Here is a 144,179-nt window from a genome sequence, read left to right as displayed (position 1 = left end):
CGACTTACAAAAAAATAGATTAGTAGCGACTCATAAATAAAATATATCCGCATGTTAAGAAGTTTGAACTTAAGTTGCGAATTGGTATGGGCTTGGGAGAGCCCGAGTTAAGTCTAGACTTAACAATCCTTTAAGCTAATTTTAAGTGGTTCACACCCGAAAATTTGGTTGCAACACAGAGCAATGCTCGGAAAGCAAGCTTGGCAATTATCCAACTCTCCTTCAGCTTTGTGGAGCAAAATATTAGAAGGTATCTACTTTCCAAATGGTGACTTATGGAAGGCAAGAAATGGGCAGCGACCGTCTTGGGGATGACAAAGCATTTGAACAGGAAGAGAAGCCATAGAATCAGAGGTTAAATGGTCAGTGGGGGATGGTAAATCCATCATAATATGGGAAGACAGATGGTTAAAGTCTAGAGTGATTGGAGGTCCAGCTAACTGACATGAACCTGTTATGGTGACAGAACTTATCAAGACTTGAGGGTTTGGAAGGAAAATATGATTCTTAACCTTTTTGAAGAAAAAAATTGCCAATAAGATACTCGCAATAAATTTGAGTCCGAATCCAAAGAAGGATTGCCTAGTATGGACAGGAAACAAGTTAGGGATATATACTGTGAAGAGCGGGTATAACAGAGCCTATTCTAACACTACAAGAACAGACCCAAACAAGATGTCCTGTTCTTTCACGCCTCAAAGAACCCTGTGGACTAAAATATGGAGTCTAGCTATACCCTTGAAACTGAGAATGTTCCTATGGAGTCTATGTCAAAACGCCATACCAACCAGGGAGAATCTGTATAAAAGGAAAATGCTACCCGATCCCTTCTGCCCGTTTTGCTTCACACACATGGAAACAACAGAACATCTAAGTGGACAAAAAAAATATGGGCAGACCTACGCATTAACATCATTAGCAACCCAAGCAACATCAAGAGATTCGATCAATGGCTAACGGAGACATTCGAAGGTAGGGAAGGTTTACCTGAAAAAGAACTCATCACGACTGTGCTATGGAACATATGAAAGTCCCACAACAACCTCATTTTCAGAGCAAAGCCTCCGCAACCGATCGATCTTGTGGATCTAACACAAGAACAGCAAAAAAGTTTCAGCAGATGGCAAAATCTAAAAGGGCCAAAACCCACAAATCGAAGTTTACCCATTTGGTGGGAGACGCCGGACAGAGACGAGTTGAAGATCAACGTAGATGCTTCATGGATTCCGGGCGAATTCCTCTGTTCAATTGCTGGGATCGTGCGAGATTCAACGGGCTTGGTGGTCGAGGGTTTCGCCATAGAAGCTCGGGCATCCTCTTCTCAGCAAGCAGAAGCCCTTTCTCTGCTCCACGGGATTTCGTACTCGAAGGAAAGTGAAAAACGGCACGTGGGGAGAGAGCATAGTCAAAGGGGTTGCTGGGTGTGTGAAAGTGATTGTTTGAGTTTGGTTGACTTTATTATGGGCCAGGCTGAATCACCATGGGACTTGAAGGAAATTATGGAGAAGTGTAAAGAAGAGTTAGGCCCTATTTGGCAACATGCCAAACAGTGACTGATTCTGATTTTTTGTTCTCAGAATCAGTTTGGGACGAGAATCACGTTTGATAAAAATTTTATTCCCGGAACAAATTTGTTCCCGAAATCGCCTTGGGAGTAGATTTGAGAATAAAAAAGTTGATTCTGCGTCCGAGAATCAAAAAAAGAATCAACACAATAAAACTTTTCTTCTTTCCTTCCACCATCCCGCGATCACCGCCGCCGCCGCCGCCGCGCCGCCGTCCGCCGCCGCCGCCGCCGATCACCACCGCCGCCCGTCCGGCAAGCTTGCCGGGCTCGCCCAGCCACCGGCGAGCCTCACCGCGAGCCTAGCCGATGGCCAGGCGGGCCTCGCCCGCCCCGGCGAGGCCGAGCCTAGGCGGGGCTGGGCGAGCCTCACCCAGCTGCCGGCGAGGCTCGGCGACGACGAGGGCCGGCCTCGCCGAGGGCCGGCGACGCTTTGGTGAGGTTGCCGGCTCTCGTCCGGCGGTCGTCCCGGTGACCGGCCACAAGAAGAAGAAGAAAAATAGGATAAAAAGGAAAAAATGAAAATAAAAAATGAAAAAAGAAAAGGAAAAAAAGGTTAAAAAAAAAAAAAAAAAGAAGAAGAAAAAAAAAGTAGAAAAGTAGAAAAAAATATTTAAAAATAAAAAATAATAATTTGGAATAGAATCAATGAACACGTTATCAAACGCAATTCTATTCCAGAATCAGAAATTTTAGACGCTTACCAAACACGTTCTTTTACTTTTTTAATCGGTTCCCCCGGAACGGAATAAAAAATAATCATTTCTTGTCGAATCGGTTCTGGGAACGAATCGTTGCCAAACGTGCCCTTAGCCCTTTGCAAATCAGTACGGGTAGTCTATTGTCCACGACAAGCAAACCGAGCGGTGGATTGGCTTGCTAGAACACACCGAGCCAAAAACTTCCTACAAATTGGGTGAACTTCCCTCCTTTCTCCCTCTCGGAAATTCTATGTTCATAATTTTATCCATTGTTGTCCTATAAGAATCGTTTATCTTTATGAATGAATGCAACATCTACTATTGACCAAAAAAAAAAAAAAAAAAAAACAACGCATGTGAACGCTATGTAAATCAGCTTAAGCCTTAAGAGTACTACTATTTTGAAAGAATCTCTCCTTAATTAATTTATTACATTTACTGTATACTAAACCAACTGGAAGTTCTATTAGTTGCCAACTTAACGAGGGAAACTCTTGCTGTATGAATCATAAAAAACTTTTGACCTATCAAAAAAGAAAGAAGCAAATGACCGTCATCGGCGGAACAAAATCATGTTATACATTTTTGTTTGGGCAATTATAATGAGACGTTTAACGAAGATTGGCAGCTGTAATTCCGCCGATGACAGCCGATTGGGTTCCTTCTCCATTACTACTGATAAATTTGTCTTTTCTTGCCCGTTATTGTTGCATTGCCCCCTTTGTTTTCTGGAGTTGTTGCATTACCCGTTGTTCAACTTACTCTTTCAACTTTAAAAAATTCACTCGATGTACCCCTTTCGTTAAAATGTAACACCATTAGCTAGTGTGACCATATTGAATAGTAAAAAAAGTTCAGAGATCACCCATTTTATTATCTCATTAAATAAATTGAAAGCTGACACATAACGGTCTTTCATCCATTTAATGCACACACTCAATTGTTTTGGGTAGACAAAGGAAAACTTAACAATTCAGTTTTAAATCTAATATATATATATGTTAATTCAATCTTAAAAGTTTAGATGTTGCAAGTGTAGTCTTTAATTTGTTGAAATTCCAATGAAAGTTCTTCCAATCAATTGCCATTGGAAAATCGTTGATGTGATGATCCACGCTAGACGTCGTTTCGAGTAAAATTGTTTATGTTAGGAGTAACACATAGGACTATGGAGGATGATTAGAAGCAAATAGTAGTTTTCGACTACAATTGATCAGAAAGATGACTTTAAAATTTTGTGTAAAGGTCTCTACGTTGACAAAATTGGAAAATTTGGGACATAATTGACTAGTGACTAATGTGGTTATTATCCCATCATCTCGGTTGGATGCATCATGAGGGCTCATCTTGGCCTGGAAATTTACTCAAGATGGTGACATCTGCTGTCGCCCTAGTGCAAGTTCATATGACCAAACACGTGGGACAACAAGTCGTTTTGTTTTCTCTCGAAAATATTGGATGGGTTTTACCCTAGGCGAAGTGTAAAATCATAGAAAAATCAACACGTGGAGCTCAAGTGTAAAATGGGGTCAGCGATTCAATTTGCGTCTTCCCCCACCTCTCCTGTAGACCGGGCTCACCTCTTTGCACACTCTGACGCTCTGCTCTCCTCTGCTCTCCTCTGCAGACCGTCTCCCTCCTCTCTCTCTCTCCTCTCTCTCTCTCCTTCCGTGAGGAAGCAGTCTACTTTAGTTTTAGTATTGGAAAAGTCTCACTGCATGGCCCCACGATGACATGGAATTTTGAGAGCTTGAGAAATGAATGCAGCAAGCCAATTTCTATGACCTCCATGTAGTAATAAATACATAGGAAGCGATCGCATTTCTTGTAGTTGTAGATTCAGAAAGAGATGGATTGCGTGGTTCTGATTCTCTCTCTGTACCTCCTCTGGGGCTTGTTCCAAGCTCTCTCCTTCGTCGCCAACAGGGGCCGAAGAGCTCGGCCCTCCAACCTTCCCCCCGGTCCGCGGCCTCTCCCGATCATCGGCAACCTCCTCGAGCTTGGAGATCTTCCCCACAAGTCCCTAGCCAAGCTCGCCCGCACCTACGGCCCCATCATCAAACTGGAACTTGGCTTCGTGACTACGGTAGTGGTCTCTTCGCCGAAGCTCGCCAAAGAGATCCTCCAGACCCACGACGCTGTCTTCTCGAATCGCACGGTTCCCAATTCCATCACGGCCCATGACCATGACAAACTAAGCTTGCCCTGGCTACCCGTTTCGCCTCTCTTCCGAAACCTCAGGAAAGTATACAGCTTGCATATCTTCTCCAGCAAAAACTCGATTTGAACCAACACCTTCGCAGCAAGAAAGTTCAAGAGCTGGTCGCCTTCGTGAGGAAATGTGCAGATGCTGGCGAGGCGGTGAATATCGGTGAGGCGGCTTTCAGGACCAGCCTTAACGCCGTATCAAACACGCTTCTCTCTTTGGACATGATCGAAGCTTTGAATCCAGCTGGAGAGCTGAAGGAGGTCGTGTGGCAAATTTTTTTTGAGATTGGAAAGCCTAACCTGGCAGATTACTTTCCTATGCTCAAGAAGATCGACCCGCACGGTTCGAAGCGTCACCTTGAGGCGCTTATCCAGAAGTTGTTCGACTTTTTCGATGGTGTGATCCAGAGAAGGTTGCAGCTGAGGACAGAGAAGGGTTGCGTGAGGTGTAACGATGTTTTGGATTATCTCCTTGATTTAATTGAAGATAAAAATGAGACCCTGGACATCTCCCTAGTCAAGCATCTCTTTCTGGTACTGTCTCCTCTATAATGCTTCCCTAATTGTGATAATTATGATATAATATCTTGGAAAAAAGCTCTTTGATTTGTGACGTGGATCATGCAGGACATAATCACCGCCGGTAGCGAAACCACTTCGAGCACACTGGAGTGGGCAATGACAGAACTACTTCGCAACCCGGAAAAGCTATCAAGAACCCAAGCTGAGCTCCATCAAGTCATTGGCAAAGGCAAGACGATCGAGGAAGCCGATATTTCTCGCTTACCCTATTTAGAAGCTGTCTTGAAAGAGACTTTCCGGTTGCACCCAACGGCTCCTCTCCTTCTTCCTCGAAAATCTGGGGAAGATTTTCCTATAGGCGGTTTCACCATTCCAAAGGGTGCACAGGTTTTGCTAAATGTGTTCGCGATAGGACGAGATCCGAGCATTTGGGATGATCCAGACAAGTTCGTGCCCGACAGATTTCTTGGATCTGATATTGATGTTAGGGGACGAAACTTTGAGCTGCTACCGTTTGGTGGTGGCAGGCGGATTTGTCCAGGGTTGCCATTGGCCGCGAGAATGTTGCCTTTGATGCTCGGTTCGCTCATCAACATATTCAATTGGAAGCTCGAAGATGGTGTTATCCCTAAGAACATGAACATGGAAGAAAAGTTTGGATTAACCGTCCAAAAGGCTCAATCTCTAAAAGCTGTGCCCATTCCTATATGAAAGAAGAAAATGAAATGCATGTTCCTGTTAGATTCTACATAATTATGATTTGTTGTGATGATCGCATCGTCTATTTACAGAAAAAAAGCGCTATTCAATATTTTGGTAAAAAATGCGCATTTTTTCTAGAATCTGTATCCTGGCAAAACAAAGAGATATTAGAGAGCAAAAAGAATTTCTCAGTATAGTAGACGTAGAAGAAGAGGCCAGAGTTTTGGGAAATCTTACCTCTCTTTATGTGTAATCTTTTTTCCTTACAATCTGTATGCGGTGATAACTTTCAGTCTGAGACAGAGGTCCTCTCAGATCTTAGGAGCTTATACATAAAAGTACTGTCCAATGCTTGTGACAATTTCAACTGTCGAAGCTGCCGAAGAACCTCAAGACCCTCCAGATCAAACTTTGTGATGAAATCAAAGAGCCATTTACTCGTGCCCCTGCAGAGTGTAAATTGCAGACCTTGGATCTCATGGAATTACCAAAGCTCGACGGAATCAGCGTAGTACTGGAAGTGAGACTGTCCAAATCTTACAAGTTTATTAAAATCTCTTGAAGAAGCCGAAAATTCTAGAGGTTCTCTATATTTCCGGTGCGACTAGGCTGGAGACCATTTGTGGTCAGAAAATGAAGCCTGAGAGCCTCGAGAATCTGAAACAACTGAATATTGAATACTGTTCCAAGCTCGAAAGAGCTGTTTAAACCACATGCGCCTGCAGAGTGTACATTGCAGACCTTGGATCTCATGGAACTACCAAAGCTGGAGAGAGAATTGGCATTACAATGGCCTCCTTGCAAGTACTGAAAGTGAGGCGTTGTGCAAATCTCAAAGAGTTCAGAAGGAACTCTTGGAGAAGCCGAAAATGTAGAGGTTCTTGATATTTCCGGTGCTGATATTTCCGGATGCTGTTTTGTCTGATTTTCTTTCTGTTGAGTATGCGCAATCAGGAAGATGACTTTTCGTGAGAAACTCTGTTTTTCATCTGTTTGATCTCCATTCTGTTCTCCACCATCAAACTGCACAGATGTATCAAAGCCTCACCAGGCAATCTCGCAGCAAATTACTAAAATCAACACCGTTTCGAGTGTTCGGTACATAATTGAACTGAAGATTCAAAAGAAATTTAGAGATCTAACTGGACTTCCCTTAGGAAAACTTGCCTTCAAGCATGAAGCACAACTCATCTCATCTTCAGTTCCATATTAGCACGAGACCTTACTTCATGCATTAAAATCCAGGTTTTCATGAGGAAAGCAGCACAAAGTTCTTGCTTTTTCAACTTCACAAAGGATGGTTGCTTGATGTATTCATGCTGCAGATTGTGTCGGGTGAAGTTTCTTCTGCAGCAATGTTCAAGCTCCATGAGATTTGTTTCCTGCTCTGTACCTAAGATGGGATGTGTCTGAATTCAATTGCTCATAGCAAGATGAGGAAGATCTGCATAAGATAATCGCTGATTATACTATCAAGAACCGGTCTTACACATCTTAGTATGGTTAAAATATTGTCATCCTCAAACCACCATGTGGATTTTTCCTAACTTCAAGTTTGAGGAATTAGTTCATCAAATCTTTGACACCACCAGTCATTCTCTCGGTTAGTCATCATCTGAACTTTTCAGTCTGACTAATTTCACACTAAAGGAAGCAGATCGGAAAATTTTAAGGACATGTCCGAGGAAAAAACGAGGAGTTATGGTAGTTGAAGTATTAGAAATCCGCTTCCCTTTGTATTAGTAAATACTAGATGAGATCAGATGCATGTGAACGCTACTTAAATCATGAGCTTAACGGGTACTACTATTTTGAAAAAATCTCTCCTTAATTAATTTATTACTGCATACTAAACCAACTGGGAGTTCAATTAGTTGTCAAATTAAGGAGTGATGCTGCTCTAGCTGTATCAAGAATCAAAAACATTTTACCTATCAAAAAAGGAAGAAGAAAAGGCTGGTCGTGGGCAGAAGAAAACCATGTCTTACATTTTTGGTTGGCCAAATATAATAAGACATTTAATCAAGATTGGCAGCTTTAATGTCAATATTAAATAAACTCTACAAAGCATTAGACAGAAAAAGTAATGGTTGGGTTTCTTCTAATGTCTCCATAACTACTGTAAATTTGTCTTTTCTGGCACGTTCTTGTTACATTTCCCCCTTTTTTCTAGAGTTGTTGTATTATTTAATGTTTGATTTAATTCTTGAACTAATATGACCATATCAAATGTTGAAGAAAAGTTTAATACAGAGAAAATTACCATTTCAATCATAAACTTTTACATTTTGCAAGTATCATCCTAAACCTTTATGTGAAATTTCAATAGTATCTTTCCGATCAATCTGCCATTAGAAATTACGACGTAATAATCTCCTTAGGATGTGGTTTTCGAGTGGAGTTGGATGAGGATTGAGGATGACTAGATAATTTCCAACTACAATTGGTGAGAAATATTATATTGGAATTTTGTGCAAAAGTTTAGGACTACATTGATAATTGACATTCGTACGATAGGTTTAGAACTAATTGGATACCGGCAAATTCAACCTAATCGAAAGTCTAACAATATCAATCAAAGGACTCTCATTAGGATCTTTAATACAAGTAAAACATCACGCCAATCGGAATATATAAACTAATTTTAGATTATATTTTTTTTTTTATGAAAAATGAATGATTTGAAAAGATTTTTCCTAAAAATGTTCTTTTGTATTGTTCATAAAAATGAATAAAAGGAATAATTTTATTTCCATGAAAATGACGAAAATGTTTAGATATAAATTGTTGTCAATTATGAAAATATTTTAAATTGACTATTTTTTTCAAATGATATAAATAAATCATTTTCAAAAATTATTTTTAAAATTATTCATTTTTCGTTGAATAAATAGATCGGATAAAAAATGAGTAAAAAGAAGTTTCATGATTAAACCATGCCTGCAAGATTCGAACGACAAAGGGAAGAGCGCGTGATGATTTGTCGTTGCGGGTCCTCGTGTGAAAATTTTCTTTACTCTTTCGGATGTTAGAAATAATTAAAAAATTTTAAAGATAATTTCTTCAGTTGAAAATTGGCCGTGTATCTTTTTTGATGATGCATATCTTAATTAATATATATTACCTTAAATAATAATATAATAAAGCGAATCCATGTACTCTTTTCTAAATATATCGCAATACATACATTCAAATTTTTTTCTCTTTTATATTATTGTTTTTAGGATCAATATTACAAAAATTCTAAATTGATACATTTATGATAAATTTATTCTTAACTAATTTTTTTATCATAAAAATCCCCAAATAAATATAAATTTACTCCGAATTAATTTTTTGACTATAAAAAGCTCTAAATTAAAAAAATTTATGATAACTTTATTTTTCATTAATTTTTATTAAATTAGATTAATATCATGAAAAATCATAAATCGGTACATCGATGTAAGTAAAACTTCAAATTAGTATATCCATTAACTATTACACATAATTTAACTCAGTAATTTAATAATAAAAATTAATAAAAAAATAATAAAGAATAAATTTGTCATGGGAATTGATTTAGGAAAAGGATGAGAGAAAAGGCGAAGACGAAGACCAGAGAACACCGATGTGCGTTGACTCCCGGCGGGGAGTATGAGTAGCAGCAGCGACTGAGCGAAGAAGAAGAAGAAGAAGAGGAGGAAGAGGAAGAAGAAGCGCGAGAGAGCTTTTGAGAGCTGCCACGTTCTGCTTTGTGCGGTCTCGGCTCCGGAAAAGCTTTCAGAGGTTCGCCTTTCTCTTCGTTTCTTCTTGTTTTGGTCTTACAGCATGTGTTGATCTGGCCGGATGAGCTTTTCTTTCTGTTGTTCTTGTCTTTTGGGCTTCTGGGTCGATGCAGTGTTTCTTGTTTCTTGAGTGTGTGATCGATGCGTGGCAACGCGCTGCATCTTGACTGATGCGGTCGCGTTTGGAACGATGCATGTGGATCTTGAAGAGTTTGGAGTCCGCATTCACCGATCTTAATCTGCCACATTTCCCCAGTCCCCCTGTGCATTTCGCTTCCGATGCGGTCGCCGTCTCCGATATAGCGCATGTACATTCCATTGAAATTTTATGAAAGAATTAGACTTGATGGAACACGACACCAAAGGGTATAAAAGATGCTAGACATCTTGAAGCATTCGACTCTGACCCGACTAAACCCCAGTAGTTCCCAACTTGTGTTCGAAGGAACTGAATTGTGAGATGGGTTGAGAGCCAAACCTGAACCGGGCTCGTCTTCTAGAAAGCAGAACCTGATGTAACCGACTTTAAAACTATATGAATACGAAACAGACCCGACCTGCCCATTTTCAACCTGTAGTTGCTACTTCATAATCTTTCTCCTCTTACTTTCATGGGAAAAATACATTCAATTGATGTCTGTCATCTATATTGATTTGCTCCTTACAGCTTATTTTGTCCACTTTACCCTTGTGCATTCGCAACACGCATCAGCATGCCCCAGTTCTTGTCCCTGATGAATTTTTCGTTGGGAATGAGTCGATCTTGAAGCATATGACTTGTGAACAAATATGTACAATTGTCAAAGTAGCTTGCTGGACACCAATTTCATCCATTAAATGTTGTTTAGCCAAAACATTCGCTATTTTGCATTCTCACGTTTGGAGATTTATGACGTGTTTGATAACGTTTCTGTTCAAAAATTATTCCTGGGAGTAGAATTCTATTCTTGGGAACAATTTTTGAATATAAGAACGCGTTTGGTAACTCGCACAAAATTTATGTTCCCCGGAATAGAAAAAGAACAAAAAACACATTTGGTAAACTTATATAATTTTTTTTGTTTCTTTTAATTATTTAGTATTTTTTTTTTATTTTCCTTTTTTCTTTTTTTTTTTCCTTTTGGATGGTCGTTGGCCTCGCCTAGCCACAGCGAGGCTTGGCCTGGCTTGGCCTTAGTTGGGCGAGCTCGAGCTCGCCCAAATTTGGCAAGGCCGACCTGGCCTAACCACTGGCAAGGCTCGGCCTCATCAGCCAACATTGGGCAACACCGACTTGGCGATGGCTCGACGAGCTCGGCCTTGCCAGATCTGAGTGAGCTCGAGGGATCTGGGTGAACTCAAGCTCGCCCAGCCAAGGCGAGGCCGAGCCTTGCCGGGGGCCGGTGATGCTCCGGCAAGGTCGCCGGTTGTCACGCCCCGATCCTCAAGCTCGTGCCGATCCCTTTCGGGTCAATAAAATTTTACGACTTCCTAAAACGAGTTGCCAACCCTTTCTTTTTATTGCACATGCAGAAGCAAAAATAAATCTCCTAACAGTAATCATCTTGGGATAGAAAAGCAGGACAACAGATTCACACAAAACGAAACATGCTTTTATATTCACATAGAGTCATGTACAAGATCTATGATCAAAAGACTACAAAAACTGGCTTTCCAAAAAGAAGCAGCCCTAACTGACCTACACTTCCGATCACCTCCTCTCAGCTCTAGGTACACCACTCGACGATCTTGAAAATTTAATCCATTACGGGGTGAGATATAAATCTCAACGAGTTCACATTCTAAACCCTGATTATGAGGGAAATACGCCTAGAAGTGTCCTAATCACATAATCATACAATCAATTAGACTTACCTCATTTCAGATCCACCATGAAAGTCAGTACATTTTATATCTTAGACAGCATGAAAGTATGAGTAACAACTAAGCTCAATTAACTAGAACGCCATATTAAAATTCTTATATAAGCATAGGAGTCCTTATTATAGAGCCAAATTGTTATGACATGTCATATACCGTGCCACATAATTTTATCCCATAATCCGGCGCATTCAACTCAATTAAGCACGGCCGACTTTCACCCCATTGAGCACGGCACGTCTCTTTCAGACGGCTTTCCCGAAAGAGCATAGGGTCTAGAATCTACTGCGACCAATTTCTCATTGTCTAAGGGTATCCCAAATAGGGATAACGTCAAGCTTAACAGCCTGGGATGATTTTTCTTAACCATCACACGATCACTCAAATATGACTTAGGGCACTGTATATTGCACTCAAATGCTTCAATTAAAATGATGAATCTGGCATTTTTCTTCATATTAGAAATACACATGAAAATATTTGTGTGCGGGTATCGGTCAACTCGACCCAAAAAAATTGACATTCTTCCTTTTTTAAAATCCCACTATTTTATATAGTAATTAAAACTATTTTTGGTGTCAAAATCCGACATCCGGGATTTTCTACATAAAAATCGATAAATTGATGTTAAGCCTTAAAGATCATGATGTCAAATTTATTCCCGCATGATTAATTATTCCATTTAAAGCCTTATAGATGGAATAAAAAATTGGCGTGCAGTTGCGGATTGGGGAATAAATCATAATTAGGAACACGCCGATAATTCAAATGTGCAAGTAAGATATTGAAAAGCATGATAATAAAATATCAAAATCAAATTTAGATAAGATAATTACTTAATTTCGCAAATAATATTGCCAAATTTGAACTCAATGGAACGGATGAGCGGGTTGCGGCACTCACGGTGGCTCGGTACCAGCAGTAGTTCAACACAGCGGATTATTGCGTCGAAGGGACCCAGGCAGCGACGAAGAACGGTGGACAATAGCACTCGATCTCGTGGGAAGACTTAAAAAAAGAAAAGAAAAGTCTTCTCTTCTTTTATATGTTCATTTCGTGGGCGTCTCTGGTCACACAAGTCAAAACCCACGGAGAAGTGCACCCAATTTTGACTTCCCTTCTACCAACGAGTGCTCCCCTCATTCCAATGTGGACGTCTCTTTTACTGTAAAAATGTATGACCTTCCCTCGCCCAGATTTTCCTTCATATAAAACAATCAATATTGGAGAAAATAAGTGAGAGAATCTGCGCTCGCCAATGGCGCCCCTGGTCGTTGACGGATAAGGCTATAGTGACGGTGCAGGATGGTCTCGAGCACAATCAACAAATGAGGACTATGATCGGTCCGGCAAGCTTGTTAGGTTAGGGCGAGGTCCGGTGAGCTTGCCAGTGGCCAAGTGGGCCTCGCCCAGCTGCCAGCGAGGCCGAGCCGATGAGGGCCGGTGGTTGGCCTGAAGAAGAATTAGAATAGGAGAAAAAAAGAAAAAAAAAAAAAAAAAAAGGAAAAAAAGGAAAAAAAAAAAGAAGGAAGGGACACAATCTTCTATTTTCCATAGGTGAGTGTTCACAATATCCTCTGCTTTAATTTCTTTTCTTTAATGAATTCCATTCAACCATGTGAATATATATTTTATTCATTGCAGGCTGCACTTGACCGAATATATCATACCCAGGATGTTGCTCTTTCATGACTGAATTTTCAAGATTATGATATTGCTCTTTATATTTCCTAACTTGAAATTCCGCACGTGCAAAGCATATGTCAATTTCGGTCTCATTAAAGAAATTACAGGCTTATATGAGCGACGAGTTCAGCCAAATTTTCATCACCGTGAGCTTAGTCCAAACTCACTAAATTAAAGCTCAAAACCACCGATTCAAACTCATCCGTCGAAGGTCCAATGCAAATGTAATAAAAATAATATAAACTAAATATTGGATTCTTCTAAAATTATATGTTATTTTTGTCTAGGGGTTAAAAATTAATCCCTAATTTTTTTATGAATAAATGACCGGGTCGTCAAAATTTAGGTGTCAACAACGCATATGAATGCTATGCAAATCAGCTTAAGCCTTAGGAGTACTACTATTTTGAAAGAATCTCTCCTTAATTAATTTATTATATTTACTGTATACTAAACCAACTGGAAGTTCTATTAGTTGCCAACTTAACGAGGGAAACTCTTGCTGTATGAATCATCAAAAACTTTTGACCTATCAAAAAAGAAAGAAGCAAATGACCGTCATCGGCAGAACAAAATCATGTTATACATTTTTGTTTGGGCAATTATAATGAGACGTTTAACGAAGATTGGCAGCTGTAATTCCGCCGATTACAGCCGATTGGGTTCCTTCTCCATTACTACTGATAAATTTGTCTTTTCTTGCCCGTTATTGTTGCATTGCCCCTTTTATCTGGAGTTGTTGCATTACCCGTTGTTCAACTTACTCTTTCAACTTTCAAAAATTCACTCGATGTACTCCTTTCGTTAAAATGTAACACCGTTAGCTAGTGTGACCATATTGAATATTAAAAAAAGTTCAGAGACCACCCATTTTATTATCTCACTAAACAAATTGAAAGCTCACACATAACGGTCTTTCTTCCATTTAATGCACACACTCAATTGTTGTGGGTAGATAAAAGAAAACTTAACAATTCAGTTTTAAATCTAATATATAGATGTTAATTCAATCTTAAACTTTTAGATGTTGCAAGTGTAGTCTTTTTTTTTTTTTTGATCAGCAAACCATCATCATTTTATTTACTATTTCATATGATGAAACAAAACACTCAGAGCATCAGTGCATAATAGATCAAATAAGACAGGGGGGATTATAAATCCAGTCTGGGGGTAAAGAGTTATTTCGGCATGCCTTCGCTATCCAGTCCGCAGGGCGGTTTAAGTTTCTGTTGCAGTTGGCCAACGTTAGGCCCGGAAGGTGAAGCAATTTTGCCTGGGCCCAGCTCACGATCGGATTCAGTTCCCAACTTAACTCGGTTGAAGTCTTCAAAGCGTGCACAAGAGATAAACAGTCAGAGTGTACTTGAGGAGAGAGAAAGTTCCGGGTCTTGATGAAATTGAGGGTTTCGACAATCGCGATCGTCTCTGCCTGGAGAGCCGAAGCCGCAGCCGCAGCGACTGGCTTCGCAAAACCATCGACAATGAGGCCTCGGTGATCTCTACATACACATGCTATGGCCGCGCGATGTCGGGGAGTTTCTGTCATCTCGGTGGGAGGTTCTGTCGTGTCCGTGGTTGCTGTGTTTCTTTCCAGATCTGGTTCGAAAGCTGCATCCACGTTAATGCGAATCGTTCCTGGAGGAGGTGGAAGCCAAGAGTCAGATAAGTGTTCGGTTTTCGTCTTGCTGTTCTTTTCGCCATTTAAGGCTCTATAGCTTTCTGTAAATGCTTCTGCTCTAGCTATGATTGATTTTGGTCTCGGAATCTGCTGATTGAATATAAATCGGTTTCGTTCCTTCCAAATGCTCCATAATACCTCAGCTATTAGGTTGAATTTACCCGAGGTTACTGAAGACTATTGTATGTCGCAGATCCATTCTTCAAATCGGGTGAGGCCGACTTTGGGAATTTGTATATGCAAGGGGGCTGAACTCCAGACCTTTACAGTCCATGGGCAGAGAAGAAAGGTGTGCTCAAGCGTTTCTGCTTCTTTTTTGCAGAGAGGACACAAGGGAGAAGGTACGATTTTACGGTGGTGCAAGTTTTCCATTGTAGCTAGGGCATTGTTGCATGCATTCCAGAGAAAAATTCTTGTTCTGAGTGGGATTGCGGACTGCCATATATTTTTCCATAGTTCGGGACTGGCCTGATAAGATGAAGTTGCTTGTGTGTCCTGTGTGGTAACAGAGGCTTTCCTAAACGTGGAATAGCCACTCTTTACTGAGTACTCTCCTGTTTTTGTGTGCATCCATACTAGCTTGTCATTCTCGTCGGGTAAGCCAATGGGTGTGGCTAGAATTTCCTGCACTCTCCTTTCATCAAACATAGAATGTATTAAGGGTTCATTCCATGTACCTGTATCTGGATATATGAGTTCTGAGACTTTTTCTGGTTCATGTTGTGATGCTGGGCCTTCTATTAGACCACTCTTTAACCATCTAGCTGTCCTAATTAGAGTGTTTTTGCCATTGCAGATCCTATGCATAACCTGAGGAGCAACCGAGTCCCTTGCCATGATGATATTATGCCATCCCCACGAGGGCCTTGACCCTCTGCCTGCAGTCCAGAAGTCTCCCTGTGAGCAATACAGCCCTTTCCATAATCTGGTTAACAAAGAGTCTGGATTTCGAATTATGCGCCACATCTGCTTTGCTAACAGTGCTTTATTAACAATATGTAGATCTTTAAAACCCAATCCCCCTTCGTTTTTCCCTGTTTTCAACAAATCCCACTTCTTCCAGTGGATTGCAGCCTTTTTCTCGTTGCTTTTCCACCAAAAGGATGCAACCTTCTTCTCTATTGCTTTACAGATTGATATAGGAATTTTAAATATTGACATCGCTTATTGAGGGATAGATTGTACTACTGCTTTTAGGAGAATTTCCTTTCCAGCTTTTGATAACAGTTTTTCCTTCCAGCTACTCAACTTGGAATTTACCCGAGCTAGGATCCATGCGAACATGTCCTTCTTGGAGTGCCCCTAGTCTAAAGGTATGCCCAGATATTTCCCTGTCTTTGTGATTTCTGGAACCCTAAGAGCAGATGCCATATTTCTCCTTAGAGCTGTAGGACATCCTTTACTAAAGTAGATGCCTGATTTGTTGAGATTAATTGCCTGGCCTGAAGCAAAGCAGTATTGATTGAGTATATCAGCAAGGTTTTGACATTCCACAACTGTTCCATGCAGGAAAAAAATCGAATCATCGGCAAATAGCAGATGGGACAGGGTAGGGCATTGACAGTTCAGTCTGATTCCTGTGAGCGTACCCTCCTGCATAGCTTTCTTCATCAGAATCGACAACACATTGGCTACGATGATGAAGAGGTAAGGTGAGAGTGGGTCTCCTTGGCGCAGGCCACGGGTAGGTTTAAAAAAAGGTAATGATTCTCCATTGAGGTTTATGCTTAAGGATACTGTGCTCACACATTGCATTATCCATGTTACCCATTTGTCACAGAAACCTATTTTTGTTAGGCATGCCTTAAGAAAATCCCACTCGATGCGATCATAAGCCTTTTGCATGTCCAGTTTTAAGACTGCTTGAAATTTCTTCCTCCTGTTGCTAGTTCGAAGTCTGTGGAGCACTTCCTGTACTATCAATATGTTGTCTTGAATCTGCCTGCCTCCCACAAACGCGCTCTGTTCCTCTACAATGATGTGGGGTAGGATAGGTTTGAGCCTGTTTGTAAGTACTTTAGAGATTATTTTATATAGGAAGTTGCAGAGACTGATAGGGCGATATTGCTCCAGTTTTTCTGGTTGTGGGATTTTGGGTATCAGTATGATTTGTGTTCTATTTAGTGCAGGATCTAGATGGCCTGTGGTGACTAAGAGCTGCAGTGCTTGATGAATGTCTTTGGAGACAACTGGCCAATGTTCTCTATAAAATATCCCGTGGAACCCATCAGGACCAGGTGCCTTAAAAGGTCCAAGCTGCTGCATAGCTGTGGTAACTTCCTCCTCAGTGAATGGAGCCATTAAGGTACAGTTCATCTGGTCATCCACTAAAGTAGGGATGTGTTGTAAGATAGGTTGCCAATTACGGTCTCCCACTGATGTGTATAAGTTTTTGAAAAACTGTTCTGTCATACCCTGTAACTGCTGTTCCCCTCTTACCCATTCACCACTCTCATTTTTCAACATTTTTATCTGATTTCTACATCTTCTTTGAATTGTCATTGCATGAAAAAATCGAGTGTTTTTATCGCCCCACTTAATCCAACTTAATCTCAATCGCATGCCCCAATACATCTCCTCTTATCTCCACAGTTGGTCGATTTCTTTAGTTATCTCTTTCTCCTGAGCTATCTCTTCATGGGTTTGTTTGCTGTTCATCAGGTTCTGGAGATCTCCTTTGAGCAGGGTGATTCTCTTCTTTGCATGGCCGAATTTGCTCTTACTCCACTGCAATAACTTCTGTTGTACTTGCTGCAATTTTTCCACCAGGTTAAGGTCTTGTGCAGCAGGGTCATTCCAAGTATCTGTAACAATGTTTTTGCTTTCTGCTTCATCAGACTAGTAAGCTTCATATCTGAACTGCTTTCGTTTTCTTCTCTTTGGTTGATCCGAGATAGCGAGGATAGGACGTGATCGAGCCTATTGCTTTGGGAGTGCGGTGCCGCCTCAGGGTAAGTAATTCTCCATTGGTGTGAGCATAATGCCCTGTCAAGTCTCTCTTTAACCAGGTTCTCTCCCTCACGTTTATTTGACCAGGTGAAAGAGCATCCCTTGCATTCCAGGTCCATCAGGGAGCACTGATTAACAAAATCTCTGAAAGCTGTTAGCCTGTAAGTTTCTGCCCTGTACTTACCCTCTTTCTCCCAATGATTTAGTATTTCATTGAAATCACCCAAGCAAAGCCATGGTAGCCGGTAATACATACTGGCTGAGTAGATTCTTTCCCATAACTGAATTCTTTCTCTGAATACATTGGGCGCATGGAGAAAAATGATTTTCATTTTCTGATCTCGATCTGTCAGGTGGCACTGGGTAAAGATTGCTGTGGCTGAGGAGGATTCAATTGATAACTGCAGTTGATCATCCCAGAATAGAGCTAAGCCCCTTGCTGTACCCTCGGGATTAACGATGTAGCTATTCTGGAAGTTAAGTCTTCGTTTTATTCTAAGCACTTCCTGTTCTGAGTTCTTTGTTTCCATAATGAAAACAAGGTTGGGCCGTTCCTGAGTCACAGTGACTCGCAAGGCTTGGATTGTCAAGGGATTGCCCAGCCCGACAATTCCAGCTTAAGAGAGTTTCATGGGTACTTTGGTGGCTTATTAGGGCTAGCCACCAGAGCCCATTGTTCTGACTTTCCTGCCACCCTAATAGGTGTTTCCACAAGCTGAATACAGTTCTCTGCATGCTGAGATGATGGTTGTGCTCCATATGGACAGAACCTTTTTGCTTTTTTTGCATTAGCCACCTTTACACTCTTTCCTTTCTGTTTTGCAGGGGGGTCCTCTTCAGGTCTCCTGCAGCTTCCTTCATTTGTTCCTCATGGATTGCTAGGATAGATTCCTCATCAATGCAACTATTTCCCCTTTTCTGGAGACTTTTCGAGTCTAGCACGATTAAGTCCCGAGAGGAGGAGGGTGTGTAGGTGTCCTGACCTTTTGACTGGGTATTGTAAACATGTGTTTGCTGGGATGTTGATGAACTAATCTGCTCTGTGTCAGGTATAGGAGATAGTGGGGTTTCCAGCACTACATCCACTTCTTCAGGGGGGAGTTCTTTCTGCCCATAAAAGATTTTGCCATAGGGACTGAGTTCCCTCACATCAGCTTGCAGCCAATCACCATACCTGGTCAGTAAGTTTTGTTCCAGCCCTGACTCCTTATATGGTAGCTCAGCACACTCTGTAGTATAATGACCAATTCTGCCACAAGAATAGCAGTAAAAGGGTAGTCTTTCGTATTTAAATTCAACCCAGAGCTTTTTATTATCGAGATTCACTATCACACCAGTCTTCAGAGGTTGTTTTAATGACAATGTCACTCTGGCTTTACCCATTTTATAGGTGCTATTTCCTTTTTCCTCCAGTTTTACTTCCACAACTACTCCTATTTTTGAAGCAATTTCCTCGATCACATCATAGGTAACTCTCCCATATGGTAGTCCAATGAATCTTACCCAGAAATCACAATGATTATAATCATAACAGAACTCGGGTGTATCAGGTTCGCACTGCCTAAGTATTAGGAGATGGCTGGCGAAAGACCAAGGCCCCGACTGGAGTATTCTCTGTGCGTCGACTTCCGAATGGAAAGAGAAAGAGAAGAAACCAGGTTCCAATGTGGCATAGGTGAAGTTTTCTGTCTTCCACGCTTTTCGCATCAGAGTTAAGAAAGCAGTATAGTTCAAAGCTGGGTTTGTGTAGAATTTACCAAATAAGGTTTTGCGACATTCAATCAGTTTCTCAGTAGAAATAGCACCTGCGATATCAACGACCTCAACTGCATTCCAGAGTTTTCCCATGCTTTTGCAGAGAGCCACAAGTCTTCTTTCTTCGTTGTTATGATCTGCCATATTCTCTGTGTAGGAGGCTAGGGTTTTGGATGAATCGTGAATGAAACGGTTGAAGGGAGCTCTGATGAGTGGAGGTGGATCGGAACTTTGCCGTGGAAGAAAGTGGCATAAATTAGGGTTTCCGAAAGGGGGGTTTTACCTCTATTCGACGATTCGCAAAGAGAGGTGGAAGGAAAAGGATGCTCAGATACGAAGCAAGCAGAAGCTCCGAGATTAAGGGCAGAGTAAAGCAAAACGGGAACTACCCAGCTGGTAAAGGGGGACTACACAATCGGTAGAGGGGAACCTCCATGGCGGAGAGAGAAATCTTTCAAGTCTTCCAAGTGTAGTCTTTAATTTGTTGAAATTCCAATGAAAGTTCTTCCAATCAATTGCCATTGGAAAATCAGTGACCTGATGGTCCACACTAGATGTCATTTCGAGTAAAATTATTTATGTTAGATGCAACGTATAGGACTATGGAGGATGATTAGATGCAAATAGTAATTTTCGACTGCAATAGATCATAAAGATGACTTTAAAATTTCATGTAAAGGTCTCTGTGTTGACGAAATTGGAAAATTTGGGACATGATTGATTGTGATGAGATAATTTAGTGACTAATATGGTTATTATCCCAACGTCTCGGTTGGATGCATCATGAGGGCTTGTCTTGGCCTGGAAATTTATGCAAGATGGTGACATCCGCCGTCGCCCTAGAGAAAGTTCATATGACCAAACACGTGGGACGACAAGTCGTTTTGTTTTCTCTCCAAGCGAAAATATTGGGTGGTCCGGGACCTCCACATTAGCGTGGTCCCCGGCCACTCACGAGGTGCCATGTGGATGGTGGGCCCACCCGGTGTCTTCTGCCCTCTTCCCCTCTCTCTCCTCTTCCAAGTCTGCCGACGCCCTCTCCTCTTCCTAGTCTGCCGATGCCCTCTCTCCTCCTAACTTGCATGCTCTTTCTCCTGTCAGAGCATTTATTGCGGGAATTTTTTCTCTTTCCTTCGTTTGAGAAAGAAAACGGCCCTTTGTTCCTTCCTCTGTCCCTCTCCATTTGTTTCCTTTCAAAATTTTGAATATGAACTTTTCTCCCTCTCTCCACGCTCGTTGCTGCTCCGCTGTGCATCAAGCGGCCGTTCCCCTCCCATCGCCGACGAACCACATTACGGCCGCCTCTATGCCGGTGCTCACTCACTTCTCTCTTCTGGCTCGTTGCTACTCCATCGTTCGTTCCGGCGTTCCCAGGATCGCAGATGTAGCACGCGGAGGAGAACGGCCGCTTGATGCACGATGGAGCAGAAACGAGCGTGGAGAGAGGGAGAAAAGTTCAGATTCAAAATTTTGAAAGGAAATAAATGGAGAGGGACAGAGGAAGGAACGAACGGCCGTTTTCTTTCTCAAACGAAGGAGAAAAGTTTTTCCCCTGCAATAGATGCTCTAACAGGAGAGAGAGCGTGCAGGCTAGGAGGAGAGAGGGTATCGGCAGACTAGGAAGAGCCGTTTTCTTTCTCAAATGAAAGAGAAAAGTTTTTCCCCGCAATAAATGCTTTGACAAGAGAGAGGCGTGCAAGCTAGGAGGAGAAAGGGTATCGGCAGACTAGGAAGAGAAGAGAGAGGGGAAGAGGGCAGAAGACACCAGGTGGGCACACCATCCACATGGCACCTCGTGAGTGGCCGGGGACCACGCTAACGTGGAGGTCCTGGACCACCCAATATTTTCTCAATATTGGGTGGGTTTTACACTGGATGTAGGTGAAGTGTAAAACCATAGAAAAATCGACACGTGGAGTCCATGTTTAAATGGGGTTAGCGATTCAAAATTTGCGTCCCCCCCTCCTTTGCTCTCTCTCTTGTAGACCCGGCCCACCTCTCTGCATGCTCTGCTCTCCTCTGCAGATCATCTCCCTCCTCTCTCTCTCTCTCTCCTCTCTCTCTCCTTCGGTGAAGAAGCAGTCTACTTTAGTTTTAGTATTGGAAAAGTCTCAATGCATGGCCCCACGATGACATGGAATTTTGAGAGCTTGAGAGATGAATGCAGCAAGCCAATTTCAATGACCTAAAAGTCGTAATAAATACAAAGGAAGTGGTCGCACTTCTTGTAGTTGTGGATTCAGAAATATGGATTGCTTGGTTCTGATTCTGTGTCTGTACCTCCTCTGGGGCTTGTTCCAAGCTCTCTCCTTCGTCGCCAACAGGGGCCGAAGAGCTCGGCCCTCCAACCTCCCCCCTGGTCCGCGGCCTCTCCCGATCATCGGCAACCTCCTCGAGCTCGGAGATCTTCCCCACAGGTCCCTAGCCAAGCTCGCCCGCACCTACGGCCCCATCATCAAACTGGAACTTGGCTTCGTGACTACGGTGGTGGTCTCTTCGCCGATGCTCGCCAAAGAGATCCTCCAGACCCACGACGCTGTCTTCTCAAATCGCACGGTTCCCAATTCCATCACGGCCCATGACCATGACAAGCTAGGCTTGCCCTGGCTACCCGTTTCGCCTCTCTTCCGAAACCTCAAGAAAGTATACAACTTGCATATCCTCTCCAGCAAAAAACTTGATTTGAACCAACACCTTCGCAGCAAGAAAGTTCAAGAGCTGGTCGCCTTCGTGAGGAAATGCGCAGATGCTGGCGAGGCGGTGAATATCGGGGAGGCGGCTTTCAGGACCAGCCTTAACGCGGTATCAAACACTCTTTTCTCTTTGGACATGATAGAACCTTTGAATCCAGCTGGAGAGCTGAAGGAGGTCGTGTGGCAATTTTTTTTTGAGATTGGAAAGCCTAACCTGGCAGATTACTTTCCCATGCTCAAGAAGATCGACCCGCACAGTTCGAAGCGTCACCTTGAGGTGCTTATCCAGAAGTTGTTCGACTTTTTCGATGGTGTGATCCAGAGAAGGTTGCAGCTGAGGACAGAGAAGGGTTGCGTGAGGTGTAACGATGTTTTGGATCATCTCCTTGATTTAATTGAAGATAAAAATGAGACCCTGGACATCTCCCTAGTCAAGCATCTATTTCTGGTACTGTCTCCTCTATAATGCTTCCCTAATTGTGATAATTATGATCTAATTTCTTGGAAAAAAGCTCTTTGATTTGTGACGTGAATCATGCAGGACACAATCACCGGCGGTAGCGAAACCACTTCGAGCACACTGGAGTGGGCAATGACAGAACTACTTCGCAACCCGGAAAAGCTATCAAGAACCCAAGCTGAGCTCCATCAAGTCATTGGCAAAGGCAAGACGATCGAAGAAGCCGATATTTCTCGCTTACCCTATTTAGAAGCTGTCTTGAAAGAGACTTTCCGGTTGCACCCAATAGCTCCTCTCCTACTTCCTCGAAAATCTGGGGAAGATTTTCCTATAGGCGGTTTCACCATTCCAAAGGGTGCACAGGTTTACATAAATGTGTTCGCGATAGGACGAGATCCGAGCACTTGGGATGATCCAGACAAGTTCGTGCCCGACAGATTTCTTGGATCTGATATTGATGTTAGGGGACAAAACCTTGAGCTGGTACCGTTTGGCGGTGGCAGGCGGATTTGTCCGGGGTTGCCATTGGCCGTGAGAATGTTGCGTTTGATGCTCGGTTCGCTCATCAACATATTCAATTGGAAGCTCGAAGATGGTGTTATCCCCGAGAACATGAACATGGAAGAAAAGTTCGGATTAGCCGTCCAAAAGGCTCAATCTCTGAAAGCTGTGCCCATTCCTATATGAAAGAAGAAAAAGAAATGCATGTTCGCGTTACATTCTATGTAATTATGTGGTACCCCTGAACACCTAAGGTTGCCGCAGCCTCCAATCCTTTATCTCATTAAGATATCCGTTACTCTTTTTTTTTTATATATATATATATTTAAATAAAAGGGTTTAAGGAAGGACCAAGGTCCTTATTAGCAGAAGCATAAACGAGTCTCACCTTTTCTCCCTTCAATAACCATAATGCAATGCACACCAACTACGCACCATAAGAAAAGATAAAGCCGAGTCACTTTTATTTATATTTTCATGATGGATTTCTCAGGTTGATACATCCAAAAAGAAAAGCCAAAATTTTTCAACTATACTTGGCCACATCCCAAAAGAGATCTCGACCTCTATATCGATCACGTGTCATCCCCCATCTACAAGTGTCGGCTACTCTAAAAAAAAAAGTCAGCTCTCACTCCTCACGCGGACCATCACACCCATCCTGGCGCATCGGGCGGTGGTGGCGGCAACATCCCTTGTATCACTCCGCCACGGTAGATGTGGATCGACAAGAACTCCTAGACGACCGGGCTCCCAGCCAGGCCCACATCATACATCACCAGCATGCGAACCCGAATAAAAGTCAGACTAGGAATGGTAACACAATCAATCTCTGAACACTCGACCTCCACATCAGAAGGAAGGCCGTAAAAAGAACTCTGCGTGACCGGAGGGAGCGGCATCTTTCTAATATGAAATGTTGGTCCCCAAAAGGAGTGAGTACATCCACTCAGTAGGTAAAAGATCCATTAACTACTCAATGCATCACACAAGACAATCATAACATCGTAGCAGAGTACATATCTTTCATGCATTCAAGCATAACTTACCTTGCAGCCATGCATATGACATTATAACCATACGTGCATACATCATCATGCACTCACCACCAAGCATCTATACATATACCGTCATGCCACAGATGCATATACAACCATGCATTCATCGTCAAGTATTCATTCATATCCATGCTTCATGTGCACATACCACAATGCACTCATACACATCATATCATATAGCCATGCATACATGTCACCATACCATGCATGATTCAATTTCACCATTTTATCTTTCCATTTGATCACCACATCTTTCTTTACCGGGACCAGTAATTGCATCCCACATTTCATTGCTCGCACCCAATCTGGCATCGCGAGAAACCTCCGGCACACACACCACCAGGTATCCGACACCCCCACATTCCGGGCATCTCGTATCCCAACTGGCATCACGAGGCATTCCCTAGGCACAAACCTCCGAGGCTTCCGGCATCCAACCATTCCGGGCATCTCGAAACTCCCAAGGACATCCGGGCATGTATCATAATACAACCGGGCATCCGGCACCCAACCATTCCAGGCATCTTGACACTCCCAGGGCATTGTCAACTCTCCTCCAACAAATTTTCTCATTCATCATCATTCATATTCACAACTTTTTTTTTTTTTTTTTGTGTCTCAAAATTAACATGGCACATGATGTGATGGCAACAAAGTCAATTTCAACCTTTGATTCTATATGTAATGCCAAGAATCATCACATGTGCAGCAAGATTCAATCACTTAAAACAATATAATTCATGGGGCTCACTCAAAACAGAATAGTCATGCATCCAGCCTTTGAAATTCGCACAATCCAGCTTGCACAGTTTTTGAAAACATTTCATTTGAATGCCCAAATGACTTTCAAAAACTATGAAATTCAAACATGTGATATTCAAGACATAAAGGCAGATATTTTATGAAGAACACTGCACCAAAAGACCTTCATATCATGCGGTATAAACCGAACATCACAGCACCATTATCATAACCACTTAACTTGCACAGTTTTCGAAACATTTTCAGTTGAATAGGCAAATGAACTTCAAAAATTGTAAAATTTGAATATGTAGCAGGGAAGACATAATGAGAGATACTTCATGAAAAACACTTTTCCGAAAGAACTTCATACAAAATGATATGGTCCACGTATTTAAACGGACTAAGTCCGAAACGCGTCAGATTACACGGTTTTAGAAATATTTCTGATTAAATATCCTAATGACCTTCAAAAATTTTGAAATTCGACTATGTGGTAGTCAAGACCCTAAGGTAGATTTTTCATGAAGGAATCAAAGTCATATTCGTTCTAAATGATTAAATATAGGCAATTAAAACTTATGTTTCAATACCGAAGCTTCCAGATCTGACTACTTCCGAAAAACCACGATTTCACCTATCTATTCTTGTTATTGTTCTCTAGATTTTTTATATGTTAAACCTCATGATGTCCTTTACATCTTTTGTTAATAAATCGAAGTGAATTTTCAACAAAAAGATAGCCTTATCGTCCATGCATGAACCAAAGGTAGTTACCGAAATCTCCAGAGTCAGTCTCTCCGAAAAATAAAGATTTCACCCACTTATACTCGTTCGTTTTGTCCCAAATTTGAGTATGTTATATTTAAAGAAGTCCTTAACAACTTTTATTTAGGAGTCACGGCCAAAATCCAACTCAAACAACACATGAAAGCCAATAGAACATCCAAGGTCGAACTGTTTTCTCAAGAACAGTTTACTAGTCTCAAACATCCCTCTTAAAACTTCAACTTTTAACACCCTAAACATCCGAAATCTATCACCATTCAAGCACACATACTAGGCACAACATGCATGAGCAGATTAAGGATCCCAACTTGCCTCTAAACCGAGCAAACAGCAAGCACACGGCAACTGGACACGGCGGCGATGAACGACGGACGATCGGCAATTGGACACGGCGGCGATGAACGACGGACAATCGGCTTCCTTCTTCTTCTCTCTCTCTCTCTCTCTCTCTCTCTCTCTCTCTCTCTCTCTCTCTCTCTCTCTCTCTCTCTCTCTCTCTCTCTCTCTCTCTTCGGACGAACCCTCTCTCTCCCTCTCTTTCTTGCTTAAACCGGCACCATCATTTCCCTTAATCTTTCTCCCCCCAATGATGAGTAATCATTGAATTGCATGGAGGACACTTGGTACACTTCAATGGACAAGTGGGGAAGGCATGCAACGGGTCTCTTCCCCTTCCCTCTTCGTGCGGTCGACAGCCCTTCATGGGCTCTATGGGCCTAAGACCCAAGTTTAATTAACCTAAAATTAACCCTTTTAAAACTAATTAAATCCCTATTTAATTAAAATACTAAATTGCAAATTAAGATAACTATACACTTGAAATTATAAATCCATAAGTTCCCATTTATCATACATATGGCCAAAGATAAAACTTCCTTTCCCAAAATTCATCCATTAAAAACTTGACCATACATCTCATTCGCGAATCATGGATTAGAAGGCTGCAAAATACAATATCGGTACTTCCATTGCCTATCCATGGCTCATGGCATATTTAGGGATTTTTATGAAATTCTAGGATGCCACAAATTATGATGGGTTGTGATGATTGCATCGTCTATTTACAAAATAAAAGCGCTACGCAATATTTTGGTAAAAAATGCGCACTTTTTCTTGAATTTGTATCCTGGCAAAACAAAGAGATATTAGAGAGCAAAAAGAATTTCTCAGTATAGTAGATGTCGAAGAAGAGGCTAGAGTTTTGGGAAATCTTACCTCTCTTTATCTGTGTAATCTTTTTTTCCTTACAATCTGTATGTGGTGATAACTTTCAGTCTGAGACAGAGGTCCTCTCAGATCTTAAGAGCTTATACATAAAAGTACTGTCCAATGCTTGCGACATTTTACAACTGTCGAAGCCGCTGAAGAACCTCAAGACCCTCCAGATCAAACTTTGTGATGAAATCAAAGAGCCAATTACTCGTGCACCTGCAGAGTGTAAATTGCAGACCTTGGATCTCATGGAATTACCAAAGCTGGAGAGAATCGGCGTTACTATGGCCTCGTCGCAAGTACTGGAAGTGAGACTGTCCAAATCTTACAAGTTTATAAAAAAAACTCTTGAAGAAGCCAAAAATTCTAGAGGTTCTCTATATTTCCGGTGCGACTAGGCTGGAGAACATTTGCAGTCAGAAAATGAAGCTGAGAACCTCGAGAATCTGAAACAACTGAAAATCGAATACTGTTCCAAGCTCGAAAGAGCTATTTAAACTTCATACGCCTGCAGAGTGTACATTGCAAACCTTGGATCTTATGGAACTACCAAAGCTGGAGAGAGAATTGGCATTACAATGGCCTCCTTGCAAGTATTGAAAGTGAGGCATTGTCCAAATCTCAAAGAGTTCAGAAGGAACTCTTGGAGAAGCTGAAAATGTAGAGGTTCTTGATATATCCGGATGCTGTTTTGTCTGATTTTCTTTCTATTGAGTATGCGCAATGAAGAAGATGACTTTTTGTGAGAAACTCTGTTTTTCATCTGTTTGATCTCCATTCTATTCTCCACCATCAAACTGCATAGATGTATTCAAAGCCTCACCAGGCAATCTCACAGCAAATTACTAAAATCAACGCCATCCCGAGTGTTCGGTACATAATTGAATTGAAGATTCAAAAGAAATTTAGAGATCTAACTGGACTTCCCCTTAGAAAAACTTGCCTTCAAGCATGAAGCACAAGTCATCTCATCTTCAGTTCCACATTAGCACGAGACCGTATCTTCATGTATTAAAATCCAGGCTTTCATGAGGAAAGCAATGCAAAGTTCATGCCTTTTCTGTAATATATGGGCTCTTTAATAAAAAAGAAATAAAGAAAGAAAGAAAAATGAAAAGAAAGGGTTGAAAAGTCAAAAAAGGAAGCTGAGGGAGAAGTGTGGAACCTTTGGCTGGGTTATAAAAAGAGAGAAAGAGAGAGAGAAAGAGGCCTTCGGCAGAAACGAAAAGAAAAATAAGGGAGAGGAAAGAAAGAAGAAAAAAAAATTTTGGTGCGCTTGTGATCCGGATGCCTCATCAAGCCGACTCAAGTGTGTTTTGCAAGGCCGGTAAGAAATCGAAGCCTTTAATCACTTACTTGAAGCAATCGCCGCAATTAGGGCTCGAAATTCGGATTTCTTGGATATTTGTGTAGTGAAGCTTGATTTTGAGTCGTTGAGCTGTATATTTTATAGAAATGGTACTTTGGGATGTTGTGAAGCTATAACATGTTTCGGATCGTGATTTGAGCTTGCGGTTTGTCCGGAACGGAATTTTGAAGTTGGGGGCGCATTCTGGTACTGTAGCGAACAGTACCTTCAAGCCTTTTTTGTTTGTTTTTTTTTTTCGGTACTGTTTTGGGGCGGATGAGTTGGGGTTGTTGTTGTATGTTAAGAGAGCTTTCTAAAGACTATAAGACAGCTTGAAACGGATTTTTGTAGAGGAAGTTATGGCATGATGAAGTTGGCGCTTGGGCTGCACCTAGCAGGAAATGATGGGTTTTTCGATAAATGAGAGCTTTTGTGGCGCATAGGTGTCGTTTTATCGACAAATAGGCCTAGTATAGATGAGTCGTTATGCGAATATCCTTTTACTCGGCCTTTTGATATTGTTTTTTCGTTAATTGTTAGGGATCCGAATCCGTTGGTTCGAATGAGCGTCGTAGTTGATTTTTGGCTTTTCCCAGGTGAGTGACATTATTTCTTCTTTGTATTTTAAACTCATGCTTTGAGAAATGCGGTGGATTATATATTCCATGAGTTGATAAAAAGCATATCTTGTTGCATAAAACATGATCGAGCTATTAGTGCCACTTTTGTTTTCGAAGGGAGTTATATTCCGACTTCAATTTGAATGGTTGTTTGAAAAAGGATTTGTGAAATTCTTTGTGAAAGAATCTTGAAATGCTTTGGAGAATGTTTTGATATTTATATATCAAATTTTGAGTTGTGATATGACTTCCTTTCTAATGTTAGATTACTGGATATTGTGATTGGTGGTTGGTGCTCAATGTCGCTGTAGACCCTGAGAGGTGTGTGAGTATGCACATACTATTCTAGGATATCCTTATGGGCCGAGTCACTGGCTAATAATAGGTGGAGACCTTGCCAATGGGGGAATCTTAGTTGTCTTATCACAGATGTTATGCATGACCATGGTTAGACATTTGAGCATGAATTGATCAATGGGGTGGATCATTGACATGTGATTTGAGTTTGGTCGATGGAATGGACCATCGATGTGATTTGATGAGATTAATCAATGGAATAGACCATTGATGCACGTTTTATGAGATTGACTAATAGACTGGACCATTGGTATATTTGATATTTGAGTTATGATTATGTATTTGAGTTATGTTTTAAATGTGCATAGCGATTTCTTGATCTGCTTAGAAGAAATGTGTTACTCACTGAGTCGTGGTAGCTCACTCCTTTCTTGTACTTATTTTTCAGGTTCTTCAGCGAGTCGCGAGTAGGCGTGAGCGTTTGCTCGGGGAGGACTTTTGTGGTGGAAACTTTTTGGTATGACTTGTGCATAGTTAATAGGTTTATAAGTTAGTATTTGTCGAAGGTTTATGTTTTGATTTTTGTAGATTATAGATATACTCTGATACTGTAACCAATTGTCCATTTTTGTCAAATATATATGTGGATGTATATATGTTGATATCGGATTGAATTTTGGTTACGTTGAGACTGCGTCCTTTGGTAAAAGGACGGCCGTGTCATGCCCCTTCTTTTTGTGAATCCGGGTGTGACATTTTCAACTTTGAAAAGGATAGTTGCTTGATATATGCGTCCTTCACATTGTGTCAGGTGTGATTTCTTCCGCAACAATGTTCAAGCTCCATGAGATTTGTTTCCTGCTCTGTACCTAAAATAGGATGTGTCTGAATTCAATTGCTCATAGCAAGATGAGGAAGATCTGCAGAAGATAATTGTTGATTATACTGTCAAGAACCGGTCTTACACGTCTTAGTATGCTTAAAATATTGTCATCCTCAAAACACCATGTGGATTTTTCCTAGCTTCAAGTTTGAGAAATTAGTTCATCAAATCATTGACATTACCAGTCATTCTCTCGGTTAGTCATCATCTGAACTTTTCAGTCTGACTAATTTCACACAAAGGGAAGCGGATCGGAAAATTTTAGGGACATGCCCGAGGAGAAAACGAGGAGTTTTGGTAGTTGAAGTATAGAAACCCGCTTCCCTTTGTGTTAGTAAATACTAGATGAGATCAGATGCATGTGAACGCTACTTAAATCATGAGCTTTACGGGTACTACTATTTTGCAAAAATCTCTCCTTAATTAATTTATTACTGCATACTAAACCAAGTGGGAGTTCAATTAGTTGTCAAATTAACGAGTGATGCTGCTCTAGCTGGATCAAGAATCAAAAACTTTTACCTATCCAAAAAGGAAGAAGAAAAGGCTGGTCGTGGGCAGAAGAAAACCATGTTTTACATTTTTGATTGTCCAAATATAATAAGACATTTAATCAAGATTGGCAGCTTTAATGTCAATATTAAATAAACTCTACAAAGCATTAGACAGAAAAAGTTATGGTTGGGTTCCTTCTAATGTCTCCGTAACTACTGTAAATTTGTTTTTTCTTCCACCTTCTTGTTACATTTCCCCCTTTTTTCTAGAGTTGTTGTATTATCTAATGTTCAATTTAATTCTTGAACTAATATGATAATATCAAATGTTGAAGAAACGTTTAATATAGATAAAATTACCATTTCAATCCTAAACCTTTACATTTTGCAAGTATGATCTTAAACCTTTGTATGAAATTTCAATAGTATCTTTCCGATCAATTGCCATTAAAAATTGCCGACATAGTAATCTCCTTAGGATGCGGTTTTCGAGTGGAGTTGGATGAGGATTGAGGATTACTAGATGCTACATAAAGCAATTTCCAACTACAATTGGTGAGAAATATTATATTGGAATTTCGTGCAAAAGTTTAGGGCTGACATTCGTACGATAGGTTTATAACTAATTGGATCTTGCAAATTCAACCCCGTCCAAAGTCTAACAACATCAATCAAAGGACTCTCATTAGGATCTTTAATACGAGAAAACATCATACCAATCGAAATATATAAACTAATTTTAGGGTATATTTGTTCCACAAAAACTGAATAATTTGAATTTTTTTTTTCTAAAAATGGTCTTTTGTATTACTCATAAAAATGAATAAAATGATTTTTTTTTTATTTCCACGAAAATGACAAAAATGTTTAGATATAAATTGTCATCAATGATGAATTTTTTTAAATTAACTAATTATTTCAAATGATATAAATGATTATTTTTTAAAAATTAATTTTTAAATTATTCATTCTTCGTCAAATAAACAGAGCGGATGATAGAACTGAGTAAAAGAAGTTTCATGATTAAACCATACCCGCAAGATTCGAACAAAAGGCAAGAGCGCGTGATGATTTGTCGTTGCGGGTCCACGTGCGAAAATATTTTATGATTAAGCCATGCCTGCAAGATTGCAACGACAAAGGCTAGAACGCGTGATGGTTTGTCGTTGCGGGTCCTCGTGTGAAAATTTTCTTTATTCTTTCGGGTGTTAGAAATAATTAAAAAAAAAAATTAAGACGATTTCTTCTGTTGAAAATTGCCTGTATATCTTTTTTCACGATGCATATTTTGATTAATATGTGTTGCCTTAGATAATAATATAATAAAGCGAATCCATGTACTCTTTTCTAATTATATCGCAACACATACATTCTACTTTTTTTTCTCTTTTATATTATTAATTTTAAGGTTAATATTACGAAAACCTGCAAATTGATATATTTATGTTAAATATACTCTTAATTAATTTTTTCATCATCAAAACTCTCAAATAAGGACAAATTTATTTCGAATTAATTTTTTTTTTTTTACTATAAAATGCTCCAATTAAATATATTTATAATAAATTTATTTTTCGTTAAATTATGATATTATAAATCGATACAGAGGAAGGAACGAACGGCCGTTTTCTTTCTCAAACGAAGGAGAAAAGTTTTTCCCTGCAATAGATGCTCTAACAGGAGAGAGAGCGTGCAGGCTAGGAGGAGAGAGGGTATCGGCAGACTAGGAAGAGCCGTTTTCTTTCTCAAATGAAAGAGAAAGTTTTTCCCTGCAATAAATGCTTTGACAAGAGAGAGAGCGTGCAAGCTAGGAGGAGAAAGGGTATCGGCAGACTAGGAAGAGAAGAGAGAGGGGAAGAGGCATAAGACACCAGGTGGGCCCACCATCCACATGGCACCTCGTGAGTGGCCGGGGACCACGCTAACGTGGAGGTCCTGGACCACCCAATATTTTCTCAATATTGGGTGGGTTTTACACTGGATGTAGGTGAAGTGTAAAACCATAGAAAAATCGACACGTGGAGTCCATGTTTAAATGGGTGAAGTGTAAAACCATAGATTAAATGCATAGAATTTGGAGAGGAGGGCCACACAATAGAAACACATGGCAAAAAAGAAAAAGAAAAAAAAAAGAACCCATGTTCTCCACGATGAGAGTCAGCAACAAAGAATTTGGGAGCGCACATCGAGAATACACGAACGAAAGAGTGAACAGCAGAGATGGTCGAGGCCCTCTTGATCGAAGCCAGTCGCAGCTTCGCATCGTCTCCTAGCCCCTCGCCGTGCGCCACCGACAGCCGTGACGTGTCTTTGCTGCTGCCTCCCGTTGCTAGTTTGTCCCATTATCACAACCTGTCAGCCAAGTCAGGAAAACCCATAGCCACGTGATCTGAATTAGAGAACTCCAGAGAAAAGAAGAACGCGAGGAGGGGGAGCACTCGTTGGAGGAAGAGAAGTCAAAAGGGAGCACTTCTCTGCAGGGTTTGACTGGTGCGTCCAGGGATACGCACAAAGAGATTTTTTTTTTTTTCTCCAGTCACTCCCAACCAAGTAGTTGTTTTGCTGACCAAGCCGCGGCAATCCCTGCATCCAAGCGAAGCCTCGACGCTCCTGGTCCTACTGCGTGCATGCCAATGAAGAGTTGACCTTGATCCCGTGACGACCCGTTGCTGCTTTGATCCGTGCCACGCCCAACGACGAGTTGCTGTCCATTCAAGCCGCAACACCACCAAAATCCAGTCCCGACATCCAACTCCGAGCTGTGAGCCTCGCCGAGCATTACGATATCACGTCACGAGTAGCCGTAGCTGTTCGAGGATCAGAATTTGGGAGCCAATATTCGAATAGGTAAAAATTTTGTATTTTTTGATTTCCGAAAATTCCGTTTCCTTATTTGATATATTTGTCGATGCACATGATTGAAATCCCTAGCGTGATATTCATAACTGGAGGAGCTCTCAAATTAGGTATTGACAATCCGATTTTCGCGCGCGAAATCCGACTCGCAATCCCTTGCAAAAATCGACAATCCGATCTCACGCCCGAGATTCGATTCGTGATTTAGTTTTAAAATTGGTTAACCCGATCTCATGCGCGAGATATGGTTCACCAATTTACGGATATCAATCTATCCTATCTGATTTGCCGTCGTGTTGGTTAAGTCAATTTTATTTTCGTAAAAGAAAAAAAATCCAAAAATATTTAAATTGAGATTAGGTTTGTTTTAAAATATTTCCTGTTATCTTGCATATTTAGAATAGGGATTTTATTTCGACTTTTTAAACAAAAATCCAAAAAAAAAAAAGTGCATTCATTTAGGATGTTAGTTTTTATTTGAATTGCATGTTTAATTTTAATTTCGAATTTCATAAAAGAAAGAAAAAAAAATTAGAATTAGGGCATTCTTTGCACGTCATGGCATATTAGAATAAATTGCATGTTTTATTTTAAGTTTAGATTGATTTTTGCATCTTAGGTTAGAGCTTGCTAGGTTAAGATAATATCTTAGTTTAAATTAGGATTTAGTCTGATTTGATCCTTAATATAAGCTGGATAGAATATTAATCTAGATAGTTATGTTTTGCATTTTCCTTAATTTCGAACTTCATGAAAAAATGAAATTTGTCTTAGGATAAATTAGTTGCAATTTCTAGGATAGATTGCATTTTTTTTTATTTAGAATAGAAAAATCATGTGCACATAATATAGAATTAGGCCCATGAAATGCACGTCATTTAGAGACTGTTATTAGGTCCATTTAATTAGAAATTGCATGTCATTAGAATTAAGTTATTTAGTTATATTGCATTGCATATTACATGATTTTCATTAAATAAGTGAAAACAAAAAAAAAAGAAATTACGTGTTAATTAGAAATCATATCTATGACCGTTGATGTGAATTCTAATCTAACAACGTAGGTGCTTTTGTTGCTATGAGGTAAGTCCCGCAATTTATTTACTGCTTTACTTGGGTGTTAAATTGGTGGATTGTGCACCCACATGATCGCATTACATGTTAGGAAAATAGATTTAAAATCAATTTAAACTGCCTGCAAAAGCATTTTTGAAAATAAAAGAATGGTACTGAAATAGCATTAGAGAAATCTAGTGTAACCAAGTTTCTGTACCCTTAGTCTCTAGTTCGTAGGAGTAAAGTAAAACTCCTATTATTTTACTTGGGTTTCTAATCGACTTACAAAAAATAGATTAGTAGCGACTCATAAATAAAATATATCCGCATGTTAAGAAGTTTGAACTTAAGTTGCGAATTGGTATGGGCTTGGGAGAGCTCGAGTTAAGTCTAGACTTAACAATCCTTTAAGCTAATTTTAAGTGGTTCACACTCAAAAATTTGGTTGCGACACAGAGCAATGCTCGGAAAGCAAGCTTGGCGATTATCCAACTCTCCTTCAGCTTTGTGGAGCAAAATATTAGAAGGTATCTACTTTCCAAATGGTGACTTATGGAAGGCAAGAAATGGGCAGCGACCATCTTGGGGATGACAAAGCATCTGAACAGGAAGAGAAGCCATAGAATCAGAGGTTAAATGGTCAGTGGGGGATGGTAAATCCATCATAATACGGGAAGACAGATGGTTAAAGTCTAGAGTGATTGGAGGTCCAGCTAACCGACATGAACCTGTTATGGTGACAGAACTTATCAAGACTTGAGGGTTTGGAAGGAAAATATGATTCTTAACCTTTTTGAAGAAAAAATTGCCAATAAGATACTCGCAATAAATTTGAGTCCGAATCCAAAGAAGGATTGCCTAGTATGGACAGGAAACAAGTTAGGGATATATACTGTGAAGAGCGGGTATAACAGAGCCTATTCTAACATTACAAGAACAGACCCAAACAAGGCGTCCTGTTCTTTCACGCCTCAAAGAACCCTGTGGACTAAAATATGGAGTCTAGCTATACCCTTGAAACTGAGAATGTTCCTATGGAGTCTATGTCAAAACGCCATACCAACCAGGGAGAATCTGTATAAAAGGAAAATGCTACCCGATCCCTTATGCCCGTTTTGCTTCACACACATGGAAACAACAAAACATCTAAGTGGACAAAAAAAATATGGGCAGACCTACGCATTAACATCATTAGCAACCCAAGCAACATCAAGAGATTCGATCAATGGCTAATGGAGACATTCGAAGGTAGGGAAGGTTTACCTGAAAAAGAACTCATCGCGACTGTGCTATGGAACATATGAAAGTCCCACAACAACCTCATTTTCAGAGCAAAGCCTCCGCAACCGATCGATCTTGTGGATCTAACACAAGAACCGCAAAAAAGTTTCAGCAAATGGCAAAATCTAAAAGGGCCAAAACCCACAAATCGAAGTTTACCCATTTGGTGGGAGACGCCGGACAGAGACGAGTTGAAGATCAACGTAGATGCTTCATGGATTCCGGGCGAATTCCTCTGTTCAATTGCTGGGATCGTGCGAGATTCAACGGGCTTGGTGGTCGAGGGTTTCGCCATAGAAGCTCGGGCATCCTCTTCTCAGCAAGCGAAGCCCTTTCTCTGCTCCACGGGATTTCGTACTCGAAGGAAAGTGAAAACGGCACGTGGGGAGAGAGCATAGTCAAAGGGGTTGCTGGGTGTGTGAAAGTGATTGTTTGAGTTTGGTTGACTCTATTATGGGCCAGGCTGAATCACCATGGGACTTGAAGGAAATTATGGAGAAGTGTAAAGAAGAGTTAGGCCCTATTTGGCAACATGCCAAACAGTGACTGATTCTGATTTTTTGTTCTCAGAATCAGTTTGGGACGAGAATCACGTTTGATAAAATTTTTATTCCCGGGAACAAATTTGTTCCCAGAATCAGTTTGGGAGTAGATTTGAGAATAAAAAAAGTTGATTCTGCGTCCGAGAATCAAAAAAAGAATCAACACAATAAAACTTTTCTTCTTTCCTTCCACCATCCCGCGACTGTCGCCTGCCGCCGCCTGCCGCCGTCCGCCGCCGCCCACCACCGCCCGCCGTCAGTCACCGGCCGCCCGTCCGGCAAGCTCGCCGGAGGCTCGCCCAGCCACCGGCGAGCCTCACCGCGAGCCTAGCTGATGGCCGGGCGGGCCTCGCCCGGCCCGGCGGGCCTCGCCCGGCCAGGCGAGCCTCGCCTAGCCCCGGCGAGGCCGAGCCTAGGCGGGGCTGGGCGAGCCTCACCCAGCTGCCGGCGAGGCTCGGCCGACGAGGGCCGGCCTCGTCGAGGGCCGGCGACGCTTTGGTGAGGTTGCCTCTCATCCGGCCGGTCGGTCCTAGTGACCGGCCACAAGAAGAAGAAGAAAAATAGGATAAAAAGGAAAAAAAATGAAAATAAAAAATGAAAAAAGAAAAGGAAAAAGGTTAAAAAAAAAAAAAAAAAGAAGAAGAAAAAAAGTAGAAAAGTAGAAAAAAATATTTAAAAATAAAAAAAATAATTTGGAATAGAATCAATGAACACGTTATCAAACGCAATTCTATTCCAAAATCAGAAATTTTAGACAGTTACCAAACACGTTCTTTTACTCAGAATCAGTTCCCGGGAACAGAATAAAAAATAATCATTTCTTGTCAGAATCAGTCCCCGGGAACAGAATCGTTGCCAAACGTGCCCTTAGCCCTTTGCAAATCAGTACGGGTAGTCTATTGTCCATGACAAGCAAACCGAGCGGTGGATTGGCTTGCTAGAACACACCGAGCCAAAAAACTTCCTACAAATTGGGTGAACTTCCCTCCTTTCTCCCTCTCGGAAATTCTATGTTCATAATTTTATCCATTGTTGTCCTGTAAGAATCGTTTATCTTTATGAATGAATGCAACATCTACTATTCACCAAAAAAAAAAAAAAAAAAAAAAACAACGCATGTGAACGCTATGCAAATCAGCTTAAGCCTTAAGAGTACTACTATTTTGAAAGAATCTCTCCTTAATTAATTTATTACATTTACTGTATACTAAACCAACTGGAAGTTCTATTAGTTGCCAACTTAACGAGGGAAACTCTTGCTGTATGAATCATAAAAAACTTTTGACCTATCAAAAAAGAAAGAACCAAATGACCGTCATCGGCGGAACAAAATCATGTTATACATTTTTGTTTGGGCAATTATAATGAGACGTTTAACGAAGATTGGCAGCTGTAATTCCGCCGATGACAGCCGATTGGGTTCCTTCTCCATTACTACTGATAAATTTGTCTTTTCTTGCCCGTTATTGTTGCATTGCCCCCTTTGTTTTCTGGAGTTGTTGCATTACCCGTTGTTCAACTTACTCTTTCAACTTTAAAAATTCACTCGATGTACCCCTTTCGTTAAAATGTAACACCATTAGCTAGTTTGACCATATTGAATAGTAAAAAAGTTCAGAGATCACCCATTTTATTATCTCATTAAATAAATTGAAAGCTGACACATAACGGTCTTTCATCCATTTAATGCACACACTCAATTGTTTTGGGTAGACAAAGGAAAACTTAACAATTCAGTTTTAAATCTAATATATATATGTTAATTCAATCTTAAAAGTTTAGATGTTGCAAGTGTAGTCTTTAATTTGTTGAAATTCCAATGAAAGTTCTTCCAATCAATTGCCATTGGAAAATCGTTGATGTGATGATCCACGCTAGACGTCGTTTCGAGTAAAATTGTTTATGTTAGGAGTAACACATAGGACTATGGAGGATGATTAGATGCAAATAGTAGTTTTCGACTACAATTGATCAGAAAGATGACTTTAAAATTTTGTGTAAAGGTCTCTACGTTGACAAAATTGGAAAATTTGGGACATAATTGACTAGTGACTAATGTGGTTATTATCCCATCATCTCGGTTGGATGCATCATGAGGGCTCGTCTTGGCCTGGAAATTTACTCAAGATGGTGACATCTGCTGTCGCCCTAGTGCAAGTTCATATGACCAAACACGTGGGACGACAAGTCGTTTTGTTTTCTCTCGAAAATATTGGATGGGTTTTACCCTAGGCGAAGTGTAAAATCATAGAAAAATCGACACGTGGAGCTCAAGTGTAAAATGGGGTCAGCGATTCAATTTGCGTCTTCCCCCACCTCTCCTGTAGACCGGGCTCACCTCTTTGCACACTCTGACGCTCTGCTCTCCTCTGCTCTCCTCTGCAGACCGTCTCCCCTCCTCTCTCTCTCTCTCTCTCTCTCTCCTTCCGTGAGGAAGCAGTCTACTTTAGTTTTAGTATTGGAAAAGTCTCACTGCATGGCCCCACGATGACATGGAATTTTGAGAGCTTGAGAAATGAATGCAGCAAGCCAATTTCTATGACCTCCATGTAGTAATAAATACAAAGGAAGTGGTCGCACTTCTTGTAGTTGTGGATTCAGAAAGAGATATGGATTGCTTGGTTCTGATTCTGTGTCTGTACCTCCTCTGGGGCTTGTTCCAAGCTCTCTCCTTCGTCGCCAACAGGGGCCGAAGAGCTCGGCCCTCCAACCTCCCCCCCGGTCCGCGGCCTCTCCCGATCATCGGCAACCTCCTCGAGCTCGGAGATCTTCCCCACAAGTCCCTAGCCAAGCTCGCCCGCACCTACGGCCCCATCATCAAACTGGAACTTGGCTTCGTGACTACGGTAGTGGTCTCTTCGCCGAAGCTCGCCAAAGAGATCCTCCAGACCCACGACGCTGTCTTCTCGAATCGCACGGTTCCCAATTCCATCACGGCCCATGACCATGACAAACTAAGCTTGCCCTGGCTACCCGTTTCGCCTCTCTTCCGAAACCTCAGGAAAGTATACAGCTTGCATATCTTCTCCAGCAAAAAACTCGATTTGAACCAACACCTTCGCAGCAAGAAAGTTCAAGAGCTGGTCGCCTTCGTGAGGAAATGTGCAGATGCTGGCGAGGCGGTGAATATCGGTGAGGTGGCTTTCAGGACCAGCCTTAACGCCGTATCAAACACGCTTCTCTCTTTGGACATGATCGGAGCTTTGAATCCAGCTGGAGAGCTGAAGGAGGTCGTGTGGCAAATTTTTTTTGAGATTGGAAAGCCTAACCTGGCAGATTACTTTCCTATGCTCAAGAAGATCGACCCGCACGGTTCGAAGCGTCACCTTGAGGCGCTTATCCAGAAGTTGTTCGACTTTTTCGATGGTGTGATCCAGAGAAGGTTGCAGCTGAGGACAGAGAAGGGTTGCGTGAGGTGTAACGATGTTTTGGATTATCTCCTTGATTTAATTGAAGATAAAAATGAGACCCTGGACATCTCCCTAGTCAAGCATCTCTTTCTGGTACTGTCTCCTCTATAATGCTTCCCTAATTGTGATAATTATGATATAATATCTTGGAAAAAAGCTCTTTGATTTGTGACGTGGATCATGCAGGACATAATCACCGCCGGTAGCGAAACCACTTCGAGCACACTGGAGTGGGCAATGACAGAACTACTTCGCAACCCGGAAAAGCTATCAAGAACCCAAGCTGAGCTCCATCAAGTCATTGGCAAAGGCAAGACGATCGAGGAAGCCGATATTTCTCGCTTACCCTATTTAGAAGCTGTCTTGAAAGAGACTTTCCGGTTGCACCCAACGGCTCCTCTCCTTCTTCCTCGAAAATCTGGGGAAGATTTTCCTATAGGCGGTTTCACCATTCCAAAGGGTGCACAGGTTTTGCTAAATGTGTTCACGATAGGACGAGATCCGAGCATTTGGGATGATCCAGACAAGTTCGCGCCTGACAGATTTCTTGGATCTGATATTGATGTTAGGGGACGAAACTTTGAGCTGCTACCGTTTGGTGGTGGCAGGCGGATTTGTCCAGGGTTGCCATTGGCCGCGAGAATGTTGCCTTTGATGCTTGGTTCGCTCATCAACATATTCAATTGGAAGCTCGAAGATGGTGTTATCCCTAAGAACATGAACATGGAAGAAAAGTTTGGATTAACCGTCCAAAAGGCTCAATCTCTAAAAGCTGTGCCCATTCCTATATGAAAGAAGAAAATGAAATGCATGTTCCTGTTAGATTCTACATAATTATGATTTGTTGTGATGATCGCATCGTCTATTTACAGAAAAAAAGCGCTATTCAATATTTTGGTAAAAAATGCGCATTTTTTCTAGAATTTGTATCCTGGCAAAACAAAGAGATATTAGAGAGCAAAAAGAATTTCTCAGTATAGTAGATGTAGAAGAAGAGGCCAGAGTTTTGGGAAATCTTACCTCTCTTTATGTGTAATCTTTTTTCCTTACAATCTGTATGCGGTGATAACTTTCAGTCTGAGACAGAGGTCCTCTCAGATCTTAGGAGCTTATACATAAAAGTACTGTCCAATGCTTGCGACAATTTCAACTGTCGAAGCTGCCAAAGAACCTCAAGACCCTCCAGATCAAACTTTGTGATGAAATCAAAGAGCCATTTACTCGTGCCCCTGCAGAGTGTAAATTGCAGACCTTGGATCTCATGGAATTACCAAAGCTGGACGGAATCAGCGTAGTACTGGAAGTGAGACTGTCCAAATCTTACAAGTTTATTAAAATCTCTTGAAGAAGCCGAAAATTCTAGAGGTTCTCTATATTTCCGGTGCGACTAGGCTGGAGACCATTTGTGGTCAGAAAATGAAGCCTGAGAGCCTCGAGAATCTGAAACAACTGAATATTGAATACTGTTCCAAGCTCGAAAGAGCTGTTTAAACCTCATGCGCCTGCAGAGTGTACATTGCAGACCTTGGATCTCATGGAACTACCAAAGCTGGAGAGAGAATTGGCATTACAATGGCCTCCTTGCAAGTACTGAAAGTGAGGCGTTGTGCAAATCTCAAAGAGTTCAGAAGGAACTCTTGGAGAAGCCGAAAATGTAGAGGTTCTTGATATTTCCGGTGCTGATATTTCCGGATGCTGTTTTGTCTGATTTTCTTTCTGTTGAGTATGCGCAATCAGGAAGATGACTTTTCGTGAGAAACTCTGTTTTTCATCTGTTTGATCTCCATTCTGTTCTCCACCATCAAACTGCACAGATGTATCAAAGCCTCACCAGGCAATCTCGCAGCAAATTACTAAAATCAACACCGTTTCGAGTGTTCGGTACATAATTGAACTGAAGATTCAAAAGAAATTTAGAGATCTAACTGGACTTCCCCTTAGGAAAACTTGCCTTCAAGCATGAAGCACAACTCATCTCATCTTCAGTTCCATATTAGCACGAGACCTTACTTCATGCATTAAAATCCAGGTTTTCATGAGGAAAGCAGCACAAAGTTCATGCTTTTTCAACTTCACAAAGGATGGTTGCTTGATGTATTCATGCTGCAGATTGTGTCGGGTGAAGTTTCTTCTGCAGCAATGTTCAAGCTCCATGAGATTTGTTTCCTGCTCTGTACCTAAGATGGGATGTGTCTGAATTCAATTGCTCATAGCAAGATGAGGAAGATCTGCATAAGATAATCGCTGATTATACTATCAAGAACCGGTCTTACACATCTTAGTATGGTTAAAATATTGTCATCCTCAAACCACCATGTGGATTTTTCCTAACTTCAAGTTTGAGGAATTAGTTCATCAAATCTTTGACACCACCAGTCATTCTCTCGGTTAGTCATCATCTGAACTTTTCAGTCTGACTAATTTCACACTAAAGGAAGCAGATCGGAAAATTTTAAGGACATGTCCGAGGAAAAAACGAGGAGTTATGGTAGTTGAAGTATTAGAAATCCGCTTCCCTTTGTATTAGTAAATACTAGATGAGATCAGATGCATGTGAACGCTACTTAAATCATGAGCTTAACGGGTACTACTATTTTGAAAAATCTCTCCTTAATTAATTTATTACTGCATACTAAACCAACTGGGAGTTCAATTAGTTGTCAAATTAATGAGTGATGCTGCTCTAGCTGTATCAAGAATCAAAAACATTTTACCTATCAAAAAAGGAAGAAGAAAAGGCTGGTCGTGGGCAGAAGAAAACCATGTCTTACATTTTTGGTTGGCCAAATATAATAAGACATTTAATCAAGATTGGCAGCTTTAATGTCAATATTAAATAAACTCTACAAAGCATTAGACAGAAAAAGTAATGGTTGGGTTTCTTCTAATGTCTCCATAACTACTGTAAATTTGTCTTTTCTTGCACGTTCTTGTTACATTTCTCCCTTTTTTCTAGAGTTGTTGTATTATTTAATGTTTGATTTAATTCTTGAACTAATATGACCATATCAAATGTTGAAGAAAAGTTTAATACAGAGAAAATTACCATTTCAATCATAAACTTTTACATTTTGCAAGTATCGTCCTAAACCTTTGTGTGAAATTTCAATAGTATCTTTCCGATCAATTGCCATTAGAAATTACTGACGTAATAATCTCCTTAGGATGTGGTTTTCGAGTGGAGTTGGATGAGGATTGAGGATGACTAGATAATTTCCAACTACAATTGGTGAGAAATATTATATTGGAATTTTGTGCAAAAGTTTAGGACTACATTGATAATTGACATTCGTACGATAGGTTTAGAACTAATTGGATACCGGCAAATTCAACCTAATCGAAAGTCTAACAATATCAATCAAAGGACTCTCATTAGGATCTTTAATACAAGTAAAACATCACGCCAATCGGAATATATAAACTAATTTTAGATTATATTTTTTTTATGAAAAATGAATGATTTGAAAAGATTTTTCCTAAAAATGTTCTTTTGTATTGTTCATAAAAATGAATAAAAGGAATAATTTTATTTCCATGAAAATGACGAAAATGTTTAGATATAAATTGTTGTCAATTATGAAAATATTTTAAATTGACTATTTTTTTCAAATGATATAAATAAATCATTTTCAAAAATTATTTTTAAAATTATTCATTTTTCGTTGAATAAATAGATCGGATAAAAAAATGAGTAAAAAGAAGTTTCATGATTAAACCATGCCTGCAAGATTCGAACGACAAAGGGAAGAGCGCGTGATGATTTGTCGTTGCGGGTCCTCGTGTGAAAATTTTCTTTACTCTTTCGGATGTTAGAAATAATTAAAAATTTTAAAGATAATTTCTTCAGTTGAAAATTGGCCGTGTATCTTTTTTGATGATGCATATCTTAATTAATATATATTACCTTAAATAATAATATAATAAAGCGAATCCATGTACTCTTTTCTAAATATATCGCAATACATACATTCAAATTTTTCTCTTTTATATTATTGTTTTTAGGATCAATATTACAAAAAATTCTAAATTGATACATTTATGATAAATTTATTCTTAACTAATTTTTTTATCATAAAAATCCCCAAATAAATATAAATTTACTCCGAATTAATTTTTGACTATAAAAAGCTCTAAATTAAAAAAATTTATGATAACTTTATTTTTCATTAATTTTTATTAAATTAGATTAATATCATGAAAAATCATAAATCGGTACATCGATGTAAGTAAAACTTCAAATTAGTATATCCATTAACTATTACACATAATTTAACTCAGTAATTTAATAATAAAAATTAATAAAAAAATAATAAAGAATAAATTTGTCATGGGAATTGATTTAGGAAAAGGACGAGAGAAAAGGCGAAGACGAAGACCAGAGAACACCGATGTGCGTTGACTCCCGGCGGGGAGTATGAGTAGCAGCAGCGACTGAGCGAAGAAGAAGAAGAAGAAGAGGAGGAAGAGGAAGAAGAAGCGCGAGAGAGCTTTTGAGAGCTGCCACGTTCTGCTTTGTGCGATCTCGGCTCCGGAAAAGCTTTCAGAGGTTCGCCTTTCTCTTCGTTTCTTCTTGTTTTGGTCTTACAGCGTGTGTTGATCTGGCCGGATGAGCTTTTCTTTCTGTTGTTCTTGTCTTTTGGGCTTCTGGGTCGATGCAGTGTTTCTTGTTTCTTGAGTGTGTGATCGATGCGTGGCGACGCGCTGCATCTTGACTGATGCGGTCGCGTTTGGAACGATGCACGTGGATCTTGAAGAGTTTGGAGTCCGCATTCACCGATCTTAAGCTGCCACATTTCCCCGGTCCCCCTGTGCATTTCGCTTCCGATGCGGTCGCCGTCTCCGATATAGCGCATGTACATTCCATTGAAATTGTATGAAAGAATTAGACTTGATGGAACACGACACCAAAGGGTATAAAAGATGCTAGACATCTTGAAGCATTCGACTCTGACCCGACTAAACCCCAGTAGTTCCCGACTTGTGTCCGAAGGAACTGAATTGTGAGATGAGTTGAGAGCCAAACCTGAACCGAGCTCGTCTTCTAGAAAGCAGAACCTGATGTAACCGACTTTAAAACTATATGAATACGAAACAGACCCGACCTGCCCATTTTCAACCTGTAGTTGCTACTTCATAATCTTTCTCCTCTTACTTTCATGGGAAAAATACATTCAATTGATGTCTGTCATCTATATTGATTTGCTCCTTACAGCTTATTTTGTCCACTTTACCCTTGTGCATTCGCAACACGCATCAGCATGCCCCAGTTCTTGTCCCTGATGAATTTTTCGTTGGGAATGAGTCGATCTTGAAGCATATGACTTGTGAACAAATATGTACAATTGTCAAAGTAGCTTACTGGACACCGGTTTCATCCATTAAATGTTGTTTAGCCAAAACATTCGCTGTTTTGCATTCTCACGTTTGGAGATTTATGACGTGTTTGATAACGTTTATGTTCAAAAATTATTCCTGGGAATAGAATTCTATTCTTGGGAACAATTTTTGAATATAAGAACGCGTTTGGTAACTCGTACAAAATTTATGTTCTTGGAATAGAAAAAGAACGAAACACGTTTGGTAAACTTATATAATTTTTTTCTTTTAATTATTTAGTATTTTTTTTATTTTCCTTTTTTTCTTTTTTTTTCTTCCTTTTGGATGGTCGTTGGCCTCGCCTAGCCACGCGAGGCTTGGCCTGGCTTGGCCTTAGTTGGGCGAGCTCGAGCTCGCCCAAATTTGGCAAGGCCGACCTCGCCTAACCACTGGCAAGGCTCGGCCTCATCGGGCCACCATTGGGCAACACCGACTTGGCGATGGCTCGACGAGCTCGGCCTTGCCAGATCTGGGTGAGCTCGAGGATGCAGGTGAACTCAAGCTCGCCCGGCCAAGGCGAGGCCGAGCCTTGCCGGGGCTGCGATGCTCCGGCAAGGTCGCGGTTGTCACGCCCGATCCTCAAGCTCGTGCCGATCCCTTTCGGGTCAATAAAATTTTGCGACTTCCTAAAACGAGTTGCCAACCCTTTCTTTTTATTGCACATGCGGAAGCAAAAATAAATCTCCTAACAGTAATCATCTTGGGATAGAAAAGCAGGACAACAGATTCACACAAAACGAAACATGCTTTTATATTCACATAGAGTCATGTACAAGATCTATGATCAAAAGACTACAAAAACTGGCTTTCCAAAAGAAGCAGCCCTAACCGCCTACACTTCCGATCACCTCATCTCAGCTCTAGGTACACCACTCGACGATCTTGAAAATTTAATCCATTACGGGGTGAGATATAAATCTCAGCGAGTTCACATTCTAAACCCTAATTATGAGGGAAATATGCCTAGAAGTGTCCTAATCACATAATCATACAATCAATGAGACTTAACTCGTTTCAGATCCACCATGAAAGTCAGTACATTTTATATCTTAGACAGCATGAAAGTATGAGTAACAACTAAGCTCAATTAACTAGAACGCCATATTAAAATTCTTATATAAGCATAGGAGTCCTTATTATAGAGCCAAATTGTTATGACATGTCCTATACCGTGCCACATAATTTTATCCCATAATCCGGCGCATTCAACTCAATTAAAGATGTGTTTCTAGTTTTGATCTTGGTATATAGCACGGCCGACTTTCACCCCATTGAGCACGGCACGTCTCTTTCAGACGGCTTTCCCGAAAGAGCATAGGGTCTAGAATCTACTGCGACCAATTTCTCATTGTCTAGGGGTATCCCAAATAGGGATAACGTCAAGCTTAACAGCCTGGGATGATTTTTCTTAACCATCACACGATCACTCAAATATGACCTTGGGAACCGTATATTGCACTCAAATGCTTCAATTAAAATGGTGAATCTGGCATTTTTCTTCATATTAGAAATACACATGAAAATATTCGTGTGCGGGTATCGGTCAACTCGACCCAAAAAAATTGACATTCTTCCCTTTAAAATCCCACTATTTTATATAGTAATTAAAACTATTTTGGTGTCAAAATCGACATCTGGGATTTTCTACATAAATGTTGGAAATTCACAATTTTGGAATTAAATACCAAAAAATCCAATCGGCGCTCAATTTGCAAAAATTAATACTCAATTGCAGAAATTAACCACACCATTGCAATCAACACGAAATTCCAGTCACCACTATCCCGGCCCTAATTTTCAGAAAAATAATTAATAATTAATTAATTTCTCAAATTAATTAAATAATTCAATTTAATTTCTAAAAATATTAACTTAGGCTAAAATCACTAAATTAAATACCGATATGGGCCCGGAAAATTCCCGAATCCTTCTAGATAAATAATACAATTTATCTAGGCCTTGCTTAATCTAATCTAACAACTTAACATGCATAATTGCATAATTAAATCACTAAATTAATCTAACTAACCGCCTAATTCATAATTAATTAAATTTAAACACCCCTTAAATGTCATTAGCCTACTAAGAAGAGTTTAATGCATAAACTCACTGGTTTATTGCGGACACAGGTACACCTCGACGATGGCGCGACGCAGCCGAAATCCAAATTTTTGGCGGCGTTGACGGACACTTGGGCCGGACCTAGAATTGGCCAAACAAATCTCAGCTCAAATTGAAATTTGTTATTGAGTTGGGCTAGGCTTGCTTCGTGGGTTTGGGCTTCAAATAGGCCTGGCCAAAACTGAAGGTGGGTTGCAATGAGAGTTCACTTGGGCTGCTGGAGTTGATGGGCTTAACGTGCAGGCTTCGCTGGCTTCTTGGGCTGTTGGGCCAAACAACAAAAGAAATTACTGGGCCGAACTAGAAGCAACTATGGAGATGGGCTTCGTTGGCGCCACGCGCAGGGCAGCTTCGGTGAGGTAGAGGGGTCAACGAAAGAGGGAGACGGGCTAATGGGCTGATCGATCCACCAGCGACGATGGGGGTTGCTGAAGACGAAGACACGTGGCTGAAGGCAACTGTTGCTGCCCCCATCAGATTACCAATAGTCTAAAGCGCTTGCATGATCCCTTCGAATTTGGGATCACCAAAGACTGCTACCCAGGCACCAACCGATGAAATCGATGGCGGTACTGTACCACTTGCGCTGGCCTCAGCCTGTGCTCTACCTTGACCGCCTTGAGGATTGACCCTTATTGGCATCCTAGCTCAAGTCACTAACACTATGGTCCTCTGCCTAGGAGTTCTCGACTCTCGATCACTCATCCTACAGGCTCTTTAAAGATACCTGTTTTCCAATTCCATAGAGAATTAGAATTTGAGTGATCACCACAACCAATTTACCAAAAAGATATCAATCACATGCATCAGCATAAAATAAAGGCCACTCCTACTAACTATCCCAAGAACCTATTGCACCTTATCACTCTAAATACAGACTTTGCTCTGATACCACTAAACGAGGATGTCACGCCCCAATCCTTGGGCTCGTGCCTATCCATTTTTGGTCGATAAAATTTTGCGACTTCTCAAGATGAGTCGCCGACCCTTTCTTTTTATTATATATGCGAAAGCGAAATTAATTTCCTAATAGTAATCATCTCGAGATAGAAAAGCAGGACAATAGATTCACACAAAATGAAACATGCTTTTATTTTCACATAGAGTCATGTACAAGGCTATGATCAAAATCTGGCTTTCCAAAAAGAAGCGGTCCTAACTGACCTGTACTTTCGATCACCTCCTCTCGGCTTCGGGTACTCCACTTGACGACTCTGAAAATTTAATCCATGATGGGGTGAGATATAAATCTCAGCGAGTTCACGCTTTAAACCCCGATTAGGAGGGAAAATACGCCTAGAATTGTCCTAATCACACAATCACATTATCAAGGAGACTTATCTAGTCTCAGATCCACCCTTTAGGTCAGTATATTTTATATCTTAGACAGCATGAAAGCATGAGTAACAACTAAGCTCAATTAACTGAAACGCCATATTAAAATTCTCAAATAAGCAGAAGAGTTCTGATTATAGGGCCAAATCGTTATGACGCATCCCATACCGTGCCACATAATTTTGTCCCATAATCCGGCGCATTCAACTCAATTAAACATGTGTTTCTAGTTTTGATCTCGGCATATAGCACGGCCTACTCTCTGTTCAGCAGTCTCTTGGCATTGCCAGACTTCGTCTCACCCCATTGAGCATGGCACTTCTCTTTCAAATGGCTTTCTCGAATGAGCATAGGGTCTAGAATCTATTGCGACCGAGTTCCTATTGTCTAGGAGTATCCCAAATGGGGATAACATCCGGCTTAACAACCCGGGACGATTTTTCTTAATCATCACACGATCACTCAATTATGGCTCAGGGCACCGTACATTATACTCAAATACTTCATTTAAAATGGTGAACTTGGCATTTTTCTTCGTATTAGAAATACACATAAAAATATTCGTGTGTGAGTACATGGTCAACTCGACCCAGAAAAATTGACATTATTCCTTTTTAAAATCCCACTATTTTATATAGTAATTAAAACTATTTTCGGTGTCAAAATCTGACACCTAGGATTTTCTGAATAAATATTGAAAATTCACAATTTTTGGAATTAAATACCAAAAATCCAATCAGCACTTAATTTGCAGAAATTAACACTAAATTGCAGAAATTAACCATACCATTGCAATCAGCACGAAATTCCGGTCACCGGTTATCCTGGCATAATTTCCAAAAAAATAATTAATAATTAATTAATTTCTCAAAATAATTAAATAATTCAATTTAATTTCTAAAAGCATTAACTTAGGCTAGAATCACTAAATTAAATACTGATACGAGTTTGGAAAATTTCCGAACCCTTCCAAATAAATAATACAATTTATCTAGGTCTCACTTGATCTAATCTAACCACCTAACATACATAATGGCATAATTAAATCACTAAGGACATGCCCGTGATTGAATGTGGAAAACTAGGAGTCATGTTAGTTGAAGCATAGCAAACGTGCTTTTCTTTGTACTAGTGAGGACTAGATGAGATTAGACGCATGTTGCGGCCTAACCTCGGGTGCACCAAATGAATTACTAAGCCTAAACTTAGCTCGGACTCTCCTAAACCCATACCAATTTGCGACATAAGTTCGAGTTCTTAACATACAATTGATTTTTAATTATGAGTTGCCACTAATCTATTTTCAATGGGTCGATTAGAAACCCAAGTAACGGGAGATTTACTTTACTTCTGCAAACGATAGATTGTGAGTTTGGGGACTTGGTTATGCTAAATTTTTCTAACGTCATTTTGGTACGTTTCTCTTTTATTTTGAAAAAATGTTTTGTAGGCAACTTGGATTGATTTTAATTGTTATAATGCGGGTGCGCAAACAAAAAATTTAACACCCAGATAAAGTAGTGAATAAATTGCAAGACTTACCTCGTAACAACGAGAGCACTGCAATGTTAGCTCAAAATTCATATCAAAAGCCTTAGATATGATTCTTTATTAACACGCAATCACTCAATCTTTTTTTAAGGATTTTCTCTTGTTTAACAAAATATAATTTATGTGCAATGCAATTTAACCAAATGACTTAATTCTAATGGCGGATAATTTCTAATTAAATGGACCTAGCAACAATCACTAAATGACATGCATTCTTTTGAACCTAATTCTATATGACATGCACATGATATTTTTGTATTTTTATTAAAATTCGAAATTAGTAATTGCTAAAAATAAAAATCTAACTAAAGTGAGATATTATCTATTTTAAGTTAGAAAATAGACCAATCTGAATCCTATCTTAACTTAGAAATTTATCTCGATATGCAATTTAATGCCAAGATACCATCTAACCTAGATATAATCTAAAAATGCAGTCTAATATAATTAGAAAGGTATATAACTATTCTATCATGCAATTCTATCTATGAAATTAATTGTAATCTACATGATATGCAAATGTAATCTTTTTGTATTTTCGGGATAAATAAAGCAATTAGAAGATAAGCACCAAATCATTCACGGTCATCAAAGACATAATCCTTTGTTCGAATTAGCAAACAATATTCAAATCAAACTTGATTATTTCGCTAATAAAATCGATAAATTGATGTTAAGCCTTAAAGATCATGATGTCAAATTTATTCCCGTATGATTAATTATTCCATTTAAAGCCTTATAGATGGAATAAAAAATTGGCGTGCAGTTGCGGATTGGGGAATAAATCATAATTGGGAACACGCCGATAATTCAAATATGCAAGTAAGATATTGAAAAGCATGATAATAAAATATCCAAATCAAATTTAGATAAGATAATTACTTAATTTCGCAAATAATATTTTGAACTCAATTGAACGGATGAGCGGGAAACGGTTGCGGCACTCACGGTGGCTCGGTACCAGCAGTAGTTCAACACAGCGGATTATTGCATCGAAGGGACCCAGGCAGCGACGAAGAACGGTGGACAATAGCACTCGATCTCGTGGGAAGACTTAAAAAAGAAAAGAAAAGTCTTCTCTTCTTTTATATGTTCATTTCGTGGGCGTCTCTGGTCACACAAGTCAAAACCCACGGAGGAGAAGTCCTCCCAATTTTGACTTCCTTCTACCAACGAGTGCTCCCCTCATTCCAATGTGGACGTCTCTTTTACTGTAAAAATGTATGACCTTCCCTCGCCCAGATTTTCCTTCATATAAAACAATCAATATTGGAGAAAATAAGTGAGAGAATCTGCGCTCGCCAATGGCGCCCCTGGTCGTTGACGGATAGCCTTTTGGAAGGCTATAGTGACGGTGCAGGATGGTCTCGAGCACAATCAACAAATGAGGACTATGATCGGTCCGGCAAGCTCGCTAGGTTAGGGCGAGGTCTGGTGAGCTTACCAGTGGCCAAGTGGGCCTCGCCCAGCTGCTGGCGAGGCCGAGCCGATGAGGGCCAGTGGTCGGCCTGAAGAAGAATTAGAATAGGAGAAAAAAGAAAAAAAAAAAAAAAAAAAGAAAAAAAGGAAAAAAGGAAAAAAAGGAAGGGACACAATCTTCTATTTTCCATAGGTGAGTGTTCACAATATCCTCTGCTTTAATTTCTTTTCTTTAATGAATTCCATTCAACCATGTGAATATATATTTTATTCATTGCAGGCTGCACTTGACCGAATAGATTATACCCAGGATGTTTCTCTTTCATGACTGAATTTTCAAGATTATGATATTGCTCTTTATATTTCCTAACTTGAAATTTCGCACGTGCAAAGCATATGTCAATTTCGGTCTCATTAAAGAAATGACGGGCTTATATGAGCGACGAGTTCAGCCAAATTTTCATCACCGTGAGCTTAGTCCAAACTCACTAAATTAAAGCTCAAAACCACCGATTCAAACTCATCCGTCGAAGGTCCAATGCAAATGTAATAAAAATAATATAAACTAAATATTGGATTCTTCTAAAACTATATGTTATTTTTGTCTAGGGGTTAAAAATTAATCCTAATTTTTTTATGAATAAATGACTGGATCGTCAAAATTTAGGTGTCAACAACGCATGTGAACGCGATGCAAATCAGCTTAAGCCTTAGGAGTACTACTATTTTGAAAGAATCTCTCCTTAATTAATTTATTATATTTACTGTATACTAAACCAACTGGAAGTTCTATTAGTTGCCAACTTAACGAGGGAAACTCTTGCTGTATGAATCATCAAAAACTTTTGACCTATCAAAAAAGAAAGAAGCAAATGACCGTCATCGGCGGAACAAAACCATGTTATACATTTTTGTTTGGGCAATTATAATGAGACTTTTATCGAGGATTGGCAGCTGTAATTCCGCCGATGACAGCCGATTGGGTTCCTTCTCCATTACTATTGATAAATTTGTCTTTCTTGCCCGTTATTGTTGCATTGCCCCCTTCTTTTCTGGAGTTGTTGTATTACCCGTTGTTCAACTTACTCTTTCAACTTTCAAAAATTCACTCGATGTACTCCTTTCGTTAAAATGTAACACCGTTAGCTAGTGTGACCATATTGAATATTAAAAAAAGTTCAGAGACCACCCATTTTATTATCTCACTAAACAAATTGAAAGCTCACACATAACAGTCTTTCTTCCATTTAATGCACACACTCAATTGTTGTGGGTAGATAAAAGAAAACTTAACAATTCAGTTTTAAATCTAATATATAGATGTTAATTCAATCTTAAACTTTTAGATGTTGCAAGTGTAGTCTTTAATTTGTTGAAATTCCAATGAAAGTTCTTCCAATCAATTGCCATTGGAAAATCAGTGACTTGATGGTCCACACTAGACGTCATTTCGAGTAAAATTATTTATGTCAGGTGCAACGTATAGGACTATGGAGGATGATTAGATGCAAATAGTAATTTTCAACTGCAATAGATCATAAAGATGACTTTAAAATTTCATGTAAAGGTCTCTGTGTTGACGAAATTGGAAAATTTGGGACATGATTGATTGTGATGAGATAATTTAGTGACTAATATGGTTATTATCCCAACGTCTCGGTTGGATGCATCATGAGGGCTTGTCTTGGCCTGGAAATTTACACAAGATGGTGACATCCGCCGTCGCCTTAGAGAAAGTTCATATGACCAAACACGTGGGACGACAAGTTGTTTTGTTTTCTCTCCAAGCGAAAATATTGGGGAGAAAATATTGGGTGGTCCGGGACCTCCACATTAGCGTGGTCCCCAGCCACTCACGAGGTGCCATGTGGATGGTGGGCCCACCCGGTGTCTTCTACCCTCTTCCCCTCTCTCTCCTCTTCCAAGTCTGCCAACGCCCTCTCCTCTTCCTAGTCTGCCGACGCCCTCTCTCCTCCTAGCATGCATGCTCTTTCTCCTGTCAGAGCATTTATTGCGGGGAAATTTTTTTCTCTTTCCTTCGTTTGAGAAAGAAAACGGCCCTTCGTTCCTTCCTCTTGAGATAGCTAGTATAAGCACCTAGAGGGGGCTGAATAGATGCACAAACAATTTATCGAGATACGGAAGCGATTCTTGGCAAACGATAGAAAGGAAATTCTTTCTTGATTAACAAAATGAAATACGATCAAGGTAAAGAGAGTAAGGAAGAGAGAATTGAACACAGGATTTATAGTGGTTCGCTTTTATTCCAAGCCTACGTCCACTCTTCCGCACTGACAGCCCATCGGCTGGATTTCACTATGATCAAAAGAGAAGTTACAGCACAGCTTTGCCTTGATTCCACAGTGTAGATGTTCTACCACACCTCCTCAAGGTTTCTCACAAATATAGACTCTCTTTTGTATACAAGTATTCGCTCAAAGTGATTGTCTAAACAAAAAGGAGCTTTTCCTTTGGAATTCTTCTATCGTGCACCCCACGAACAACTTAGAACGTCTTCCTTATATACTCCTTTATGCCATCATACCCAGGTGGCATTCCAAAGGAATTCCTCCAATCTACCCGTTGGACGGAATCAATTAGGAAGATTGTTCGAGCTATTAAAGGAACGTGTCGATAGCCCATCAATCATGTTCGCCCATACAATCAGGATCTCGATTTCCATAAGTAAAACCTTCCAAGAATATTTAGGCAATCATCGAATCTTCAATCATAGAATCAATCTCGATCAATCAAAGGATTCTGTTACGTCTTTTCCAGCCACGAGATCTTCTCCAGTTGATAAGGTTAAATCCTTGACGAAACATCCAGTTCTGGATAACCTTTCTTCAACGGATTAGAGGCACAATGAGGATAGACTTTGAGTCTTGAGTCCGTGTCCGGAGGTCTTCGAGACTTTAAATAGCGAGTCTGTGACAAGCCTTGACTGGCGATGGAAACGTTTTGTCAACTTCAAAATACTTCAAGAAGATTTCTCCAACACCTCTGTCCCTCTCCATTTGTTTCCTTTCGAAATTTTGAATCTGAACTTTTCTCCCTCTCTCCACGCTCGTTCTTTGCTCAGCAGTGCATCAAGCGGCCGTTCCCCCATCGCCGACGAACCACATTACGGCCGCCTCTATGCCGTGCTCACTCACTTCTCTCTTCGGGCTCGTTGCTACTCCATCGTTCGTTCCGGCGTTCCCAGGATCGTAGATGTAGCACGCGGAGGAGAACGGCCGCTTGATGCACGACGGAGCAGCAACGAGCGTGGAGAGAGGGAGAAAAGTTCAGATTCAAAATTTTGAAAGGAAATAAATGGAGAGGGACAGAGGAAGGAACGAACGGCCGTTTTCTTTCTCAAACGAAAGAGAAAAGTTTTTCCCTGCAATAGATGCTCTAACAGGAGAGAGAGCGTGCAGGCTAGGAGGAGAGAGGGTATCGACAGACTAGGAAGAGCCGTTTTCTTTCTCAAACGAAAGAGAAAAGTTTTCCCCGCAATAAATGCTTTGACAAGAGAGAGAGCGTGCAGGCTAGGATGAGAAAGGGTATCGGCAGACTAGGAAGAGAAGAGAGAGGGGAAGAGGGCAGAAGACACCAGGTGGGCCCACCATCCACATGGCACCTCGTGAGTGGCCGGGGACCACGCTAACGTGGAGGTCCTGGACCACCCAATATTTTCTCAATATTGGGTGGGTTTTACATTGGATGTAGGTGAAGTGTAAAACCATAGAAAAATCGACACGTGGAGTCCATGTTTAAATGGGGTTAGCGATTCAAAATTTGCTTGCAGTCTACTTTAGTTTTAGTATTGGAAAAGTCTCAATGCATGGCCCCACGATGACATGGAATTTTGAGAGCTTGAGAGATGAATGCAGCAAGCCAATTTCAATGACCTAAAAGTCGTAATAAATACAAAGGAAGTGGTCGCACTTCTTGTAGTTGTGGATTCAGAAATATGGATTGCTTGGTTCTCATTATGTGTCTGTACCTCCTCTGGGGCTTGTTCCAAGCTCTCTCCTTCGTCGCCAACAGGGGCCGAAGAGCTCGGCCCTCCAACCTCCCCCCTGGTCCGCGGCCTCTCCCGATCATCGGCAACCTCCTCGAGCTCGGAGATCTTCCCCACAGGTCCCTAGCCAAGCTCGCCCGCACCTACGGCCCCATCATCAAACTGGAACTTGGCTTCGTGACTACGGTGGTGGTCTCTTCGCCGATGCTCGCCAAAGAGATCCTCCAGACCCACGACGCTGTCTTCTCGAATCGCACGGTTCCCAATTCCATCACGGCCCATGACCATGACAAGCTAGGCTTGCCCTGGCTACCCGTTTCGCCTCTCTTCCAAAACCTCAGGAAAGTATACAACTTGCATATCTTCTCCAGCAAAAAACTCGATTTGAACCAACACCTTCGCAGCAAGAAAGTTCGAGAGCTGGTCGCCTTCGTGAGGAAATGTGCAGATGCTGGCGAGGCGGTGAATGTCGGTGAGGCGGCTTTCAGGACCAGCCTTAACGTGGTATCAAACACTCTTTTCTCTTTGGACATGATAGAACCTTTGAATCCAGCTGGAGAGCTGAAGGAGGTGGTGTGGCAAATTTTTTTTGAGATTGGAAAGCCTAACCTGGTAGATTACTTTCCCATGCTCAAGAAGATTGACCCGCACGGTTCGAAGCGTCACCTTGAGGCGCTTATCCAGAAGTTGTTCGACTTTTTCGATGGTGTGATCCAGAGAAGGTTGCAGCTGAGGACAGAGAAGGGTTGCGTGAGGTGTAACGATGTTTTGGATTATCTCCTTGATTTGATTGAAGATAAAAATGAGACCCTGGACATCTCCCTAGTCAAGCATCTATTTCTGGTACCATCTCCTCTATCATGCTTCCCTAATTGTGATAATTATGATCTAATTTCTTGGAAAAAGGCTCTCTGATTTGTGACGTGGATCATGCAGGACATAATCACCGGCGGTAGCGAAACCACTTCAAGCACTCTGGAGTGGGCAATGACAGAACTACTTCGCAACCCAGAAAAGCTATCAAGAGCCCAAGCTGAGCTCCATCAAGTCATTGGCAAAGGCAAGACGATCGAAGAAGCCGATATTTCTCGCTTGCCCTATTTAGAAGCTGTCTTGAAAGAGACTTTCCGGTTGCACCCAACGGCTCCTCTCCTTCTTCCTCGAAAATCTGGGGAAGATTTTCCTATAGGCGGTTTCACCATTCCAAAGGGTGCACAGGTTTTGCTAAATGTGTTCGCGATAGGACGAGATCCGAGCATTTGGGATGATCCAGACGAGTTCGTGCCCGACAGATTTCTTGGATCTGATATTGATGTTAGGGGACGAACTTTGAGCTGGTACCGTTTGGTGGTGGCAGGCGGATTTGTCCGGGTTGCCATTGGCCACGAGAATGTTGCCTTTGATGCTCAGTTCGCTCATCAACATATTCAATTGGAAGCTCGAAGATGGTGTTATCCCCGAGAACATGAACATGGAAGAAAAGTTCGGATTAACCGTCCAAAAGGCTCAATCCCTAAAAGCTGTGCCCATTCCCATATGAAAGAAGAAAAAGAAATGCATGTTCGTGTTAGATTCTACATAATTATGATTGGTTGTGATGATTGCATCGTCTATTTACAGAAAAAAAGCGCTATTCAATATTTTGGTAAAAATGCGCATTTTTCTCGAATTTGTATCCTGGCAAAACAAAGAGATATTAGAGAGCAAAAAGAATTTCTCAGTATAGTAGATGTAGAAGAAGAGGCCAGAGTTTTGGGAAATCTTACCTCTCTTTATCTGTGTAATCTTTTTTTCCTTACAATCTGTATGCGGTGATAACTTTCAGTCTGAGACAGAGGTCTTCTCAGATCTTAAGAGCTTTATACATAAAAGTGCTGTCCAATGCTTGCGACATTTTACAACTGTCGAAGCTGCCGAAGAACCTCAAGACCCTCCAGATCAAACTTTGTGATGAAATCAAAGAGCCATTTACTCGTGCGCCTGCAGAGTGTAAATTACAGACCTTGGATCTCGTGAAATTACCAAGGCTGGAGAGAATCGGCGTTGCTATGGCCTCGTCGCAAGTACTGGAAGTGAGACTGCGTCCTACGAGTTTATAAAAAACTCTTGAAGAAGCCGAAAATTCTTGCGGTTCTCTATATTTCCGGTGCGACTAGGCTGGAGACCATTTGCCGTCAGACAATGAGGCCTGAGAGACTCGAGAATCTGAAACAACTAAAAATCGAATACTGTCCCAAGCTCGAAAGAGCTATTTAAACCTCATGCGCCTGCAGACTGTACATTGCAGACCTTGGATCTTATGGAACTACCAAAGCTGGAAAGAAAATTGGCGTTACAATGGCCTCCTTGCAAGTACTGAAAGTGAGGCGTTGTCCAAATCTCAAAGAGTTCAGAAGGAACTCTTGGAGAAGCTGAAAATGTAGAGGTTCTTGATATTTCCGGATGCTGTTTTGTCTGATTTTTTTTTTCTATTGAGTATGCGCAATGAGGAAGATGACTTTTCGTGAGAAACTCTGTTTTTCATCTGTTTGATCTCCATTCTATTCTCCACCATCAAACTGCACAGGTGTATTCAAAGCCTCACCAGGCAATCTCGCAGCAAATTACTAAAATCAATGCCGTCAGGTGTTCGGTACATAATTGAACTGAAGATTCAAAATAAATTTAGAGATATAACTGGACTTCCCCTTAGGAAAACTTGCCTTCAAGCGTGAAGCACAACTCATCTCATCTTCAGTTCCATATTAGCACAAGACCTTATCTTCACGTATTAAAATCCAGGTTTTCATGAGGAAAGCAACGCACAAAGTTCATGCTTTTTCAACTTCAAAAAGGATGGTTGCTTGATGTATTCATGCTGCAGATTGTGTCAGGTGAAGTTTCTTCTGCAGCAATGTTCAAGCTCCATGAGATTTGTTTCCTGCTCTGTACCTAAGATGGGATGTGTCTGAATTCAATTGCTCATAGCAAGATGAGGAAGATCTGCATAAGATAATCGCTGATTATACTATCAAGAACCGGTCTTACACATCTTAGTATGGTTAAAATATTGTCATCCTCAAACCACTATGTGGATTTTTCCTAACTTCAAGTTTGAGGAATTAGTTCATCAAATCTTTGACATCACCAGTCATTCTCTCGGTTAGTCATCATCTGAACTTTTCAGCCTGACTAATTTCACACAAAGGAAGCAGATCGGAAAATTTTAAGGACACTTCCGAGGAAAAAACGAGGAGTTATGGTAGTTGAAGTATTAGAAACCCGCTTCCCTTTGTATTAGTAAATACTAGATGAGATCAGATGCATGTGAACGCTAATTAAATCATGAGCTTTACGGGTACTACTATTTTGAAAAAATCTCTCCTAAATTAATTTATTACTGCATACTAAACCAGCTGGGAGTTCAATTAGTTGTCAAATTAACGAGTGATGTTGCTCTAGCTGTATCAAGAATCAAAAACCTTTTACCTATCAAAAAAGGAAGAAGAAAAGGCTGGTCGTGGGCAGAAGAAAACCATGTTTTACATTTTCGGTTGGCCAAATATAATAAGACATTTAATCAAGATTGGCAGCTTTAATGTCAATATTAAATAAACTCTACAAGGCATTAGACAGAAAAAGTTATGGTTGGGTTCCTTCTAATGTCTCCGTAACTACTGTAAATTTGTTTTTTTCTTGCACGTTCTTGTTACATTTCCCCTTTTTTTTCTAGAGTTGTTGTATTATCTAATGATCAATTTAATTCTTGAACTAATATGACCATATCAAATGTTGAAGAAAAGTTTAATACAGAGAAAATCACCATTTCAATCCTAAACTTTTACATCTTGCAAGTATGATCCTAAACATTTGTGTAAAATTCCAATATTATTTTTCCGACCAATGTCATTAGAAATCACTGACGTAGTAATCCCCTTAGGTGTGGTTTTCGAGTGGAGTTGTATGAGGATAAAGGATGACTGGATCCTACGTAAATCAATTTCCAACTACAATTGGTGAGAAATATTATATTGAAATTTCATGCAAAAGTTTAGATTTACATTGATAAGTGGCAGTCGTATGATAGGTTTAGAACTAATTGGATACATGCAAATTCAACCCAGTCCAAAGTCTAACAACATCAATCAAAGGACTCTCATTAGGATCTTTAATACGAGTAAAACATCATACCAATTGAAATATATAAACTAATTTTAGGGTATATTTGTTCTGCAAAAACTGAATAATTTGAATTTTTTTTCCTAAAAATGGTTTTTTGTATTACTCATAAAAATGAATAAAATGAAAATGATTTTATTTCCATGACTATGATGAAAATGTTTAGACATAAATTGTCGTCAATGATGAAAATATTTTAAATTAACTAATTATTTCAAACGATATAAATGATCATTTTTCAAAAATTAATTTATAAATTATTCATTTTTCGTCAAATAAATAGAGCGGATGATAGAAATGAGTAAAAGAAGTTTCATGATTAGACCATGCCTGCAAGATTCAAACGACAAAGGCAAGAGAGCGTGATAATTTGTCGTTGCGTGTCTTCGTGTGCAAATTTTCTTTATCCTTTCGGATGTTAGAAATAATTAAAAACTCTTTAAGATAATTTCTTTTGTTGAAAATTGCTTGAATATCTCTTTTTGACGATGCATACCTTAATTAATATATGTACCTCAGATAATAATATAATAAAGCGAATTCATGTACTCTTTTCTAAATATATGGCAATACATACATTCTACTTTTTTTCTCTTTTATATTATTTTTTTTTGGATTAATATTACGAAAAATTTTAAATTGGTATATCTATGATAAATTTACACTTATGTGACAATTTTTTCATCATCAAAACCCCAAAATAAGTATAAATTTACTTCGTATTAATTTTTGACCATAAAATGCTCCAAATTAATATATACGTGACAATTATATTTTCAGTTGATTTTCGTTAAATTAGATTAATATCATGAAAAGTCACAAATCGGTACATCTACGTAAGTAAAATTTCAAGTTAGTATATCCATCAACTACCATACATTATTTAATTCAGTAATTTAATCATAAAAATTAATAAAGTTAATAAAGTATAAATTTTTCATGTGAATTGATTAAGGAAAAGGACAAGAGAGAAAAGGCGAAGACGAAAACGAAGACCCGAGGACACGACGCGCGTTGACTCCGGGCGGGGGATGAGTAGCAGCAGCGACTGAGCGAAGAAGAAGAAGAAGAAGAAGAAGAAGAAGAAGAAGAAGAAGAAGAAGAAGGAGAGAGCTTTTGAGAGCTGCCACGTTCTGCTTTCTGCGGTCTCGGCCCCGGAAAAGCTTTCAGAGGTTCGCCTTTCTCTTCGTTTCTTCTTGTTTTGGTCGCATGGCGTGTGTTGATCTGGCTGGATGAGCTTTTCTTTCTGTTGTTCTTGTCTTCCGGGCTTCCGGGTCGATGCAGTGTTTCTTGTTTCTTGAGTGTATGATCGATGCGTGGCGACGCGCTGCATCTTGACTGATGCGGTCGCGTTTGGAGCGATGCATGTGGATCTTGAAGAGTTTGGAGTCCGCATTCACCGATCTTAAGCTGCCACATTTCCCGGTCCCCCCGTGCATTTCGCTTCCGATGCGGTCGCGTCTCCGATATAGCGCATGTACATTCCATTGAAATTATTAGAAAGAAATAGACTTGACGGAACATGACACCAAAGGGTATAAAAGATGCTAGACATCTTGAAACATTCGACTCTGACCCGACTAAACTGCAGTAGTTCCCGACTTGTGTTCGAAGGAACTGAATTATGAGATGAGTTGAGACCCGAACCTGAACCGGGCTCGTCTTCTAGAAAGCAGAACCTAATGTAACCGACTTTCAACCTGTAGTTGCTACTTCATAATCTTTCTCCTCTTACTTTCATGGGAAAAATACATTCAATTGATGTCTGTCATCTATATTGATTTGCTCCTTACAGCTTATTTTGTCCACTTTACCCTTGTGCATTCGCAACACGCATCAGCATGCCCCAGTTCTTGTCCCCGATGAATTTTTCGTTGGGAACGAGTCGATCTTGAAGCATATGACTTGTGAACAAATATGTACAATTGTCAAAGTAGCTTGCTGGACACCGGTTTCGTCCATTAAATGTTGTTTAGCCAAAACATTCACTGTTTTGCATTCTCACTTTTGGAGATTTATGGCGTGTTTGATAACGTTTCTGTTAAAAAATTGTTATCGGGAATAGAAATAGAAAAACTATTTCTATTTTTGGGAACAATTTTTGAACATAAGGATACGTTTGGTAACTGCACAAAATTTATGTTCCCGGAATAGAAAAATAACAAAAACACGTTTGGTAAACTTATATAATTTTTTTTGTTTCTTTTAATTATTTAGTATTTTTTTTTTCATTTTTACTTTTTTTTTCTTCCTTTTGGATGGTCGTTGGCCTCGCCTAGCCATAACGAGGCTCGGCCTGGCCTTAGTTGGGCGAGCTCGAGCTCGCCCAAATTTGGCAAGGCCGACCTCGCCTAGCCACCGGCAAGGCTTGGCCTCATCGGGCCACCACTGGGCAACATTGACTTGGCGATGGCTCGACGAGCTCGGCCTCGCCGGATCCGGTGAGCTCGAGGGATCTCGGTGAACTCAAGCTCGCCCAGCCAAGGCGAGGCCGAGCCTTGCTGGGGGCCGGCGATGCTCCGGCAAGGTCGCCGGTTGTCACGCCCCGATCCTCAAGCTTGTGCCGATCCCTTTCTGGTCGATAAAATTTTGCGACTTCCTAAGACGAGTTGCCGACCATTTCTTTTTATTGCACATGCGGAAGCAAAAATAAATCTCCTAACAATAATCATCTTGGGATAGAAAAGCAGGACAACAGATTCACACAAAACGAAACATGCTTTTATATTCACATAGTCATGTACAAGGTCTATGATCAAAAGACTACAAACACTGGCTTTCCAAAAAGAAGCATCCCTAACTGATCTACACTTCTGATCATCTCCTCTCAGCTCTGGGTACTCCACTCGACGATCTTGAAAATTTAATCCATTACGGGGTGAGATATAAATCTTAATGAGTTCACATTCTAAACCCTGATTATGAGGGAAATACGCCTAGAAGTGTCCTAATCACATAATCATATAATCAATGAGACTTACCTCGTTTCAGATCCACCATGAAAGTCAGTACATTTTATATCTCAGACAGTATGTGTCACGCCCCGATCCTCGGGCACGCACACATCCTTCTCACTTGGTCGATTTTATAATGCGATATCCCAGGACTAGTATCGCCGACCCTTTCTTTTATTAAGCACATGCGGAAGCGATTATAAATCCCCGTACAATAAAACAATGGGATAGAAAAGTTGAGGGCCATATTTTTCATATTGAAATTTATAACCAAACTTCTATACAAAACACAAATCACTTCATAACTATTCACATCAAAATGGAGATCTCAAAAGAAGATAGGATCTCAATCCATCCAGCCATACTCAAGGCCCATCTCGGTATTATCTTCTTCTTTCAAAATCCTTCCCTTCAAGTTTCACCTCCAAGATCTCCTTCCCACTTCTCCTCCTCGCCTCCTTATCGGGTCCCGAAATGTTTTTCCCCAAACCGGGATGAGACTACGTCTCGCGAGTTCTACCCCACTAAGCCCGATTAGTAAACCACTATACTATAGGCTGCCTATACACGCACAGGGCAGAAGACATACCTTGGCATCAGATCCCACCTGCAAGTCAGTACAATTCATACTAGGCACCTAAGCAATCATATCGCTGATCGAAGCATCGATCAAATCGACCTAGTCGATTAAATGCCAACAAGACCACTCACGGTCATTTCCAATCAGTCAATCAATTCACAACATCAAATCAAAACAATAATCAATCGACCTCGTCGATTACATGTCAACAATGACCCTTCCCGGCCAATTTAATTCAATCAATCACTCCAGGACAAACAAATCAAATCATAACGATGATTTCATCTATACTTGATAATTAATCTCAACATTCCCATTCAACATTCCCACTCAAATATAGGCTCAAGGCGCTAGAGGTAACCCCAGCACGAAGTCTCGTCATCGCGCGGCACTTAGTCCTTGACCACAAATAACAGTAGTATAAGGCGCTAGAGGTAACTCACACGAAGTCTCGCTATCGTGCAGTACTTAGTCCTTCACTACAAAAGCAATAGGGTAAGGCGCTAGAGGTGACTCACACGAGATCTTCCATCGTGTAGCACTTAGCCCTCCACTATGCATAACAATGCAGCAAGGCGCTAGAGGTAATTCCCATGCGACTCAAGTCGCCATGTAATACTTAGTCCTTAACTACAATAAGCAATGGTATAAGGCGCTAGAGGTAACTCACACGAAGTCTTCTACTTGTGTAGTACTTAGTCCTTTACCTGCTCATGATCCATTGGTTTCCCTCAACACAACACACATCACATCAACTTCCAATAATCATCTTGCTTCAATTATAAGCCAACACACGATTAATCCTCACGGCCCAATGACATTGTACCGCGCATTTAAAATCCTCAATTCAAATAATGTCGTGGCCTAAGTTTTTGTATTAAAAATACTCGATAAAATATCGTGCGTGACCACACGACGGCCTTAGCCAAAATATAATATTTTCCTTTCCATAACTCCCACATTTTCTGTAGTCCGCTCAAATAGATTTGGCATTATCAACCGATGCCTGGTTATTTTTCAATTAATAACCACGATTTTCCAATTAAAGAATAATTCCCAACCTTCGCAAATAATTCAATTCAACACAAAATAAAGCTCCATTAAATAAACGGACTTCACCACGACGATCGCCATGAAATTTCGGTCGTCGACTAACCCAACTTTAATTTCCGAAAAATAAATAATTAATTAATTAATTTCGAAAATTAATAATTAATTGCAATAAATCCAATTTAGCTCAAATTAAAGCCCAATTGAATAAACGGGTTGCACCACGATCATCAGCATAAAAAATTCGGCCACTAGCCATCCAAGTTGAATTTCCGGAGAATAAATAATTAAATAATTAATTTCGAAAAATAATATTTAAATACAAGAAATTCAATTTAACTTAAAATAAAGCCCGATTAAACAAACGGACTTTGCCACGGTCATCAGCATAATATTCCGGTCACTGGCCATCACTGTTGAATTTTCGGAAAATAAATAAATAAATAATTAATTTCGAAAATTAATATTTAAATGCCAAAAATTCCACTTAGGCCCGACTTATCAAATTGAAGCCCGATTAGGGTCGGAAAATTCCGAGATGCTTCCAACAATTAGTAGACCACGTCTACTTGCTAATTGCACAATCAATTTATTTAAATCACATCATAATTAACTAATAATTGCTAATTTATTCTAATCTAACAACCTAAATACAATTAATTAAAACTAAACCAACCTTAAAGCATAATTAGCCAACTAATCCAAGATTAGTGAGATTACTCACCAAATCGCGCGCAAATCGGATCAATCCGACGGCGGCGACGCGAGGAACGATTGTTCCTAAAGCGACTCGCGGATCCGGGGCCCGGAAACGGCCCAAAAGCGAGCCCGAAGCTGCTGAAACCCACTCCGTGGGTCTTGCTGGTCTGGGCTGAACGGAGCCGCTCCGGCGGCTAGGGCGGCGAGGGGAAGCCGGCGGAGGGCGAGGGGGTCGCGGGGGTGGTCCGGCGAGGTTGGGCGGTGGCCGGAGGTGGCTAGTCGGTGGCTGGTCGGTGCGGAACAGAGGCGAAACAGGGCTGGGCCGAGCTGGATCACGCGGCCTGGGCGCGCGCGGACGGCGGGACGGCGGCGAGCGGCGGGCGCTTGGGCGGGTGGCGGCAGACAAGCGGCGACGGCCGAGGGGCGAGCTGGTTCTGGTTCGGCTTCCGGTTTTCGCTTGCTGGACGTGCGGAGGAAGGAAGAAGAAGAAGAAGAAGAAGAAAGAGAGAGAGAGAGAAGGATATGCATTGACCGGTCAAAGAAAGAGAGAGGGAAAGTGAGCGGTGGGGAATTCGCACGAGGGGGAAAAGGGAGAGGAGAGAGGAGAGAGAAAGAAAAGAAAGAAAAGAAAAGAGAGGGGGAGAGGGAGGAAAAAGAAAAGGAAATGCATAATTCTTTATTTCAATTTTCCTTTTCCTTTCTTTTCTTTTGGGCTTCAATTTTCTTCCGATAATTTCTTTATTGAAATTTCGGACCCGTCAATAAATTGACGAGCGATGAGACAGATCCTTAAAATAAGAATTATGACGCGCTTAAAATTCGATTCCCGAAATCGAGTTCAATTTCGTGGTTAAAAATCAATCGACGTGATTTTAGCTCAATCCAACCAATTAGGTAGCTTTTAGGGATTTTACAGCTGATACATCCCTTAACGGCTTTACCCAATAGATTAGTTAACTCATGAGTGATCACTCGAGAAAAAGAGCCATAGGCACGTCGACGAAATGCCCATTTCACTTTATCGAAACGGGGTCGAATTTCGGGATGTCACATGAAAGTATGAGTAACAACTAAGCTCAATTAACTAGAACGCCATATTAAAATTCTTATATAAGCATAGGAGTCCTGATTGAATGTGTACTATGGACTGGAGAATTACCTTTCATAATGCTGAAGTACAAGCCTTTCTAGCAATTGGCTCAACTATAGCCCTCTCCTCCTTGTGTTGCATCTTGAAAGTAAGAAAATTAAGAGAGATTTTAAGCTCGAAGCATATTGGACATAAAATGAAGAGTATGGAGAGATCATCAAGCAAATATGAACAAAATACCACTAAGTCGAGACAAGTTTCTCGAGAAAATCAATGAAACCTCAAAAGCGCTTGCTAAGTGGAGCAAAGAGAAGTTTGCCAATGCACCATGTCGTATTAGGGAGCTCAACAAGGCATTAATAGAGCTAACCAACAAGAATTCCCAAAATTCCAACAAGAAGGATGGCCAAAACATTGTCAACCAGATAGAATAGTTGTTGAAACAAGAAGAAAAATTCTGGGGTATGAGATCACGCATTAAATGGCTGCAATAGGGTAATAGAAACACGAGTTATTCCATGCAACTACAAGGCAGTAGAGAAGACAGAGAAACATGATCACTATGCTACAAATGGAAGATCAAAGTTGGTGTAGGGATCCCTCTGCACTCAAAGAACACATAGGGTCCTTCTATAGGAACCTATACAAATCAGAGGATCCCAGGAACTATCAACCAATTCTAAATTAGTGTCCTAGCCCAGTAAGAGAGGACATAAATGAAAATCTGATGGCCAATATTACTATGGAAGAGGTAAAAGTAGTTTTTTTTTTCAAGTGGGGTCACTAAAAGCCCTCGGACCCGATGGACTTAATGGCCTCTTTTACCAACAATCATGGAGGACATAAAGTTGGTTTACTCCCGTTAGTGCAGAAATTTTTTGAAACAGGTACCCTTGATCCTCTTCTCAACAAAATGCACATATTCTTGATACCAAAAGTAAAAAATCCATAAAACATAGGCCAATTCAGACCTATTAGTTTGTGCAATTTCAGCTACAAAATCATTTCAAAAGTCATGGCCAATAGATTAAAGATTTGCCTTCCAGAGATTATAGAGCCTGAACAGAGTGCCTTTGTACAAAGTAGACAAATCCAGGATAATATATTAATCGTTCAGGAAGTACTACATCAGCTGAGAATTACAAAAAGGAAGGAAAAATTTCAGACGATCTTGAAACTGGATATGCAGAAAGCTTATGACAGAATTGAATGGGATTTTCTAAGGGATTGTATGCTGAAAATGGGTTTTTGTGAGAGGTGTGTATCTTTAATTATGCAATGTGTTTCGACGGTGTCCCTAAGTATGAAGATCAACGGGGAACAGACTCAATATTTTAGCCCTTCGAGAGGACTTAGACAAGGAGATCCTCTTTCTCCATACTCATTCATCTTAACAGCAAACGTTTTGACCTAGCTGATGAACAAAGCTATTGAAGTGGGAAGCATCAAGGGTATAACACTTAACGGGTTCTACCCTACACTAACTCATTTACTTTTTGCCGATGATGCTATATTCTTTCTGGATGGGACTATTGTAGAATGCCAAAACTTAGCAAATATTCTTAATCAGTACTATTATGCAATGGGCCAAGCTATTAATTTAAACAAATCATGGGTATTTTTCAGCAGTAACAGCCCTATATCTCTGAAAAGAAATCTAGCACATAGGCTCAGAGTCCTAAGAATAGACAAAACAGGGAAATAACTCGGCATTCTAACAAAATGGGGTCATTCAAAGAAAGAGATGTTTGCTTGAATCTTAGCAAGAGTAAACTTGAAACTAGAGGGATGGAAAGAAAAGTTATTAACCAAAGTAGGCAAAGAAATTCTGATTAGGAGCGTTGTACAAGCCCTCCCTACTTAGGCAATGTCAATCTTTAAACTTCCTCTCTCTATATGTAAAGCTATAGAAAGAAGAATTGCTTCATTTTGGTGGCAGAAAAGTGATTCAAAAAGAGGTTTGCATTGGAAAAAATGGAAAGTCTTAAAAACCAGAAAAGATGAGGGAGGTATGGGATTCAAAGATCTGATCAACTTTAACAGAGTATTGACACCCAATTTTTAGCGAGCCGTTTAATCATTTATTGTATTAAAAATTAGGAATTAATTTTAACTCATAAAAAATATTAGTTAATTAATTAATTAATTACATAGCATATAATTTTAGGTGCATTTATTTTAATTTGCATTTACATTGGGCCGGTGACAAATGGGTTCAAATTGATGGTTCAGAACTTTAATTTGGTGAATTGGACTAAACCCATGAATGGAGTAAATCGGTCCAAGCCCGTATTCTTGGAAAGATTTTACAGATTTATTTGTGCGAGATTTCAAATTTTAGAAGAATCCTCTTGCAATCCTAAATCGTATCAAAAACAAATATTGCATTTGAAAAAAGAAATTTTCGTGGATACGGATTTGGAAAAATTAAAATCCTAACCCGTGGTCTATAAATAGATTAAATGCATAGAACTTGGAGAGGAGGGCCACACAATAGAAACACATGGCAAAAAAAAAAAAAAAAAAAAAAAGAAGAGAACCCATGTTCTCCACGATGAGAGTCAGCAACTCAGAATTTGGGAGTGCACATCGAGAATACACGAACGAAAGAGTGAACAGCAGAGATGGTCGAGGCCCTCTTGATCGAAGCCAGTCGCAGCTTCGCATTGTCTCCTAGTCCCTCGCCGTGCGCCACCGACAGCCGTGACGTGTCTTTGCTGCTGCCTCCCGTTGCTAGTTTGTCCCATTATCACAACCTGTCAGCCAAGGTCGAGAATACCAAGTCAGGAAAAGCCATAGCCACGTGATCTGAATTAGAGAACTCCAGAGAAAAGAAGAACGCGAGGAGGGGGAGCACTCGTTGGAGGAAGAGAAGTCAAAAGGGAGCACTTCTCTGCAGGGTTTGACTGGTGCGTCCAGGGATACGCACAAAGAGATTTTTTTTTCTCCAGTCACTCCCAACCAAGTAGTTGTTTTGCTGACCAAGCCGCGGCAATCCCTGCATCCAAGCGAAGCCTCGACGCTCCTGGTCCTACTGCGTGCATGCCAATGAAGAGTTGACCTTGATCCCGTGACGACCCGTTGCTGCTTTGATCCGTGCCACGCCCAACGACGAATTGCTGTCCATTCAAGCCGCAATCCCACCAAAATACAGTCCCGACATCCAACTCCGAGCTGTGAGCCTCGCCGAGCATTACCATATCACATCGCGAGTAGCCGTAGCCGTTCGAGGATTAGAATTTGGGAGCAAATATTCGGAATAGGTAAAAATTTTGTCTATTTTGATTTCCGAAAATTCCGTTTCCTTATTTGATATATTTGTTGATGCACACGATTGAAATCCCTAGCGTGATATTCATAACTGGAGGAGCTCTCAAATTAGGTATTGACAATCCGATTTTCACGCCCGAAATCTGACTCGCAATCCCTTGCAAAAATCGATAATCCGATCTTACACCCGAGATTCGATTCGTGATTTAATTTTAAAATTGGTTAACCCGATCTCATGCACGAGATATGGTTCGCGGATTTACGAATATCAATCCTATCCTGTCTGATTTGCCGTCGTGTTGGTTAAGTCAATTTTATTTTCGTAAAAAGAAAAAAATCCAAAAATATTTAAATTGGGATTAGGTTTGTTTTAAAATATTTTCTGTTATCTTGCATATTTAGAATAGGGATTTTATTTCGACTTTTTAAACAAAAATCCAAAAAAAAAAAAAAAAAAAGTGCATTCATTTAGGATGTTAGTTTTTTATTTGAATTGCATGTTTAATTTTAATTTCGAATTTCATAAAAGAAAAAAAGAAAAAAATTAGAATTATGGCATCCTTGGCACGTCATAGCATATTAGAATAAATTGCATGTTTTATTTTAAGTTTAGATTGATTTTTGCATCTTAGGTTAGAGCTTGCTAGGTTAAGATAATATCTTAGTTTAAATTAGGATTTAGTCGATCTAATCCTTAATATAAGCTGGATAGAATATTAATCTAGATAGTTATCTTTTGCATTTTCCTTAATTTCGAACTTCATGAAAAAAATGAAATTTGTCTTAGGATAAATTAGTTGCAATTTCTAGGATAGATTGCATTTTTTTTTTATTTAGAATAGAAAAATCATGTGCACATAATATAGAATTAGGCCTATGAAATGCACGTCATTTAGAGACTGTTATTAGGTCCATTTAATTAGAAATTGCATGTCATTAGAATTAGGTTATTTAGTTATATTGCATTGCATATTACATGATTTTCATTAAATAAGTGAAAACAAAAAAAAGAAATTACGTGTTAATTAGAAATCATATTTATGACCGTTGATGTGAATTCTGATCTAACAACGCAGGTGCTTTCGTTGCTATGAGGTAAGTCCCGCAATTTATTTACTGCTTTACTTGGGTGTTAAATTGGTAGATTGTGCACCCGCATGATCGCATCACATGTTAGGAAAATAAATTTAAAATCAATAACTACCTGCAAAAGCATTTTTGAAAATAAAAGAATGGTACCAAAATGGCATTAGAGAAATCTAGTGTAACCAAGTTTCTGTACCCTTAATCTCTAATTCGTAGGAGTAAAGTAAAATTCCTATTACTTTACTTGGGTTTCTAATCGACTCACCAAAAAATAGATTAGTGGCGACTCATAAATAAAATATATCTACATGTTAAGAAGTTTGAACTTAAGTTGCGAATTGGTATGGGCTTGGGAGAGCCCGAGTTAAGTCTAGACTTACCAATCCCTTAAGCTAATTTTAAGTGGTTCACACCCGAAAATTTGGTTGCGACATAGAGCAATGCTCGGAAAGCAAGCTTGGCGATTATCCAACTCTCCTTCAGCTTTGTGGAGCAAAACATTAGAAGGTATCTACTTTCCAAATGGTGACTTATGGAAGGCAAGAAAGGGGCAGCGACCGTCTTGGGGATGACAAAGCATTTGAACAGGAAGAGAAGCCATAGAATCAGAGGTTAAATGGTCAGTGGGGGATGGTAAATCCATTATAATACGGGAAGACAGATGGTTAAAGTCTGGAGTGATTGGAGGTCCAGCCAACCTACATGAACCTGTTATGGTGACAGAACTTATCAAGACTTGAGGGTTTGGAAGGAAAATCTGATTCTTAACCTTTTTGAAGAAAAAAAATTGCCAATGAGATACTCGCAATAAATTTGAGTCCGAATCCAAAGAAGGATTGCCTAGTATGGACAGGAAACAAGTTAGGGATATATACTGTGAAGAGCGGGTATAACAGAGCCTATTCTAACACTACAAGAACAGACCCAAACAAGGCGTCCTGTTCTTTCATACCTCAAAGAACCCTGTGGACTAAAATATGGAGTCTAGCTATACCCTCGAAACTGAGAATGTTCCTATGGAGTCTATGTCAAAACGCCATACCAACAAGGGAGAATATGTATAAAAGGAAAATGCTACCCGATCCCTTCTACCCGTTTTGCTTCACACACATGGAAACAACAGAACATCTAAGTGGACAAAAAAAATATGGGCAGACCTACGCATTAACATCATTAGCAACCCAAGCAACATCAAGAGATTCGATCAATGGCTAACGGAGACATTCGAAGGTAGGGAAGGTTTACCTGAAAAAGAACTCATTGCGGCTGTGCTATGGAACATATGAAAGTCCCACAACAACCTCATTTTCAGAGCAAAGCCTCCGCAACCGATCGATCTTGTGGATCTAACACAAGAACAGCAAAAAAAATTTAGCAGATGGCAAAATCTAAAAGGGCCAAAACCCACAAATCGAAGTTTACCCATTCGGTGGGAGACGCCGGACAGAGACGAGTTGAAGATCAACGTAGATGCTTCATGGATTTCGAGCGAATTCCTCTGTTCAATTGCTGGGATCGTGCGAGATTCAACGGGCTTGGTGGTCGAGGGTTTCGCCATAGAAGCTCGGGCATCCTCTTCTCAGCAAGCAAAAGCCCTTTCTCTGCTCCACGGGATTTCGTACTCGAGGGAAAGTGAAAAACGGCATGTGGGGAGAGAGCACGGTCAAAGGGGTTGCTGGGTGTGTGAAAGTGATTGTTTGAGTTTGGTTGACTTTATTATGGGCCGGGCTGAATCACCATGGGACTTGAAGGAAATTATGGAGAAGTGTAAAGAAGAGTTAGGCCCTGTTTGGCATGGCAACATGCCAAAAAGTGATCGATTCTCGATTTTTTGTTCCCGAGAATCGGTTTGGGACGAGAATCGCGTTTGGTATAATTTTTGTTCCCCGAGAATCGGTTTGGGAGTAGATTTGAGAATAAAAAGTTGATTCTGCGTCCGAGAATCAAAAAAGAATCAACACAATAAAACTCTTCTTCTTTCCTTCCGCCATCCCGCGACCGTCGCCGCCGCCGCCTACCACCGCCCGCCGCCGGTCGCCGGTCGCCCGTCTAGCGAGCTCGCGGGAGGCTCGCCCGCCACCGGCGAGCCTCACCGGGGCCGGGCGAGGCCCGCCCGTCCACCGGCGAGGCGAGGCCTACCTAGCCACCGGCCGGGCTCGCCTAGCTCGACCGGTGGCCGTGGCCTCACCCAGCCCCGGCAAGCCTTGCCCAGCTGCGGCGAGGCCCGCCTGTCCACCGGCGACGCTCGGCTTCGCCAAATCTGGGAGGCCGAGCCTCGGTGGGGCTGGGCGAGCCTCACCCAGCTGCCGGCGAGGCTTGGCCGACGAGGGCCAGCCTCGCCGAGGGTCGACGACGCTCTAGTGAGGTCGCCAGACCCTCATCCGGCCGGTCGCGGTCCGGTGACCGGCCACAAGAAGAAGAAGAAGAAAATAGGAGAAAAGGGAAAAAAAGAAAAGAAAAATGAAAAAAGAAAAGGAAAAAAGGAAAAAAAAAGTAAAAAAGTAGAAAAAATATTTAAAAATAAAAAATAATAATAATTTGGAATGTAATCAATGAACACGTTATCAAACACAATTATATTCCAGAATAATAAATTTTAGACAGTTACCAAACACGTTTTTACTCATAATCGGTTCCCTAGAACAGAATAAAAATAATTATTTCTTGTCGAATCAGTTCCTAACAGAATTGTTGCCAAACGTGCCTTAGCCCTTTGCAAATCAGTACGGGTAGTCTATTGTCCACAACAAGCAAACCGAGCGGCGGATTGGCTTGCTAGAACACACCGAGCCAAAAAACTTCCTACAAATTAGGTGAACTTCTCTCCTTTCTCCCTCTCAGAAATTCTATGTTCAGAATTTTATCCATCGTTGTCTTGTAAGAATCGTTTATCTTTATGAATGAATGCAACATCTACTATTGACAAAAAAAAAAAAAAACAACGCATGTGAACGCTATGCAAATCAGCTTAAGCCTTAGGAGTACTACTATTTTGAAAGAATCTCTCCTTAATTAATTTATTACATTTACTGTATACTAAACCAACTGGAAGTTCTATTAGTTGCCAACTTAACGAGGGAAACTCTTGCTGTATGAATCATCAAAACTTTTGACCTATCAAAAAAGAAAGAAGCAAATGACCGTCATCGGCGGAACAAAACCATGTTATACATTTTTGTTTGGGCAATTATAATGAGACTTTTAACGAAGATTGGCAGCTGTAATTCCGCCGATGACCGCCGATTGGGTTCCTTCTCCATTACTACTGATAAATTTGTCTTTTCTTGCCCGTTATTGTTGCATTGCCCCCTTTTTTATTTCTGGTGTTGTTGCATTACCCGTTGTTCAACTTACTCTTTCAACTTTCAAAAATTCACTCGATGTACCCCTTTCGTTAAAATGTAACACCGTTAGCTAGTGTGACCGTATTGAATATTAAAAAAAAGTTCAGAGACACCACCCATTTTATTATCTCATTAAATAAATTGAAAGTTCACACATAACGGTCTTTCTTCCATTTAATGCACACACTCAATTGATGTGGGTAGACAAAGGAAAACTTAACAATTCAGTTTCAAATCTAATATATAGATGTTAATTCAATCTTAAACTTTTAGATATTGCAAGTGTAGTCTCTAATTTGTTGAAATTCCAACGAAAGTTCTTCCAATCAATTGCCATTGGAAAATCGTTGATGTGATGGTCCACACTAGACGTCGTTTCAAGTAAAATTGTTTATGTTAGGCGCAACACATAGGACTATCGAGGATGATTAGATGCAAATAGTAATTTTCGACTGCAATTGATTAGAAAGATGACTTTAAAATTTTGTGTAAAGGTCTCTGTGTTGACGAAATTGGAAAATTTGGGACATAATTGACTGTGATGAGATAATTTAGTGACTAATGTGGTTATTATCCCATCGTCTCGGTTGGATGTCATGAGGGCTTGTCTTGGCCTGGAAATTTACGCAAGATGGTGACATCTGCCATCGCCCTAGCTCAAGTTCATATGACCAAACACGTGGGACGACAAGTCGTTTTGTTTTCTCTCGAAAATATTGGATGGATTTTACACTAGGCGAAGTGTAAAATCATAGAAAAATCGACACGTTGAGCTCATGTGTAAATGGGGTTAGCGATTCAATTTGCGTCTTCCCCCACCTCTGCTCTCTCTCCTGTAGACCTAGCCCACCTCTTTGCACACTCTGACGCTCTGCTCTCCTCTGCAGACCGTGCCTTCATTTTCTTATAAGGCATCCTGGACCCTTCATCATGATGACTGAATGCCAGGCGGCCTCATCGCGAGGATCAAGCCCGGGGGAATTTCCCTATTTAGTTAATTTACCCCCGGCGGTTTATCGTTATCCCATTTTACGTTTGGGGTTGACTCCGATAAACGGGATAGTTTAGGGACTTGTCCAGGTCCAGACTAATGTGGTTATTATCCCATTGTCTCGGTTGGATGCATCATGAGGGCTTGTCTTGGCCTGGAAATTTACGCAAGATGGTGACATCTGCTGTCGCCCTAGTGCAAGTTCATATGACCAAACACGTGGGACGACAAGTCGTTTTTGTTTTCTCTCGAAAATATTGGATGGATTTTACACTAGGCGAAGTGTAAAATCATAGAAAAATCGACACGTGGAGCTCATGTGTAAATGGGGTCAGCGATTCAATTTGCGTCTTCCCCTACCTCTGCTCTCTCTCCTGTAGACCGAGCCCACCTCTCTGCACACTCTAACGCTCTGCTCTCCTCTGCCCTCCTCTGCAGACCGTCTCCCTCCTCTCTCTCCTCTCTCTCTCTCTCTCTCTCCTTTCTTTAGTTTTAGTATTGGAAAAGTCTCACTGCATGGCCCCACGATGACATGGAATTTTGAGAGCTTGAGAGATGAATGCAGCAAGCCAATTTCAATGACCTAAAAGTCGTAATAAATACAAAGGAAGTGGTCGCACTTCTTGTAGTTGTGGATTCGGAAAGAGATATGGATTGCTTGGTTCTGATTCTGTGTCTGTACCTCCTCTGGGGCTTGTTCCAAGCTCTCTCCTTCGTCGCCAACAGGGGCCGAAGAGCTCGGCCCTCCAACCTCCCCCCTGGTCCGCGGCCTCTCCCGATCATCGGCAACCTCCTTGAGCTCGGAGATCTTCCCCACAAGTCCCTGGCCAAGCTCGCCCGCACCTATGGCCCCATCATCAAACTGGAACTCGGCTTCGTGACTACGGTGGTGGTCTCTTCGCCGATGCTCGCCAAAGAGATCCTCCAGACCCACGACGCTGTCTTCTCGAATCGCACGGTTCCCAGTTCCATCACGGCTCATGACCATGACAGGCTAGGCTTGCCCTGGATACCGGTTTCGCCTCTCTTCCGAAACCTCAGGAAAGTATACAACTTGCATATCTTCTCCAGCAAAAAACTGGATTTGAACCAACACCTTCGCAGCAAGAAAGTTCAAGAGCTGGTCGCCTTCGTGAGGAAATGTGCAGATACTGGCGAGGCGGTGAATATCGGTGAGGTGGCTTTCAGGACCAGCCTTAACGCAGTATCAAACACGCTTTTCTCTTTGGACATGATCGAACCTTTGAAACCAGCTGGAGAGCTGAAGGAGGTGGTGTGGCAAATTTTTTTGGAGATTGGAAAGCCTTACCTGGCAGATTACTTTCCCATGCTCAAGAAGATCAACCCGCACGGTTCAAAGCGTCGCCTTGAGGTGCTTATCCAGAAGCTGTTCGACTTTTTCGACGGTGTGATCCAGAGAAGGTTGCAGCTGAGGACAGAGAAGGGTTGCGTGAGGTGTAACGATGTTTTGGATTATCTCCTTGATTTAATTGAAGAGAAAAATGAGACCCTGGACATCTCCCTAGTCAAGCATCTATTTCTGGTACCGTCTCCTCTATCATGCTTCCTAATTGTGATAATTATGATCTAATTTCTTGGAAAAAAAGCTCTCTGATTTGTGACGTGGATCATGCAGGACATAATCATCGCCGGTAGCGAAACCACTTCGACCACACTGGAGTGGGCAATGACAGAACTACTTCGCAACCCGGAAAAGCTATCAAGAACCCAAGCTGAGCTCCATCAAGTCATTGGCAAAGGCAAGACGATCGAGGAAGCCGATATTTCTCGCTTACCCTATTTAGAAGCTGTCTTGAAAGAGACTTTCCGGTTGCACCCAGCGGGTCCTCTCCTTCTTCCTCGAAAATCTGGGGAAGATTTTCCTATAGGCGGTTTCACCATTCCAAAGGGTGCTCAGGTTTTGCTAAATGTGTTCGCGATAGGACGAGATCCGAACATTTGGGATGATCCAGACAAGTTCGTGCCCGACAGATTTCTTGGATCTGATATTGATGTTAGGGGACAAAACTTTGAGCTGGTACCATTTGGTGGCGGCAGGCGGATTTGTCCGGGGTTGCCATTGGCCACGAGAATGTTGCCTTTGATGCTCAGTTCGCTCATCAACATATTCAATTGGAAGCTCGAAGATGGTGGTATCCCCGAGAACATGAACATGGAAGAAAAGTTCGGATTAGCCCTCCAAAAGGCTCAATCTCTAAAAGCTGTGCCCATTCCTATATGAAAGAAGAAAAAGAAATGCACGTTCGCGTTACATTTTACGTAATTATGATGGGTTGTGATGATTGCATCGTCTATTTACAGAATAAAAGCGCTACGCAATATTTTGGTAAAAAATGCGCACTTTTTCTTGAATTTGTATCCTGGCAAAACAAAGAGAAATAAGAGAGCAAAAAGAATTTCTCAGTATAGTAGATGTAGAAGAAGAGGCTAGAGTTTTCGGAAATCTTGCCTCTCTTTATCTGTGTAGTCTTTTTTCCTTACAATCTGTATGTGGTGATAACTTTCAGTCTGAGACACAGGTCTTCTCAAATCTTAAGAGGTTATACATAAAGTACTGTCCAATGCTTGCGACATTTTACAACTGTTGAAGCCGCCGAAGAACCTCAAGACCCTCCAGATCAAACTTTGTGATGAAATCAAAGAGCCATTTACTCTGGCGCCTGCAGAGTGTAAATTGCAGACCTTAGATCTCATTAAAATTGCCAAAGCTGGAGAGAATTGGCGTTAATATGGCCTCGTTGCAAGTATTGGAAGTAAGACCGTGTCCAAGTCTTACGAGTTCAGAAGAAAGTCTTGGAGAAGCCAAAAATCTAGAGGTTCTCTGTATTTCCGGTGCGACCAAGCGGGAGACTATTTGCAGTCAGAAAATGAAGCCTGAGAGCCTCAAGAATCTGAAACAACTTAAACTCTAATACTGTCCCAAGCTCGAAAGAGCTATTTACCTCATGCGCCAGCAGAGTGTATATTTCAGACCTTGGATCTTATGAAATTATCAAATCTGGAGAGAATTGGCATTACATTAATATCCACCTTGCAAGTGCTGAAAGAGAGACAGTGTCCAAATCTCAAGATGTCACACCCCAAATCCTACATGGATGAGGGAGTAACACAGTCATCATTTTTTCAAAAGTTTTATACGCCACTAACTGAGGCACCTGAAAAACATGATAAGAAGAAAGGGATGAGCTACGACGGCTTAGTAAGTAATGCATTTCTTCTAAACGGATCAAACAATTATTATGCACATTTAAAACACAATATAACTCACTTTCGCCAAATTCGAAAACCTTCAAGACCAAAATGGGATATTTTTTATATTAGCATAATATGTTCATAACAAAATACTCAAGATAATAACAAAGCAAACACTAATGGTCTAGTTCATTGGTCAATTTCATAAAAACACACGTCAATGGTCCATTCCATTGATAAATCTCATGTTCAATTATTTAGCCATGATCACGTGTAACGCCAATGGCAAGGTGACAAAGATTCCACCTTTGGTTAGCTCTCCATTTATTATTAGTTGGTAGCTCAGCCCACAATATCCTAAACTAGCATGTGCATACCCACACACTCCTCAATGGGTTTATTGAGATACTAAGCATAACCATCAAACTATATATCCAGTAATTCACAACCAAAATCAGGAACTATCTCATACTTTGGGTTTAATAATCAAATCACAATTTTTCATGTTTCTTTCATAAAAGGTTTCACAAACTATTTATAGGCAATCACTCAACAATGATTTTCTTTAAGTTGGATCAAAGATGAGATCTCTAAACATCAAACAAGTAGGCCCTGGCTTTTCTCCTAGTACGACCTCCTCAGGAGTCACAAGAAGCAATGCATTGTCCCCTGTAATTGCGAATTGTTGTAATCAATAAATGGACAAGACCATCTCTCTCTGTTGTAATATTTTGGCCCAACAAACCCAAGCCCATGTCTTTATTAGACAAACTCAGTCCATATTCCAGCTTCTCATCTCTAGATAATTCATGTGAGGGTAAGGAGCGGACAAAAAAGAAAAAAAGAAAGAAAAAGAAGAGGGTAGAGGGGGTTCATTTGCAAGAAGGAAAAAGGGGGAAGAGAGACCAATTTTCGCGCGCTCATCATCCGGATGACTTGTCAAGCTAAATCAATACAGTTTTCTAACGCCGGTAAGTAATGAAGCCTCTAATCATCTATTCAAAGGAATCGTCGAAATTGGGGCTTGAAATTTGGATTTAGGTCAAGTATGACTTGCTGTGTTTGATTAGGGAGTTTTTGAGCGGGGCATATATGATATATATATATGATAGTTCAGGATGTTGTGAAGTTAAGCTTACGATTTGTTTGGAAATTTTTTTTTAAGTTTGTCACGCAGGCTGGTCAAGTTGCGAATAGTAACTTTAAGCTGAAATTCAGCCATTTCTGATGAGATTTTGGAGTGGCTAAATTGGGATTATTGTAGTATATCGAAAGGGTTTTCTAGGGACTATACGCTTGCTCGAAATGGAGTTCTTTGGAGAAAGTTACAACACAAATAAATTTAGCACGTGAGCTGCTCATAGCAAACAACAATAAGTTTTCGTTATGGGCAAGCTTTTCACTGGTATGTAGGTGTCGTTTTATCAATGAATAGGCATAGTGTAATCGAGCCGTTCATTAAAATATTGTTTTACTTGGTGTTTTAATATCGTTTTTTTAGTTAATTGTTAGGAATTCGAGTGTGTGGGCTCGAGTAACCAGCGTAGGTTGGTTTTCGGTTTTTCTAGATGAGTAATACTATTTTTTCTTTGTGTTTTTAAACTCAAATGCCCGCACTTGTTTTACCCAACATCATACTGCATAACTTGACGAATAACTATAATGTGAGTAACCGAAACTGTGTGTCGGCTAAGGAATGTCTTTTACTTAAACATTATCTTGATTCTTAGTTTGGTTTCAGATTGATAATTGGGCTGGCGGTGGCGGCCATGGAGGAACTTATCCGAATGGCGAGCGTGCTAAACGAAGACGAGTACATTCGCGCGTTTCCTCGCGGGATTATGACAAACCCCACCGGATTTAAGCGCGAAGCCTCGCGACAAACTGGGGTCATCATTATGAATCACATCAATCTTGTTGAGATTCTCATGGATGTGGAAGGATTTCCTTTTTAATTGACTTCATTGATACCTCTAGATATCCACAGTATAGCCAAGTTTATTTAACTCGAGTAAAATTGTTCATTCAAATTACCTTTCTATCATTCTTTTTAAATTCAAACCTGTAAAGCGTTATAATTTCACAACATTCTAAACTATCGTTTATATATATGTGCCATCCAAAAACTTGATAATCAAACACAATAAGTCATAATTGATCTAAATTCGAATTTTAAGCCTTAATTTCGACGATTCCTGTAAATAGATGATTAGAGGCTTCGATTTCTGATGTTGTAAAATAGTGTCAATTTGGCTTGATGAGTAATCCGGATCATAAGTGCGTGAAACTTTCTCTTTCTCCCCCACTATTTCTACTCGAAAATAAACCCCTCTCCTCTCTTTTTTTTTTTTTTTTTTTTTTTTGTTCATTTTGTCCACTCCTCGCCCACAAGTGAACTATCTAAGTCTGTTTATTGGGCCAGAATATTATGCAAGAGTTCAGAAGAAACTCTTGGAGAAGCCTAAAATGCAGAGGTTCTCCATATTTCCGGTGCTGCTAAGCTGAGAGCTTCGAGAATTCGACACAGGTTAAAATCGAATCTCGTCCCGAGCTCAAAGAAGTTTCTTCCTCGTCTAATGTACCGCCAAACCTGGAGATTCTTAAGGTAAAATCATGCGATAGCTTGGAAACTATTAATGGAGACAGCTCTGCACAGGTTCTTCATTGTCAAGGCTACAACTGTGCAACTTACCTGAGCTAAACAGCACTGGGTTCAAAGTGCGACGGCGATGTCATGTCGTTAACTGCCGAAAGCTGCGTGTAGACTGATCCAGTTGAGTGAAAAGTAAGTTCATATATACATAGAAATCAATGCAAAAATGACTGATCAACACATCTAAAATGTTGTTCTCTTTGTAATTTCTCTCTCTCTCTTGCTCAATCTCTCTCCCCGTGCCAATTTGTGTAATGGCTTTTGTGTCATACTTCCTACCTGTACTCACCATTGTCAATTTGTTGAACGTTGATGCTTTTATCTTACATTTTAAGAACTGTATACGGGTTTGCAAAGGTTAGATTATAGCCAGGTCTGTTAAAATATAGAAGTTGTATAGAGTTAGCCGGTGAGTGTTGCGGATCATGACTACCATCTCAGCGCCAGGAGAACTAGGATATGCATACATTGCACTCTCAAGGGACAATTTCATGATCATTCAAGTATCACTTCAGAACACCGCGGATGAAATGTTTGTATCCTAAAGCTAAAGTACACAGCTGCTCCCAATTCCCGAATCCGATGGGAAGTGAATGTAAACGAAGTCGGATGCTGTTTTGTCTGGTTTTCTTTCTGTTGAGTATGTGCAACGAGGAAGATGGCTTTTTGCAAGAGACTCTGCTTTTCATATGAGACTCTGCTTTTCATCTGTTTGATCTCCTCCGTTCTTTTCTTCACCATCAAATTGCACAGGTATCCAAAAGCCTCAACAGGCGATCTCACAAGAAGCTACCAAAATCAACGTTTGGTCCCGAGATAGACCTGTTCCGTACAGAATTGAACTGACGATTCAGAACAAGTCGAGTATCTAACCTCCGTCAGGTTCGGAGAATTTGAAGTTGCCGCAAATTGGAGGCTCCAGGAACTTTCAGGAACCAAGATACATGATCAATTTCCAAAGGGATCTTCTCCTCTTTGTCTGTATCCGTGACCTCCGTTTTCAAGTTGGCTCTGAACTCCTGAAAGTCTTGAAAATTTGTCCATCAGCTTAGCTCTTTTACACTGACAATCCTTCTCTCTGTTAGCTGTTCTCTCTCTCTCTCTCTCTCTCGAACTCGGCCACGGCCAGTTTCTCGTGGAGGCACGCGGATCAGGAAAGAGTTTAACTACACGTCCGAGGCTGAACGTGGAAAAAACAAGGAGTTGTGGTAGTTGAAGTATTGGATAGTGTAGATTAGACGAGGTTAGATGCATGTGAATATAAGGGGTGTGCAAAAGAATCGGGACCCACTCGGACCGCCCGTAACCGGACCGAAATAGCCCGGAACCGGTGGTTCTTGAGGGAACCGGTCCGGTTCCCAGTTCCCATGGGCAGATCCGTCTACTCGCCCACCCGGACCGAACCGATTATATTAAAATAATACATTAATTTTTAATATTAAAAAAATGAAATTACAAATTAACAAACCCAAATCAAACAATTAAAAAAATTAATTAAAGTGGGAAAAGTCCAAAGCGCACCAAATAGAGAGGTGTTGAAGCTAAAAAGTCCAAAGCGCACCTTGACAAAACGTCGAGCAATTGGTGGGCAAAAAGCAAGCACGCGAAGAAGTAGGGCTATAGGAGGAGGAGAAGAAGAATAGGTCAGGCGGTGAAGAACTAGCAATTTTGGTCGAAAACCAAAGTTGTTTCTCGTTAAGATCGGAGCTTTCGAGAAAATAATAATATTATTATTGTGAGACTGGTTCCATGGATCCATCCGGGTGAATCCATGGAACTAACGGGTGAATCCCGGTTTCAATTTTGGAACCGGTCCTTAGCGGACAGTTCCCGGTTCTAGGTTAGGAACCGCCCGCCCGGACTATGCATACCCCTAGTAAATACCGCCACACAAATCATGAGTTGGAGCTTTCTGAGTACTACCATTTTGAAAGAGTCTCTCCTTAATTAATTTTCTACTGCATACTAAACCAACTGCAAGTTTATTAGCTGTATCTAGGGGTGAGGGGTGAGCGGTTCCAGGTTCTGGTTCGGTTCCGTCTGGAACCTAGAACCTACCCTCGAGTACAAGTTCCTCAAAATGAGGAACCTGGAACCTACCTGTCGGAACCGAGAACCTGGAACCTACCCTGTCACAGGTTCCAAGGTCAGTTCTAGGTTCCAACAAGTTCTTTTTCTTTTCTTTTTTTGTTATTTTCAGATTTGAATTATAACATATGTGCACGTTACCCAAAAAAAAAATATAACGTACGCGCACGTTACCAAAAAAACTATAACGTATGCGCACGTTACCAAAAAAAAAAAATATAACGTGCACGCACGTTAAAAAAAAAAATATAACGTGCGCGCACGTTACCAAAAAAATAACGTATGCGCACGTTACCAAAAAAAAACTATAACGTAAGCGTATACTACACGGTAACTTCCCACATCTTAGCAAACATACCAATGCCAACTGTCAAGAATTTGGACACACATAATCAAAACTAATAAGAAGTTTCCAAAAAAGTTTCTAAAGAGATGAAAAATTAGAAGTGCCAACAAGATCTCAAATTTTCATTTACTCCATAGTGTGAACTCTGCAACCTTTCCATGTGATTCATTTGGCACAGCAAAATCTTGCAAAGACATGAATGCAAATCAATCAAAATTCTAAGTAAAGACACAGAAAAAAAAAATCAATATCGATAATACTCTATGAAGCATGCCATTTTGCCCATCTAAAGGCTCCTAAATTTTTTGACAACATAGTTCAAAAATTCAATGTACATAAAAAGGAGCTTGTATTAAAATTACGACAAACAAAGTTGCTCATCAATAAGCCAAAAAAAAAAAAACCTTGCTTGACTTCTCAACCGTTGGATCCATTGCAAATGCGACACCACTAACTTTAGTTATCGACGATAATCTCCCCATTAAAACCAACCATATCTGAAAAAAAGAGGAAGGGATTAAATAAAATATTCACTTATAAGATATATAAAAAGAATTACAATATATAAAGATATAAACATTACTTACCCAACTCAAATTATTCGGCGTTCTCAATACACTCTTCAACATCAAGCGGTACACGAACGGCTCTCAACCAATCTTGAGTGCAAATCAAAGCTTCAACTACTTTTGGAGTTAAAGAACTTCGAAAGCCATCAAGCACATGACTCGATGTAATAAAAGTTGAATCTGAAGCAATGGTAGTTACAGGAATTGACAAAATATCTCGAGCCATCAAGGAAAAGATCTTATATTTTGAGCCATTAGTCTTCCACCAAATCAAAATGTCAATACCAAGATCATTTTCATTTTTTTCTTGAAGATACTCATCAAGCTTGGATTTGTTGTCATCGCGCCCTTGTTCACTCGAGTAGAAAAACATTTTCTTCCAAGCTTGGGCGTTATGCTTTTTTATTCCTTCGCTACCACTCGTATCGGTATTGGAATTTGAACTACTACTACTTGCACCCAAATTATGGCCACCAAAATCTTGATCACTTGAAGTAAGAGAAGATTGCTCATAAAATTCATACAAACGCTCCAATGTATCATTCACCTTGTAATGCATCTCTTTAATTTTCGATTCATCATCATAAATTTGTCCATACAAGAAACTCGCATAATTTAACTTGGCTCTAGGATCTAACACAACCGCAATCAACACCATCATATTCATTTTATCCAAGCTTCCATAATATTTATCAAATTTTTCTTTCATTTTCATACCCATATCTTGAAGCTTAGGATCCGAAGCATTGATCGCATCTTTCAAATTTCTATACAAAAGAGATATCCCTTCAAAATAATCATTTGAAATAACATATAAAGTCTCAGACATCTGATTGGTGGCATCATAGAATACTTTGAGAAAATCCAAAAAAATGATAGCATTTTCCCAATCATCTTCATTAGGAGTTTCATAATTCAGCTCACTTACAAAAGATGGATCGTGATCTTCCATCCTTTCGAAAGCTTTTCTAAACTTTATGGCGGTGTCTAACATGGGTAAGTGGAGTTCCATCTAGTGACTACATCAAGAACTACCGAACCCTTATACGTGATCTTTTCTTTCTCAATACAAGATTGAAATACTTTGGCTCTTGTGGAAGAACTCCTTACATATCTAACCACATTTTCGGATACGTGCAATGGAGTCACGTACCATAGTCAAGCCATCTCTCACAATCAAATTTAATATATGAGATGTACACCTCATGTGCAAAACACTACCATCTAATATCAACAACTTTTGTTTCGAAAGTTTATCCCTCAAATAGCTAACTGCAACATCATTCAAGTTAGCATTATCCACGGTAATTGTCGACACCTTTTTTTCTATTCCCCACTCCTCAATGCATCCCTCCACCATTTTTCCAATCTCCTTACCCCTGTGACTATGCATCACCACAAAATTGATGATTATTTTATGCAACTTCCAATTTTCATCAATAAAATGTGCAGTGAGACACAAGTAATTCAGATTTTGATTGGAAGTCCATGTATCAGTCGTGAGTGTGATCCTAGAATTAATATTTCCAAAATAATTCTTCAAAGAAGTTCTTTCACATAAAAACAACTTCATGCAATCTTTTGCAACTGTGAAACGTGATATATGTTTGAAGAGAGGTTGTAACTCACTAACATATTCACGAAATCCAACACGCTCAACCAAGGAAAAAGGTTGTTCATCAAGGATGATGAACCGAGCAAGCATTAGCCTACAACGTTCTTGATTAAATGCCCATGTCGATAAGACGCTACCAGTACTAGAATCTCCTCCTCCCTTGTCAGCCATGTTGACATTATGTGGCACAAAAAATTTCTACCTCTTATCTAGATTACGGGGAAACCTCTTACATGTGGTAAAGTGCTTCCTCATTGCAGAAGTACCGTTAGCAACACGGTACTTAAGCATTGACCCATAATGAATGCACTTCACTCGATATATTTTCTCATCCTTATTACTAATTTTCGAATAATGATTCCAGCATTCGAATGTATATTTCTTATCATGGGGAAGATGAGAATCGGGTACCTTATTTGTGGCACTCGAGGTAGGGGTGCCTCTTCTTCAATTTCATCGTTGGAAAACTCCAATTCCGTAATCGGAGTCATCTCCTCACGTCCCTCCATCTCCATTGACGTGTTATCTTGATACATTAACTTCACACTGCACAATAATAATAGGATATTAATTTAGGCGCACATTTTGACCACTCGTAACAATAATAATATGCACCTTGTAGGCACAAGTGGTAGACGTGATTTAGTTATATGTGCAAAAGCACATATGCTTATTATTTAAGGAAAATAAAATAGTAACATGTCTATCTAAGGTAAAAGAGCAACCAAGTCTTTCTATATGAGGGTGACTTAAATATCAACACGATGCATAAACACCAACTCCTTATGAACAAAATATCGCACTTGAAGCATGTTAGGTATCTTCCAATAAGGGCAAACCTTTAAATTAAGATATTGAGCCCAGAAATCGTGCAATGATAGTCAAAAGGCAAGAAAATACAAGATAGATTCATAAAAAATAATAGCACATTCCTTTAACAACCCAGAAGATACTTTTCTAAATCTGGCGTTCAAGTCCAAAACCTTGATATAGCTAAATTTCAAGACATTGTCCTTATTCGCAATAATTCTCGCTAAAAAGTGAGCCTGGAATCCATTAACATTTTCCTACATGGTCCTGTTATTCACTCTAAAAGAGCTACATCACCTCCCTTTTTCCCTCAATTCTGCAAAGCCTCAAAACACAGTGATTTACATGTCTACACACTTGGTCCTGAGCTAAGAGAGCTTCCTCGACAATAATAATATGGAATAACAATGCTTGTCTCAAAATTTGCTGCCAACAACTTGCTCATCCAGAATTTAAACTCCAAAAACAATAAAAATGCCACCAAAGAACTATAATCACTGAGCAAGTCCAAGAATCACCAAATCAGTCACTCACTCCCTACACTGGTATTACCGAGATCGTACAAATGAAATTCACAGCATTTGATGGTATAACCCCGAAATCATACCCTTGGAGAGAAGGTCCATAAATCTAATTTCACCGGGCGAGCGGCGTCCGACGCTGAGCAAAGGAGCAGGTTGCGTGGACGCTCGGTCCGGGTCTTCGGGCAACGGCGTCAGGCGTCGCGAGCGGAGACAATAAGCGTCGTCAGGGCTTCTGGCGCGAACAGCAGCGGTGGGTTACGAGCGGAGTGCTGAATCGGCGTCGTCGGGGCTTCTAACGCGAGCAGAGGCGGTGGGTCGTGAGCGGAGACAGCAGAATCGGTGTCGTCGGGGCTTCTGGCACGAGCAGTGGTGGTGGGTCGCGAGCAGAGATAGCAGAATCGGCGTTGTTGAGGCTTCGCTCGTCGGGGCTTCGGCTCGTCAACGAATCGGGGCTTCGGCGCGAGCAGAGGCGGTGGGTGGGTCGCGACTCTCGAGCGGAGACGAGCTCGGCTCAGAGCACGGCATCGTCGGGGCTTCTGGCGCGAGCAGAGGCGATGGGTTGCGACTCTCGAGCAGAGACGAGCTCGGCTCAGAGCACGGCGTCGTCGGGGCTTCGCTCGTCGGGGCTTCGGCTCGTCGACGAATCGGGGCTTCGGCGCAAGCGAGGGCGGTGGGTCACGACTCGAGCGGAGATGAGCTCGGCCGGAGCGGGCGTCGTCGGGCTTCGCTCGTCGGCGACTCCTGGGCTTCCGCGCGAGCGAGGCGGTGGGTCACTACTCTCGAGCGAGACGAGCTCGGCTCGTGAGCACGCCGTCGTCGGGGCTTTTGCTCGTCGGGGCTTCGCTCGTTGGCGACTGGGCTTCTGGCGCGAGCAGAGGCGGTGGGTCGCGACTCGAGTGGAGATGAGCTCGGCTCGAGCACGGCAGCGACGGGTAGTCGGCGATGGGCGTCAAGGCGAGCACGACAGCCGACGGGCCTCGAGCGGCGAGGGTTCGTGTGAGCAACGTCGGCGATTGGTGTTCAGCGGCGGTGGCCTTGAGGGCGAGCGGCGTCCGGCGGCGAGACTCAGAGCAGCGTCCGGCGATACCCTAAAAAACTGAAAGTGGAAGAGTCTTGAGGAGAGTCGGAGTCTCGGGGAGGGGAGTCTCGAGGAGGGGGGTTCCTTTGGAACCCTAACCGGTTCCGAACCGGTTCCGGCTCCCGGAAAATGGAACTAGGAACCGGAACTGGTCCTTTAAGAACCGGGAACCGAACCGGAACCTCCGGTTTGGTTCTCCGGTTCCTGGTTCTACTCGGGAACCGCGCTCACCCCTAGCTGTATCAACAATCAAAAACTTTTTACCTATCAAGAAAGAAAGAAGAAAAGACTGTCATCGGCAGAACAAAGACCATGTTCAACATCTCTATGACTAATATGGATTTGTCTTTTCCTCGCAAGTCCTCGTTGCATTGCCCTTTGTTCAATCTAAACCTTAAACTTTAAAAAATCCATAGTTGATGTGGCCACATTGGACATTAAAGAAAAGTTCAGAGGATCACCCATGTCATTATCCTCTCAGACAAATTGAAAGCTCAAGCGTGTGATAGTCAGTCAAACGCATATGCTGCACTCGCTTGAGCAGTACAAGCAAGGTTTGGGTTGATGCACCGTGGGCGGATCCGACCCAGTCCGAAGTCTAACAACGTATGTAATCAAAGGAATCCCGTTAGGAGCTTTAATCTAGCCGACAGAATAATGAATGAGTAGCTAACATAACAAAAGAAATGAGAATAATGAAGCTTTGTTATTAAACCCTCCGGCAGGATTCCAACGATAAAGCCAAGAGCGCAATTGTTACACTTTGACTTTGTTCTTTTCGTCAAATAAGAAAGATCCCTAAAAAATGATCACGTTGCGAAAATATTTATATTTTCATTAGTTAATTATCTTAAGCGATAAACAAATGAAGCCTTAATTACTTTATTATTTAATGGCCTTGGATCATGTTCCAAGGCGAGGTAAAACAACATGGGTTGACACGTCAACACGGCGAGCCACTTACCGGGATGGCATCTGTGATGATTTAGAGTCTTTTTAATAAGGGTTAATACTCTGAAAAATTCAAAATTATTTTTTTTTATCACCAAAAATTCCAAACCGGTACATCCATGACAAATTTATCCTAACTGACCATAAAAAATCATAAACTGGTACATTTATGACAAATTTACCTTAAACTAATTTATTCGACCGCAAAAAATTTTAAATTGGTAAATTTGTGACAAATATACATTTTACTAAATTGGATTAATACCACAAAAAAATCACAAAAATTGTAAATTGTGACAAACGGAAAATAAAAGTCCAAATTGGTATACCAAATACGTGTCATTTAACTTAATAATTTGAAGATAAAATTTAACGAAAACTAATGGAGAGTAAATTTGTCACGATTATATCAGTTTATGATAAATTTGTCAAAAATATACCGCTTTTGTTTTGATGGTCAAAAAATAATTTATGGTAAATTGGTCACGATGTACTAGTTTGAAATTTTTCACGGTATTAACCATCATGTTATTTTATTTTTCTATTTTTCATGACAAAAAGAACATAAACCAATTTGATAAAAATCAGATTTGAAACAAAGATAAAAGTTTTAAAAAAAAATCTATAATTTTTTAATATAATTGTTCTTGGGAGGAGTGCTATTTTCAGAAAAGGACAGAGCAAGAAGACAGCTCTCCAGCTTTTGGCGTTCTCCGTACAAAAGCAAAGACGAAGAGGAAGACTTCCCGTTGACTTTGGCGCTAGAACGACAGCAGAAGCGATTCAGATGAAGGAGATGCTCGAGATCTGACCATTCAGCCCGGAGAGCTCGGCGGCCCGACTTGCCACTCGCCACGTCTCGCCTCCTGCGGTCTCAGCGCTCCGGAAAGCTCTCAGGTTCTCGTCTCTCTTCCTGCTTTCCGCTTGCTCGCAAGGTGTGTTTGTTCATATGGCTGAATGAGCTTCCCTTTCCTTCGTTCCCGTCTTTTGGGTGGTCGGTCGTGTCGTGGGTCGAGCGTTTCTTGAGGCGTGCACGAGTGATGCATGTCGAAGTACTGCAACTCCACTGATCTGGTCGCATTGAGTGTTTGAAAATTCGCGTTCACTGGTCTGAACTGCCGCATTTTCCCCCGTTCTCTATGCATCTGCTTCCGATGCGGCCGTTGTCTTCGGTATTACCCATGATTTATATTTGTTGGTACATAGGTTCCGTTTAAGTGGTATGGAGAAAAATATAGATTCGACGTAATGGGTAAAAAAATCGAAAGGTAGAAAAGATGCTAGGCATGTTGAAGTATTCAGTTCCGACCCGATTAAACCCGATTGAAGGAAAACTGTTTCCGGATTATCCGAAAGCCACCGAGCACATGCCGGATAGTTCCCGACTTTTGTCCGAAGGGAGTGAAATAAGAGGTGATTCGAGGGCCGGACCCGAACCGGACTCTTATACGAGAAAGCAGAATTTGACATAACCGACCCTAAAACCATGGGGATACAAAACAGACCCGGCTGCCCATTTTCAACCTGTAGTTGCAACCTCACAATCTTTCTTTCCCTATTTCTTCATGGAAAAGATGTATCCAATTGATGTATGTCGTCTATTTCGACTTGCTCGTTACAGCTTGTTTTATCTACTATACCTTTGTCCATTCACAACATGCAATAGATTCAACAGGATTATTCTTTTTGTCTCCTCCATCAACTCTACCTTATCGGCATTTTTTTTTTATCACATCTAGTAATTTATCCTCGCCATCCAACACGTTTGCCAATCCTTTGTTTACAAGGCACACATCTTATTGCTTCACAACCCAAAGTTGTTCCTCCCAATGTACTTCTCAATCTCAGCTCTTGCTCCAGACATAATTGCAAAAGAAACTTTTTCAAATAATGATCAAACAAGCAAAAGGTCCAAATCAACTCTAGAAAAGCCTGACTTTATTTATGATACCAAATGTCGTGTAATAATGTGGAAGCTAATGGATCTTGCAATTAAAGTCTAATGCATAAAAAGACATTGCCAGAGAAACCGACGAAGAATGATAGAGACTAGACATTTACATGACTTGATCTGAGTGTTGGTACCTACCCCATGAAAACACCAGCCGCAAAGAAATCTGCTATGAATCTGGAGAGTATTACAATTGCTCAAGTCTTTCCCAGTCTTAGATTACACTCAAAGCAAAACTCAGAAGTGATATATCACAAATTTTCATAGACTACTTACCCAGATAACTCATAGAGAGAAAAGCTCCACTCCTATTTGCTCTAATGTGCAATAATCAAGTGAAATTTCATCTCTTATATGTATAATATTTGATCCAAAATAGGAATAAAATTTGTAAACCACTCAAACAAGGAAACCTACTCAAACTAGGAAACCAACTTGGATCTGCCTTTTTTTAAGGACTCAAACTCAAGGCATATTCACAACAATAGTGATTAAATTTTTTTACCTGAAGGTCTTTTCCCCCCTTTTTTGAGCCTTTGTAGTTGAGATTTGACAACACATGCTTGTGTTGAAGCACCATATTAAACGGTATATGTGGAACAGTTGAGTTGAATTTGTTCTCTATGGTTAACTCAGAAGGATAGTTCAGCAAAAAAGGAAAAGGAAAAGAAAGTCATTCTTAACAATGTCCTATTTTTACAGTGGCATTTCCCAGTGATGGCAAACCCGACAGATTCTCTGAAAACTCGGAAACAAGAGGTTTTAGCTTCTTTAAGTGATGATAACGTGAAAACAGTTGTCCTTTCTGGAGAAGCTGGAGTGCTTATAACATGGATGGCAAAAGAGATAAGTGATTCTGCCAGCCTCATGGGTTCCTGCTATGGAAATATTTGGGTGGTCCCAGGATATAATTTTAAAGGCAAATCTCTTGTTGAATATATTGCCGTTCAGCTGTCTGCATTTCCTTCTAATGAGGTGGGGGAGGACGATGACAATGCTGAGATGGAGCAGCAGGAGCAAGTAGTGGATGTGGAACAGGAAATAAAGAAAAAGCTTGACTTGATGAAATATGCAAAACTCGAACAAATGAAAGCTGCAAAGCCTGAAAAGAAGAAGTCTGGAAAGCCTGAACCAAAAGCGGCAGTAAAGGTTGATCGGAAAGATGCTCCTGGGGCTGGAAAAGATCCATATTTTCTTGTAGTTCTGGATGATATTAGGGATGAAAAGACAATTCTTGCTGCTTTAAGTGACCTCCTTCATCACCATGTGCGCTTTGTTAAGGTTTTAATCACGAGAAGTGGCAGTAATATCGGTATTGGCAATGAGGGAGATGGTGATATTATTCAGACAGATGATAGAAAATCATATGAAGTCGATATCATGTCTTATGTTGACTCATTGGATTTACTGCGGAATAGGGTAAGGCGGGAAGTTTATGGGGCAACAGGGTTTGAAAGACTGTTTGCAGCTATTGGAAAAAGTAGCTCAGGTCATGCTAGGGTAATAAATATGATAGTAGAAGCTTTGAATCGCGTTAAGGACTCTGAATTGGACAGTGCAGTTGAAGAAGCGGCATCTATAATCGAATCTGCTGATATCTGTTCATTGTGGCAGCATGCGTATGAAATGTTGCCAAGCACCCTCAGTAAGTGCTGTTGGCACTGCAGATACTTATTTGTCCCTCATGATAGTGTCACTGCCTGTGACAAAAGCATCCACTACAATGAGCTGATAACCCACTGGTTACTGGAAGGATATTTTGATCACCATGATCATATTGAGAAGGCCTATGAGGATGCACATCGTACTCTGATGGAGCTCAAAGATCGTGGATTTCTAAGAGAAAGGGAGTGTAGTTATGTTTATATGGAAAGTGATGCTTTGGGAGTGACTGATCATCGACGTGATGGACTTAGCGGGGCATGCCTTGGCGTGGCTAGTGTGCTGAGAGACCGAACTTGGGCTGGTCTTGGGAGGGTTATACAGACGGATGGGATGGTCAAGGCAGGTCGTGGGAAATGGAGTGAGATGTCCACGCTCCTTATTGATGGTGCTCGTTTTCGCAGGGAAGCCCCTGAAACATTCTTTAAACAACTTAAAGTCCTAGTCATCTTAAATCCGATGTTCAAAAAGCTGTCCTCCCCACTTTCAAAGTTGATGGAGCTTCAAATACTTGTTCTTAGGGGCTGTCGTCTATTGGAGAGTATAGATGAGATCCATGGACTTGTGAACTTACTTGTTCTTGAGATATCTGGGGCTTGTTTGTTGAAGGAAATCCGTGATGATCTTTTCGAGCCTATGAAAGATCTTAGATCGCTTAATTTATCTGAAGTTGGCATTAAGTGGCTACCTTCTTCTGTCTTAAATCGGAGTGAACTCCGTTGGCTCATTCTTCGAAAGTGCCCCAATTTGGAACAACTGTGTAACCCTTACTTGTTGAAGAAAAAGGAAGAAGCAAAACAGGAAGTGCTTTTATTGGCAAAACTGGAAGTGCTTGATTTCTCTGGTTCAGAATCTTTCCAAAGTATCCAGGTCAAGACCCTCAATCCGCTCCAGAAACTTCAAATTCTCAATCTTTCTAAAACCAAGATTGGGCGCTTGCCCTTTTTTCACAATTTGGGAGAGCTCACTCGACTCCTCCTAAGTGACTGTGCATCCCTGGCAAGACTTCCCACCCTAAGACCTTTAACAAAACTTGAGATTCTCGTTCTTTCAAGGACAAAATATTTGAAAGAAGTACAAGATGATTCTCAAGAAACTAAAACTAAATTTAGAGTTCTGAATCTCACGGGTAGTGCTGTGAATAAGCTACCTAGCAACATCAATGGCTTATCTCATTTTCTTTTGAGTGGTTGCGTTTGTCTTCCAAAATTGCCATCCACGCAGAACCTCAAAGGCCTTGAGGAGCTGGACCTTTCTGATGCCTCTATATTGGAAGAATTTGAAGATGATTCATTTGGACATCTGAATTCCCTTCGCCGACTCATCCTCTCAAATACTAAAATAAAAGCTCTTCCATCACTTCCTGAGCATTCTGAACTTCGTTTCCTCTTGCTAAAGAATTGTAAATGTCTTACTGAGCTGCAAACCTTGAGTAAACTTCAGAAACTGGAAGCTCTTGATCTCTCAGGATGCTCTGAGTTAGTGATAGCAAGCAATGACTCCTTTCAGGGCATGACTCTCCTGAAGACGATTGATCTCTCAGAGACTCAAATTAAAAGCCTTCCGCGAGATTGCTTTCCTATCAGCCTCCGTCAACTAATAATAAGAAATTGCCCTGACTTGAAAGTCCATAGCTGGAAAGACCTGCCAAATCTAGAGGTACTCGACCTCCATGGCTCAAAATCTTTGAGCAATATACTTGGCTTTCTTTGTCATATGAGCAAACTAAGGATTCTCAACCTCTCTGAAATAAAATTTGAAGAATTGCCATCGCTTTCTGACCTCACTAACCTTAGTGAACTCTCTCTGAGAGATTGTTCCTGCAAAGTGTCAAAGCTGGATGACCTAAAGGAGCTTGAGCTGCTGGATCTATCCGGGACTAAAGTTGAGTCTTTACCTACCCTTAATACTTTCAGTAACCTTCGGCAACTGCTGCTAAGAGATTGTGCTGGTTTGGGAGGTTTGGAAAACTTGGATTCTCTAACCAAATTGGAGGTTCTAGACCTTTCAGGCACAAAAATAAAACAATATCCCTATGAAACCTCGGCTCTGACTAGTCTGAGGAAGATCAATCTGCAGAATATGAAGCATATTATGGGAATTGATTGGAAGAAGGTAAAGTATATTCCAGAGGAGTTCAACTTGGAAGGTTGTGGATCCCTAAGTTCTGAGGATCCTGCATCTCCTTACAGTCCTTCCATATTGATGTGTGGTACCAGCTTTCTCCAGTTCATGGAAAAAAGTCCCAAGTTGTGGGTTACATGCTTCCAAAAATTTTACTTTTCTGTTTGGCTTCCCAAAAATAGAGATGGAAGAATATTCTACAACCTTGGAGACAGGAGCTTACTGACGGACATGAAGTCTCAGGGAAGAATTCCTCATCATGAAAAGCTAGGGCGGTATCTGGAGATCCATGGATCCTATTGCATTTCTGGTCTACCTGAACGTGTCCTTGAGCTTGCTGATCACATATCGTTAATTGATGATAGCTCTTTTAGTCACTTATCTGAACTTGTTAAAGAGAATTTGAAATCGATAAAGAGCTGCTGGCTTGATAGGTGCACAAGTATCAAGAGTATAGTTAATGTAGAAGAAGATGCCAGAGCTTCAGGAAAGCTTGAGTTTCTTTATCTGTGTAATTTGTCTTCCTTAAGATGCGTATGTGAAGTGCAGTCCGAGGTCTTTGAAGGTCTTAAGAGCTTGCATATAGAGTGCTGCCCAATGCTCGCCAGCATCTTCCCATTGTCCAAGCTGCCAAGGAAGCTCAAGACCCTGCGGATCAAATTTTGTGATGAAATCAAAGAGCTATTTAAACCTGGGATGTCTGCAGAATGCAACTTGCAGACCTTAGATCTTATGGAATTGCCGAAGCTTGAGAGAATTGGGGTTATGATGGCCTCCCTGCAAGTACTGAAAGTGAGATGGTGCCCAAATCTCGAGAATTTTGAGGAAGTGCTTGGAGAAGCTGAAAATCTGGAAACTCTCCATATTTCTTGTGCTGCTAGGCTGAAGACCATATGCAATCAGAGCTTCAACAAACTAAAACAGCTCAAAATAGAGTCTTGTCCCCAGCTCAAAGAAGTTTCTCCCTCATCTGAATTACCGCAAAACCTGGAGGTTCTTGAGATAGACTCTTGTGAAAGCTTGGAAACTATATTCGTAGGCAGCTCAGCAGGTTCTTCATTGTCAAGAGTACGACTGCACTGCTTGCCTAAACTAAGCAGCAGTGGGTTCATAGTATGTCCTCGATATGATGTCAGCAGCTGCCCAAATCTGCAAATACACCGATCTGGTTGAGAGAGAGGTAAGTTCATATATGCTTAGAATTTGATGAGAAGCTCACTGATCAATGCTTTAAGAATATCATTCAGTTCACATTTCCCGGTTCAGCTCACTCTCCTTCTCTCTCCAAGGAATTTGGTATTGTCATCTCATCATCGTGTAACTTCGGAACTCAACCATTTTGCAGGCATTTCACCAGTCTTGAATCTGTGATTATCCATTGAATGCAAGAGAAATTCCCCCCGAAATATCTGGCAGATTTTTTTCTTCTGCGATGTATCAAATGATCATGATCATCATGAATGGAAAGAGAAAACATTGGAGGCTTACTAGCTGCAATGTCCAACCACCCTTGCTCTAACTCAATGCGTATGTTTCCTTGAGGGTTGTGATGCAGCATAGAATCAGATACTGGGGATCAGGTGTGACTTAATTTTCATATAGCATAGTCTGTCAAGTCTACACTGTTCTTTGATGTTTGGTTTTAGGCTCCTCATTTTGTACGTACACTTCCATATATGTACTTACTCAAATCCTGCGTAAATCGATACCACTGCAATAGCAGTGTTGTCATACCTCTCTAACGGAACTCCCCACTTTTCAATTTGTCACGTACCGAGGCTCTTATTTACATTTCTGAACTAGGTTCTGGTTCCGATTGGCAACCCTTAATCATTCATGTATACCAGGTTAGACGTTACTGTTACGAGCAGCGTAATTTGTAATTTTAGAACCGAGGACGCGCATTACATCAGACTTCACGAGTTAATGTGTGATCAATAAAGTATCAATCGATAAAATCATGTACCGAAGTATTCGGAAGATGCAACGGTCTCCAATCTTTCGCTATTATGATATTATGCAGTAGCTCCCAAGTGGTGAAAAATTACAATACCGCAATTTCAAATTATACATTCATCTCGAACTATTTTTCGTCTTATAATATATATACTCCAAACTAATTTTGATCTCAGAAAAATCCGAAAACCAACGCCTCCAACTCAGATCTATCATCGGTACTGATTTAAAATTTTTCATGAAAAGATTATTAATTCAGAGTATACGTATCACGAAGCTATTAAGTTTAGGATTTCAACGCTATTAACCCAATAAAAACATCTTTATTCAAGCTGCGAATTTGCATAAAACTCTTCAAATTCTCAAGTACAAAAATTCAGCTGATCAGTCGTCATGTGACGCCGGGCTTCGGCATCCTTTTCGACGAACGACGGCTTCAAAGATTCGGTGGTTGGCAGGGGGAAGGAGACGAGATTGCAGTACAAGAGTCCAGTACAACAACGAAGTACAGGGACATCCCCCCCTCTTTTCCTCCCCACGCAATGACGTTCCCCGACAAGACCCGAAACCTCTGCTCCCCCCTCGTTCAGCAGATCGAGAGGGCAGTACAAGAGGAATCCGAGGTCACCGTGTACTGCACCTTCATGGTGACTACAGTATAAAAGACCGTCTCCGGATGTACGAAAGCTTCAGATCTTGATGATGATGATGCTCGAGGAGACGGGAAACTACCAAGATGCAGAAACATCATTGAGTGCAGCGTTGATGAAATCGCTCGGTTCCACGTTTCCGGGGCAGTTCTTGCTAGGGCGGAACGGGATCGGTTTCGCCGGCGCTGCACTCAATTATGTTTCTATGTTTGGGTCGGTGGTGGCGGCGGCACAGCCAGAGTTTTCGAGGTTTTGTACTACTTTGGTCGTCTGGATTTGGAAGCAGTATTGGATCTAGAGTTCCTATATTTGGGAAGCTAGATTAGAGTATGTTGATTTAGGATACAAATTTCCTTAATGATTGCATATCTACTAGGAAGTATTTGGATGTATTCATCACTACTACTCGCCTTATGTGTTTGTCTGTGGCGATAATTGTTATGCAATCGTCGATATTTTCTTGTTAGATTGTTTCAGAAAAAGTTATCTCTAGCAAGCTCGAGTTTGTTTATAGAGAATTTTGATTCGTCGAAAAAGTAAGGAAATAGTTTTGAGCATGGAATTGCTCCAGTTATTGAGTCGGTTTTTAAACTGATTCTTCTAGGGTATTTTGTGCAAAGATACTCGTGTTGATCAAAGGTCCAATCAGATAGCATTTTTCCTTATAGTAGACGAATTCGCAACAAAACTTTACCAAAACTTGAAGCTTGAGCCAAACATTATATTCATGTTGGCATTTTCGAAAATGTTCAAATATAAAAATTTATAACATGCGATAGTCGTTCAATGATGACTTTATGTGCATTTGATGCATTAAATAATGATTCATACCTCAAAGTGAGTTTGCCCAGTTAAAGTAATGTAATTAATGGTATAAGTGATTTGAGATAACATACCGTGATAGTATCAGGGAAGGAGTCTTCGCCCCACATAAGATAAAGATGCACTTGTTCCATCATATAGTTTGGGCTCCTAAAATATGATTTCTCTAGAACTTTTGATTTGATTGTATTGAAAGATGCAACGAATTGAGATTTTCTTATCAAGCTAAGTCATTTCAAATAGAAAAAATATTAAGTTTTGGAATTTATAAAATTAACATGTGTAGCATCTATTTCTTCCACGTCTACCAATTGATTATGCAACCAATTCTAATCATGAATTATTCAATTTGACTTTATGTGCATCTAATGCTTTAAGTAGTTGTCCATACCTAAGAGTGGCCATACCCAATTAAAATAATGTAGTTAATGTTATAAGTGATTTAAGATAATTGACCCTGATAATATAGGAGAAGGAATCCTTGGCCCCCATCAAATAGAGATGCACTTGTTCTATCATATAGTTTGGGCTCTTAGAAAATGACTCTTCTAGAGCTTTCCATTTGATTGTATGGAAATGCGTAATGAAATGAAGTTTTTCTATTGGGCTTGGCCAATTGAGTTATCAATTTTAAAATTTATAAGAGTTTAATATGTGTCACATCACATCAATTTTAGAATTTATAGGAGTTTAATATGTGTCACATCACATCAATTTCTTACACGTTTCCCGACTCATTACGCAACCAATTCTAATAGTGATTCATTGAATTTGACTACAATGGTCACATCACATGTGGCATTTCGATCACGACAACTCATGATGGAGTCTTCCGAAACCAGATTTTTCATGGACTTTTTTTATCCTTGAATGTTCCTAAGAGAGATCCGCTAGATATGGGAGATCACATAAGTAGCATAACACTAGTTATTGAAGAAAATATCTACTTCATGGTAATAAAATGCTTCTTATTTTACCTTAATGAATGTACACCTTTCTAGAACATCCTAGGGACATTACGTGTGAAAAGTTGAGACGATGACAGATTATGGGTACTATTATGGATACACACTCTGTTAACTTAGAACTAACAGGTCATCTATTTGCATCAAACTCTAAAAAAAAGTATTTAAGCGAGCAGGTCATATTCAAGTGCTGAAAAAAAAAAAAAAAAAGTCTATCGTGTGACCTTACAAATGGGAAAATCACATCATTAGTCTTAATCCTTTGCCGAACAATACAATCAAGTCCTAGACATTTCAATTGGTTCGAGTAAGTTCTCATCCTTCATCGAAAATGCAAGTGACTCCTATATTTTTCAATTGGTTTGGCCAAGTCAATTGACTTTCTATTGAAAGACACAATTCAATCATAAAAGTGCAATTTAAGGATGCCGATAAGTAATTTTTTTGGGTGACACGTGAGCAATTTTAGGTATTGTTAATCAAAATGACTTGATTGCCCTTTTTTAATGAGGATGTGAGCTCAATCAAACCAATTGAATGGTTTAGGATTTAATTGCATTAGGACTTCCTGTGCAATTTCCCTATAACTAATCAAAATTTTTGCTTTTTAAGTCCAGCTAGTTTGGAGAGACTACCCAAGTTGTTGACTGGGTTGTGAAAGCCCAGCAAATGAAAGCCCTATCTAGAAATTGGGCCTCTTTTTCTCCATAAGCCTTTTGATAATTACTTTGCTCAAGATGCTTTGAACTTGAATTTTCAAACTTTATCTAGTTAATGAAACTCCAATCTTTCTAACAAAAAAAAAAAAAAAAGAAAAGAAAAGAGGTCCAGCACTTCATAGCAGATTGTTGAGGATTCCCTATCATTTGACTTGACTATGATACAGTCTTAAATACATGGGAGGTCAAAAGATTAGTGGGCACACGTGTAAGCAAAGGAGAAAATATCTTCGCTAAGTAATAATGTTCTTATTTTACCTAAATAAAAGTACACCTTTCTAGAATATCATAAGGACGTCATAAGCGGAAAGTCGAGAAGTCGTATATGGGTATCAAACTCTAAGAGAAATATTTAAATGAGCAAGTCATATTTAAGTACCTAAAACGTTCTATCATGTTATCTTATAAATTGATTTTGTAAATAAGTTTTTTTTAATCTAAATCCCTAATATCTCCAGAATGTATCCTTAGTATTAACTTGTATTTTCTTAAAATGATAAGTTTTTAGGGTAGATTGACTATGATCTAAAAAATGTCAACACTGACTCTTACGCACGAGCGACAATCATACACAATTTGCTGATATATGTCACAAAATATCTACTTCAAATTGGTCATTTGTAATCTATACATCGCTTGAAATTTTATACAGTATAATACATGTGGAATTGCGGGTAACTATATTGTTCTGGATTCCTAATATTTATTCTTTGGATCATAATAAAGACAATGCGTTGGCCTCTTAGTGAGACAGATTTCCACCTTTACTTGGTAAAATCATAAGGCCAATAAATTGAATTACAGTATGAATTTTTCATCGCGCTATGATCACCTTAGGTCCACTTTTTTATTATTATTATAAAGTGTAATTAAGGCTCTGTTTCTTTTCCAGAAGACGAATGACTTCAAAAACATTTTCCAAAAAATAATCACTTGTATTACCAAAAACAATTAGTTAATACAAAATGTTTTCATTATCGATGATAATTAATGTCTAAATATTTTCAAGGATGATGAAAAAAATATTTCGTTTATTTATATTTACAAGCGATATAAGACATTAATTTTAAAAAAAAAATTATTTTCTAAATTATTCATTTTTTGTGAAGTCAACGCACCTTATGTATTGGAAAATTCATCTAGTGCAATTAAGTACATTTTTGGTGACTCGGTCTGTTTTGATTGATGGAAACTGCAACATGGATTTGCTCTAATATTTTTCCTCTTCTGCAATATAGTTTTGACTACAATTCGTAAATGTGGCATCAAGTAGGCTCGTACACCCAGCAAAAATAGACCTTCATCCTCCACCACCACCACCACCGTCGCCTGGCCCAAAGGATTAGACCAACCTCTTTGCACTATACTCCTCCGCCATCAAGACCTAAGACTCCTCCCCGAACGCTGTCTCCGATGCGTCAATTTGACGAGACTACGATGATGCAAGAAAGAGGTTGTCGCGACGGCATCATGGGAGGATAGTCGCGACGGCACGACAATGGCAGCTTAAAGGAGACTGAGATGAGATTGGAACACCAGAACGGTTAATTGATTAGGTCCACATTAGATAATTCCTTCACTTAAAACAGAGAGATAATTGTCTAAAGAAACCTTTTGTATGATGTCAATTCAGTTCTAAGATTTTCAAGATATGACAATTTTGTACTAAATCTTTCAATAATTTTTCAATAATAGTCATGACAAATTCTAGCCACAAATTGTTGACGTGAATGTTCACCGTATTACATGATACGGCTGGTGTTAATGTGAGATTTTTTTGTAAATCCTTTCATGTAATTTTTTTTTTTTGAATTATTAATTTTTTTTTTTTTATTGTTAAGGGCCAAAGTGGCCCTACTAGATTGGGCTTGCAGCTAGCAAGGGCTTCATTAGGCCTTGCCCATTGCTAGCAACGGCTCGAAGGCTTTTGTTGAGTGGTTGGTGAAGGTTCTTTGATCCTTAGCTAGTGACAGTTATAAAATAGAAACAAATAAGATAAATAATGAAAATTAATAAAAATTCAGAAAATTAAAAAATTACAACAATTATCCATATCATAACCGACAATGTCACTTAGGACAACCAAAGATCCTCTTTAGCGTTTGCCTCCCAAAATTGGTTGTTATAACTAAATTGATCAATCGTAAAAAAAAAGATTCAAAATTAAATTGGCACAATTAAATATTTAGAATTGAATTAACCGTCGTACAATAGATTAAAGCTATATTAGACAATTTTTCATAAAACAAACGAGTAAATGGAAATAATTCACTACACTATTTTGATGAGTTTTAATGGCTGGCTGCACGATTTAAGTTTCAAAACTTGATTGTCCTTTGTATATAAATCATAGGACTTCTAATGTACACGCGTCTCTTCATTTTACCTAAAATAACAAATAGTCCTAAGTGGGACTGACTAAACTTTGGACTATTGGACTCTTGCCTCCCCTCATCTCCCCAAGAAATAAACAAATGTTGTTCCTTCGAGTGCAACAAAAAGCGACAAAAGGGTCATATTTCTTATTCATAAAAAGAGGCACCCAGTGTCCTAAATCGAGAGATCTCGAACTCAGAAGTCAATCGGATCATTTACTCACAGCCATGTAAAAATGTCAACTAGGGATTTCAACCATGAAGTAGGGAAAGCAATAAAGGGGATCAACGAAAGCATGGAAAGAGGCACCCGACGTACCAAGTTGAGAGATCTCCATCTCAAAAGTCAATCGGATCATTTACTCAGAAACATGTGAAAATGTCAACGAGGGAAGTTCAATCATGAAGGAGGGAAAACAACAAAGGGGAACCAAGAAGACATGGAAAGGGGAGGATAAAAGGAGAAGTCTTCGAACGAGGACCTGAGGCCACTTGCGGGAGTTGGAAACCCTTCCGAATCGCGAAACCGAGGACGCGACGGTGGAAGGATTTTCCGAGTGCTTTTTCTTTGGGCGGTCGAGGCAGATAGCGAGAGGCTTTTAATTTTCAGATATGGTCGGTCCGTGGCCGTACCTTTTATACCTCATGTTCATCTTCGTTTTTCGACACGTCGAGGGCCATAAAGTCTTCGTCTTTCTACGCCGAAATTCATCTTAGAAAGAGAGAGAGAGAGAGAGAGAGGATTGGTTTGACGTGTAAGTGATGTATGGATTACGTGCATGAAGGGATTGGCCTGTAGAATGGGTAACATGGATTGATTGCATCCCTAAAGCGAGAGAGTTTAGCAGCATCATTTTTGCCTCTTTGGGGCTATTCTTTCGTTTGACATTTGAGACAGATCTTTCCTTAAATACTCAGGATTTGTTGATCATAATAGAGAATTCACAAGAATTCTTTTTTTTCTTTTCTTTCTCTTGGTCGAACGCTAGAATTCATATCGAGCACATAACACCATTGAAAAGTTACTTTTTTACGTGTATCGTTAATACCATGACATGCAGAGTAATTACGTTACTGATGATAATCACATGTGTACAAGTATAGCTTAATGGTACGTAGACACTGTGCAATAGTACAAATTTATGGATTCAATTTTTCAGCATGCAAATAAATTATTTTGAAGAGGTGCAATTTGGAATAAATTGGCCATAGTCAAGCGTTAATCCAAATGCAAAACCCACTATGAGCAATCAGCTAGACACGTGGTAATCTGATATAAATCCAAAACTTAGTCCCTATAAACAATCAATAAGGAATTTTGTGTAAAAATAAAACACAATTTAACTTCTAGATTTATCTTTAGATTTATTTACCATATGGTTTTATACTATAACTGAAGAGTACCTTTCAAAATACCTAGTATAATTCCATAGTATCCAAAATATTATCAAATGCTAGATAAGGTGCAGATGGGCGACTAGTCAATGCTTCGTACGATATCTAAAGAGTCCTCTTATCACGGGCAATCGTTGGTAATGGAATCAAATCATCTAATCACATCAAATCATATACAAAATGATACAAAATTGTAAATAGTATGGATTGCCTTTAAAGAAGGTCGACTCGACGAATGTCGGACCAATAGAACACAAATCCTTGAGTATTAAGCGACGCGAGCCACGTTCACGAAAAAAAAATCTCTGATATCATTATCGTTCAGTCATTCAAAGTCAATTCTTACATTTTAGTCATTAAAAGAGGACCCGCTCGGATTCCTGGGGGCCCCACCGCTCATAGTACTTTCAATCCCCAGTTTTCTTCTTCCGATGGCTGCAATGATTGATGAGTTTTGATCATGAACCGATCACAGCGGATCATCGCTTTCTCCTCACGGCAGCGCTCGCGAGGAACGGAAAGGAAACGCACTACGCTACCGGGTCAACAGGTCTCCCGCCTTCGATGCCGGGCCCCCATCCGTGTGCGCAATGGAGTACACGTGTCGGCAAAGGGATGACGTCACCCCTGCGTCTCTCTCTCTCTCTCTCTCTATCTCTATCTCTGTTTGTCTGGAGTTTGACTTGGGGGAGGGGAGCCATTAATGGCGGATCGATGAGGACGACAGGAGCTGCCGCAATAACCACGCCCGTGGATTTCAAATGAAGCTCGAGGCCTTTCCGCCCGGTGGGGGCCCGCGCCCGTTCGCGGTTTCGCCGGTGCAGCGTCGACACGTAATGTGCCCGCCCGCTTTGGTCAAGACTCCATCGATACAAATCCCATGCAAAAAATAATTGCTTCCGGGTCATCTTTCTACGTGAAGTTGACAGTTCCCCATACAGGTGGCGGGGACAGGTGTCCCCGCGCCAACTCTCCTAACCCAGCTCCGGCCGCTGTCACCGGCGGCGGCGGCTCGAGGCTGCCGCCGGAGTCGGGGAAGTATACAGGATGAATTTTTCTCGGCTTGCTTAGCTTTTGATATTACATAAATCCTGATTGTATCGATGTTTCCAAGTTTTATTTTCGCACGACGATACTCCGATAAAAAACCCACTTCCTAAATAGTAAATTACTATGGATTTGATGTTAATTAAAGTACTAAATTTATTTGAATGCTGTGCATCAATGATTCAAATGAAACTTATGTTTAATTTTCTGCTTTGCAGTCCTTTGGATTCGACTTTTATTAAATACCGTATATACCTAATCTTTAGAACGGGAAACTCGATAATATATTTCCACGCGCTGATGTTGATTTCTATACTTTGCGGGAAAGACTTGCGATCTCTGATAATTGAGTCACTTGTTTAAATCAAGGGTTGATGGTTTATCTGTCTCGGTGATAAAGCCATTTTCACGTGTTCTATCTCTTAATAGTATACTTGGGTTAATTTAAATATGTGGGGGTGACTGATGATTGATGGATGGATTCCTTGACCAATCTTTTCTTATCTTTCGGAAGCAACGTCAGTTAACAATTGGGGGAGATTTTGTATGATGTTTGGCAAGAAGTGTTTCTATAGCATGCGCAATGGAGGAGGGCTTTCAAATGTCAAGATGATAAGACAGACAAAGGAAAGAAAAAGAATAGAGGATTTGATGGCAATAATGGAAACATACCACAATAAAAAATCATAAAGAGAAAGAAAATAGGACATCAGGACGATCTTGCCTTCCTCATACAGTAAGCTTAAGTTATGAAAACTTGAAGGAAGAATCAAGTACATCAATGTTGAGAATGCTAGACAAAAGGGGTGAGAAAGAAGCTAGAAAGCTTCTAAACCTATCGACAACATACAAATCCAAGAACCACTGTGGCAAGCTCTTTTTTTTTTTACCATCTCGGTTCTTGACAGTACATGAATTCATTAACATCCAAAAGATCCGGCAGTTCGAATTTTAACACGTCGCTGCAGTAGCTGATTTCCCGCTCGTCCTCCGTGCTGGCAGTGATGTACGTTGAGTTCGAGTTCATCGCTGTCGGGCTGGACGATCCGAAACTTTGGTAGCTATCATGAGAATTGAAGGCGGAGTTGGTCGATGAACGGTCGATTAGTGATTGGTCTGAGCTGCAGTAGTTGTACTCGTATCTTGGGAATGGAACGTAATCTTCTTTCAAGCTTGAAGCCAAGTCGCTCATCTGAGAATTACTCGAAGAGCTGAGATCTGTGGGATTTGAAGGAAATTCATCTACCAAGTTGGGTTGACATGCTTGTGGTTCATTAGGAAATTGAACGAGGGGGGAGGCCATTGTAGTAAAACCGGGGATTTCTTGAATTTGTTGGTTTATTAGCTGGCTCTCTTGGAAATTTTGAGGAGCCGGGTTCGAGTTTTGATGTTGGGACGATAGGGGAAACATTGCGAGCCTCAACTGCTCGGGATCGATCGGGGGGTTGATCCCGAGCAGTCTGGAGAGGTTCACTTGAGCCCACGAGCTGTTGTTGAAGAGACAAGGGTTCACGAAAGAAGACAAGTCGAGGAGATCGAGGCGGGGGGCGTGCGTCACCGGATCGATTCCCATCCGGAGGAGCCTTTTCCTGATGTGGGTGTTCCAATAGTTCTTGATCTCGTTATCCGTTCTTCCGGGCAAACGAGCTGCTATCGCAGACCACCTAAATATCAAAGCGAAGATGGATATAACTATAAGTTCTCATATGCAAAATCATCAAACTTTCAACTCAATTCAAACTGAAGAAAGAAGAGCAGGACATACTTATTCCCCAAAATGCCATGGAGCTGAATAATGGTCTCCTCCTCTTCAAAAGAGAACCTCCCTCTCTTGATGTCCGGTCTTAGGTAGTTCGTCCACCGCAGGCGACAGCTCTTTCCACACCTTTGCAACCCTAGAGACAAGAGATCAAGAACCCCATTAGCACCACTTGCTGTAAATTCACTTCGTAACACACAAAAGAAGCCAAACCATGGAAGGAAGATTTAAAGAGGAGATACTAGAGTGGACAGGAGTGAAGTACCTGCATTCTTGGGAAGAGTCCTCCAGTTTCCATAGCCGTGCTTGTGAATGTAGTCGACGAGCTTCTGATCTTCCTCCGGGGTCCATGGCCCTTTCTTCAACCCGCTCTTCTCGCAGCAAGGTGCTCTCCCCATCCTCTCTGCTTGTCCCCTTGCTGCGCTGCAATGTAAACTTTGCAGAACTGTGCACCTAAAAAATCACTTCGCGAGAGAGAGAGAGAGAGAGAGAGATTTGAAGATGTTGTGTGTTGCAGTAGGGTCCTTACGGGGGAAGTCAAGATATAAATAGAAGGCCTTCAGAGAGAGAGAGAGAGAGAGAGAGAGGAGGGGAGGGAGGGAGGGAGAGGGTCAAAAGCATTTGGTGCCGTCCGCTGTCGATCATAGAGGCGACGTGTAACCCTTGTTTAGGGCCAAAGTGTGAAGGGAAAAAAGGTGGCTTGTGTTCTAGTCAATGAAAATCTTAACATACGATGTTCCCCATTAGTCATCATTATTCCCAACTTTTAGCGACAAAAAAATGTGGATATTGTGATCATTAGGATGTCAACACATGCAATCGACGGCGATTCATCTATCCACAATAGGATTTCTGTCGTTTGGAGACGGGCTAATTTCAAAACATTCACAACATACCATGTGATAATCATTTTTCATGTAATTAATTCGTCATCGGACGTACTAATGAACAAATTTCTCGTGCTGAGTATGGTTAAAAGAAAAAATTCATACCTTCCTTCCTTTCCCTCTCTTTCTCTCTCTCTCCCTATCTCTCTATCACAAGGTCTCTTGTATTCTCTATGTCAAATAAATCCATCAATTCCCGGCGGAGAGTGCCACCTTCTTCTTTTTGCTTTTCTGGGATTCACATTACAATTAGCTGTCACCAACGCGAAGCCGCCACGTATCATCTTTTCATGAGACTTTCCGAAAAGGCCTCCCGAATTTATTCATTTTATTTTTTTTCATTTATTGATGTGCATGGCTTCATGCCTCCCCGTGCTTCACGTTATACAGCTTGAGCTAGCGAGCTGTGCCATGTCGTGCTCCAAATGCAAAGACCGTATCACCCCTCTTTCCGATGATTATTTCAACGAATTAGGGAAGAAATCCGAGTGACTACGAGTCCACGAGGGCAAATTGACAAATCATATTATTTGCATGGGTTTCTTAATTGGTTGGTCAAATTATTTTTCTTTTTTTTTCAATTTTTTTCATAGAAAAGTTGGTCAAAATTATCTTGGGAGGGAAAGTACAGGCATGCGGTAATATTGATGAGCATTTAATAGATGGTGGCAATAATGGCATGGTTGTATTTGCCGAAATATAGGAACATTTATTATGAGGATTGCGATTTTTATTTATGGAAAAGCGTAGATTTAATTTATTTTGACGTTGAATTTTTTTATTTTCTTTTTTTTTCTGGATATGCTCTGGTCAAGAACTTAGAATTGAATCATTTTGCTTTGTGGGCTGTTTTTTCAAAGGCATCTTTGTGGGTTCCTCCGCTTTTTGAAGAACAATTACTTTTTTTTTGACAATGGTGCAGTTTAGAAAGTCTAAATCATATGACTTCGCAGCGAAAGTACATAATGCTCATGATGTTTTGGTCTTTGATGGACAGTAGAAAATGTCGAAATTATGGCCGAAAGACAAAATTATTTTGACCTTCCATTTTCTTTATAAGCTTTTTCATATGATGATTTCCTTTTATGTGGTATAGTATAATATTAGTCAAAGCAAAGCATCTTATAGCATTATTATAATTCTCAAAACACCAATTTTCATGATTCAACCTACCTCATAAAGTATTCTTGCTTGCCAATAAAAGAAACAAAGATGTCTTATCTCAAACTATAGAAGGTGATACATTCTTCTTTTCAAATTTTAAAAGGAAAAAAGAACATTATCAAGTCCCACGCATCACGAATAAAAAGTTGTACCTACTTATCTATTTATTTAATCCAAATCATGAGTGAATTTTCCAATTTTTTAGATTCCAACTTTTATATGATGAGAATTGGTTAAATTTACTTTTAGGTCTTATTACAAATGATTTCACAGCACTTGCTAAAAATTAAAATGGACGATGTTTCTTGAAGAATGAAATTCTTTCATTTAAACATTTCAACAATTATTTTAAGAGTTCTCGTCAATAAAAATTTATTAAATAAGCTCAGGGACATGATACGAAAATATAAAATATCTGCATGGATGACTATTTAACATGTACGGACCGACCCTGTTTATCTGGTTTCCAGTCAATAATAATCATTAAATAAATCTATATTTGCCAAGTTTTGAGCAACTACGTGTCCGCTTGCCAGGCCCATGGTTTCCAAATCAGAGGACCACAACATAAAAGAACAAAAATGGCCAGCAATCAGCATTATTGTCCCTATCAAAGCCTGCCACGTCCAATTCATGTGACGTTACGTATAATAAATGAAAAAAACTTGTGTTTCCCTAAAGAACAGGAATCGACTTTTTCCTGCCTTGTCGACGTGAGAAAAGTCTGCGGTTGTTGTTATCTACAATTAACAAGATTACTTGGGAGGGACTCCTGCGTTTATTCAGCCTGCATTTGTGTATCGCATGCAGATTTTTAATTTTATTGATGACGATTCGTTAAAACATATGTTGTGATAGTATCATAGTGTAATAGGTCCGAAAACATCTGGCAACTTCCATGTCCGGGACACTTGTCGATCGTGTGGGCGTTTTCCATGGTAGAGCTCGCGAGGAGATAATACACTTGCCTACGTCTGAATGCTTGTCCTGAGATGGCCCAAGTTCCGTGGCTCAGGATCTACTGGACGAACTTGAATTTCCAAGACGAGGCTGTTTCTAAGAGCCATTTATGCTGAATTTCCATGATGGGTATATGTCAGAGGAGTTGTTTGTCACATGTAATTCACATTAGCAATTTAACAAGAACATTGAACGGAAATTACTAGAGTTATTCTGAGAGGAGCATATTGATTTAAGATTTTATGTATGTTACAAGCATATTAATTTAGAATCTTTTGTGGTATTATTCTCGATCCTTTGTTACTTTTTTCCTTTCTTGGATAAGGATTTGCTGAAGCATATGTCACGATGGCATCATAGTAGTAGGTTCGAAAACATCTAGCAACTTCCATGTCCTGACACTTGTCAGTCATGTGGGCTTATCAATGTTGGTGATTTCATTAATTAAGTAGCAGAAATCGAGAAGCTATTTAATTGTAAATTTATAAAATGATAGACAATGCATATATAACAGGTGTCGCACATGCAAGACACGTAAATACATTTTTTACAACAATATTTAAGTTATTCTTCCATTGTTTTTACGTAGGAGTAATCTGGGAGTGGGACGTACATTGAAAATTGCCAGGCTGTGACAACGTTGAAATCCATACATATCCAAACAAATCAGAACATACTTTGTTTCTGGCTTCGCTGTGTCAAATAATTGTTCATGTGAAACCCTAGTCATAGGATCAAACCACCAATGAAAAGTATGTATGGGGTCAAACGTTATATTATGTAATCACCAAATATTCCTATTTGATGTACTCTTGGCTATAATTATCATACTTAGGCAACATATGTAGCATGTGATTATCTGTCACTTTCTAGGTGTTGCGTCCAAGGTTTTGCTACAGGCAGGGTTACTTAACAAGTTTATACATGTCACTAATTTACACACTAAGTTAGCAGTCCAAACTCCAAAGTAACTATCTATCTTTCAAGACTTGGAACCCTAATCGAGCCAATAACATTTGGAATCACTTTAGGAGAAAGATTTGTAATTTCTGGATATGCATTTGAAAAATGGTGCATACTATCTAGGCGAACACATTGCAAGGGATTGCTAAATTTCTTGTTGCTTGTGGTGAGGGCCAAGTTTTGGATTGATATCATATCACCACGTGTTTGGCTGATTGTTGGTAGTGGGTCTTGCATCAGATTGAGGTTTGGTTGCGGCCAGTTATTTTCAAATTGCACCATTTCAAAGTAGTTTGTTTGCATGTCAAATAATTGAATCTCCAGGATTTGTATTATTGTACTAGGTGTCTACATATCGTTAAGCTTGTATATATATGATTATCATTAGCAAGGTATTTACTATACATGTCGTGTGATTAAAGATGCTTATGAAGAGTAGTTTTAAAGTAATTTTTTCAACGAAGGTATGTGCTTGATATGATGTTTCTGGGGAAAACTCTATTACGATCTAAAAAGAGACATGGCCGCAATCTTTGGCCTCTGTCTTCATGCCAGATGTCATGGGGAAGGCTCCCACGTTTTTTATATCATTAATCACTCGACCCAAGAGCCAATCATGCTCGCTAAATATGGCAAATTGCTTCTTAAATCAAGAAAGCTGCAAACGTCCAGTGCTCAGTGCCCAATGAAGCAGTCACCTGTCCAAAATCTAGGGTTTCGCTTGCGCATTGGTTTGCCCAAAAGAAGGTGCATACGTGTTAGAGTTGACCAATCGATGTGCACGCATTTGGCGATGGATTATCTTTTTATGGTTTTGTCATCTTGCGCTGCTCTCCATTGCTTCCAACCAACGTTGAAAAGCATTTCATGTGGCTGTTCTTCGATGTCTCGGTCCCATTCGCTCAGCAAATCCTACCCAATTTGGTGACTAGGGGCAAGATCTGATATGCCCAAATGGGTAAGCGTGGATGGTGATTCGTGTTCGTATTATATAAAAATATCTATGCACTCATGCAAGTATTTTAAGATGTATTTATACGTATAGAAGTATGAGTGTGCATGGAGCAACCCCACGTATGGTGTCCGATCGTCAAAGTATAGTGCGTTCTATAATGATATTTTGCATCAGTACATAAACAAAAAACCTTTGATGATGTAGAATACCCAGAAAAGAAGGGCTCTTTGGTAAGATATTTATATATAAATTAATGCAAAGGAAAGCTCTCTGGGAAGCTTCTATTCCCTTCTGAGAAATTTGTCCTTTTGTTTAGGTGGTGTAGCTTCTCAGCCACATGACGAAAGTGCATTGACTAACAGACAGAATAGACTAGTTATTTTCTTCTGCAATATCTGTCCAGAGCATTAGCAATATCTAATTCGATGGAAGCAAGACGGGTTTGGACCGATAAGCCTCGAAGCTAACCCTTCCCGGTTGTCAGAAGACCTGACTTGTTCCTTAATTTGGGTTAATCCAAATTTTCCAAACCGCTGAAAAATGTTCGACGGGAGAATTGGTTTTGACCCAGATGCAAATACGTTGATCTGCTCAACTTCAGTTGTGGGTAATGTTGAACTGATTTAGTTGCCGTTGATTGTGGGATTTAGCAAAACAACATTATTAAATATATATATATATATATATATATATATATATATATATATATATATATATATATATATATTGTTGTTCATGGTTGGCGGAAACGGATGGCGAAAGTATAGCAAAAACAATCGCTCTTCTTACTTCAAACATTCATGGAGCCTCAAGTAGATGACTTGATGATGGTCACATTCGAGGCAAAAACCATTAGAGTTATTGTAGAATGTAGGGTGAAAATTCAAGAGGAGAATGATTATTGTGCAAAAGATTTCTGGTACAACAGAGTTTTAGAACAGAGAAATTACTTCAGAGTTTCTATTGCTCTACATGATTTTCACTAAAGTACAGATAATTGATTTGTTCATGAACTCTACTTATTCTAATTTCATCTACCTTGCATGCTCAATGTGTGACCGTGACCAAAGTTTGATCAAACACATTTTGCAATCAATGCATACAAGTGTGACTTCTCGAGTTATCGAACCATTAGTTCTTTGAACTTCCTTAAAAGCCTTGGTGCAATCTTTTCTGCAGGCATTCTGGACAACAAAATAGATCAGTTGCCATGAAAGGGATGACACTGAATTTACAAGGCTGAACTCTGCAAGCAACTGACACTCACCGGAAGATTTTACCAAAGATAAGAACTTCAAAAGAGCAGTTGCTTGGAGCTTCAATACCAACTTTCAACAAGTACCGTACGTACTACATTCAATAGAACAAATGCCTAATGGTTTTTACTTGCTTTTCTGCATAGTACGAAACAGAAGAAAATGTCACTTGATGCGAGCAATTACTACTAATTAATTCTACTCTTACTGGAGGAGATAATCACGGAGCTGGAATACCGAACTGATTTAAAACACTCTTTGGCTACCATCATATGCAGGATTATGAGAGAGAGAGAGAGAGAGAGAGAGTAGACGCACCAAAATCTTTAGCATCCTATAAAATAGATGTGGAACCAGAAGAAGTCATGTCCAAAATCTTGTTGTGCAATTTTCCATTAGACACAATAACACCAATTTTAGGAAATACGATTCTCCGTTCAGTGGCATCTGCTGCCAGATCAATTTGACTTCCTTCCCAGTCAGTTACCTAATTGATGGTGGTTGGTTAGTCAGGTAAAACATAAACCTGAACTTTTAGGAATACGCTAGAAAAGATGACGTTTTCAAGATACAAGCATATTCGAACTGGATTTTCTCATAAAGTTGAAATGGTGTCCTTCCTTAGTAAGGCAAGTCGATTATCAGAGCTAACATAACAGATAGCATGAGGGAAAAGCTAGCAAAATCAAAATGAAATTTGAGAGGCAGGAAGAATTTGAAAGTGCATTGTGTTCCTTGGTTTTCTACGATAGAGTTCTTTAACCAACTTCAAAATGTACAAGGAAAAAGATGTGTGGCACATTACAAACATTGCAGATCTAGAAGCTGTTCAAATCATGTAGAAGAAATTCGTAAATGAAATACTGAATCAACCAAAAAAAAGTAGCTTCCATTGGTAGGAATATATTAGAAAGTACAACCCCTAAACTTGAACTATTAGGTGAAAAAGACTACCTATAAAGCCATAGTAAACCTGGTATTCAAGTGATGTAGGACATTAGCACCCCATCTTACGAGTAAATTCGAATTAAGCCATTTAAAAAACACAAATCAAGCTGAAAAACATGAACAAGAATCTATCTGAGAAATGAATAATTAAGTGAGGCAATGAGAAACATGACTTTCATACAATGTTATAGAATCCCAAAAATTTAAGCTGCTAGTTGGATTGGTCGAGGAAGAACCAAATGTATAAAGGCCCATTATGAAACTGATTTGGGACATGCTTTAACATCAATTGTAATAGATTCTTCGTATTATTACCCTTTGTCTATTGTGCATACATAATTCAGATTGTTGTCATTCTTCTTCTCACATTTTTCTGGAGGTAGTAACTAGGGAAAGAGCCTAAAAACACCAGCTGACTCATTCTAAATAGACAAAAGCAAACCAACAAACTGCATTCAATAACGAGAGAAGTCCTGAAATATGAGAATTATGCAGAAGGAAAATCAAACTTCGCAGCTGAAGGAGAAATTCTACAGTCACGTGTATATGTACCTTTCCTCCGGCTTCATGCACGCATATCATGCCAACAGCATGGTCCCAAGCCTAATGACATTTAAATAAAAAAAATTTAGGCATGTTCCCTTAATTTTTCCCCAGCCTGGATACCAAGAAATTTGAAGGAGAAACTCAGATAATACCTTGATTGAGGTTTGTGTTCTTGCTCGAAGAATGAAAACGGATGCCCGTCCTGAAGCAACCATCATATACTTGCATAAACTGTGAGAAACCAAAAAGGAAAATACTGTCACATCTACTGCAAGGAGTCAAGGGATCAGAGAATGCTGATAATATATACTGATACACAAAGAAGAGAAAATTGTGATGAGAGAGAGAGAGAGAGAGAGAGAGAGTGGCCTCTTTGTGCAAGGAAGTCAGTGCAAAGGCTCTTGCAGGAAAAAGCCAAATAAGCATCTCCCTTACCATAATGTGACAGTAAATGCATGAAACAAACTGGCAGAAGTGGCTTATCTCCAAATTGAAGGAATGTAGGAAACTCATTGCCTTATGAGATAATCCCTGTGAACTATCTGTATTCAATCATGTATGCAATTTTGAATGTGTTTGCTCATCAAAATGATGGATCTAATAGCCAGAGGAAACAACACAGTAAATGCGAAAAGGAATTTTCATTTAAGAACAAAAATTTGATGTCTCTCAAATAAATAATGATGAAGAAGAACAAAGAGTTAATTGAGGTATACACTCTCTTGCCATGAGTTAGTTGTGATTTGCTCCTGAAGAAATGTTGCGCTTTACCACCTCGCGTGTAAAAATCTTTGTAATTTCATATGGTCGTCTGACTTATTTTTTCTTTTATTCCAAGATTAGATAATTGAAAGAAACAGAGGGCACTATTTCTTTAAACAGTATTCACATTTGACATAAGAACTTAATCATGAGATAAATGATAATTTAATCTTAGTACTGTTTTTTTATTGGTTAGAAGTAAGATGTTAATCAATTTAATTCAGCTGAGAAGTACAGTAAAACACACACTAAGAAAAGCTTGTGATTGCGAATAATAGTGATGGGAGATATCACCACATAACGAGTCATCAGGTGACAAATGAAGTTAATAATGATGGGTTCATTTGAAAGACGTGCACATGCCAATTGGTAGATATGACTTGTTAAAATAGAATTTTTAATGACATTGGGTATCACATAATTCGTGAACATAATTCATGTTGCAATGGTTGCAATACTAAGGGCCTTTGATCCTTCTATCCAAGCCAAATAAATGTTATACAGAAAGAAAAAATTGATTGGATAAGATTTCCATAGGATTTGATGGGAATTGCAAGCAAAACAATTGTTGGTAGAACAGTAGATGGCTGCATTTTCAGAATTTCAGGGATGGCAAAGAACAAGATTGAAAACTCGAGGGAAGCTTTTGCACTGACCCCCAGAGTTAGATTTGTAAAACAAACTAATCCAGAAACAAAAAGATATTGACTAGGACAAGTTTGACTAACCTTCCACAACATGTTGGCAGTAAAACAACTTCCCCTTCTCCAGGAGTATCGGTTTCCATTGTTGCTTTGAATGAAGTAGACAGGGGAAGTTTCTCCCATGTTTGACTCTCTGGAATGCAAAAACGTGCTTTATGAACTGCAGAGAACCCGTCAACAAAGCACCTGGTCCAATAGGCATCCTTTGCACTTGTGTTACTGAGCAGTGATGGTAACCTTTTGGTCCATGTTCCACAGCCAATGTGAGACACCATGATGATCCCAGGTCTCGGGTGGTTACATTGGATAGATCTTGCTGCCAATTAGGGCATCCCATTGCACCTAATACAACTTCTCCACCAACTACAAGTGCCAATCCTACCTGGAAATTTATTTGTCCATTCAGCCAAGAAAAGAAAGCTAAAAACTTACGTAGAGTTTTAGAGTCTTATTTCCATGTAATAATACAAGCAACAAAGCATATTCCAATAAACTGCTTCCCAATATCAAACAAATATAACCAGTGGACTAGACTGTTTTATATGGATATATAGGGGTCTATCAGCATCTACAATGTAATGTAAGGATTCTTTCACAGGAGAGGTCAAAGAAAGGAGGCCCGAGGCACCAAGTGTCTCGTGTGTCATGCAGCAAGTGATATTAAGTGAGGTAATAGGACTTTGGCCAGTAAAGTATATTTCACTGAAAGAGGGTAACTAAAATTTAAATTATACATTACTGCTACATCATCTAGAAGAGCGACCGTGATCACCTGCTCATGGGCTAAGACAATTATGTTATATGATGTCCAGGGCATGCTTGATTGGTGTAATAAGGCAATAGAGGATTAGTATCATGAACCTAAACCATGAGAGGGACACTACAAACAAAATGGTATCAGGTGTCTTTGTGGATACATCAGACATCGCAACCAACTTAAACAGAAGTTCCTCCCACATCCTTTCTCAACCAGCTCAAATTCAGACTTCATCTTTTGTATATATAGAAGCCAACTGCACTAAAAAATTTGTTATCTAACTAACTTTTCAATGCTCAACATACCGGCATGCAGTTTGAAAGTAACTCAACAATTTCGTTCTAAGCAGTCATCAATCTGGAGCTATTCCCCATTAAACAAAACAACCAAAACCACCAGAAAGAGTTACATACCACATACAAGGACTCACTTCCTTTGAGAAATCCTCGTGTCCCATCTATTGGATCCAGAACCTGCAGTGATCATTGTAACTTTAAGCTCTACTATGGAAGAGAATCTCGCAGACCATTTTACACTACATACCCTGCTATTAAAGTCGAACAATTTTTACTGTAATAAATGTGGACAGATATGCAACTTATCAACTTCAGAAGCAAACCCTTTGGGAGGCATGTCTATTCTCTTTTTATTTTACCAAGCCATGGACTAGGAAGAAGGTTTTCTATGCCCTATATAATCATTTCTAACCCTTCAGTGTGATGTTGGATTTCTACAGCTAACTGTACAATCTCAGAGAACACAATTTAACATCAAGTAGAAGTTCTGTTCTTCGTGGCACATATTCACGCCAAACTTTAGCTTAGACCATTTAAATTATAGCCAATTCATCTACACACCCAATATGAGGCTGGCTGTGCTCCAATAGAGAATTCGTTCTTTCCTCCTCGGTCAATAGCCTCTAAAACAGCATCCTTTGTCAGAGGATGATCTTCAGAGCTCGCTTTTTCAGTAACAGCATCCACCACATAATCCTCCAGATCAGTGGAACGTATGGAAGCAGAGTCCTCTTCTGCCACTAAAGGAATGGAAGGAAACAAGTTTCCCAGCTCTGGCAAAACATGCAAAAAATACAAACAAGCGATATCAACTCCCAACAATAGCAGTTTACAACTAAAGTTTGATCTAACCACAATTTTCAAGTAATTGCACGCCATGCCAAAGATGTCGAATAGAATATTTGGTTGATTTCATCTTCTCCATCGACACGCCTTTCCCACTTTCAACTTATAAGCATATCAAATTACCAGAAGCCATCCACAGTCATGCAAGCCGAGGTTCTCAATGATCGAATTCACCTATGTGCTACCGCGGCATTGTCCGATATAACATTCCCCGCGAGCTTATTTCACGCGCCAATCGAATGACCAAAATCTAATCGAAGCCTAAAATGCTCGGAGCCTAAAATGCTCGGAAACCATGTATCCAATGAGCAATTTCACGCTACCAACTTCACGAATCGAGCAACAACGAAAGGAAACATGAAATTTCCATCTAATCATGAAAAGGGTTCTACCCAAACTGACAAGAGCTTGCACGCCGAAGTCCGCGACCGTGACGGGGGTCCGGTCAGTCTTCTCGAGAATCCGGCCGTCACCCGAAAGCAAGGCTTTCTTCACCTGATGATAAACACACAACTGTCAATACACAAGCGAAAGAATCGTTCCCAACAAGCATTTACCCAAGAAGAAGAAGAAGAAGAAGCAAGAATTGTTGTACGTCGACGCAGAGGCGGCAAGCTCGCTCCACGACGTCGACGGCGGCTTCGAGCTCCCGGTGGTACCTGGCGCCGTCGGCCGGGAAGGGGAGGCTCGAGCTGAGGCACCTGAACGGGAGCGACCGCCGGCGGATGTGGGCAGGGGATCGAGGTGGGAGGTTGAACCGGGCGGCGGAGACGCGGGAGGCGGAGTGGAGGATGACGGCCATGGCGACGAGGGAGGGAGGCGCCGGTGGGTGGTTCGGGTTCTGTCGACGGCGGAGCTCGGAGGAGCTCGGGTGGTTCGGATTCTGTCGACGGCGGCGGACGGTTCGATTCAGGACGGCGCAACCGTAGAACGCGGGTTGATTTATTTTATTCCTCTTTTCTTTTTTGTTTTTCCCCAAGGTGGAATTGATTATTTCGTAAATAAATTCGATTGTAAAGTAAAAAGAAAAAGAGGGTGCTTTTGTTTGGGGAAAATATTTTTCGGAAATTAGTTTTTCCAAATTTCATCTATTTGGTTTGGTGAAGATGATTGGTCAACTCAAAACACTTTCCAATCAATGATAATACTCATTATGCATTTAGGTGAAAACACTCTTTTGAAATTACTCATCTTGAATTTTTAATGTCTTATTTTTTATTTAAAAAATCTGTTTTTTTAAATTTAATTATGCTTTTCTAATTTCTTTTCTTTCTTTTTCCTTTCACTTCTTCCTACTCTGTCGATTGTTGGGGCTTGGTGACTAGTCATAGGTGTAGGCCGATGTAGGCTGGTAAGGGCTCGAGCTCGACCATGGCTAACATGCTCAACCTTGCCAATTCAACTCTTGCTAGGATCGGTGCCTATTGCCATTATTGAGGCTCTGGTGAAGGAGGAAGAAGCAAATAGAAAGAAAAGAAAAAACAAAATAAAATATGTTTAAAAACTATTTACTTTACATGGAATATAATCATGAGATTGAATTATTTTTTTTTTTCAAATGAGATCCAAACACTTAAAAATATTTTTGGTCTCATGTTACTAACAAAGGATAATTAACTTTTTTGAAAAATGATTTTCCAAACAGTATTTTCCTTTTTTCATGAATTTTTTCCCAAATAAACGCATTTTTTTAGTGAACGTATTTTTCAGAAATTAGTTTTTATACTTTCATCTTTTTGGTTTGTCGAAGACACTTTCGATAAAAAAATATTCATGGTAAAGTGAATTCCTAAATGTAAAGATGTGAAAGCACTTTCTAGAATTGCTTTTCTCAAATTTTTAATATTTCTTTTATTTTTTTCTCTTTTACTTTTCATTTTTCTTTTCTTCCTTCGCTAGTTGTTGGTCCTCTGCGATGGCCAGTCACCAACCATAGGCACAAATGGGCAATCTCGATAGATTAAGCTTTGCCTAGGGGCCAGTGAGTTCGAGCTTACTAAATTTTGGTGAGGCTCTCAGTTGTTGTTTGCCATGGCCGTCATTAAGGTCCAATGATCGACGGAGGAAGAAAGAAAAGAAAATAAAGAATAAAAAACATTTAAAACTTCGATTTTCTTTTCTCGTTTGAGATAAAGTCATGAAATTGAAATCATTTTTAAATGAGATCCAAATACTTGAAAAAAATTTCAATTATATATTACTAAACAACGGAAAATTATTCATTTTCTTGAAAAATGATTTTCAAGAAAATATTTTTCTTTATTATGAAATTTTTCCTAGATAAACACATCCTAAGAATTAAGAGATTTGGAAATTGTTCTCTCCTGACATTCTGTAGTATGCCTTTACTATCGTGACAAAGACTCGAGATTTATTGACTATCCAAAGAAATCTGAGAAAATAAATCAAACTTCCAATGAAGATTAAAATAATGATTTTCACTTTAAAAATTAGAAAATCGTATTTTGGAATTTAATTCAAACTCAATCGAGCTGTTGATCGTCCCCTTAATCAAACTAGGAGTGATTGGTTCCAAAGTAGGATCGGGAACCATTTACTAACAAATGGTTTCGAAAATTGGAATTGGGAATCACTAGTTGATTCCATGAATCCGCCGCAAATTAGGTTTCCGAGTGGTTCATAGAATTAATCAAATGTCCCCAATAAATTCATACAATTCATCTATCAAAACGGACCAATTCACCTTCCTTTGGTGATTTGTTCCACTGCCATACTTGAACCACTTAGATCATCAAAGACGAGGATTGATTCGGGAGAGACATCTGGATTACGGGAATGTGGATGGTCAGAAAGGCTAGTACTCTTGTTAATAACTGCGAGAAAGTAAAAATTAGATAGCGAGACGGTCCCCTCAGGATGCTTTAATGACGAGCTAGGGGGACCATGAGAGGAGAAAAATAGGAGAAGCCAACAAAGGGAAAGTGCCATGGACTGTAGGCAGAAGACATAGTGAATGAAAATCTCTTTTTAGAAAACCCCAAACCTTCATACAAAGGAGTCTTGGGAGTTTAGCAAAGCGAATTAAGTAGAGCACATTACATGATACATGCAAAGAACAAACGTAACTAAGGAGATCCTTACCAAAAAAAGAAAAACGTAACTAAGGAGATCAAACATACGGCTCGGCGCCTAAAGTTGGAAATTCATTATCTACTTCAGAAGAGCCATGAAACTTGAGAGCAATCAATGAGGTCGGAGGCCCAAGGCGACCAAGAGCAAGAGTGACACAGGGAGCGATGAGACAGAGGCAATTGATAGTGAGCGTGAGAGGGGATCGATGAGGTTGAAGGCCATCGAGTGAGAGCGAGAGACAGAGACAAGGCCGCAATATGAATGAGGCAAAAGACGAAGAGGAAATTGGGGTTTTGATTTGAAAAGTTAAAATATAAAAATTCAAAAATGTGCGTGTGTTAGTCTGTTTCGGGTGATCAATTCTATACTTAGGCTTGCGTTCGTTTCACGGAAAATGGGCCATCTCCGAAAACATTTTCCCAGAAGTCATTTTCCGGAAAATGGCTATATTTTCCTGTTTGGCTTAAACTTAAATTTTGAGTGGAAAATATTTTCCACCGTTCGTTAACTAATTTAATTATTTTAGAAAAAATTATCAAAAAATTGAATTTTAATATTTTTAATTGACCAAACATATTTGTATTTTTTAAAAATACAATTTTTTATTATCTTCCACCGTTCATTTATTTTTTCCTTTTTCTTTTCCTTCTCTTTCCTCCTCATTCTTCCTCCTCCTTCCTCCTTCCTCCGCCGTCGCACGCCTAACGATGGTGGATCGCTCGACGGCCGACCAAGATCCGGTCGCCCAGATCCGGCAAGCTCGAGCTCGGGCGATCTCGCCCGAGCTCGGGAGGTTCGTCGGGCTGGCGAGCCGCGAGCTCGCCGGATCGCGCGGCGGAGCTCGGGCTCCAAGCGAGCTCGGGCGAGGCCCGAGCCACGCCCGGCTCATCGGATGCGGCGAGGCCGGCTCCGCCCCCAAGCGGCGAGGCCCGAGCTCGCCGAGTTCGGGCGAGCCGGGCTTCCATAGATTGGGCTAGGCGGAGCCTCGCCAGCCGGGCGGAGCTCGAGCGGCTCGTGACCGCGGCCGGTTGTCGGTCGCCGGTCGCCGCCGCCGTCGAGGCCGGCCACCGGCCAAGCTAAGGAAGAAAGGTGAAAAGGAAAGGAAGAAAAAGAAAAAAGATATAAGGCAGAAGAAGTTATGGAAAATGTTTTCCACTTTTCCACTTTTCAGAAGTGGAAAGCATTTTCCTTATCTTTGAAGGTAGTTTTTACTATTGATGGAAAACATTTTCCTTAAGTAGTTGATTTTCCGTGAAACGAACACCGGAAAATCCGGAAAACATTTTCCTAGAAGTCATTTTCCGTGAAATGAACGCAGCTTTAGAATTAGAAACTAGATCGATACTTGTTGGTTCTAGTAAATTAGTAAATTAGAACTGAGAATTGGACCGGTTCAATGAGAAATGTCTGTTTTGGGTAAATATGGTATGATTTTAGACTGTTCCTAATTGATTTGCACACCCCTAATTCAGCCTCACTTATCAAGATGTTTAATTTGCGTCCGATCCTTGAAGGCCAGACTTGAGTTCTTAGTGGTTCAATTAAGACAAAACCAATCAAGTCTAGATTCTAGTAACTGAGAAACCAGGACGTTGTTCAAATTTAAGATTTCAATCCCTTATCCTTCATGACTAGATCACCGTTCTCATCAACTCGCCTTGGACTTCAACAATCATGCCGAGTGTCCTATACAATCAAAACTGAGATGCCAAGGTAGTCATCAACTAGATGCAAGGTTCTCATAGAATAAACTCAACAGTTCGCCAATTAGATTCTAAACCCAATGGCCTAACTCTGGCGATGCAAGAAGAGGATTGCTGACAACAGATTTTTGTCCAAATGCATTGCATTTCACAGTTAATAGCATTAGTCATAGTCATTACGCATTTAGGTCATATTTTATACATAAAGCTAGGTTTTGGTGGGCATCATCTGTCATTGTCAGTTTCAATGTCGTTTTAGTCTTCGAGAAAATTGCCGGCCTTCGTCTTCCTCCTATCCCTTTATACGGATATTATATCTACATTTGCATAAATTCACTCCAGGGAAGAGTGCAGATACACTAGCTTTACTCTTCAAGAATTGTGAATGCCCGTTTTCTTATTTGGTCAACATGTAATCCGGCGTATCTAAACCCGATTCTCCCGTCTTATTGATGCTTTTAACCGACCTAGAATAGTTTAGTGGCGGTTGTAATTTAATAATCAACTAAAATTGGAGAAACCAAGTTACAATGAATAGAGCTTATGGGAGTTTGTACGAAGCATAAGCGCCATCCTTATCCGCACCTTCCTAGCAATCTATACGCTCCCTCGGGATCTGCCTTGAGAGGGTCACGACAAGGGCAAGTTAGAGAACCAAATTGTACTATGATGCTAATTAGATAATCAAATTTGGAATTGCACCTCTAGCAATATTAGACAGAAAAAAATATGCTATCAGAGAAAGATAAGTGCTGAGGCCCATGCTCGCGCGTGCATGACTGTGAATGAAATATGAACGAAGAGAGAGAGAGAGAAAACATTTTTTTTTCTTGAAAATAAATGAGTTTATCTAAGGGAGTGGTCATATTGGGTAGCCTTTAAACTTAAATGACGAGAGAGTGTTGGGCAATTATGATCTCTCTTTTTTTTTTTTTTTTTTATAATCTGATGTAAGGGCGTTAGCAGAAACGAAAAAAAAAAGGATTAAAAAAATAAAATAGCAAATGTATGACCATGACTTCTAATAAATTTAGATAATCTCTTCTCTCTTAAACTCTTGTGTAACTTTAATAAATAACTTTAATTATATTATAATCAGCACCCATCCCCATGACATGATACCCAATCCTTTCCTCCAATTAAAAAAGGACAAATGATGTGTTATCCTTTCCTCGACACGTGACAATGCTTATCCCGAAAGACACCGAAAAAGGTCCTTGGTAACGTGGGACACCCGGTCTGTCCTTACCCGAAAGTAGCTATCATCAGCCAATTGTTTCCCCCTCTCGATCCACCGTTTTGCAGCAAAACCTGGGGTGTCGCCGCTCTATATAAACGAGCTCGCGCAGTTCACGGCTTCAACGTTGAATTCAACTGGCTCTGGAGTGGAATTTTGCTCTGCATATACAGGATGAAAGACCGAGGATCGAAGTCGTGCGATTCCGCGATCAAGGGCGCCGGAGATTACTCTCCGTCTTCCGGTTCGGAGCGATCGAGGAGGATTTTCTCGGGCGGATCCGGCGACGGCTCGATGGCCCTGAAAGATGGCATTGGCAAGGGCAACGAGAGACGATGGAGCAGGCAAGCCGAGGAGTCGCTCAGGACCGTCATGTACTTGAGCTGCTGGGGTCCTAACTGATAGCCCGGCGTGCGTGCCTCTTCGCGCCGAGCTGAGATCAAGCTGGACCGCCCTTAGGCCCCTCGGTTACGACTGTCGAGCGCGGCGGCGAGCTGTTTTGGTGAGCTCGAATCGATGTTGCCCCGAAAGGTGTCGGCTGTTGGATTGTGTCGAGGAGATCGGACCTCGGCGATTCGCCAGGAGAACAGCGTAAGTGTGGGATCATCATCGACAGGTTTTGCCGTTATGGAATTATTGTCAGGATTCATGGTGAATCTTTGTGAACGGATCATGTACAAATGTGTATATCCCATCAAGTGTTGTGTTGAAATAAAGCTCAAATTGTTTTGTTTTATATTATATGATGAAATCTAGGACGAAATGTTCAAGTCTGGCCAGTCGCTACATCTATCAAAAGGGAAAAATAACAGTATCATTTTTGTTCTATATTATATGATGAAATCTAGGACAAATGAGAATTGGTAACTTAATCTAAAAAAAATTGGTAGGTCATTCGGCAAAGGTTAGTAATTTTATATGATGGTTGCCGAATTAAGACATTGGTTGGAAAGGTAACTAAAAATTCGATGAGATAAGTTTTTTTATTGGTCACAGATCTCTTATCTATGACATTGTTAGTTAAAGTTTATAGGCCAATAACTACGTCAAATGAGAGTTAGTATTGCAAAATTAGCTAGTAACTTAATCAAAGAAATGTTAGTAACCGCTTTAATTAAGGTTGGTGAATTCCTAAAAGTAATTGTTAAATTTAACGGTTTGCTAAATAAGGATCTAAAGGCCGATAAATCGAATAAAACGGTTGGTGAATAAAAAATAACAAAGAGAAACATTGATAAACAACTTAAATAAGAGTCACATCCCATTTGGTAACTATTATATTCAAGCTTTTGTCACATATGACACATCTCATCTGCCAAATGTTTGTCCTACACATCGAGAACAATGTATAACCACAATGTTTATGTTAATTTAGTAATTTTTCCCTTTTTATTAAATTATGTCTCGAAATTGAGTATGTACACGACACATGACTCGATGAAATCCGTTTGTTATACCGAATCTGTCCCAAAGAAAAAGAAATCCTAATGCATCACTTCCCTGTTTTGGATTAGAGTTCTTGACTTGAAGGACACAAATTCACTTGAAGAGGAAGCCTTCAAGTTTGACCGGATATGGATGGATTCTTCACAATGCGTACAGTGGACGGCTTCTTATAAATGCACATCGAGGCTGCATAATGGCTTCTTTTTTAGGGCCCCACAAGAAAGGAAAGCTATCTAGAGAAAGCCAAAAAAGGACGAAAAAGGGGGCACGCGTTCAGAGAGTTTGGATTTTTCTCTATTTCAGCCGAATAGCGAGTGCTTGATGTTAAGGCCACGATTTGTGCTTTGAGCTTTAGATCTAATTGAGTTGTATGTAACTCTGGTTCTTCGATTATTAATGAATTATTTGCAGCTAACTCTCTCCTTAGAGTAAATACTGATATTTGAATTGAATCATGTAAATCTCTCGTATCATTTATTGTCGCTTATATATTTCTTTGGTTCTTTCAAATTGATTTAATTGCAAGATCCTATCAATTTTTGCATTAATGTTACGACAGTATCTAAGATCACATTATTTATAGTGTCCTAAACTTATATATTTCAATTAGGGTTTACACAATGAACAACCCCAAACTCGTATACTTATACTAAATTTATTCCAAACTAAAATTTTAAATGTGACAAATTTATCCTTCATTAGTTTCTATAAAATTGAATTAATACTATGGAAAATCATAAATTTGTACACCCATAACAAACGGTGGGCCTATCAACTGTAATATGTCATCAAACTTAATAAGTTGATTATAATTTTTTTTTTTAAAACTAATAGAAAGTAAATTTGTCACAAATGTATCGGTTTTGGGCTTTTGAGGTATTAAGGGTGCGTTTAATTTAACATTCCTAAAGGACTTTAAGCCTCCAAAGCCCCATGGGGAAATGTTAAACTATTTGGTAACCATTTTGATTAAGTTTTTAGCCAAATGCCGATCTTGGAAAAGTTGAAAATCCAATGCTAGTTGGGCTTTTAGCATTTGACCAAATGCTGAAACTAATTTTTTCTTCCAAAACTATCCTCACAAATTCTTCAAATTCTGAATTTTTTCCTTGGTTAATTTTTTTTTTACTATTTATTTATATAAAGGGGACAACCCTTCGTCGGACTAGCGAAGGTTTATAGTTGCTAGCAAGCCAAATCTGGTGCTAGCAGTCATCAATTGAGGTTGTTTGACCTTGGGCCCCGTCGGCAAGGGTTGCACGACCCAACCGAGGGCTGCTGGAGGTTGCACGACCTCAAGCGACCCTCAACGAGACCCATTCGACCTAGGCGGCGAGCGGGGCCACATGACCGATGGCCACTGTCGTGTAGCCCTCGTGAGACCCAAGTGAGGAGCTGCTTGAGGCCGCAAGACTCGGCGGCGGTTGCACAGGTCATGCATTGCTTGGGTCGAACCCAAGGCCGTGAGACCTCTAGTGATCCTTAGCTAGGTTGCGTGACCCTTGCTAGAGGTCACCCAACCTCGGGCGACCTCAATTGACAGTTGCCGGCGCCAAATCTGAATCGTCGACAGCCGTAACCCTTCACCAACAAGCACGAACAGTTTGGTACATTTTTCAAAATAAAATAAAATAAAATAATATAATATAATATAATATAATATAATATATATAACCCAAAGCCCATTGTAAAAGTTTTTTGACTAAGCACACATTCAAATTAAAGTTCATTTGCAAAGAAATTTTACTGAATTCAATTTGTATTTCCCCAAATAATTTTGACTTTTAGTATTTATATTACATCCCAAGCTCATTTGTAAAGCTGAACCAAAGCATCCCCAAGACATGATATCTAATCCTATCCTAGACAAGTTGCAAAGCTTATCCCGAAAGACCTGGAAACATTTTTGCCAACGTGGGAAACCCAACTTGTTCTTATCCCGTGGAAGCATTTTGCCAACGTGGGAAACCCAATTTGTTCTTATCCCGAGGTAGCCATCACAGCCAATTGTTTCCACCTTCCTCGTCCCACCATTCGATCCACTGTTTTGCACAACACCTGGGGTGTCTCCTGCCTATATAAACAAGCTCTCGCAATTCACAACTTCTAGGGATAAGTACACTAATGGTGCCATAAGTTGTGTACGGCGCTCACTTTGGTGCCAAAAGTTTCCGTCGATCACTTAAGTGCCAAAAATTTGAAAAACGCTCACTTTGGTGCCAACTCCGACGAAATTGGCCGGAAATCCGACGTGGCCTTTTTTTATTAATTTTTGACGCCAACGTGGCTTGTCGGAGAGCGAGTCAAGATCCAAACACCAAAACGATGCCGTTTGGTGTCTCCCCCAATTCAAAACCCTAATCTCCGGCCGTCGCCGTCCTTGACGGTCCTTGCGCTCGGCGGCCACGGCTTCGACCCCGACCTCGACCCCAACCCCGACGATGGCCACTCAACGGCAGCGGCTCCGACCTCGACCCGACCCCGACCCCCGACGATGGCCACTCGGCGGCCGTAGCTCCGACCTCGACCTTGATCCCGACCGCGACGATGGCCACTCGATGGCCGCGGCTCAAACCCCAACCCCGACCCCGACGATGGCCACTCAACGGCCGTAGCTTCGACCCCGACCCCGACCTCGATGATGGCCACTCGGCAGCCGCAGCTTCGACCCCGACTCCGACCCCAACCCCGACGATGGCCACGGCTTCGACCTCGCCGAAACCCTAATTTCTTCCCCATGTGAGCTAAATGGCGTCGTTTCCATGAAGCCATCCACGTAGGACGACAAAACGATGTCGTTTTCTTAAGGAGGACTGAAAACGACGTCATTTAAAGGCTTATCAAATTTTTTTTTTTTTAAAAAAATCATTTTGGCCGAATCTTTCGCCGGTGGCACCAAAGTGAGCGTTTTTCCTCCGATTTGGCACTTAATGATCCGACAGAAACTTTTGGCACCAAAGTGAGCGCCGTACACAACTTATGGCACCGTTAGTGTACTTATCCCCAACTTCTATGCGAAGTCAACTGGTTCTGGAGTGCAGTTTTACTCACGTGTACATAGCAAGAGGGGTCGGAGACGCGATGAAAGACCGAAGATCCAAGTCGTGTAATTCTACGATCAAGTGTGCGGGAGATTACCCTTCTTCTTCTGGTTCAGACAGATGGAGTAGGGCTTTCGCGGGGGGAGATGGTGAAGATTCTACGGCTCTCAAAGATGGCATTGGCAAGGGCAATGAGAGATGGCGCAGGCAAGCGGAGGAGTCGCTCAGGATCGTCATGTACTTGAGCTGCTGGGGTCCTCTCGGTTAAATTGAACCGCCTTGGGCCTCTCAGTTACGACCAAAGAGTGCAGCGAGCTGTTTGGCGAGGAATTGAGTCGATGGTGCCCTGAAAGATGTCGGCTTTTGGATCATGTCGAGATTGAACCTCCGCGTAGAGGTTGCTAGATTCACCAGGAGATTAGCGAATCAGTGGGATCACCTGACAGATTTTTGCCATTGTAGCTGAATCTTTGAGAACGGAGCATGTATTGATGTGTATATATCCCATGAAGTGTTTATGTTGAAATAAAGCTCAAAATATTTACGGTCTGTACTATTGCCGACGAAGCCATATTCACCCACGCAAAAGGGACAAAATGACAACATAATTTCCAGTTAAGTCTATATACCGAATTCTATTGTTTTGTATAAAAAAATACAGATTTTTTTTTTTCGGTATTGGTAAATTTGAATAAAAGTGTTTGAATGTCAAAAAAAAGTGTGGGTAAAAGAAAAGACCGATCAGTTTTTTTTTTTTTTAAAAAAAAAAGTAAATCACCAACATTCTATTACCAACATTTTTATGAAATTACCCACTTTTTTTTTTTAACAGTTTGCAAATTACCTATCTTTGCAATAACTTACTGATTTTTATTTGCATAAACTACTAATCTTTCAGATTTACTATCTCATATGAAATTGTCAACCTACAAAAAAGTGACCTACCAGTTTTTATTAAATTAAATTATCAACTAATTTTAGGCTACCAACTCTTATTTAAGTTACTTACCAACTTTCAAATTTTTTTTTAAGTTACTATCTTTTTTATTTATTTGCCAACTTTTGTTTATTTTGGTTGGTTCATCATTCAATAAAGGTTGGTAATAGTGTAAGTTATTGATTGGAAAGGTAAATGAAAGTTCGTAAATTATAAGATAAGGTTTTTATTTGTCGGAGACAAGAAAAGCTAGTATTTTTTTAATCAAATAAATATCGGTAACCAACTTAAATAAGAGTTGGTGAAGTAAAACTCGCAGATAATTTAATCGAAGAAAAAATGGTAATTACTTTAATTAAGGTTGGTAGTTTCTAAGAGAAGTTGGTGAATTTAATTGTTTGGTAGGTAAGAAAAATAAAAGTTGATCCCTCGAATTAAAAGTTGGTGAATTAAAAGGAACATAAAAGAACAATGATAAACAATTCAAACGAGAGTTGGTAAACCCAACTTGCCGACTCGATGGGAGAAAAGTCAGCAACAGATAAACATGACCTCCATTGCAATCGTTACATGTAAGATAGTAAGTTTATAATTCTACTTTTTTCATCGTGAGTTGAACTTGTTAGGTGCATATCCGAACAAGGGACTCGATGCTACAACCCAATCGAAGATTTCGCGCAGAATCTACACTAGGGCATTGCGTCTTTGCTTTCGAATCTATTTTTGTTGCTTTTGCGTAACACATGTCAAATGACATCATCGAAACTTTTATCTCTAAAAGTCCATACCTACTTTCAATTTTGTCCGAACGTATTTTCTGCCGGAATGAAGATTCCTATTGCTTTGCCCTTTGCACAATCCGTCATATGCCTTACACAAACATTGTCTCTCTCTCTCTCTCCCTATGTCGCTTGTTCGTCTGTATAGAAGAGCCGGCCTAGTTTGGTGTTTCCATGATGTCCTAAGCCAATCATTCGGCCACACGAAGCTAGTGCGCTTTACGTTTTTCCCTCTATATATATAGGACATGTATCAAATCAGCATAGGGCAAGCTCCCAAGTGAGATTGAATACTTCTTTGCAAAAACGTAGAAGAACAATAAGTAGCTCATCCATGGCCAAGTCCAGCAGCAACAATGAAGTCATCTTCTTACTATCGATCGTGGCGATCTCCCTTCTCCTAACAGTTGCTATGGCCAAAAGAGATGGAAGTGGGCTTAGTTCTCGTAAGTCTTGCTCTGCAACTAAATAGGAAAAGAATATTATTGAACGGACTCGTTCTATTTATATGTTATCTAACGCGGATTCAACTATCGCGAAAGAAATTTTGCTATCGCTTGTTATGAATTTTGTTAGTGACTATTGCATGTTGTGCTGTCTGTGCGATTTCAAATAAGATATGCTCTTATCTTTTCCCTTATGAATTTCAAGGATTAGTGCCGTTCAAAAAGGCAATAGCGGTGGGCCCACAATGCGATACGGTGCACGGGGTGGAGAGTGGGGACACTTGCTTTGATGTGGCAAAGGCTTCTAACTTGACTCCAGTGTTCTTCGATGCGCTCAACCCGAATCTCAATTGCACCGCGCTCTTCATCGGTCAATGGCTTTGTATCGAGGGAACTCCCTAGAGTTACCTTGAAGGGCGATCAAGTTACATTCCAAATAATAAGCACCAAGTACTATGGTGACCAAATAAAAGTTACATGTATCGAGTCTAAAATGATTTTAGAGCGCTGAGTTTCACATACTACGGACCGTCATGTGATTATCAAGTATCACGGTTTGCAGGGTTTCCGTTTGTGTAAGTTTTTTTTTTTTTTGGTCAGATCCGTTTGTGTAAGCTAAAGCTTACTTAAAAATCATGTATTGTCTCTGACAAGTAGCCACTTTTCTTTGACTTGGAATAAAATCTTCTGGTCCGTCTTGCTGTTCATCTTTCCCATGCTCACTTTATTTAAATTGTATGTACATATCTCACTCCTCAATTTTTTTGTTTTTCTTTTTTTTTTATATGTATATGGAGCAATGTCATGCTAACAAGAATTAACTAGTGCCATTCACTCTGAGGTAAAGCCCTTAATATGGAACCAACTGATTAGATCAATCAACATAGAGCAAGCTCACACCGGAGATTTATAGAGTTTTTTGCAAAGACATAGAAGTAAATATAATTAACTCATCTATGGCTAAGACCAGTAGCAACTTTTCAATTCAATTATAAATTTTTCAATTTTATCAATTTAATACTAAAACTTTTGCATGAAATTCCAATATAGTCATTTTGATCAATCTTTGATGGAAATCACTAATGTGTCAGTCCAATCGTTGCTGACCATCCTATATGATACATTGCCACGTTAACGATTTCCAGCAAAAATTGGCTATAAGGACTAAATAAGAATTTCGCTTAAAGGTTCATGACTAAATTTACAAAATTGAAAAGTTTAGGAGTGAATCGACATCGGTACAATAGGTTTATGATTGATTAAACTATTTCTCCTCTAAGTAGCACCGATACCAACATGTCACGTGATGTGACATGACACAATACGATAACACACTAGATGATATACCGATATGTTGTTTCTCAAAAAAATATAAAATTCCGATACATTTGGACACGTTATATATAATAAATACATAATTAAAAAAAAAAAGAGAGCCAAGAATGAATTTACACTAAAAATATTAATCCACAATTTGTTAATATCATTTATTGTTTCAATTTAATAAATTCAACTTCATTCCAGTAATCCATAAAACTTAGAAGAAAAAAAAAAACAAACATTTTACATTTTGGACTCATGTGTCAAAACGTGTCGAAGAGAAAAAAAAACAATTTGGGGGTGAATTATATGTCACAGGAAGTGAGAGTCAAAAGAAAAGAGAAGATTATGTTTTTTTATTTCTTGCCATTATTATTTTTATTATTTTTATTTCTACATACTTACATTTTGACCCCTCATTTATTGAAATTTTTTTAAATTGATCCCATGCATGTCAGAATCACATGTCAAAATTTCAAACTCGCATGTCGGAATTTCAGACTCGCGTGTCCAGAGAGTTGTGCAAGTGCGAGATTTCTTGACCTTTGTTGATCGAGTGTTGAGGAGTGTCGGATACGTCTTGGAGTATTTGACATGACACGAAAGCTTTTGGAGAGTCTCAATACTTCCTAGTTTTCTCCCATGGCAATATCACATAATATTTGCTTAGTCTTTTTTCCTTATGAATTTCTAGGATCGATGCCACTTAAAAGGCAAAAGGAAAATGACAAAAATAATCTTTAAACTTTGGTCTAATATATAATATTATCACACATCTTTTAATTTGTTCAATGTGATCCTTAAACTTTAGCCTAATATGTAATGTCGTCCATAAACTTAAAATTTGTTTAATGTGGCCTTTCATTTTTTGATACATGTTCAATTTAATTCATAAATAGTATGAAAATATTCAATGCCATCCCTAAGCTTGAATTAATGGAATGATAACATTGGATATTTTTATATAATTCAAGAACTAGTTTGAATATTTACCAAAAATTTAGGGACCACATTAAACAAATGAAAAGTTTATGAATGACATTACACATAAAATTAAAGTTCAAAAGACCCCATTAAACAAATTAAAAGATAGGGATGACATTACACATTGAGTAAAAGTTCATGGACTAATTGTGTAATTATCCTAAAGGCAAAACAGGAGGAGCCGCACTCCTCCGAAGTTACAACGCCATTCAACTTGATTGCACTGTGCTTCAATGCGCTCAACCCGAATCTCAAATGTATCGCGCTCTTCGCTGGACAATGGCTTTGTGTTAAGGGAATGGCCTAGGAGTTACCTTAAGGGGCGACCCAGTGATACTCTAACAAAGTATAATGGTGGCAAAACAAAAGTTAGATATATCGGGTCCGAAATCTAAAACCGATTGTCGTCCTGCTGAGTCTTATATTCTGTGGACCTTCATTTGATAATCAAGTATCACGGTTTACAGAGTTTCCATTTGTGTAAGTTGAAGTTCTACCTAACAATCATGTCTTGTCCCCACCAAGTAGCCACTTTCCTTTGACTTGGAATAAAATCTTCTGGTCCATCTTTCTTTTCATTTTCCCCATGTCCTCTTTATGTTTAGTATAGATTTAGGACATGCTTGTAGTCATAAGTAAAATTCTAGGACTTAACTCCATCAACTAAAGGTTTGAGAAGTATGAGAAACTTATAATAATGTCAATAATAGTAATCACGTTGCCAGTCCGTTCCCAACATTTTCAAAGAGGACGAAAATTTGATATTATTGGGAATTAAGGTATATAATGTGTTTGGACATGAAGATAAAAATGCACTACCTCGAGGAATTGCTAGCGTATCCACGGATCCATGTAGAAGCAAACTCTTTGCCGACGGATCCAAATTCTTGCCTTTTAAAGTGGCACCACCACCTATTTCATTCTATTTCACGCACCACCCCCACCTCCTCCACCGTCGTAACCACCACCGCCAACGTCAGTCTGCCTTGGCATCCCTCTCTCTCTTTCTCTCTCTCGGCTCGAGAAGAGCTAGACGATTAATGCCAAACTGACAAATCCTTGAGTTGGTAGATCTCTAGTTTGGCTTCTGTGACCTCTCCACACTCGAGCTCGAGTGCTTAGAAGTTAGAACCACCGATGATTTGAAAGTGCAAGAGGTTTGTCGAATCATCATCAGAGCTACGCTATGGGAGTTTTGGCAGTCTAGAATCTACACACACACGAAGTCGGATGCATTTCCTACTACTGCACAAGGTTTTAACCTTGTGGCCAAGTTTTGAATCACTAGCTCTCATACCACTATGTCACCATAGGCGGTGCACGAGCAATTAATCCAAGGGTCGGCGGCATAGTTACGCCTCATATCTTTTCATTTTTTATTTGAATCATACAATGAATGAAATGTTTAAAATTAGATTGCTTTCTATCTATTAAAAATTCTGGAATATATTTCTGTTGGTAGGGTGATATTCTAAGATGTCACATGGAAAAATGTACTAAAGTCACATACTTCTCTATATCGGATAGAGATGATTCGGCAAGCATGGCTCAGCTTGAAGAATTAATGGCTCGGCAAGGGACAAGTCATCCATTGACTCAATAAGATTGATGCTCGAAACACTAGGGGGTTTACTCCAGTTAAACCCTTGGATTAGCCTGGCAAGGAGCATCACGGTCATTGTTGTCCCAAGTTGGATAGCAATGCACCCGCGCCGGCCCGTGCTAAAGGAAATTAATCGCAGGTCGGGATCTGTAAGCACGACTTCCACGGCGTCACTCACGATGTGCCGCTCCGGCTTGAACTTGAGGGGCTCATCCCACACTTTAGGGTTTCTGCCAAGACCCATCCGGCTCACGAGGATGTGGCTACCCTTGGGGATGCGGTAACCGGCCACGACGGCATCGGACAGGGCGACGTGCGGGACGTTGAAGGGCGCGATTGGGTGGAGCCTAAAGGCCTCCCGAGCGCATGCTTTAATGTAGTTGAGCTGGGGGATATCGGACTCTTGGACTAACCTCTCCTTCCCCACAACTCTATCTATTTCTTCTTTGGCTTTCTTAAGGAGTTCGGGACGATATATCATCTCCGCCATTGCCCATTCCACTGCATTTGATGGATTGTCTACTGCGGCCATCATAATTTCCTACACATATCAAGATGTGAGGAAAAAAAAAACCTTAAGCATCTTGGAAATCTAATTTACAACCACAATATGCAAATAAGTTCATAGGAAAATCTTTCTTAAGAGTCTTGGTCGTTCTTTGGTTTGACATTGACATTAACACGCTCAAAATATTGACTACATTTTTTGTAGGTAATTTTTTATGAAGAATCTTTCTTTAGGATTTTTAGGGTTAGTTGTAAGAATAATGCTCTATTCGAACAATTTACTAACAAAGTCCTCTTTTGACCGAATATATAACTTCCTAGGGAGAATTGTCCAAAAAGTTCTAAACTTATTGCAGTTTTATCAATTTTTTTTTTGTCAGTCCTACTCTATGCCGACTCTACACTCACTCGCAGACTTGTGCCCTGCCTCTTGCAGGGTGTGAGAGTCGCAATCCACTCGAAACTTACGCGTCCTACCCCCATCCCCCTCGAAAAGTGGGGATTTGAACCACCCTCCCCTTCCATGCTGGGAAGGGTGGCCACTGGGGTTCGCCCCAGTGGTTCCTCCAATTTAGTCATAAAATTTATTAAGTCCTAAACTTTTTCACTTTTTGCTGATTCAGTCCATCCAGCCAATTTTGACCGGAAAATGTTGACGTGGACGCCAACAATGCAACGTAGAACTGCCGGTGCTAGACGTGGACAATTTTAAATAATATTTTAATATTTTTTCCTTTTTTTTTTAATTTTCTGTTTCTTTCCTCTTTTTTTTTTTTTTTTTTTTTTTTTGGCTTTTTCCGGTGGCCAACCACCGACCACAAGCGACGGCCGGCTGGCCTCACCCGCCACAGGCGAGGCTTGGCCGGGTGAGGGCGACCCCGGCGAGGGTGCCCTGGCCCCTGGCGAGAGCCGACCTCGCCGAGATCTAGTGAGGAGAGCCCTCACCGGGGGTCGCCCTTGCCTAGGCGAGCGTCGGCCTCGCAGTGGCCAGCCAACGCTTTGCCGGCCGGGGCGACACTCCCACGGGCGGGCGACCCCGACAAGGGCTCCCCTCACCGGATCATCCGTGAGGCCGACCCTCCCGAGGCTTTGCCCCTCGCCCGGCAAGCGTTGCCCCCTCGGCTGCCGGGCGTCGGCTGGCCATCGCGAGGCCGACGCTCACCCGGGCGAGGCGACCCCAGGCGAGCTAGCCTCGTTAGATCTGGCGAGGGAGCCCTCGCCGGGTTGCCCTCGCCCGGGCGGCGTCGCCCCCGGCTGGCCAGGGCATCGGCTGCCACCGCGAGGCCGACGCTCGCCCGGGCGGGCGACCCTCGGCGAGGGCTCCCCTCGCTAGATCCGGCGAGTCGGCTCTCGCCGGGCCAAGGCACCCTCGCCGGGGTCGCCCTCGCTGTGGCGGGCAAGGCCGGCCGGCCGTCGCTGTGGCCGGCCACCAAAAAAAGCCAAAAGGCAAAAAAAAGAAGGAAAAAAAAAAAAAAAAAAAATATTATTTAAAATTGTTCACGTCAGCACCGGCAGTCCTACGTGGCACCGCCAACGTCCACGTCAACATTTTCCGGCCAAAATTGGTCAGATGAACTAAATCGGCAAAAAGTAAAAAAGGTTTATGACTCAATTGGCAAAGTTAAAAGGTTTAGGACTGAATTGACAAAACTGCAATAAGTTTAGGACTTTTTGGGCAATTCTCCCTAACTTCCTATTGTCTGCTTTCTAACCTTTCACGATCATAAATAGTTAAACACAAGAAGGAAGAATAAGTTTCTCACCGTAGCCTGTGCTTTGACTTCATGTGATGTTAGCAACGGCTTCCCATCCGAATCCTTCAACATAATAAGAACGTCCAACAAGTCTTGAGGCTCTTTTCCATTGCTGTCCAAACTCGAATCGTCCCTCCATTGTTTGATTCTCTCGTTTATGATGGGCTCATGCAGCCTCCGAAACGTCCTCGTGCACTCTCTCACTACTTTCTCATGCCCATCGAGGTCAAACCCCACCAGGAATGGGAAATAATCAGAAATACAGAATGCGTACAGATAGTTTAGTGCATTGAACATTGCGTCCACATGTTCTTCTTCATCAATGGTCGGTCCCCCATCTTCCCTTCCTTCGCCAAAGTACCTCTTGTTGAACACCAACCTTCTAATCACATTCCCACAATAGTGCCTTGTTGTGTGCCTCAAGTTCACTTGCCCTAGGCTTTTGCATTGGTTGAACACATGCTTCACTAGGTTATCAGCTTCCTCGGCCCTTTTGTCGTAAAGCCATTTGTGTCGTGCCGGGCATATGATCTCCGATGTCAGGACATGCCTCATCTTCTTCCACTGCTCCCCATAGGGCGAGATGACTGCGGTCATGTAGCTGCCACTGAATGCCTGGGCCGCCATCGAGACCGGCCTTGACGCGAATCTGGCATCTTGCTTCTTGAGGAACTCCCGGGCAATCTTCGGGTCAGTTACGGGAATGACATGCGTGTTTCCTATGCGGAAGCACGCAATGCCGGTGTCCATCACCTCCATCCAACGAAGCATCCACCGGGCTGGAGGCTTGTTTCGAACCATGTCCAGGGCACAGCCAACCACTGGCCACGAGGCAGGCCCTGGCGGGAGCGGGAGCGGGAGCGGCTTAGATTTTCCTTTGGCGCTTTTGTACCAGAAGTGTTTGATGATATTGTGTAAGATGACCAGTCCCACGAGAAGTAGGGCATAGGCCATGGTGGCGCAACTCATCATCGCGGAAGCAATCAGAATACCGTCGACTCGCTAGCTAGTCTTGTCCTCTGGAGTCTTATGAGAACAAGGATTTTGGGGAAATGAAGAAGATATGAGAGTTTGTGAATGAACATACACCGTTATAGATGTTGTTATATAGGGAAGCTGAAATTGACCAATCAATTATTGACTTCAGCCAAGAAATTAAAATATGGCAATGTGGTTTTTAAGGGATTTTCTTTTTTCACACCTAGTTTGAGTACATCGTTTATAATAGTTTTGATGGTCCAAAGTTAGCGGGATCTTGAAGAAATGCTACTCTGTAATTGTGCTCACCTCATACCTTTGTCGGCCTTGGGTTGAGATCTCATGCTCATCACATGCAAGCTTTTCTCTTGTTAAATTAATGTCTCGAGTTTGAATTCAAATGATAATTTATTATACTGAATTTTGTTGATAAAGATTTCTCAAGTAAAAAATTCACTAGACTCACGAAAGAAAATAAAAGAGGAAATAAAGATAGAATAAAATAGGTACGAATTTCCTCATATGTGGAAATTCTGTGGAATCCGAAACGTGTGAAGCCCCTGCACGTGAAGATTGGTTAATACGCGTTCACACACACGTCCGCCGAGAGAGGAAGTCTGTCACGTGAAGCCAAAATAGGAGGTGGCCCCAGGTCAAAGTTTGACCTGGGCACACACGTGTAAAAGGAAGCTGCTGAATCCCTTTACGTCGGTAGAAGGGAGCCGCGAGAGAATTTAGAAAAAAACCCTACGAAGCCGCAAGCCGCGAGAAGCTTCAAAGAGATACGTGAAGCCGTACGTATGTACACAGAAAAAATACAAATGCCGGAGTTTCTGATTTTGGTGTACGTAGAGCATTTTGTTTAAAGCTTGAATGCGTGGTAATTTTGTGCTATGAGTTTATATCCAAGTGAGTTTATTTATTTATAAAAACTTTGGATTTTGGTTAAATCTAGGTGTGGGAAATACTTGAACGTTTGGGCGATTGTAAACTCTGATTTTTCGATTATAATGGATTATTTACTGCTGACTCTCTCCGTGTACGTAGGTACTAATACTCGAATCGAACCACGAAAATTTCTGATGTCCTCATTTTTCTCATTTATTTCTCTGGCAATTTCACGTTGACGTAAATTGCAACATGATGTTGTTTCCGCGTATTATATCCCAACATTTCTCTTTTTCTTTTTCTTTTTTTGAGCAAATCCCAACATTTCTCTTTGATGAGTCAAATTTGTACATAGGCGGTTGGCCGATTCCTCTTTATAAACTAATGCTCTACGCAAGGACAAAGGGAAAGAAAAACATGTTTTTTAGCAGAAAAACATGTCGAATCGAACGAGTTATTATAAGGATGCTTGTCATGAGCACTAAAAATAAGACCACCATAAATTGAGTTGTTGTCAATCTGCATTTTCCTAAGGCATTCCCTTATTTTTTGGTCTTCTTTATTGTGCACGAAACATGCGTGGGATAATGGAAAGAGGAAAGGACTATTAGAAGTCTACTAAATCTGGCAGTTTAATGTCTGCTTTATAGCTAATTTAGTCCGTTGACAGCTATCTCAACTCCCTTCCATTTCATCAGACATGCTCAAATATGAGAGTTTACTATATGTTCTTGTCCTTGTTTAGCCTTGCAAGTTAGGCGTTTAGATGATGGTTATTGCATATGTGATCTTGCCATGGTAACTCGCTTGATCGGTGACACAACGCGTGTATGTCACGTTTTTCATTATTGCTAGATCCACTCTCGAGAAATCTACAACGTTTTTTATGTAACTTTATGATTACAATCATTATTTCGCTTGTTTGTTCTGTCAAAAGTTCTATCTTGACTCATTTTGGGGGGGGGGCAACCCCAAAAAAAGAAAAATCTCTCTGAAATTTCAAGATGATTTTTTAAAATGTTAGATTTCCATTCTTTTCAAATGAGAAACGAGTTAATGCTATCATGAGCACGATAAGATTAAGATTGAAGCTTTAAAATAACATTCTATCTTCTCTATAAAACTCGGGCTAGTGGTCGTGAGTGATGACATTTTATCCTCAAAATCTTGATCTTTCCATCTATTACAACAATCATCGGCTCGTATTATTAGGACACTACTTTCTCCATTAGAATTTTCATCGGAGCGCAGCAATAGATTGACAAGTAAGACTAAATTGTATTTCAATAGTTTCCAGATAGAATTGAGAGCCAACCTCACATACAATCCTTAAAAATAGTTGCGACATTCAAGTTTATCCCAAACGAATTCCTTATTTTGCCACGCTTGATCTTATAAGCAGCGAACCTTTTAGGGTTTAATGATTTTTGGTCATTTTGGCTAGAGGCAACGCGCAAGCTCTTCCATTCCCATAGTGTGAACGTAACAATAGAATTTCATTCTATTTTACTCATGAAGACTGAAAGCCATGGATCGAAATAATTTGAAAAATGAAACGACACGCATTGGATGATTTATATGATGACGAAGCTCTTGCAATGTGAGATGCATTGCATAAATTTATTGCAAGCAATTTCCTTGCAAGAACAGTTTACATAACCCTTTGACTTCTTTCGAGTTCAGTCGATCTGAAGAAAACCCTCCACGTGGTTTGATTAGATTGACCCGATGGCTGCATCTAACATGTAATGAACAAACCGCCGCTTTGAGAATTAAGAGCGCAACAACGTATTAAAATTAGTAATGCCAGTAGTCGTGACTGATGACGTCGATGGCCCAGCTGATCTCGTTGGTACACAATTTCTGCTCCCCTAGCGCGTTTCAACACTCAACCAGTACTCCACCGGCTGGTACAGCCTCAAGCTGTGCCGCCAACCAAGCTAAAGCCGAGCTTGTAGCAATTGACGGGAGCTTTTATTTCACGAGTTGCGGCTCCATTAGCTAATACATTATCTGGGGCTAGCAAGGGAAGCAAGCAATATTTCAAGGCTATAATCGGATTTGTAATAACAAAATATTGAAAAAAAAATAGAGAGATGAAGCAATCATGAAGAGTTGGTGGATACATGTATGTGGGGTGCCAAATGTTGTATATAGTGTTCACTTTAGTGTCAAAAATTTTCGTCGGCTTAGTTAAGCACTAAATCGGAAGAAAAACGATCACTTTAGTGCTAACAGCAATAAATTTTGATCAAATTCATTACGTATCATTTATAATTAAAATTGTAATATGACTTTGCCCAAATTTTAAAAAATCAAGTCGATGTGGCATTTCCACGTGACAAGCTTGGCATTAAAGTGATCATTTTTTAACAACGACTGGTACTAAAATGATCACTTTAAATAAAATTTGACACTCAAATGATCACTTTTAGTAAAATTTGGCATTTAATTGATCACTATTTACAACTTTTGGATGACGTCATTTAGGGTTATATGCTAACTAAGCATGTCCACAAGGCACTAAAGTGAGTGTTATACACAATTTTTGACACTTCGAGTGCACTCACCCTATGTATGTCTATGTATATGTATTTGTATCATGCGCATATATAGATACGATGGATAGGTAGGGGAATGGAAGAACTTTGCAATGAATAGTTCTAATTTAATGATATATATATATATATATATATATATATATATATATATAATTACTGTTTCGTGAAAAAGTGAGAATCGTAGGGATGGAATTGGTGGATTTTTAAGGAAAAAGGAAGGGGGTACGGACACTTATATATATTGATTTTGAATTGGAATATAAATGCTCGTAAAAGTAAAGAAATTCAAATGTAGGTACTGAAAATCAAAGGTTGCAAGAATGGTAAAGGGTAGGGGAAATTTAAAGCGTCAGAAAGACAAATTTGTAGGAAACTTAGGGTTAATATCTGAAAAACCCCAAACTAGTACACATGTGACAAATTTATCCGATTTTTTTTTACCATAAAAAAAACCTTAAATTGGTATATCTTTAACAAATTTGACAAATTACCATATATTAGTTTTCTTAAATTTTACTGTCAAATTATTAAGTTAAATGACATGTGATAGTTGACTGGTATACCAATTTGGAATTTTACACCCCGTTTGTCATAGTTTACAATTTTTGTGATTTTTTTATGGTATTAATCTAATTTAGCGGAGAATAAATTTATCACAAATTTACCAGTTTGGAGTTTTTTGTGGTCGAATAAATTAGTTTGGGATAAACTTGTTATAAATGTATCAATTTATGGTTTTTTATGGTTAGTTGGGATAAATTTGTCACATATATATCGTTTGGGATTTTCATGGTAAAAAAAAATAATTTTAGGTAAATTTGTCATAGGTTTACTAGTTTGGGATTTTTAAGGTTATTAATTCGGAAACTTAAAAATAAAATTGCTCGAAGAAACCATCAAGAGTTGGTGCATGTACCTTAACATAAACATATATGTAGTCTAATATTAAATTAAAATACATTCATTCGTTCCTCATCTCATATATGTATATGTGAAGATGTGTGTATGATGAAAGGTTGGAGGACTCTCTACATTGAATGGCTGAAAAGTTCTAATTTAATGTTCTATATAAATATTATGATGCATTTGTTTCACATAAAATTTAAAATTTTAAAAATTAATTTTTAAAAAATAATGGGTTATATCGCTTAAAAGATATACTCAATGAATCACGTAGGGTCCGAAACTCCGTAATCTAACACGTGGGGATGCTATGGTGGTGGGTCTTGTCTTTAGTTTCCCCAGGTATTGACGCTGTCCGAGGTGTACCACGCACTATATGGGCCGTGGGTTGTCGATTAGTGTAAGCGAAAGATGGGTCCAGCAGATCGTGGTTTACCAAAAATTTATACATATATATAATCAATGAGGTATAACTCCCTTAGACAGTAAGTAAATTATAGAAGCCACTATGAGCCTGACACTTGAAGAAACTATACTTGAAAGAGCTTACTCAGGAAAACCTACGCCTGGGGTCAAAATCCTTGATTAGACGATCATCGTGGTCGTCCTTCTTCTCCTCAGAACGTGAATCAGCCTCAGTCATCGGTGTTGCTGGGGTTTCTCCCCCCTTCTCCTTATCTTCCAAGGAGTTTCCGCCTTACTTGGCTCGGGTTGTACTGATTTCACAGTGATAGCCTGTTCGTCATCATTCTCATCCTCTGAAGCCTTGCCAATATCCTCCATCGGTAATTTTCACTGTCCATTGCTTCTCCCCTCTTCAGATCTTCGAGGCAAGTTTTTGATTGCCTTAGCATTTTCGAGTTGAAACACGCTTGTGAGGAGATTCATCCGCGACAGTAGCTCGTTGGATGATGTGGCATTCCCACTCGATGTTGTTGCTTGTCTTGCTCGCTGATGAGAGGAATCATCTCGCTTTCAGTTTCACTGTCGTCTCTCATCTCAGTTAGATCATCGTTGCTTGGCCCTGTCTGTGCCCTAGAGAGAATCGCAGCAATTTTATGCAATCGTCAACTTGCGGCATAGGTTTTCTGAATGAACTTTGCAGATTTTGGTGCCATGAGATTTTGGGAACTCAATTCGAAGGAAAATTTTGATTGATAAAACTGTAATCGGCAGTTCTTAGAAACTGTTTTTGCCAATAAATCAAAATAAGATTTGCACAAACAATCAAGTATATTGCACAAAATCAATCAACGATATTCTACATATATTTAAAATGAGAACTAATTAAGTGACAATCTTTAATCGACTATAAAAATAACAGTTTATTTTCTGACTATAAAAATCAAATAACAAATAATTACAAATTATTATGAGACCCACTTCTTCAAGAAATTTGTGACTTACAATAAATTATAATTCTCACATTAGCTCAAAAATTATTATACTGGCAAAATCCATTTAAAATAAGCTAGAATGTGTACTTGAATTCTTGCCTTATTTAATTTTTCTCACCATGAGTGATGTGATTATGTCAAGCATAAATCAAGGTATGGAACATGATTGATTGAAATTAAAAAGTCTTAGCGAATGGACTGTTTCTTATATTTATGAATTTTCACTCACGGTATAATGGTGTAAAGTTTATCTGTAATCATTTCATCCGAATTCTACTTACTAAATAGGAGAAAAAGTATTTTTTTTCTCGCTTCTACCAGGATTTAATCCAGTTGCTAATTTATTAATGAGTGCCCTAAATGCACTTCTTAGACAAACTTCACAAAAATGTTTCGACTTTAGAAACACTGATTCCACACTTTACAAGAATAGCGAACGTGTTGATAGTGTAGTCTATTCTTAATAAGTCAATCAACAAATGCTCCACGGGCTTGTTTGCGATTATCCAATTTTGCTGGTTTTGCAATTCTAGCCATAAAGTGGCGGAGGGTTAACTTTAAAATCAAAACCTAGAGGTTAATAACTTTCACAAAAACAGTTCAATTAAGTCATATTTTGACCTTTTAACAGAAGAATCGTATGTTGGTCGAAACTTGAACATTCGATCGAGTGATAGAAGACTGGATTGAAATCAGGGTTTCTGCACCTCCTGAGGCAAAGAAAAAGGGTCTACGGGGTCTGCCGTCCAGTGCATCAAAACTCGGACACGCAGCCTGCACGGAGCAATGCAAACCGCCGCTCAGAATCGGTGCTTTCAGTTCATTCTTAACATATGTTCTTGCAACAATGTTCTTGCAATCTTACAAAGTGCATGGTTTAGGCATAGTCGGCCGTCCCTTGACATCAAAACAGCAGCTGTTGCATTGGTATTCACTAAAGCCGGCGTGGCCGATGATTGAAGATAACGGGTTTTGTCATCATGCGCTTACACGGTTTCTCAATGATTGGCCGATGATTGTAGATAAAGGGTTTTGTCATCATCCTCTCGACCAGTTTCTCAAGGTCTTCCCTATAAATATAGACGAGCTATAGTCCCTTTTCAAACCATAGTCTTATTGGTCTTTTAAATTGAGATAACTACTTACTCGAGAAATGGCGAGTATTGGAAAGAGTCCAATTATCTTCTTCCAAATGTTCCTGGTGCTCTCACTCCTGCTGGCCGTTTCCATGGCCGAGAACAGGCTGATCAAAGGCTGTAAGTCTTGCTTTTCCCACACTTCATTATAGAATTAGAGACAACACTTTGATCTAATTGCTTCAAAAGCGTTATATTAACAATAGACCAAAGTAGAAATTGATTGAGGAGACGACACCAGTAGTCTTGACCCTCAAATTGTGCTCGATGTTCAACATCGTCAATGAACCTCATTTTGGTTCAATTATTATTATTTTTTTCCAGTTTAGCCAGATTGGTTCAATTAGGTTATGAACTATTTTTAAATTGTATAACCAAGCACTATACTAAACCATGCTACATAACAAAAATTGATATCATGCTTTGACTCTTGAAATGACCTCCTCGTGGGCACAAACAAAAAGCTAGGGCAAGAGAGAAAAAAAAA

The 144,179-nt window shown here is 40.2% G+C and overlaps 9 protein-coding genes across 11 annotated transcripts; 6 read left to right on the top strand and 3 right to left on the bottom strand.

Annotated features, from left to right (window-relative positions):
• Nucleotides 1–4,061: 4,061 nt before the first annotated feature.
• LOC104445513 (geraniol 8-hydroxylase) lies at nt 4,062–6,673 on the top strand. Its single transcript, XM_018874842.2, is given in 3 exon segments — nt 4,062–4,538; nt 4,541–5,007; nt 5,101–6,673. Coding segments are annotated over 3 exon segments (1,497 nt in total). The 5' UTR covers nt 4,062–4,114; the 3' UTR covers nt 5,707–6,673.
• A 14,789-nt stretch (nt 6,674–21,462) lies between these two features.
• Nucleotides 21,463–41,392, top strand: LOC104445506 (geraniol 8-hydroxylase). Of its 3 annotated transcripts, none has more exons than XM_039312264.1 (2): nt 21,463–22,533; nt 39,820–41,392. In XM_039312264.1, the coding sequence occupies exons 1-2, from the start codon at nt 21,640–21,642 to the stop codon at nt 40,423–40,425; spliced, it is 1,500 nt and encodes a 499-aa protein (XP_039168198.1). In that variant the 5' UTR covers nt 21,463–21,639; the 3' UTR covers nt 40,426–41,392. The 3 variants fall into 3 exon arrangements, with proteins under 3 accessions (XP_039168198.1, XP_018730386.2, XP_010057714.2); XM_018874841.2 differs by lacking the exon at nt 39,820–41,392 and adding an exon at nt 22,627–23,339 and having other exon boundaries at nt 21,482–22,533; XM_010059412.3 differs by lacking the exon at nt 21,463–22,533 and adding an exon at nt 38,796–39,726.
• A 13,869-nt stretch (nt 41,393–55,261) lies between these two features.
• LOC104445560 (geraniol 8-hydroxylase) lies at nt 55,262–57,081 on the top strand. Its single transcript, XM_010059460.3, is given in 4 exon segments — nt 55,262–56,284; nt 56,378–56,762; nt 56,765–56,812; nt 56,815–57,081. Coding segments are annotated over 4 exon segments (1,494 nt in total). The 5' UTR covers nt 55,262–55,390; the 3' UTR covers nt 56,982–57,081.
• Nucleotides 57,082–75,156: 18,075 nt separating this feature from the next.
• On the top strand, nt 75,157–77,018 carry LOC104445559 (geraniol 8-hydroxylase). Its single transcript, XM_010059459.3, has 2 exons — nt 75,157–76,206; nt 76,300–77,018. Exons 1-2 carry the CDS (start codon nt 75,223–75,225, stop codon nt 76,903–76,905), a joined length of 1,590 nt encoding a protein of 529 aa, XP_010057761.2. The 5' UTR covers nt 75,157–75,222; the 3' UTR covers nt 76,906–77,018.
• A 12,178-nt stretch (nt 77,019–89,196) lies between these two features.
• Nucleotides 89,197–96,016, top strand: LOC104445558 (putative disease resistance protein At4g19050). Its single transcript, XM_010059458.3, has 3 exons — nt 89,197–89,407; nt 91,164–95,427; nt 95,593–96,016. The coding sequence occupies exon 2, from the start codon at nt 91,179–91,181 to the stop codon at nt 95,418–95,420; it is 4,242 nt and encodes a 1,413-aa protein (XP_010057760.2). The 5' UTR covers nt 89,197–89,407; nt 91,164–91,178; the 3' UTR covers nt 95,421–95,427; nt 95,593–96,016.
• A 9,043-nt stretch (nt 96,017–105,059) lies between these two features.
• On the bottom strand, nt 105,060–106,447 carry LOC104445557 (transcription factor MYB102). The gene is made up of 3 exons (XM_010059456.2): nt 106,201–106,447; nt 105,942–106,071; nt 105,060–105,840 (listed from the first exon to the last, which is right to left on the bottom strand). The coding sequence occupies exons 1-3, from the start codon at nt 106,331–106,333 to the stop codon at nt 105,063–105,065; spliced, it is 1,041 nt and encodes a 346-aa protein (XP_010057758.2). The 5' UTR covers nt 106,334–106,447; the 3' UTR covers nt 105,060–105,062.
• A 5,288-nt stretch (nt 106,448–111,735) lies between these two features.
• On the bottom strand, nt 111,736–117,940 carry LOC104445556 (putative PAP-specific phosphatase, mitochondrial). The gene is given in 11 exon segments (XM_039312233.1): nt 111,736–112,048; nt 112,132–112,258; nt 112,439–112,607; nt 113,621–113,671; nt 113,767–113,845; nt 115,105–115,370; nt 115,373–115,462; nt 116,251–116,310; nt 116,695–116,906; nt 117,372–117,474; nt 117,575–117,940. Coding segments are annotated over 9 exon segments (1,221 nt in total). The 5' UTR covers nt 117,782–117,940; the 3' UTR covers nt 111,736–112,048; nt 112,132–112,258; nt 112,439–112,454.
• Nucleotides 117,941–129,501: 11,561 nt separating this feature from the next.
• Nucleotides 129,502–130,143, top strand: LOC108959837. Its single transcript, XM_039312251.1, has 2 exons — nt 129,502–129,661; nt 129,867–130,143. Exons 1-2 carry the CDS (start codon nt 129,550–129,552, stop codon nt 130,061–130,063), a joined length of 309 nt encoding a protein of 102 aa, XP_039168185.1. The 5' UTR covers nt 129,502–129,549; the 3' UTR covers nt 130,064–130,143.
• A 3,336-nt stretch (nt 130,144–133,479) lies between these two features.
• On the bottom strand, nt 133,480–136,798 carry LOC104447443 (tyrosine N-monooxygenase). The gene is made up of 2 exons (XM_039312310.1): nt 135,839–136,798; nt 133,480–134,109 (listed from the first exon to the last, which is right to left on the bottom strand). The coding sequence occupies exons 1-2, from the start codon at nt 136,796–136,798 to the stop codon at nt 133,480–133,482; spliced, it is 1,590 nt and encodes a 529-aa protein (XP_039168244.1).
• Between the last annotated feature and the right edge of the window lie 7,381 nt (nt 136,799–144,179).

This window comes from Eucalyptus grandis, chromosome 5 (genome assembly GCF_016545825.1).
Source record: "Eucalyptus grandis isolate ANBG69807.140 chromosome 5, ASM1654582v1, whole genome shotgun sequence".
Classification (NCBI taxonomy): Eukaryota; Viridiplantae; Streptophyta; class Magnoliopsida; order Myrtales; family Myrtaceae; genus Eucalyptus; species Eucalyptus grandis.
This window is presented reverse-complemented; position numbering and strand designations above follow the sequence as displayed.

Coding starts and splice junctions, on each gene's coding strand:
- LOC104445506 (XM_039312264.1), top strand. CDS start 21,640: ATGGATTGCTTGGTTCTGATTCTGTGTCTGTACCTCCTCTGGGGCTTG. Junction 22,534..39,819: donor TAGTCAAGCATCTATTTCTG/GTACTGTCTCCT, acceptor TGGATCATGCAG/GACATAATCACCGCCGGTAG.
- LOC104445559 (XM_010059459.3), top strand. CDS start 75,223: ATGCAGCAAGCCAATTTCAATGACCTAAAAGTCGTAATAAATACAAAG. Junction 76,207..76,299: donor TAGTCAAGCATCTATTTCTG/GTACCGTCTCCT, acceptor TGGATCATGCAG/GACATAATCATCGCCGGTAG.
- LOC104445558 (XM_010059458.3), top strand. CDS start 91,179: ATGGCAAACCCGACAGATTCTCTGAAAACTCGGAAACAAGAGGTTTTA.
- LOC104445557 (XM_010059456.2), bottom strand. CDS start 106,333: ATGGGGAGAGCACCTTGCTGCGAGAAGAGCGGGTTGAAGAAAGGGCCA. Junction 106,072..106,200: donor GACTCTTCCCAAGAATGCAG/GTACTTCACTCC, acceptor TCTTGTCTCTAG/GGTTGCAAAGGTGTGGAAAG. Junction 105,841..105,941: donor CATGGCATTTTGGGGAATAA/GTATGTCCTGCT, acceptor TTTGATATTTAG/GTGGTCTGCGATAGCAGCTC.
- LOC108959837 (XM_039312251.1), top strand. CDS start 129,550: ATGGCCAAGTCCAGCAGCAACAATGAAGTCATCTTCTTACTATCGATC. Junction 129,662..129,866: donor TGGAAGTGGGCTTAGTTCTC/GTAAGTCTTGCT, acceptor ATGAATTTCAAG/GATTAGTGCCGTTCAAAAAG.
- LOC104447443 (XM_039312310.1), bottom strand. CDS start 136,798: ATGAGTTGCGCCACCATGGCCTATGCCCTACTTCTCGTGGGACTGGTC. Junction 134,110..135,838: donor AAGTCAAAGCACAGGCTACG/GTGAGAAACTTA, acceptor TGATATGTGTAG/GAAATTATGATGGCCGCAGT.